Source organism: Semicossyphus pulcher, unplaced genomic scaffold (assembly GCF_022749685.1).
Source record: "Semicossyphus pulcher isolate SPU_LCO1_2020_fin unplaced genomic scaffold, fSemPul1.0.p SCAF_4, whole genome shotgun sequence".
NCBI classification, from domain to species: Eukaryota; Metazoa; Chordata; class Actinopteri; order Labriformes; family Labridae; genus Semicossyphus; species Semicossyphus pulcher.
The window spans coordinates 15,942,301-16,059,328 of record NW_027211715.1 but is presented as its reverse complement, the minus strand read 5'-3'; the positions used below and the strand labels follow the sequence as shown (position 1 = coordinate 16,059,328).

Here is a 117,028-nt window from a genome sequence, read left to right as displayed (position 1 = left end):
GAAAGTAAGTAGTGGGTTACAGAGATCTGATGAGCTCACTTCTTTCTAACTCAACACCCCCAGATTGTTTTCAATTTCAAACCTCTTCAACCCCAACCGACATTGCCTTAAGTGATGTCACTTGAGGTCAATTATTACAGTTCAAGCAGTTTGCTCTGAACAACAAAAGGCTTCAAGCGACGCTTTTCACATGCATTCAGTTAAAATACTATTGTTGGTTGTAATTCACTAAGTTCCCTTTTAAAATGCACTTAAAACTTTTCACATGATCACTTTGGTAGAGATTGGTGTTCAACTAATATAAGAATTGGTAAAGCGACACAGTAATTCTGACCACAAGTAGTTCACTTTCACTATTGTTGATCCTCGTATGATCCTGTAGACACAGCGCACCATGCTGCAGCCAGGGCCGCTCCTCTGAACGGTTTCTCTGGCAGACTTGACATATCGAGGTTGGCAGGTTTGTTTCCTCCCTCTTTCTCAGAGCCGCTCTTTGGTTGTGCCCCTCAGGCTGCGGCCCAGCACAAGGGTTCCTATTGTCAGGGCCTAATCCAGGGGCTACACAGCTTTAGCAACATGGTGGGATAAAAGCCCATCAAACCACTACTTTATGGGGGCAAATCTTTCCTAATCCCTCGCTTTATCTAAACAAAAGGAGAGAAACAAGAGGATAGAAAGAAATTGTGCAGACACAGGGCAAGACCGGGAGCTAAGATGCAAAGAAGTAGTTTCACTGGAGAAGCTAACCATTTTTGACAGGCTTTCACTAAAGGATTGACAAAAAACGGACACCAGGATTCCAAAAAGGGCTGTACAGGGTCTTTTTTCTTTTCTGAAGTTAAGCTTTAAGATCCTTAGAGGGATATGTCGAAATTAGTGAGATTAAATTCAAAAACCTGAACTATTAAGAGGACTTGGCAGGGGGCACCTGTCAGTTTTGGACGCTGTAAAAAATGTTCTGGGTTTATTCCGTAAACAAGCGACGCCTGTGTGATCTTGAATCTATTCTTCGCTCTTTTCTAAGACTGGGAGAAGCGAGTATGGGAATTGCTCTTTCTCGCCTCACACAACGCCACCTCGAGCATGTAACCAAACCACATTTACTTTCAAGAAGGCCCGAGTCAGCGGGGATCTGTTTAATTTCATGTGTGCGAATTCCTCAAAAGACACTGAATGACAGCTACAAATTAGCATCTTTATCCCAAGTCTGTTTCTGAGTCTCTGTAAGCTAAAGTTCATCTGTGACGCTATTGTTTGAACAGACCCCCCCTTGTAAATGAGAGGACCTTGTAACTCGCATGTTCTGAGTGCGTGTTTGTGTGTGTGTGTGTTTCAGCGACAGATCCCCTGACCCCATTTCATGTCTGCTGCCAATTCCAATTTCTATCTTTGCTCTGTGGCAACTCGCATCGAATCCCAAGTGTCACATCTGCAAATGACTCTGTGAGTTAGAGGCTCCATTTTCTGCCACAGACCAAATGCTCCACAAGAGGACCATTTGGAGCCGGGCGGTCAGAGATTGAGAACAAGCCAGTTCGCGCTGGCTCTATGTACATAAAGCAGCACAGCCGGGGGGCTTTCGGTGTCTTTCTCGCCCTCTCAGGTGTACGAACAGAAACACGGTGACATACATAATTCACCACCTGACAGTAAATACACTGTCCTCATGCACACACAACAACGTTTTATAACATTAGATCCTTATATAGTTCATTATCCACGCAGCCATCTTTATCATCAGACCGCCCCCTGCTGGCCTGTGCTGCTGCCTCCTGACTGGGGTAATTAAGAGATAATAGGCTGGGGATGCTCGTCAGGGCCGGAGTGATTAGTGATTCATTACATGAGCTTAGAACGAGGAAGAAGAGCGGAGGGAAGTGGTTGGGTTTCGGTGGGGGCATACTGGAACAGCCTGACAAATTGCCAATGGATTTATCCAACGTAATTAACTATCACCCAGGGAAAGGGCTGGGACCGCGCCTATCGGTAACCTACACAGTCATTACACAGCAGGTTTCTCTCCTGTCTATTGGTGTGAAATATAGATCTTTAAATGTTTTTAGTAGAAATCGGTGTTGCTATGTGCTAATTGGTGGTGCTTCGTGCTAACAATTATGGATTTCCTCACTCTGACTGTACCTTCTGTTTGTGGTGCTAAGCTAATCCTTTAACTTATTTTGACAGCAGCAGGGGAACTTAGCTAAGTAAAATCACTTGACATAGCTAGTCTGGCTCAGTCAAAAGGTAAACAAAATGTAAACCAGCTGCTCTAAAGCTTACTAATTAACATTTTAAATCTAAATTGAGCTATTTACTCCCTGTTCCCAGTCTTTGTGCTAAGCTACGCTAAGCTAGCTAGCTGGCAGCAGACATAAGAGTGGTACCAACCTTGTCCTCAATTTCAGCAATAATGAGAGGAAGCATTTGCCCCAGCTATAAGATAACAGTAAAGCATGATGAAAGTGCATTCTGGCCTCTGGAGTTTTCTATTAGTGGAGAATTAAAGTCATTAAAATAGATTTCTTTCTGTTTGACATCGATACAAAACAGCAACTCAACAAAAAAAATGCCCTGTTGGCGACCAACAACAGAGCCCCGTATTTACCGCTGATATTATCCATCTTATTTTCTATCAACAGAGAGTGGTGGGAATATGAATGTACTCATTTACAAAAGCAAATGTGTTTTGAGAGTAATGCGGACCAATTTATGTTTTTGCATATCTGCCAACTAAAATGTGCAAAGACGACAGCAGGGGCAGCTGTGGCTCAGTGGTAGAGTCGGTCGTGTCTCATTTGGAAAGTTGGGGGTTCGATCCTTGAAATGTCAAAGTGTCCTTGGGCAAGACACCGAACTGACTGGGCATAGATCCTGATTGGATAGTGGTACTTAGGCCTTTGCCATCAGTGTGTGTGTGTGTGTGTGTGAAAGGGTAAATGTGACATGCAGTGTAGATGCGCTTTGAGTGGTCGGAAGACTAGAAAAGTGCTACTCAGTACAATCTATTGACCATCTTCCATTTACTAGGAGTAATAAACACAAAGTTCACTGAGTTGTACAACTACAACAACAACCAAACAGCAGTAACAGGCCCACAAATGTAATGTACACTTGGACCTTTAAAGGTCAAATAGGCTTTATAGGCCATCCTGGCATGACCTTCAGGACTGATTTAAAAATGTACACTTTTGCCGCTTTTGGCTACATTTACAAAAACAGTTACTAGAAACCAGCGTGATGTATAAATTTACTAAAATGCAAAACAATGGAGAGTCTAAGAAATGTAGCATTAGAAAGTATTAAAAGTATTAAACTGAAAAATTCCGCGGTGTTCCCCTTTAATAATCTTTGCATGGCACACACGACTGACTTCCATCCACTATTTGATTGTCATGATCCTATAAAGTAGGAAAGTCTATATTTCCATCTTCATAGTCCCTCCAAAGCCGGCCTCCCATCCAGGAGTAATCCTCTCTGGTCCATATCAAGCTGAAAAAGCAGCGCACACTTACATGGAGAAGTTGATTTTCTCTGTCTGTTTTATCTGATTTGGAAGCACTTAGAAACAGCTCAAAGTCTTTTCTCGATTAAAAGGACTGGAAAAAAAAAACCTCAGCCGGTGTGATAACCGCTAGCTACCTCTCAACATCCAACATCTGGCTATTGTTGTTAAATCTGCTTTACAGCATCTGTGGGTCATTTGGATTTGAACATTTAGAGAATTGAGGCTCATCTATTCAGCTTAAGTCACTGTCCTCTTTAGACTCACCTCAAGAAGTGCTGCTTCTCTGCCTAACATCTCATAAATGAACAGACATAAAACAAAACTGTGTGTGCAAAACAACATGCACAGAAACATGACTGATTCTTGATTTAAATCCATTCATCCATTATGATCTTCACCCAGAAGTTGAGGGCCTGCATCTCCGTAAGGTCACCGCTCACAGTGCCTGCTAAGTCAAGCTCTTTCCCCATAAGCTCTATTATAAAGTGTTTTTGCACAAATGAGCATAAGGGTTTGATTTATTGTTGTTTCATAATCTGGGTTTATGCCTTGTTCTGCAGAAAGCCTTTCTAAGAAGGCTTTGGCTGGCTGTCGGGGCAGAGCTGCATCCAGCATTAACCCACTGACTGGCCGCTGCCTAAAGGCTCAAAGTTCAGTGACGTCTGGATGAGAAGTAATTCAGCTGATAATAGTTTAAAGTGATAAAACAACATAAAGCAGAGAGACAACTGTATGTTTGCATCTTAAATAGGAAATATACATTTTAGAAGTCACAGCAACTGACCCGATAGTACTGCACAAACCCCTGTAAAACTGCTTTATATATTACATTATATATTCTAAACCGTATACATTAGTCAGTCCCTCCAGGAAGTTGCGATTCATGCTAATTCATGCAAATCTAACCAATGGCTGCAACTTTTTCTAGACTTTGCAATTTTTGGCCAATTCAACTTCTAATCATCTCATTTCCCCACGCACGATCATTTTACAATGAACAAACAATAACAAATCCACCACTCTTAGTCTTCTTGTGATCATTTATCCATGTTTCTGTGCTGAAACATCCAGTCCACTTAGTCACTTCCTGATTCCTTGTGTTGAGTATTGACCAATCAAAGGCCTTACTTTCCACCAACCAGAGGCCCTGTTAAAGGTTCGAGTCAGTGCTGATTTCAAACAGTCATTATACAGTGAGATAGTATTCCCCATGTAATAAATAGTGTGTAGCTTCTTCTTTGTGCATATAGATAGCATTTCCATGAGCACTTCATGGCGAGTGACTTTGGTGTCATTCAGTTTTTACACACTTTATTTGTCGTCTTGGGAGCCTCAAAACATTGCAACTGAAATGAAAACAGAAAAAGCCAGCAAAATCCTGGAGGGACTAATTAGCAAACAAGACGTGTCTGTGAAGGTTCTCAGTCGTCCAGGTCATGCTGCTTCTAAGCTTATTCCAAAAGGCAACTGGACTTGGTTGAAGTTCTTGAAGATGTTTCACTTCTCATCCGAAAGGCTTCTTCAGTTCACCAGTCGGTTTAGTGACAAGGCGTCCACCAGTCAGGTCAGAACTGAAGAAGCCTTTCAGGAGAGGGGAAACGTCTTCAAGAGCTTCAACCAAGTCCAGTTGCCTTTTGGATTAAGCTTAGAATGAACAAGAGGTGCTTAAAGGGAAATGTTGTCAGTGCAGTTTTTCTCCCTGCTTTCAATCTTTATGCTAAGCTAAGCTAAAATAAGGTAACGGCTTATCTTAAATGAATCACGTCTCAACATTAACAACATAAGCCAATCTGATTTATCACGCTGAATATATAAAAGATAAACATTATGTGTGAAAAAACATTTTGTGTAAATCAAAAATCTTACCTAAAAAAAAACTGCACTTCCCTTAATGATTGTGCAATAATGGTAGCACAGTTGCTATCATTTTTATTGGGTTATATGCAGATCAGCAGGTCTGCTTTCAGCCGTTTGGCTCTAATTACAGTGTGCTGGAAGCCTCTGCAGAGAATGCGAGCCAGTGCTTAAGAAATGACTGTGTGAGATGGCCTGAAGGCATCAAGCTCTCTGCAGGGACGCTGCGGTTTGCCACTTAACCTGGATACCTGCTCGCACAGATCCCACCAATCAGGGATGAGCGAGGAACACTTATGTCAGTGTTGGGTAAGTAGTTCGGGTGAGCAGTTTGGCTGGCTGGGGTAACTGTCTTATCATTTGTAACCACACATATTAGAGACAGAGAAGGAGAAAGGGAGAGAGGCTGTGAAAAGAGCGAGGCCTTGAGAATAAAAAGGAGTCTTGCTGGGCCCAACTGGCCATGTAAAGAGTCAGGCTGTCCTGCCTGTCAGATGGCGGCTGGCTGGAGTGAGAGCTGCTGTCCTCTCGTTAGATAATCCCTCCAGCACACAGCAGCAGCAGGAGGGCCGGCCGGAGCCTGTTAAAGAGAGCCAGTGCAGTGCCGATGGATATCGGTGTGTATTTATCTGCTCCTAATGAGCGCTGATTAGCTGCCTGCCGAGCTGGAACGTGGGCATGAGAAAAGTAAACACTGGAGAAAAAGACTTTAATGTGAGCATGATCCTGCAGGATATGAAATGGTTCATTTATAATGTGTGTTTCTCTTTATTTAAATATGTTTGCATTCAAAAAAGGTCTTTTAATACGGCTCCTCAAGTCACGCACATTCGTCACAATTTCCCTGTAAGAAATGAACACAGAAAGCTTCCTGCTGAGACTGATGGTTTATGTGTGTGCGTGTATGTATGTTTTGAGTGTGTTTTCTTTGCCTCAGGGTCCTGACGCACACCCCCCACTCTGCAAAGGAGGCCTTTGGCGGGGGTCTGACTCCACATGAATATGGATGAGGAGGTAACACACTGGGGAGAGCCGGGGAATCTGATGACAGTGCAGGAACAGACCAGAGCATCTACGGGGATGTATGACTTCCCAGCCCTGCCACCGATATGATAAAGTAGCTCGATTTGAATGTGTGTGTGTGTGTCCCGTCAGATGGATATGAATAATGTATTGATAGGCAGCCCCCTGTGGTAGTCCATACAATCTCTCCTGTGTGTGTTGTGTTTAGCCTGCCCAGCTGGCAGGGTCACAGGGGATACACAACACATTATGTCACAGTCCCAGGAGAGGTGTGGGTGCATGTTCGCTTTTCATCATCAATCAGCAGAGTAAACTGTTTAACAACAACAACAATGAGGCCGCTAAGAGGCCCCTCAGCTCATGCCAGAAGTGGTGATAATTACCTAAACATGAAGTTGTCACTCCTCAGCCGCTCCACGCATCTGCCCCTTTTGATTGTGTGCTGAGTGGAGCGTGAGGCACTCACAAGTGAGACAGACAGTAATTGGCCAGATTGATTTTTAAAAGCTTATTCATTTGACCTGCACCTTGTCCGTATGGAGCCTTTTTATTAAGCTTGATAAATGCCTCAGTAAGTTTCCTGAAGCTCTCGTAGTTGTTTCATATATTTCCCCCTTTTTTCCTCTCTTAAACACACTCACTAAAGAGTCCACAAAAAATAGATGAGCATCCCTACCTTGACATATAAAAGTTTTCACTTATGTTAATTCTTAAATAGAATTTGCTCTCTATTATAACTTTAAACTGATGAAAACATCTATTAGGTAATATAGGAGTGAAAAATCGGATTGAGTAAAAAAAAAAATCCTGTGTGCTTACGTAGGCTAGCACCAAACAATTTCAACCAATCAATCTGCAACATTTAGCCGCAGAGCACCAAGAACGTTCAGTCAGTTAGCTAGCTACTGCGCTGTGGAGAACGTCTGTCTACGCCCACTTCTCAACGATCAAATCAAATCCCTCCAATGATATGTCCCGTGGGCACGTCCTGTTTCACTCGGAAATATGTCATGATACGGAAGCTAGATACTCTCAAAATGCCGTTTCAGTTCGACTTTAAAGTGATCATCTTGAAGATTTTCATTTAAATAAATGTCTGTTAAGTCTCTATCTATCACCGAATGAGGTAACACAATGGTGATTGAGTCTATGACCCACTGATGAAAGCCTTTGCATTTGCAGAATCACAGATTGGGTGTCTGTGGCGACTGTCGGGGAAAAGTCACAAGCGGCGCCCAGTTAGTGACGCGTTTTCCATCAGCCAGCAGTGGTTGGTCTGCCAGAGAGGGTAGGCGGAGCTAAGCAGCTGCTTTTCCGGTCTCTGCAAGTGTTGCGAGTAAACAGTAATCTACTATGGCTGAACAAACAAAGAAAGATCGATGACTACAGATACAACTTCAAAAAGAAGTGAAAATCCAAAGAAAAAGAAACAAATTGGACGCTCAGATGAAGGCAAACAGTCTGAAAAGGAAAGCGACCGTCAGCGAGGAAAATCAAGAGTTACAACCAGAGCCAACCGTGGACGTCACACATGCAACACTGTCTGGATATCTGGGAAGTGTGCTCCCACAATTACCGTTTATCGGCATAGATGCCGCCAAAGAGAACGAAACTGAGATCTTTGACATGACAACTGAGTGGAGAGAGTGGTGAGAGTAAACCAAAGCAAAAAAAAAGTCATGGGGCCTAAAGACAAAACATTGCACTTAAAGACGGTAAATTGCACACATGTGGTGGTTTAGCTCAGTTGGTAGAGCAGGCGCTCCATGTACAGAGGCAACAGTCCTCAATGTACTGATCGCAGGTTCCACTCCCAGTCAGCCAATCATTTGGTGCATGTCATCCCCCACACTGTGATTCCTGTCTCTCTTCAGCTATCCTATCCAACAGAAGCATGCACCATATGGTGACGGTGTCGGGAATTGCTGAGTCAAGTGATACATTTTTGTAGTTTTGTCACTATGTACAGAGGTGAGCCCTTTGACAGTGCCCGTACACTTTTATTTCTTGGTTAATATAAATAAAATCATCAGCACAGTTTTGCCTGATGGAACACACTGCATTTCTGATAAATGTTGTGTAGGATGTGAAGCAGAAATGTATGCATAGCAACACTGAAGTCATAGAGCAGTGTTGTGTATTTTATTCTGTCTTCAACTGTTCACCAAAACCCTCAGGCTTCAACACTGAGGTCACTGACGCAGTGTTCAGCCTCTGCAGGTGCTTCTGAGAGGTGAGGCCCGCTGGCACCTTGTTCCATGGACCTCCATGACCTCTGCCCTCTAGAACAGTTAGCCCTCGATTGATTTCTACTTTCTCCTTAGCTAATGTGCCAGTTACAATAAAAACAATTTCCCTGGTTTGATTGTGTAAGTGATCCACTGGGAAGGTTGCAGGATACCTAAAATGAAACTTGTATTTGCATTACTTAAATAGAATTTTGTGACATTACATCCGAGTATACATCTCAGTGTAAAAAACTGCAAAGTTAAAAAGCAGCAGAGTTTTTTATTAGCGCTGAACAGGCTTGCACAAACAGACTTTTTCTCGCAGAGTTGCATAGCCTTGAAACACAGAAACAAATCCATGATATTGATCAGTGTGTTTCATATTGGCCCCTGTAATCCATCAAGCTAACAGAGTGGGATAGGCCTAATTTATATCATCTGAAAGGTGTAATCAAAGATGAATGAACCCCAGCGTGATAGAAATGTGCACTGGGTCATAATTTCTAACACTGTGAGTAATGGTGGGAGCGGATAAACATATACAGCCGCTGCGGAAAATAGGTAGGACTAAACACAAGGCCCTGCAGAGCACGAGTGTGCGGCACCATCATGATTTAAATATGAACTTTTTTGCAATATGAGAATAAATAAATGCATTACAGGGGAACAATATTGTAAAATGTTCTTTCTTTCTTTACCAGGTTTTGGCAGCTTTCCACAAGCAGCACGTCCTCTTTGCTGATCCTGTCCGTCACATGAGTGTACAATGTTCTCTAAAGAAGTAGCTCCTACTGCTTCTGTCTAACTATGGTTTTAATCATTGTGAAACTTGTAAAAAAGTTCAGCACTTTTGCTCTGCTTTGCTTCATAGGAACCTGTCTGTGACAGACTTTAAAATAACTACTGTATGTAGATATAGTTGTAGTCTTCTAGATCATGAGCTGGTTCGCTGTTTTAGGTCATACAGAGGCTTCTGTATTAAACTGAGACTGTTTATAACAAGTTAAAAAACTCCTTTTAGATGGTTTAAAAGCATTAAATTTGATATGCAAATGTTAATGCAGAGTTTACACTTGGATTTGCGGTAGATTTATACAGTGCTAAAGCATTACATTTTAACTCAAGCTAAACTTGAACCATCAGAAAATAGCAGCCTAATTCACCTGAGCCATCCTAGGAAGAGCCAAGCATCACGAGAGACATGTAATGACTTTATATCTATTGTCCTCCTTATTTGAAGAATTATACAAACTGTTGTTATGAGGTGAAACTTTAACAACAGCTTTACGCGTTACACAATAGGTGAGCTGGTGTACATGTGACAACACAGGCTGACCCAGAGGGTGAAATGTGGTGCTGAGGAGCTTCAAGTGTAGCTGTGGAGAGGCAGAGAGAGGAGCAGTAAATATATGTGTAAATATATATAAATGTTTCCTTTTAAAAAGCCACTTAAGAACTCCAACCCTTTAAATAAGGCCAGGAATAATCTGTTTCCTCCGTCGCGGTAGATCCAGCAGGGATTTGCAGAAACATTCGGCAGTGACACAGATCTACATAATCATTTTAAGTTTCTACCCGCTCCTTCCAATGATTCTCCTGCTGTCACTTTAGATACCGCTAAAACTGATTTGGGCTCCCTAATCTCCCAGTATTTCTTAGACTTTAAAAATCTCTAATATTATAAGGAGATTATTTCATTTATAATTGATTGAGTGCATTTGCCGGAGTGCCACTTCAAAGTTGCTGAATTAAAGATGCATTTAAGACGCCTGGTGCCGGGCGCTGTGAGTCGCAGGGTGGGGTGGGAGGTTGCGCGTGGGGGAGAGGATGGCGGAGGGAGGGGGGCGGGGGGGGGGGGGGGGGGCTTGTGTCTTCTCGGTGGAACGAGTAGGGGCTGATCCATGGAGATTTCTTGAAATGGGCTCTTGGAAAGTGCCTCGCTTGGAGAAGGCATCGGAGGACACTAGCCAATGGCAGCAGAGCAGCGGTGGTGGGAATCTGTCTGTGTTGGTAAGAGCGGTCTCTCGTTACTTCCTCAGAGATACTGCGTCAAGTCCTGTCCATCCTCCAAGTTCCTCTAAGAACACATCAAGAGGATGAATCCCAGGTGAAGTCCGCTTTACCTGGAAGAGACTTTACCCAAATATCTTCCTTTCCCCTCAAGTGAAACCACTCTGACTGCCGAAGAGTGTAAGTTTTTCAAAGCCTTTTTTTTTTAAAGCTCTATCTTTGGATTCCAGGCGCACAGGACCCCAAAATCTTCTGACTCCCCATCTTTCCCTTTTTCCAAACTGAACCCCAACTCTCAGCTCCTTATTGGCTAACAAAAAACCTCCAACTCCTCCCATTGGATCACTTTAAGGGTCTTCATTAACAGAGAGAGAGAGATAGAGAGTCTTTAAAGAAAATCCCCCCCCTGCCCCAAAGAACAGGAAGAAGATATGGCCTATTGGAGAGCTCAGGCCTATTGGAGTGCTTAGTTCTGACTAAATGAATCTTGACAGTGAGGAGGATGCCCAGTATTGTACCAGCTGACTATGTGCTCCCCCATATCTCTCTGCCTCTGATGCTCTGACTCCCCCTCCCTCCCCAGACCACCACCATCACCACCACCACGGCCCAACCAGATCATAATCCTCTTAACGCTCTGCCTTATTAACCACTCATCTAAATGACATGAAAGCAAGCGGGCTGGAGAGAGAGAGGGGGGAAAAAGTAAATTATTTCCCCTGGAATAAAGTCCTGGCCCCTTTCACCGTACAGTACTTTGTATTTCACATTTGATTATGTGACAAGTGTATCTAAGTCTGCTCGGGGCTCAAGAGAAATGTATTTCTGAGCCCATCAGGCACAGCAAATTTAAAAGAGGGTCCAACGAGCCCTGTGATTGTACACACACACACCGTCACATCAGCACACACACACACACACACACACACTGCTAAATTGAATTCCAATTAAGACGACTCCACACACGATGAATAAATGGATGATCCATTTGGCTCATTTTTCAATAAAAGAGTGTGATCCCTCTTACCCCCAGAGGAATCCACTCATTAGGGTCCATTTCTGAATTAAGAACTCCATTTACCCACATTTGCCCTCACACCCTTCATCATCACCCCGCCTCAACTGTACAACCTGGTGAACCTCTGTAATTCTCAACACCACCACCTGTTAATTAATTCTGGGTTCAACCATTTGACCCAGTTTTTGCTCCAGAGGTAATAGAGTTTTGTCCCTGTGTGCATTCACATTCACTCACACAGGACTAACAGAGGGGGAATGACTTGCAGCCTGGGAGTTGGTTACACACACGCACACACACACAAACAGCATCCTTGTTAGGTCTCTGGCCAAGTGCGAGGGACTGACATGGCTTCAAGTGCCAAATCACAATCAGTCTAAGAATTGCCCCTCCATTAGCCAAGTGTCAAAACAGCTGTTTCTTGGACACATCATCGTTGCATTATTTCATTTTGCCGAACATCTTTTCAACCAGATTAAAAATAGCCCAGTTGCCCGTAGCTCTATTAGCGTTTTGGCCTCTTTTAGCCTACGGTTTTGGATTGCAGCCCATTTCTGATCACTCTCACAGGTCTCATGAAAATTGTTTCCATTCATAGCAGGCAGCAGTTTTCTGTGTACAAGTTAAAATAAACTTACTGTTTACAGCCTGCCCTGCTCCGAATGGCAGACAGATAATGTTAGTGACTAGTTACGTTACGTTTCTTTGGTATACCTGAATAAGAAAGTCTTGATATATTTATCATAATATACTATAGCACACAAAATAAAGGAACAGATATGTAAATGTTTTTCAATTAACATTTTACAGCCAAAATAACATGGTGCATGGCCACGTGTGACATTATAAAAATACATGACTGTTTTGCTTTAGTTTGTTCTGGACGTGGAGTGTGATCATAAGGCTATCACTGGTGAAGTGCAGACTCCGTACAAATCAAAACTGTACCAGTAAAAATGTCATTATACAAGTAAAATATGGAGGATTATAAATAAATATGAAGCAGTGCAAGAGTCAAATCACTGCCTCGGGAGTTGGTGGAGACCAAAACTGAGCTCAACAGAGAGTGAATATTATTATTTATATACAGCATATGTGGTTAAATTTAACAGACCCCTTTTTGAAATATGGACATATTAACCAGGTGATAATATGGTTATGTTGTTGTAACAGCTTGCTGCTGAACCCCAGAACGTTATTGCATGTTTAAAAAAGGACTTCATTTAACTCGTCGAGCCCTTTGAATATTGAAATATAGGAGTTGTTGCGGTTCAACAGCTGTCCATTTTTAAATTCCTCATATACTTCATGACTCTCTTAAGCCAGTGTGTTGACTGTATTATCACGGCTGTGACAGAATCTCACACCGCGACCATAAATGACTCTGCAGAGTCCAAGTCTGGATCGCTGTGCTGTGTTTAGCCAGGACAACATTCACATCATCACCTGATGAGTTAAAGGCCTAAACTCCCTGAAGGACCGACTTCATGTCTTTGTCCTTGTAGGTGTTTTAAATCATGGCTATATATGGAAACAGCAGACCACAAGTATTGCAGGGTATAGACTTTAGATTCAAAACCAAAGATCAGGCCAAAAACTGCTTAAACAGGCTGTCCTTGGACACTTTTCAGCATGAAATGCAGCTCTGGTCTATGTTTGGACCTGCTGAGATAAAATGGAGCTGAAATTTGCCTTTCCTTTCACTCTCCTAAGTGAACACCATACTCCGGTTAAGTTGACTAAAGACACCATGTCCAGGGCTTTGTGAGGTCTGTTTGGTTTCCCCACATCTTGTTTTCTTGTGGCTCCTCAGCACTCTAAGTCCTTTTCAGGGAGTTTATGAGGGCCCGCCTCACGGAGAGAAAGCTCGGGCTGTGTTTGCTTTGGGAATAGTCTCCTGACAGGGTGCTAAAGGAGCATGTCAGAGCACGGGTCCCAAAGTGTTTGGGCAAAGAGAGCCGCTACCTCTTGCCACTGAGGAATCCGCCCTTCTTCGGTAATCTGTCACACCTCCTTCCAAATAAAATGGCTCAGAGATTTTCACACAAGTCTGTCAGGGTTAATATTTACCCCTGCCCTTTGGTCAAGAGGGGGAGAGAGGCAGACGGGGGGGAGAGGGAAAGTGGGAGAGTTTGGTTTTTGAAGGAGGGAGTCATCTGGGTGTCTTTACAGCGAGGTGATCAAATACTGACGGACACATTTTATCAGCTATTTTGATGCTAATGAGCACTTTCAAAGCTCTGATATGTAGTTTATCAACATGTACAAGTTGTGTTAAAGTTTCAGGCAAATTCTAATATGCAAACATGTTTGTTAAGAAGATTAATAGGACTCTGAAATCAGCCTGAAGCCAACAAATTGTTTGCTTATCTACTGAACGTGAGGGCTAACAGCTAGCCTGGCTTTTATCAAATGCTAATGTAATTAACAAGTTGTATTTTGTTGCAGTCTTTTTTATAACTTGGACCTGGGACTTCATTGTCTCTGTAGGTCGCACTAATGGACTTTAAGAGGTGCAAGAAGGCAGACATATTTACCTTTGGACGGACCCAAGCCCTTGCTGCTTCCCTATGCTTCCAGGTCTTTATGCTAAGCTAAGCTAATTGTCACGTCTCTTGCTTAGTATTTCATTGAAAGATAAACAAGTGCTCTCTTCCCACCAAACTCTTTGCATGTCAGCAACTCGGGTCCACCTCCCAAAATGTTATTCAGTTTAAAGGCTCCAACATACACGTACACTGGCAGCCCATTATTCTTCTAAAGTGAGCAGAGGTATCTGTTTTATGAAGACGAGCATTTGATTCACTTCTATCATTTTCTGCTTCTCTGTGTCTGTCTGACGCAGCCCATTGAACCACTGTGGGTAAATCAGGGGAGTCACTGCAGGAGAGAAGAGGAGGTAGGAGCAAGTGGGGCGGAGGGGAGGAGGCAGGGGGATTTAGCATGGCCTGTCGGAGGGCTAATTCCTGTGCTGGCGTTGGAGCTCCTCAGCTCCGCCGTGGCTCAGATATTCAGATTTGGGCTGGGCTGCCATGTGGGCTCGGAGATACTCTGCAGCCGGCTCCTCCCCCCGCTCTATTCAGGGCCTGCGAGGAGCCTCGGGATGGCGTTAAAAAAGGAGATTAAGTTTCCTCCAGAGAGCAAAGCTCCTTAAGGGGGTATCTGTGTGCCTCTCAGCCGCCTGGTCAGTGAGGGATGCGTGAGGGGGGCCTCGCCATGAACTCAGCTGAGGCAGTGGGGGGTTGGGGACACATAAGAGGTAAGGGTGAAGATGGCAGGGAGGCTGACCTGACTCCCACCCCATGACTGGCACCACCCTGACCCTGGCTACCAGCTCAAACATCGATATAAAACAGATTCACAGCTTTGGCTGCTCGCAGAAAGAATCCCCCGATAAATGATTGAAGCGGATGGTATCACCTCAGAGGCTTTTGCTTTTGTTTGTCCGTGTTACACCATCGTATAATGTCATTATAGAGTATGTCCCCGGGGTTTAGCCAGCATGACCGTGCATATGTGCTTTGGAGTGTGTGGTGGAGATACAGTGTGCATGTATACAAGGCATGTCTCCTTCTCAGAGCTTAAAACTGGGCTCCAGATCTAATGGATGGCTGTTTGACACATGCAAGTGGAAAAAAGAGATGCTCAAACACACGTCTTTTTCTCTGTGATCTTCTGAGTAACCAATGGGGGTAAACACACATTTGGACAAAGGAAAATATACATAGACATACAGTCATAGTGACTGACTTCTGGGTTGGATCTGACTCCTGAAAAACAGCCTGAATGTGTCATTCATGGCTTTGATTAGATCAAAAGACACTTTTGATTTTAGATCTACGGCGTCCATTCAAAAAGGCAGACTTATAAGTATTGTCAATTCAGGCCTGTGAAGTGAATAGAGATGAAATCTACCCTTCAAAAGGCTATGATACGTTTCTTTGATTCAAAAAAGGCCTGGAGCGCTAAAAGCAGAGAGGAAAAAAAAAAACCTTACACGTTCTTTTATTTGATTAGCAATACTGATGACAGCGTTGAATGAGAGGCAGAAAAAATCTAATGACTCCTTCAGCTTTGTAGCGAAGCTGAAAAAGCCTTATCTGCTCTATTCAGCGGCAGTCTCTCCTGGGAAGCGAGGATCACTGCGCTGAGGGACTGTCAGGTCCTGCCAATAGCCGTAATGGGCCCTAATTCCACATTAATGCAGTCTAAATGAAGTGTCACGGGAAGATGGATCTGTTGAGGGCGTTGCCTTGATGGAGGTTGTTCTACTGAGTGGGCACCTCACTGGACACCTGGTTACCCTTTTGAACGCCTCCAGGGGCCTCATGCAGAGAGACCTGTCACACTCTGCATGCACACGTCTGAGTGCACATCCAAAAAGTCTTAAATACGCTTAAAAAAATGTGACTAAAGTGAGTCTAAAACGTGAGGCTAATTTTCTGTGATTTCTGTGAATAAATGCCAGCAGGTAGAGGGATGGAGCCGCTCTGTCTCTAATGTTTTGAAGATTGTCTAATATTTGCTCGGCTGCTTTTGATGAAGGTACATTCTCCGTCGTGTTCTGTTGTCTGACAGGTGCATAGGCCGGATAATGCTGCCAGCTGGAGACTTTGCAGGGGGCTTAAATACAACCAGTCCTCCTACTGTACATATCTAAAACCCCATTTTACTCCTTTCCATTAGTAATTCTTGTCCACAGAAATGGATTTTTACTCACTGTCACGTTTAAACTGCTACTTTTCCTGTATGTGGAGTATTAGGCTAATCATGCCGTAATTCTAGTTTCTCTATGCCTGTCAAATATACATATTGAGAGAGATGGGCAGCTTCTTCTGACATCTTTTTTTAACATCGGAGGATCAATTCAGGACAAATTATGGGGCATGTTTTATTTTAATCTTATTTGCAGATTTTGTCGTTTGGACAAGATGACAATTTAGAATATTAAAATATATTTAGTATTGAAAATGTTGTTTAGTTAGTTAAACAGCCTAACTGTAACTTTTCCCAAAAGGTGAAGTAAATATGATTTGCAGAATTACTTTATGTAACTTAAGTTTTAATAAGTTAAACTGTATAACAAAAGAACTATTGTATTACAAAGTCTCCACAATCACCTGACACTACTTGATGCTCTGTTTAAGCTGCAGCATTTCCAGTCTCTCCCTCTGCTCTGTCATTACCACCGCTGCCCTGCACCAGTACTGCGCTCACACTTTCGGCCCCACCACCCTAGCATCCACCTGCCGTTCCGGCGAGGGGGGTTTAAGATATCATCTAATCACTCAAATGTATGCATGTAAAATAAATCTGTGAGGCGTGATGAGGTCAGAGCCCAGATGCCAAACACAAGCTATGTTCTGCTGTTGCAATAAATATTTCAAACTATTACACATGACTGAACTGCGATTTTGTCAACTTAATTGTCAAACTAAATTTGAATTATTTCTTCAGACATGAACATAATTAGCCGTACGTTGCAGCTGTGCCAGAGCGCAAAATATATTTTATAGAATGTACTTTATTTTTTGTAATATGTTTGGAAGATTTAAACTTTTACTTGACTTAATGATTAAAATTGTGGCTCTAAGTACGGTCTATAAGGCCTTTCAAGGTTCCATTTGATGTTTAAATCACATTCATGCAATCGTGTAACTTAGCCACGAGGCTCACTCCGGACACACTTCATCACATCAAACGCTCTTCCACAGTTAATTGAAACTCCGTAAATGATATTTATGGCTGCAGAGGAGCGTTGCAGTAACTGAGTCGGCTGTTACATGAGTATGTGTGTGTATGTGTGTGAGCAAACATATGCATACTTTACGTGTGAACCTTCAACATGAGAAGCAGCAGGACTCTGGATGAGCTTCCCAGGTGACCCAGGAGACCGCAGCAAGTGTGTCGGTGTCAGTTTGATTAACTCTAATACCGGGGCTTTTGGCACATGTGGTCAGGTTAATGAAACTCAGTGAGAAGGCACTTTTTCCGGGTTCCCTCCCCGCCTGGAAGCTGCGGGTGATGGGATGAGGTTCAGCGAGTCGCTCCCTCTCTCCCTCATCGGCCCCCCTCTCCACCAACGGGACGGTCTGATACCTTCCTTATGCACAGAAGCTCTTGAGATGTATTACTCTTCAACCTCCACATCCCGTCTTTTTTACCACATCCTGCTGGTTTTCATCCAATCAGTTTATACTCTATGATGAGGTCATATTTTAACTTTTATTTACTAATGGGAAAGTACAACTGTAAAGCCTTGGAGGTGCTTGTTTCCTGGTGATGCGATCTTTTGATATTTAGTGACATCTCCAGAAGTGATGCATTAAACAGGGAGGACTTCTCTGACTGCCTAGAGCCTAGAAAGTTCCAGGAGTTAGTTCCAGCCAATAAAAAGCCGTCTTTGAACGCACAACTTTCAGTTTTGGTTTTTCCAAGCCTTGCCAAGGTTATCATGACACCAGCTCCTCAAACCCTCAAAGTCTTCCTCCGTGCTCTCTCTTTCTTCGCTGACACAGAAGTAGGCCACACCGGAGAATGAGCAACACAATTGGGAGGCGTCCTGTCGCTTTAAGAGGGGGACCCATCTAATCTCTCCCCATCCACTCAGGCCCTGGATTTATAAATTTCCCGCAATCTCGATTCTCAAAGCCGTCTTGATTTTGAGAGTGTGTGTGTCTGCTTGTGAGAGAGGAAGTGTAGGACTGGCAAGAGGTACTATTGGGGGGGTTGTGGTTTGTTTGTGCTGTCCTTTAGAAAAAGAGCTTACGGGTTCAGCAGAAGAAACGCGGGGAGCTAATGTGAAGATTTAGGACTTTCTCCGAGGCTTGGCCTCGTCTAAGCTCTGTTTGCTTGAGCCGTTTGTGGGGTCCTGCTCACACTAAACCCAGATTAATATTCCCCCCATATCCAAGCAGCCCAGACACCGTCTCCCGGCCTCGCTGTCCTCCACCCCCCCTCTCTTTTCCCTGCCTTTTCTGGCCGTGATCGTCTCCCTTCCCTAATCCAAGTCCGCTGCCTCTCATCTTGCTCTTTATCTCGTCTAAGTAAGCACCTTTCTCATGGCTTCTTTCCATGAGGGGGAAGCAGCAGGAGGAGCGTAAATATGTTTTCCCCGAGCCCTCCTCATTGCTCACTGACCTCTGTGAGGTGTTATTATCAGAGTGACTGCTAAGCCCTCAGATTGCTTTTAGCCAGGTTCACCAGGGGAGAGGAAGGCTGGCTTTAATGGCTCTGTATTGGTTTACATGCCACCCAATGAACACATAAAGGAGGGGTACTTATTGTATTAGGCAAATATTTCAACCATTACCTAAATAAAACACCCCAAAATAAAGATGAACTTTTTTTAATCTCCTGAACACACAGATTGACATCCTAAAGAAATCTGTGACTACTCACTCACTTGACTAGTGTTTAACTTGAATATTGTGTCAGTTATGACCAGGCAACTTTAACCAGATCTCTTCTGTCTTAATAAAAGCAAATGATAATTAAATAACAGTTTGTCTTCTGAAAATGCCACATTTTTTGTGCAATATAACAGGAATAATATGTGATCCATTAGAGCGACCCAACTTAAATCTGATTTTAGTTGTGAATTCAGCAGAATTAAATCTAATTAAATGTATTGAAGCAGCAGCAAAACGGCAGCAGTAGACTCAGCACTGCATTCCCCTACTGCTGGTTTCCCAGACTCTCTCACAAGACTGTCGCACAGAGCCTCTTCTTCTCCTTCTTCTCACTCTTTTTTGTTGTTTTTCCTCCCTTTCTTGTTCCTTTTCTCCCATCTGGATCAAGGCTGAGAGAAGAATAACAAATGCATTTTGAGCCGAGAGAAAAGGGGATGAATTTGGCGTGCTAAACAGGCAGGCTAAACCCATTACCTAAGTGTTCTTTATCTTCCCATATGCTTTTGTTGTTTAATCAGCTTTGTATCTCCCCAAATCCTGGATTGAGATAACAAACAAATGGATGAGCTCAACGTGCAGAGGAAGAAAGCCTTTCTGCTGGCACCTTAAATGCCAAAAGGACTATCCTGATGCTGCAAAGTGGTCAGAGCAGGAAACACAACTGGGTCAGATTGTTTGCGGAGTTTTGGACCAGGTCAACGTCCAGTTCTCCCTGAAATAACCTCCTACTCCTCCTCGCTGCTGTAAGGGAATGGACTGAGAGAGAGAGAGAGACAGAGAGAGAGAGAGGGGAGGGGAAGGGGGGTAAAGCTGGAGCTCACAGATTTGCAATCTCGAGCCACGATTTCTCTCCGCTTCTTCTACATAAGAAAAGAAGGATTCTAGATTATCTCTGGCACTCAAAGCCACGAAGAGTTGAAGTCTCACTGAATACAGAAAAGACTTTACAGCCAGTGCAGTTTTACAATAGTCACAGTCCTTATCAGATTTACTGTTTGGTGTTTAAAATATGGTTTGTTTCCCTCGCTGTATATACTGTGTGTTAGACCGAAGGGTGACAGTACACTTAGACAGTTAACATGGAGAGAAGAATAAAATATCAGGTTTTTAAATCTTCACATATCAGCCATATCTATCTAACGTGACTCTTTGTGGTGAATGTATCCAATTTCCTTCGTTAATGTCGTCTTTAAATTAACAGTAAATATGGTGGTAAACTACCACAAGTCATTTCTATCAGCTTCTATAATAATCACATTTCTATCTGTTGTTATTGTCACTCTTTCCTTCTTCATCTGAATACCGCATTCAAGAGTATGAAGCTGATACACGTCACTTCTGCAGAATTACACACTTTTGAACAACAAAAAAAAGAGACGTAAACGACACTGATGAACAGCATTATAATCATAAGGCAAACAGTTTAAGCAACATCAGCATCCATGGTGCGTGTTTCAGGCAACCTGGCAAATGTAACTCCATTATCTACTCTACTTTAAGATTTGTTTTGTTCTCCACCAACTCCTGACGTAAATCTCCGCCACTGCTAAATGTTCCCTCTGTTCTTGTCCTGCTGTTTCTTTCCCCAAAACTGCTGCTGCTGCCAGAAACAGCGGTGTGAACCAAAATAATGACGCTGAGTCCAGAAAACCACGACCATTATTTTTGCAATAATTCGGTCCAATAATCAAATCAAAGAAATGTGTACATAGTTTTTATTATTTTAAGTTATTTTTTGTAATGATCACTTGATTACCCTTTTCTTTTCTACAATCTCTTGAGCTACTGTAACAATAAAGCTCATTTTATTTTATCTTTAAAAAAAGAGCTCTGTTGAGTTGAGAGGTCCTGTCCCTGTGCTGACTCCTCTCACAATATATATGATTTTTCTTCCATTGTAAATATGGACATATTGATTATAGCTCGCTTGACATGCTCGACTGTGTGATCTATGATGCGCTATCATTTCAGATCCATCCACGCCCAATCTGTGGCTTTCTTCTGCTGGGATCATACTAGGGATGGGTCATGTTTTTCGAATACTCTAATAGTCATTAATTTATAAAAAAACCCCGAAAAGTTCAATCGACTATCATCTCAGCTTTAAAATATTTTTTTCCATGGTTTTAACCGGTGCTTGGTTATAATGCAGTACTACAGCCAGACGGTGGCTGTAGCGCATCTGAAAGCTGTTTGCTAACCGCCATTAAATAACAAAAGAAGAAGAAAGCATTCGTGCCAGGTGCTGGTAAAATGATTGTGAAATTCAGAACCAGAGAAAAATGCTGGCGTCCGCAGATGTGAAAGAGTTCTGTGTGGAACTCGTTGAAAAATAAACGACAATGAGGTTGAGTGCCAACTTTGAAAGGCAAAACTAGCATATCATCAGTGTACAACAACTATGCACAGCCATTTGAGAGCAAAATAAAACAGAGTTGTGAAAAAGGAAAGGGGTCTCTCTCCTTATGTCTGCATGTGTTTGCTTGCATGGGAGGGTCTTCAAATAATGGTCGAATAGTTCCGAGTGAATATCAAATAGCATTTTTGCTTGAAATGCCCATCCCTAGATCATACTTTATCTATTGGGCATTACATAAAAAAAATTAAAAAAAATTCACATGGTTACATTCTGAATTTTCCAGCAAGAACACACAAATTTGTCTGGGAGAAGCTCCTCCGTAAGTACACATTCATCTTCAGGATTCATGTCATGTTGGAATCAATCAAACAACAATCAAAACCAGCATGAAAAAATTTGCGCCACCTGTCAACATGCTGAGTGCTCAGAGGCTCCTTTGAGAGACACCTGAACTCATCTTTAACACAAAAAAAAAAAGCACAGAAACAATCGTGTTCAGACCAAAGAAAGTGATGATCAGAGTGGGTGCTGGCGACCTCAATGTGCATCTCACAGTTGAATTCCCTCAGGGTAGAGGGGCTCATCGCCCCTTCTTGTTCCCCCCCATCAGCTAAACACACACACACACACACACCCCTGTAATACATACCCTGACACACACATACACACAGTCTGGGAATGCTGGTGAAAATAGCCCTCATTTATTATTGCCACACTCCCTCGTCTCGTCCCTTCGGTTCAGCGGGTGCGCCGCCAAAGCACGTCTTCTCCCGCCAATGTCACACAATTACCTCTTAACTGCTCAAACAAATAGAGCGACCCAGAGAGTGACATCAAATCAAAACTGTCACAGGTGATTGAGTCTAGTCATCAAGGAGGCCCGCCCGCTACCTGTCAGGAGAGTGAGGGAATGAAGGGAAGAGGGAGAGAAGAGGGAGAATATGATAGCAGCTTTATAATAGACCCCTAATAATGTATAAACACCCCCGCTCTCTTTTTTTGCTCCTCTCATATTAAAGTTGGGCTCCGAGTGCACGATGCCCTCCTTTCGCAGCCGCTCCGCTCCCTCTCGGGACTCAGGAAGGAGAGAAATGGCTGTGAATGGAGTAATGATAGGGAAAATGATAGAGGGGAGATTGAAATTTCCATCCTCTCTGAACCATGCCAGCTCTGCTCCTGGAAAGACATTGGCTGCTAATGGGGTTAGATCACACGCATGAGAGTTTGAGGCCTGAGTGATGTTAGCTGTTGATACTCCAGATGCAGATTGAAAAACAAAAAAACAACTCTGTGAAACTCCCTTAAGGTTTGGGCATAGAGTAATAGTCCCCAGATGCCCGATCTCAGCAAACAGTTTGTGCTTCACCATGAACGGGAAGTCACAGATCCAACTGATGGCTCTTGTGAAGCTGTGATACAGAGGACAGAGATCGAAGAATGATGCATCAAATGGAGAAAAAACAGAGACATAAAGAGCGTGGGCAAAGGGTTGAGCAAGAGCAAGCCAAGGGGACATTAGGGACATGATGATGTTGTCAGTGTCTGATGTAAATTGGAGAATGACACAGTCAACAGACACGGCTGGCTGCTCGCCGCGGCAGCACGCCGGGGCCGTGACACTGACAAATGGAATATTTCAAAGGACTTAATCAGAGGAAATGGGGTTTGGTCTGCAGGTGACACGAGTCCCGCTCCAGCGCTCACAAAAAGAAAACTGATTGCCTGCCTTGAAACCCCCACCATCTCTCTATTTCTCTGTTGGTCTGTCTATCTCTCGGCCGCCTATCTGACTATCAGTGTTTCCCTGTCCTCACCTGCCTCTGTCACTCCGATACATGTGGGAGGTTTACCCTGAGCGTGTCGCACAATTAGATTCAATCAGAGATAACCTGTGATAGCTGTGCCAATAAGGTCGACACAGAACTACAAAATACAGCGGACTGTATAGTTCGGCTTGCTATTCTGCATGTTCAAAACTGTGCTCTGAGCTAAATGCAAATGTCAACATGCTAACAATGAGAATGCTAACAGTAAAGTTGACCATGCTTACTATCTTAGGTAAGAGTGTTACCATGCTGACATTTTCTAATTGTAATGAGCACTAAAGACAAAATATAGCTGAGGCTGATGGGAATGTCTTTGGTTTTGAATGTATTTGGTCATCAACAAAAATATTGGACGTACGAAAACTTTGACCTGATGATGGCCTGAAAGTTGAAGACAGGATACCACCAGTTATTAAAATTCATCCTGGTGGGGTACATCAATGGGTGGCTGTCCAACAGTTGTTAAGATGTTGTGTAACTGTTGAAACAAAGAATCATGGCGGTAATGCACTAATGCTGGATGCCAAACGCCGTAAAACAAGAAGAACAAAGAATCACCAAAGTCATAAGGATACATCATCTGGGGACAGTGAATTCCTGGGCCTCATTTTGTGCCAGGACCTTAAGACGATTGAATAATTTGGCAAGCAGGTGGCTAGATGTTCAATCAGGGGATTACCAAATTTTGGGGACCTCTGGGGACCATGAATATCTGCATTAATATCATGACAATCCTTCCAAAGGTTGGCAAAATGTCTCCCTAAAAGCAAAAATGTCAACTTTATTGTGCCACTTGAAGAAACATGGATGATCGAGAAAGTCATTAGGATTCCTCGTTTTAAAGGGCATGAATGTCTGGACCAAAGACATCCATTCCTACAGCCTTGCCAGCAGAGCTAAAAGCACAAAGCCACATATATTGTTGTATACTGACATGTGTATTGTGAGTACATTGCTTCCATACTCATAAAGCATTCACAATAACAGTGTGTCCCTACACACTGTGCTTTGCTCGTCTCACTGTGCCGCAGGTTTCCACAAACAGGTAGATCAACAGTGATAGATCTTCCTGCATATAACCCTGGGAGAGGTGGGGGCATCCTGGCCGACACAGGGGAAGGACATCAAGAGCAGAGGAAACAACTTTAGCAGCAATGTATAAGGAGATGGAAAGAACACCTCTAGGAAGAAAGTTTAACTTTCTGCAGGCTCCTTTGTTGTCCGGCTAAGAAAAGATCAGAGTTAGTCCTCAGGAATTTATCGTTCTGGGACAATATGCCAAGCAAGACTCTCCTGCTGGTAATTAGCTTTGTTCAAAACTGCCACCTTGAAAGTAGCAACAAAACCCCAAAATGCTGAAATCCATCTCTAGACTCCTTTGTTTCCGAGACCGGGCATGGCAGTGCCACCACAAGCTGCATGCGTGTATGAGATTGGTGGTTTGGTGCCTGAAGTCCAGTAGCCCCACATCGGGTATGAATCACGGCAAGGGGCCGCTGCCCTGTCACAGCGGCTACAGATCAATGATAATTACCACCTTGACATGAGTACGCTTATTACTGAACAGGATCAGGGACAGGGGCCCGAGCTGTGGTGGCCGTAGGGCCCGATCGATACTCCAGGAATAATGGCTCTCTGGGGCCCTAGATTGGACTTTGCCACTAAACAAGCCATTACAGCCGCACGCATGACAGCTTAGGTCTAGATATGCGTCCTAACTCTCCTTCTCCTGGAGGCTTCTCTCTCAGAGCCCGCCTCACTATGGCTCCCACAGGCCTCCGTACTCAATCTTGTCATGGACCGTTATGGGCAGGCGAGACACATGCCTCTGGCTTTGAGACGTGTTAACCAGAAGTGAGTGATTAGGGGAAGCATGCTGCTACAACACAATGTGCTCCTGTGCAACACGCCAGAGAAAGGGGCCTTGCAATGTGACCTGATGATTGCCACTGAGTATAGAGATCAAACACGGCTGCACCGGTGTGTGCACACAAACATACCAGTACACACACATACACAAACAAACCGCTCACAAAAGCGAGCACATCAACGCGTATAAGCGATGCTGATCCGTCTATGGCAGCCCTCATCTTCTTTTCTCTTTGATTTCTACCATTTCCCTCCTCCAGATCCCTTGTTTTTTTCCGTCTCCTTTTTTAATCCGGTCATACCTGTAATCGGGCTCTGCGACAGGAAACTTCAGAGAATCAATTAGTCCTCGCCTCATCCGGGAGCCAAGACGATTCCTCTCGACTTGAGCCGCAAACTCCTTCTATCAGGAGTCATTCTGCCTGCCTAACACCCAGACTCCTCTCTCCTGAGCCCGGATAGGTTTGACTCTAAGCCTCTAAAACGTTGACAACCCAAAGCGCCTTTCTCTCTGCAAGCCCTAACCGCCTGCCTCACCCCGGCCCCTTCTCCTCTTTCTAAACCGTCGTTGCTGCTAAATAAAGAATGATTTGTTTTTCTTCCAATGCAGAACTGTGATAATGATGCTCCGTTGTAGCGTTTCAGTCAACAAATTAAATAAACAGTCGCTTTTGAAAGAATATAAACTACTCTAAAGCTCGATAAAAGTGGATGTGATAAGGGAAGCTGGTGACTCCAGGCCTTCCTTTGTCCGGGGGAATTTAGCCACTGAAGAGGCAGCATTGTGGACGCTGTTGTTTTTAAATGCCGCCACATGGCACAAAAGGAAATGCAAACCTGGGACTCTTGTGCTGGCTGCAGCAGGCCCTCGAGTGGAGTCTGGAACAAACAGAACATTGAGGGGTCAGATTTAATCCCCCCGCCCCTGCCTTTTGTATTCAGATTAAAGACTAAGGAGGATTTGCAGGAGCCTGGAGTCTCTTGTTAAAAGACGGTGTTCTCCACTTAACCTGCAATTTACCTGTCACTTAAGCCCACTGCAGCGATCATCCACACCTCTGGTAGTGAAAGGGGCTGTTATTATTCTGGTTTTTTTTCACAACTCTGAAGAAAGGCTTTATGTTCACTTGAGCATAATGAATTCCCTGACAGATGCTGATTAAAGCAGCAGCGGATTGTGAAAGATACTTAACACTTTAGGAATAGGAGTAAGATCCGCGAGTCCACGAGTACACACACAAACACACACACGTCTGCTTCCATTAAACCAGAAATCACTTCCTGACCAGTCGGACTGCTGTGATGAGGTTGAGTTTGGTGTGTATTCTCTCGAGTGCCGTGAAAAAGATGCCTGCAGGACACGCAGGCGAAACACATTGTGAAGCTTCTTGACTTGATTTGTATTTGCCAACCCTCCTCATCTGCTCTACTGAAAAATCCCGCCACAGAAACCTGACCTTCTTTTTCCCTCTATCACCCTCTCACTCTCTCGCCGAGTGTGATTCATCTCCCACAAACTAAGTCCAGGAAATGAATGAAAGTGCCGCCATCATTCTACCCCACCTCATCCATTTCATCCTCTCCTGTGACTTGTCTCGCCCTCCTCTGGACGGCCATAACGCCGCCTCTAAATCTTCCTCCTGAACAGAACTCACCGGGTCCACGGCAGCAGTAAAGTGGACCATTCGTTTTCACAGCACAGCCAAGAGGAGTAATGGGAGTGATGTTGAGACATTATCAGTCACTCACTGGCTGCCAAAGCTCTTTTTTTTTTCTTTAAAGCATGTGCAGATGCCCACCAAACAACCGCACAGCTCTTGATGGAGCTTTACACAAGACTTTGATACGTCCCTTAATCTCCACTAAACTATCCCACTGGTTTTAACACCCTTACGCATTAGCCTATGTCTTATAACTTAAGAGTTTATCGTTAGCGCTAAATTTAGACGTCCTCTCTTAAGACTCAAGGCAGCTCAGGAGCTTGTGTGCATACAGCGTGAAAAATTATAAACCTTACGAAACATAACAAAGGGTGAGAAAATGTTCATTGTTTTAGGAATCTGCACCTTCTGCAATTGACAGATTAAAACTTCTTTTTGAGGGACAATCATCTGGATGGAGGAGATTTCTTGAAACTTGTGGTCACAAGTGTTTGGACATTTAAATCAGATGAGAGCAAAACTCTTTCAAAGTGAAGGCCAGGACCGAAAACAAAAGTCCTTCATCTTCTGAATCCCTCTTCTTTATTTCTTTGTGTTAAAGAGGATCACTGTCTGGTGTGCTTTATTTTTAGAAACATCTCCCATCCTCTCTCCCTCTACTGTTCCTCCATTTTCAACCAAGCTTTTTCTCTCTAGTGCCCGGGAGAGTTGCCGCTTTTATTCTGAAGGAGCCCACCTGTCCGTCTGCACATCAAACCCATCCCCAGTGGGCTTCTGTGTTAAATTCCAAACTTAAAACCCATTACTGAGCTATCAGCCCACTCATAATGCTGTCTAACGACCTCATTTCCCTAAGTGTCAGCCCTGTCAGTCACCAGAGGGCCCTGTCAGCTCGGCCGCCCGTGTCCGAGGGTCCCGGCTGCTCTGAGGCATCACCGCCACCGTCGCTGCCGCGTGCACCTCGTCCTCATCAGAAACAGGATAGAACGCTCAATCTCTGGAAATATGTCAAGGCAAAGTGAGTGGGGACACAGGGGGTAAGAGACTTTGGAATGAAAGTGCCGGGTATTTCATTTACCATATCCACTCTATTAGTCAGAGCGGCACAGTCAATCAGGGCTCCATTTTGATTCGAGGGGAGTCAGGGGAGAGAACTGGGACACGGCAAAATGGCTGACGGTCACGGCGTGGCTATTCCAGCTCAGGCGAAATCAGTTTGAGAAGTTGGTGTGTATAAAATGGATTAATATATACATACGGATTCAAAACGTCACCGCCTGTCCTTATTAACCCGAGGAGGACGCACCGAGCATGTGCGGGGAGGAAAGTGACGAGAGGTGGCAAGGTGAGCTGGAGAGGGTCAAATCTGATCGTGTGTGTGTGTGTGTGTGTTCATGCATGCCTGTGTGCTGTCTGATCACTGTCTCGTCCCCGGGTCTCCCGGCGTTCCTTTCTCTGAAATGATTTTGTAAATATGGAAAGGGGCCCCTAGGCCACACAGGCCCCGGCCCCTCTTTAGGAGTGGATAATTGACTCCTTTTTCCTCCTTGATAATTCATTGCTTGCATATGCCAGCTAATACATCAGCTGAAAACTGCCCTGGCCTTCATCTCCCTTGACACACACACACACATAACACACACACACACACAGGCACCCAGAGGAATGAGCGACTGTGGAGAGACTGAGCATAAAAAATGGGGATGACAAATGGGAGCACTTCTAGATCTATGAATGAATTATGTCTTCTAAATACCTTGAGCAGAGGCAACTGTCAGCCGGCGTCTATACTAATCTGGGACAAAATATGACCAGCTCGGCATTAAAAAGGAGGGAGCAGGGCTGCTAGAGAATGAGGCGAGAAATGAACCAGCAATCAGGCTATTAAAATGTGGTGTCTGATTCAGCTTTGGTGGACATTTGCACATTTATCATAAGATGGAAATATCCTCCCCCTTTTGTCACTTTAATGCGGCCCCATCCATTGAAATAGATTAGGATTATTCCAACAGGACAGAGATATCATTTGTTTTACAATAGCCGAGTCAGCACTCACAACAGTCATTAGGAATTAGATCAAGCCGGCTGCTGTTTAGAGGGACGCTTTGCAAACTGAGAAGGAGGATAAAATTAATGGCATTTCATTTCGAGAGGTGGGATTTTAACCGGCTGCTCTGCCCCACAACAGAGGTGGGACGGTAAGACAAATGGCTTACACAAGATGCAGCGACAAACATTATACGAGCCGGGCCTGCGTATAGGAAGTTCAGCGTGCATGCAACACATCGGGTCACTCACCTGCTGATGATTATGTTCACAGAGGAGGTCAAAGACACTGTAACCTTGCTATTGTTCTATCTCGTGGTTATCTGGGAACGTAGTGTATTACCTGTGGGAAATGTATTTTTCACGCGGCGGTTCAGAGACGTCCTGGCTGTGGTTCAGGGCCGCAGGAGGATCACCGCATTCCTCTGAAACACACAGAGCTGCAGGCGGGAGGAGGCACCAAGGACGGCGCAGAGCAGACGGGCACTTTGAACAAACACAGAGGCTGTGATGCATTCAAGGTCCAAACACTTTTCATGTGGAAATGTATAAAATTGAGACAAGCCATCCGAGCAAAATAATGAAATTAGCATCAGAGTTCATCATGTCACAAATGGAAAAATGAACTTGTGATTCAGCAGTTAACTTATTTATCATTGACAAAGATATATAATAGATTGTGTTACACTCAGTAGTGTTTATTATAGTATTTATTTCCAGACTGTATAATTTATCTATTGTTTTATATTTTTATATGTTTCATTTCAATATTCCCATTAATGCTGATATGTTGTAAGACAAATAGAAATACTGAACTTTAAAATTAATTTTTGTCCTACATGGTCCACTAAAAAAAGTGGATTCTGAAAATGCTTAAAATTACATCTCCTCCTCCCTCTGGAGCATGAATGCCTACTGTTTTTTTTTATCGAAAAAGTAGACCTACTGTCTTCAGAGGTGTTAAATCAAACTTTGTTAATGCTGTAGGATGTGCTTTTAGTAGTAGTTTAAGTGTTTAATTCTGCATACAAACACCATTCTGCACAGTCAAACAAACAAGTTACCAACCAAATACATGTTTTACTATATGGGTACTTTACATTTTCACTTAGTCTATGGGAATCTGCGCTTAGTTGCTGATTTATAAGTAGGCCTACACCTAACTGTTTGACACATCAGCTCTGCAAGCTGGAGGCCTACCGATTCTGATATATGGTCCAACTCAATTTTATATGAAGGTAAATAAATATAAACATATTTCAGTGTCTCTCAGCAGCAAAAACTACATCCTCCGAATTTTAGAGTTTCATTTAATTCCTTTCTAAAAAAGAACCGCTTAAAGTGATACTGAACAATATAACCTTCATGTATGTTAGCATTATCTTTTTAGCTAGGTGTACCACGACTGTTTTCTTGAGGGGCTGTTAAGTCCAAAAGATTAAACCCACAAAGGTTTCAACTCGAATTTCTACTTTTAACGTGGGTGATATCCAGTCAGAACATTTATGTCTTATTTTTAACACCTTTTAAACCAACTTAAATGCGGTTTACAACATCAACGTGTCACAAAACACAACCTAGTTAAACATTTCACATATTGTTAAGTTTAAGGTTAGAAAGAGACGGCGTCAATTAGTGTGACGGGAATTCAGCTGGGGGGAAATATGAGACTTTTGCAGAGTAATATAAGCATACTGGACTGAGTTCAAATTTGAATTAAAAACGATTCAGTACCCAAAGACTAACTCTAAATAAACCCAGTAAATTGTCTTACCTCGAAATGCATATGACCGTCTTCACCCGTCCTGGATACACAGTGCGAATGGCGATGCTGCCCCCTGGTGGCGGAACTCAGTAATGCAGACAGCGGGATACATAAGAATATTTTACTGTTGATTAAATTTCGAGGTAATCTGCTAAATTTGCGTTGTATTGTTGTGATTTATCCATAAGATATTTGGAGAATAAAATTAAATATAAAAAAAGAGCTGCAGCCTTAATAAAATAACCGCAGCTCATGACTGACATAAACTCATTATTTTACAATCTCCTTGTGACATGATTGGCCTACTCTGTGATTACTTTAAAGGTTTCTTCATTAGCACTAAAAGGGCCTACTATCTTCCCTCCACAACTTGGACTCATACGACCAGATGTAGCTTAATCTGTGTTAACATAGCAGATTTTTTGGGGGGGTAATTTTGTCTTTGAATCAAATGTTAAAGCTCTGCAAGTCATCCTTTATTGAACTGTTGCATTTGATTCAGATCATTGTGTGCTCACTGAACACGCTGCTCTTTACTAATGGGACCTATTTGCATAAAAAGTAATAGCCTCTGCTACAGCCTTTTGTGTGTCATTCAGCTCACACTGACACTTATGTCATTTTGAATCCTCAGGCTCCCTGTCATTATTAAAACCACATATTATTTCTTTAATAAGAGCCTCACAAATTACAGCTATTATATGTGTTTATGAATTATCAAAGGCAGTTTTTGCTGACTGAAATATTTGAAGAATTATATCACATTGTCAGTACAAAACCCTGAAACACACTGACAAAATCTGATTCAGTGAATAACTATTTTTTTTACATGGTGATGTAACCCACATTCATTTCAACAATGTCGTCTGTTTCATAATGGCAGTGTTGTGCTCGCCATCTGAGGAGAGCACAGAACAGAAACCATCAGTATTGTTTGTCACAGCTGTATGTTTGTTGGAGCACTAGTTGAGAAGGAGCCCCAAAACGTCCTGTGGACGGGCAGGGACAACGGTCAGGACTTCAGTTTGTTGGGCAATGACTTCTGGCTCTGCTTTCCAGTAAGTCAGTTTCACAACTTCCTTTTTATTCTTTCCTAAAAGAGTTCATTTTTTGTCTGGAAAACACTCAAATCAGATCTCAAGTTAAAGCTGGTTTCTGTTTATACAGTTGTGGAAGGATAGCATGTATTTTGTGTAAACCTTGCAGCACTCATTAGTGAAAACATTTTGTGCAATAATATTTTTGCATTTTGCATTAATACATTTTGTATATTCATATTTTTTCATCCTCATTTTGAACTTTTATTTGTCTTTCCAATTCTTTTATAAACTATCATTCTGATTGTAAATTGCACAGGAGTCTCTTAGTTCATGCCACAAGAGTGTGTCACACAATGTCAGATTGAGCAGAGCAGATTGAACTCTCCATTTAAGAGGTGGTGGCAAAAAGTTCTTTCTTCCTTCTTATTAATGTGAAAGTCAGTGGATAAAGTCTCTCTGAGAGGCCACCTGTTATTCTTCACCTGTGTGCCACACTAAGAGCCACTCGCCTTGATGAAGGTCTTGACCCGTGTGCCCCGTCGGCTGGAGACTTTCTGTGGGGATCCTCCCATCATGATGGTCCAGGTGACCCCTCTGGTCTGAGCTTGATCCTTTAGTAGGTTTCTGGTCCTGCTCAGCCCAGCAGTGTGCTTCATGTCCCAGTCCATATTTGCAGGCCACCTTCTGTGTACCATACTGTGCAGACAGAGGTTTTCATTAAGACAGAAAACAAGACCAGCACACTCACTGGAGCTGCACATGTGTGGAAGAGTGAACTTCTGAACTCATTTATGGATGTATTTAAGCTGGAAAAAATATCACAAATTATGGGTTAATTGTTAAATACAGCGTATAAATACTGTAACCTGCAATCATTTTAACTGTGCTGTCCTTCAGAGCAGCATGACCTCACTGCTAGTTTAGTTAAATGAGTGCTGGTTGCAGAGACATGCCATCCTGTTGATAGAAACACTATCAGTCTTATTCACCGGATCACTCGGACTACGGACGCTTGTCGTATAATAACAACGACAGGCAGAGGCTGTTATCTCTTTCTGACTTGTGTGCAGGGATCACACTGTGTGTCTTGCTGTGTTTGTGGACAGCAGATGTATAACGGTGAGTAAACAGGCGTGTGCCTCCGCCGGCAGCTGTTGGGTCAGATGCCAAGTGATGGGCAGCACACGTCAGGAAGGAGCTGTTTGCACTGCGGCCACTGGCTTTTCTCAGATAACGAGTCAATTCTCTTCCCAGCCTGTGTGCCTTTCTTATGACATGTTTTTTAGCTCCCCAGTAAGTCACATTTATTGATTTAGTGGGTTTTTAAACAGAAACACAAGCAAGCAAATATGATTCAAACTTTATGTGCCTCAAACATGCATTGACGTCTGCAGAAACATAATAAAACCGGCACTGTAATACATGCACATTCCCTAATTTGTTCCTGATTATGCATCTTGACACCGATCTTGACTCACTTTCAGCTGCAAGCGTTTAAAGTGTATGAAAAAAAAGTGTGAGTGAGATTTACCAGGCGTACACAGGAACAGTTTTCATGACTCAGAGAAGCTCAACTGGACACACTCATCTTCTGTCCCTGATGTATAAAGTGACAGGCATTAGCCACAGTGGATCCACAGAACATAAACGCAGGATAATCTGCCTAAACTGGTTTTATACAACAAGCAGTATACAAACAGGCACTTAGATTAAGGTATCATCTCCTGTTCCTGTTCCTGTTCTGGCAAAGTAACATACATCCTGCCAGGAGTGAGCAATAAAGATTGAACAAACAGCAAAAAAACTACAATCAGAGAGGTTTTGAACGACACATCCTGAAAACAGCAAAACAATGAAGAATGAAACGATCAGGATGAAGAGGAAAGTCCATGCTATGTGGAGGAAGTGCTCTGAGCTGGCAGCAATTGTGTGGACGTGAGGTTATCTCCAGTGACACCCATGACAGACAACTCTGATAGGTGCAGCTGCCCGGCTCCATCCTGACACCCAGGCGGAGCGGAGTCGCCCTCGTTGCTGGAGCAGGACTTGTGGGAGGAGGTCGGGGAGTTGGTGGGGCTGAGCTGAATGGCCGTAGTGTCCTGCAGCGTGTGCTCGCTCGTCTCCATCTCGAACGCCGCCGTCCCCATCTGCATCAGCCCCCACTTCTCGCCTCCTTTAGCCTTACGGGCCCCTGTGTGGGTGGGCGGCCTCCTGCTGGTCACGCAGCAGGCGGTGAAGAAGGCCAAGGCTATCAATAAGAGTAGAGGGCCGATGATGATGGGGGGGTTGCCAGTAGGGATGAAGGTGCCAAAGGCGAAAGCTCCCACCAGGGTGATGTTGATCCCGGCCAGCATGATGCAGAGGCCGCAGGCGCAGCAGAGGGCCGGGGAGGGGAGGCTCTTTTGCCGAGGCTTGGTGTGGTGCTTGGGGACCTTCTTTGGAGCAGGTGGTCTGGAGGTTTTTTCAGGTAGTACCATGACTCACAGAGGGGCTCTGTAACACCCAGAGAGGAGGAAGAGACCCAGAGAGATAGAGAGAGGTGATGGTGGGTGGTTAAAGACGAAGAGCAAAGATTGTTGTGGTTGTTTAGCTTTTGTAGACTATGAAATGTATTATCATATTTCATGCAAAATAATTTTAAAATGCTATAAATGTAAATAATTCCCTCCATTTTATTAAATTAGGCAGTTAAACTCACTGTTTTCAGAAGCAGTTAATAACGAAAAACCCTGAATGCATGTGGTAATAGCATTAAAAGTGCAGCTAGTAATAAAACACTCACAAAACTACATTATCCTGCTGCAAAAGAAAAAACCTGAAAACAATCATAAAACAACATTAATATGTCCTATTCTCAGCGTCACTTACCTTACATGACACCCATAATCCAGTTAACGTTTTCTTCCGTCCATCGTGAAGTGCAGGAGTGTCGGTGTTGGTCTCTCTCTCTGTGCAGCAGGTGACAGTGAACTGCCGCGCTGCTGCTCACACAAGTTTTAATGTAGCCCGACCACTAGGGGCGCTAAAGTGCTCTGAAACAGGCGGTCCAATTAAATCATGCTCAACAAAGTGATAAAGTTTGCATTTGTGCTGAACAAACATCTGAAACGATGAGGAATCCAGGTTTGCCGCTGTTTAAAATTACTACAACAGCCTCCTGTTTGTTTAAATCTACAATCAAAGTATGAAACATTTTTGGGCGGTAATTTTTGCCTTTTTAGGTTCTTAGAAAAGATTCAGGTCAGAAGCTGCTCCTCTGCTTTACAATAAATAAACATTGTCAGAGCCTCTGTCAGAGCGTTGCTACATCGTCAGTGTGTGTGCAGGTTAGTCACTACCTCTTCCCGTCCCCTCACCCAGTACAAAACAACCGTCACCGAGGGATTTTCAGAATAAAAGCACATTTACTCTAATGGAAAAGAAATATATTGGCTTTTAACTCCTGAATGAGATCTTAAATTAAAGACATAATGATCGCATCATTTCAATGACATAACACAAGAGAAGATGCTGAGGATGTTTTTATTGAGAACACAGCAGGACAGTGAAAATATCCTCCTCACTGAGAGCTTCGACTAATTTCAATGGGTCTCCGTAATTGCACACCAATCACTGAATCTCATCTGATGCCATTACAGGTTGATGGGTTTGGGGCAAACAAGTCCTTTGATGATTCATAATGGGAGCTACAGGGCTTTAACATAGCAAGTGGTTGTTTCCTAATGTGTTTATTCAGTCTAAGCAGATTTGTCAATCCCCCCCGCCAGCCGATGATGGCCCTTTAGTTGCTATAGGGATGGGGTGTCCATGGCAACAGTGTGAAATCAGGGGTGTGTAATTTAGCGGGCGACACAAAGTTAAAAGGGTCAGGGGAAATAAAAGTGATAGGCTGCCAGCGGTGACCCCATTCAAAGAAAGAGGGGGGTCGTGAATGAAAGCGACAGATAAAAAAGTCCAAATATTTCTGTTAAAAAAATAAGATCAAAACAAAATATCAGCAACTTGAAAGCAAGAAAATCCAAGAGAGAAAGAAGTCCATTACTTCTTCAGAACCAAAAATACAAAACTGAACAACATACAAATACTTGTATAAAAATAAATCCCTTCAACCTCAGTATGGATTCCTCCATCGTCTACAAAGTGTAACGGCAGCTTTTCACAAATCCTGTTTGAGTCTCTTTCGCTTCAAACCAAAACAACTCACATTTCATCTCACACACTACAAACACTCTGAGATATCAAATCAATAAGACTCAAAGAAGCTGAGAAAGTGTTTTTGGGATGGTGTTACACTTCACTGAAGTACAAAACGTGGTGCAAAGTAAGAGCCTGAGGTAATGTTGGACTCTGATGAGGATACAAAGTTGTTAAAATCCCTTAAAAGTTTAATGCAACTGTAGTTGTTGATTTCACATTGATGGACCAAAGTGATCATTAACAATACAATATTCTCCATTTCAGATAAACTAAGTAAGTTACTTATGTTAAAGTACATCAGTGCTACAGGTAGCTTGTGTTTAGGTGAAATTCAACAAAGATTTGATCAAAGGCTCCTCTCTAAATTCAACATCCATTCACACTTCTGCTCTCTCTGTAAGTTTACTCTATAAGAATGACTTCAAAAGGAAAAATGGAGAAAAGCTTGAGTCTCCTCTAAGTGTAGTAACATTTCTATCACTCAAACCACGTAAATCCATTCACATCATAACACAAACACTGACATGCTTAGAGAAAGCTAAAATTAGGGATGCACGATATTGGAATTTTTTGCCGATATCCGACATGGCGATATTTTCCAATCCTTTTTGCCGATTTGTTGTTATGTTTTTTTCCCTCCTAACTGCAGAGAACATCACGTCTCCCCTGTAGTGGAATTGATAACATGTCTACTCTTATTGTTGTGGCCAAAAACTCGTGCCGTGGACATCTTGCACCCTTCTACATGCTTGACAGAAGAGGAGTGTTGCAGGCAGTGCGCATGCACAATCGCGCCTAGTTAATGTTGTAGCATTACGTCAAGCTTATTTAGGGAATCATCGAGCATTTAGGCATAATTACACCGAGTATATCGCTTAAAAATGACATATCAGCCGAAGCCGATATGTCATTTTCAAGCTATAATCTGCAGATACCGATAACGTGCAGATAATATTGTGCATCCCTCGCGAAAATAAAAGACAGCTCATCCCTTTCCTCCAGTTCTGAGAGGCAATAAGAAGCATTTAAATAAAAGTTCACAGTTGGACAATGAGAAAAATAAAGTCTGTTAAAATTAGATAATATTGCATTAGGACAGCAACAGCTGCAAAACTGTGCAGGCCCTACAGTAATGCCGTGTTGATGATATGTACTGATAGATACTTGGCATTAAGAGTTGTTTCTGCTGGGTTGGGGTCATCGTAAAGTTTAGCATTGTTGAATTAAAAATAAATACATCTGTGACTGTAACAGTAAAAATAAACTCAACTCTTCTGAAATAAAACCGTTCTCTTTATAAACTCAGGCAGCTTCAACAATTCCGGGCATATCTGAGGAATTTCAACATGTTTAAGTAAAAAGTTGGAAGCCAAGAATTAACCGTCTCCTTGGTGCTCAAACTCCGTCTAGGTGATAAGATTACTGGCCATGAGAAAGAGCTTTAACACCAAGAACAGTTAGTCACTTGTGATACTGTGCGGCTCCTCCTGTGCAAATAAAAACACAAGGAGCAGCAGAGGCTAAAGAGACAAAAGAGACAACACATGATGAGGGGGCTCGAACTGGTTCTTCAGGCAGCGAGGTCGTCCGATGCCGGTGCGAAGTCCCCGGTTCGCAGGGCGTTGGACTGAGCTCGTCGGCGTGCCAGTCTGGAGTTGGAAGGAGGGGAAAGCCTCATGGAGCAGACGATGGCCCCTACGTCCTCCTGCTGCTCGTCGTGCTGGGAGAGCTGCCGGTTGAAGGCGATGGCTTCTGCTGCAAACTGAGTCAGGTCTTTGGTGCTGCTGTTCCTGGAAGAATAGAGAAGGCAGACAGTCAGTGCCATGTACGCATTCCCACGACTGATCAGTGCATCATGCCTCTTCTTAGCTGTATTAAATTGAACCTTATTACATTACACAGACTTGACTTTCTTATCTGTCATACCTCTGCAGAACATGAGGAGTAGGAAGCCCTCTCTCTGGAGCATTCTGTGAAATAATTGAATTAAAATTAGTTAAAAAACACTGGATGATAATGATATAGTGGTCTTTTCTCAGACAGTATTAGCAAACTGAAAAGCTATGCTAAAGCACACAAATGTAATGAGACCTACCCCCTGAACCCAAGGGTGCTTGAGGACCTGAGCAGCACTGAGGCGCAGGGTCGCGTCTCGAACCAGCAGCTTCGATATGAGGTCCTTGGCCCCCTCTGTGATGTGATCCCAGTCCTTGTCTGGAAACTCATACTTGCCCTGCTGGATGCTCTCAAACAGGTGACTCTGAGGAGAGAAATGTACAAAACATCCTGTTTAACTGTATTTATGCGTTTGTGGTGACAATCTGAATCAGCACTAGAGAGCCTGAATGTGATCTTTCAATCAATAATTACAGGAGAAACAAGCCTGTGACTACATGCTACTCCTCTCAGTGTCTCTTGAGCCAGGAGATTAAACATTAAAACCCAGCTCATGAGACCCCAAATCATGCTACACAATTTTGTCTCTGATGGCTTTAAGAATACACTTAGATTAGTTATGACCAAACTATGAGGCACGTGTACTTTATTTATAGCTGATGTATTATCTTGCTAATAACTGTACCATGTGCTTACTATGCAAGTGCAACATTTGTGGTTCATTTCTGCCAGGGGGCCTTGAATAACACCAGACCTTCCAATCAATATCACAGCAGCAGTGCTAGGTGAAGTTATTTATCAAACTATAAATTTAAAGGGGTAAATCGATTTAAATAGGTTGACCTGATTGAACACGGTGGAGCTTTAGGTGTTTAATGTTCTAAAGAGGATACTGTAGGTCCTATCTAGTAAAAGACCAGAGGTATAGGTGTGTGTTCGGAGGGACTGGAGCAAGGGGAGCAGATTAAAGTAGTTAGTAAACACTAAAATAACGTTGGAAACTAACTTTGAGGGAAAAGGGTGACACCTGCCAACTGTCTCCCTCTATCTGAATGCATTCATTTCATTTTACTGCATGTCACTAACATTAAATCTTCATGTACCATTAACGTTACTAACCATACATCTTCCTGGGAGTTTTTGAGCTCCCTTGTCTCGTAGGTTCCTGTGGATCCTGCTGCCGTGAACCTGCTTGATTCTGACTGCTACAACTATTAATATCAGTCGAACTTTTATTATCATCATATTATAATTGTTAATGTGAAACTTAAAGCTGCCCGACTCCAACTGCTATAATTAACATTATTAGTCCCCATATTATCGTCATTATAGTTGTTAATGTTAATTTCAGACCGATCAGTCCGTCATCATACTTTGCTGTTCCTTTAATATTACACATACTTTTAGCATCATTAGTGATATTGTAGCCAGACATCGGTTTTATTTGTTGTTGTTCTGTTTGTTTGTCTTTGTTCTCCCTCTATCCCACCTACTAAGCACAACACAGTCACAGCAGATTGCTGTTCAACATGAGCCTGGTTCTGCTCGAGGTTGTGCTGTTTTGTGGGGAAGGGAGCTGAGTCTGTTTATTTCAGTAACTCTCTGAAATAACATAGTATGACTGGTGCTGTTGTACAACACGAACATGCATGTCACAGCTTCCCAAGTAAAAGCAGTAATCTTATCACTGTGACCTGGTAGAATGTCACTGATTGAGCATGGTGCCAGGGGAAGTGAACACTTAACACTTAAAGTCAGAGGTGAGATGGACAGTCAGTGCAGCAACTAATTGGATAAGCATACCTGACAGGTTCTGCAGGTCTCTCCTCGATCCCAGCCGCAGTCTGTGCCACAGTGACCCGTGAAGGGGGGGCTGCCGCTCAGCAGGATGTAGAGGATGACCCCGAGACTCCAGAGGTCACAGCGCTTGTCGTAGAAGGAGGCCTCATCGGTGAACACCTCCACTACTTCTGGAGCCATGTACTCTGCCGAGCCACACTAAGCGGGGCAAAAACAGACAGTGTCAAGTTACGGTATGTATTACATTGATTTTGTTTGTGTCAGTGTTTATTATTCCTTAATCGGACTGTTACCGGTGTGGTGAGCTCTGGAGTTGTTATGGGTGTACAGGCGCTGCTGAGCTTCACTCCACTTCCCAAATCAAAATCACAGATCTTTACTGGGGACACCTGAGTAGAAAGATGAAGGAAAATATCAGCATACTGTTATGTTCTTTTTCCTTTAGAACGTAATGTTCTACTGAAAGATTTCTTACCCGATCAGTGTATTCACAAAGGATGTTCTCCAGCTTTAGGTCTCTGTGGGCGATGCCTGCAGAAAAACACATTGTCACCTTGACAGAATAAAAACAAATCCAGAGCCGTGTCTTTAACTGTGTGGATGTTGACCTACCTTTGGTGTGGAGGAAGTCAAGAGCTTTGGCAATGTCCCTGACAACCTTACTGGCCTCCAGCTCGTCAAAGTGCTTCCGGTTCTGGATGTGTGTAAGAATGGAGCCTGAAAGAGGAGAAGATAATCACTTGTAGTAATCAGTGTGTGTTTTAATGTCTTTTGAAAAAGTGTTAAGATGGTGCAACTGTTGAGTCACACATTCATACTCACCTCCTCGCAGTTTTTCAAACACCAAATAAAAGCAGGAGCTGTCTTCAAAGAACTGGATCAATTCCAAAATGTTCCTGTGGCAAGATATTTCTCAATTATTAAAAACGTGTTTCATTCTGTGTTTGTTTCAGTTTGATTAAAATGTGTTCAATATACATGGACTCACCTGTTTCCTTGACACTGGTAGAGAGTCTCCACTTCTCTGAACACTCTGCTGCGGCTGTGCCCTGCACTCTTTTCTATGATCTGTAAAAACAAAAACAGACAAAACATTACAATTAAAACATGATAATTATATATTAGGTTTATGAATATTTTAAGAACATTTGTGTTTGCCAATCATATAAAAACTGATATCACAACAAGGTGCATGTTTGTTTGTTTATTTGTTTTTAACAAACAAATGTTTCGGGGTTTTCCATCAGGTAAGAGACAAACTGACCTTAATATTCTGGACTTTATTTTGGTAAAGTAGTACACATTTAACATAAATATTAAAAGGTATAATAAGTAGGATTTTCCTAGAAAAATAAAATATAGACTTTTACAGACCCTTGTGAGACCCTTCCCTCTGCATCTATTCTGTTGTTTTGCTTTGCATGGGACATTTTCAGGAGGGGCGCTGTTGTGGTTTCCTGAGCCAAGCACAGCGTATAGGTGAGTGTGGGAGTGGTTCAAATGAGCAACTGGGCCCCATTCAGACCGGCGATGCAGAGTTGGCCTTCTTTCTGTTGGACAGGTAGGTGCCTCAAACTGGGTAGGATGAGCTAACCAGTGGTTAGCATGCTAGTGCTAAGGTAACCTGCAGTTAGCATGCTAGCACAAAGGTAACCAGCGGTTAGCATGCTAGCGCAAAGGTAACCGTGATACTGTCGGTGTTAGCTCGGCGGGGTGGGCGTGTTCTCGCACGAGAGAGTGAGAGTGAGAGTGATCTTCTGGTGGCGAAGAGCTTGGGAGGAGGGGCCCAGTTTGAATGTGTTGTTGACAAAATGCAAGTAAAAATCCTACTTATTATACCTTTAACAAAGTACAGAACAACCCTAATCAAAATGAAACAGATCTTTTTTCCTTACTCACCTTCACAGCAAACTCCTGTCCATTCTGGAGACTTGTGCATCCTTGAACTTTAGCATAAGCCCCCTGACCAAGCACCTCATCTGTCAGCTTGTAGAGATCTAAACAAATGTGATATATGAGACTGCAGCAGGTGTTTGAGGTATCTTTTTAATAGAGGATAAAACGTCAGAAAGTCTCACAATATTATTAGATTTATTACCATCAAAAGTGCCTGTGAAGCTGTCTGTTGCTCTGGTCCTTTTCTTCTTCTTTCTTTTAGCTGCATCTGGGATGTTCACTGGCTGGCTCTTCTCAGTTTCTGTAGAAACACAGACGAAACCATATGCAAGCAAATAAGTTAAAATAATACAGACTTTGCCAGTATGTTACTGTGTACACCGGCACCATTACAGGTGAGCTGTTGTACCTGCTGGGCCTTGGGAGAGGTGCTGTTGCCTCTGCTCTAGAGCGATCCCATTCTCTTGAATACCCCCACAGCTCTGCCCCACTTGGCCCAGAGCCAGGGAGTTATCCTGTAACAGAGGGTAGGCGACATGGGAGGGGGAGAGGTGGAGGGAAAGTGCGAGAGTAGCCAGAGGGATCAGGTGGTTTGAAAAAGCACAAGAAGGAATACATAATTATCATACTGTGTTCTCAGTGTCAGAAATGTGAACATTTATTTAACAACAGGCTAAGTTGGAAAAACTTTCTTTCACAAAAATGGTCCACTATTACTATACGGTCATATAACTACTACAACCTAGCTGTCTATCTTCCTCTGTGGCAACCTGCCAAAACAGTGGCCTGATAAGAATACGGGAAACGACACGACAGCCCTTATCTACCTGTGGATATTACCAGAAACACTTACACATCCAGTAAAAGTGCATGACTCATGGGAAGTGATGAAACTTCTGCATTTATGTGTACATAACCTTGGCAGTCTGTAAACTACTTTCTGGTCATATCTATCACAACATATTTCAGGAAGTTAGACATGTTGAAACAGTTCAGATCTTACCTTGAAAGGATGCTGGAGGGCTTGCAACTCAGTCATCATGCTGTGCCTCACCATACCTGCCAACTAAGATTACATCATACATATTGTGTTAGTCTGGAATAAACTGCATCAGCAGGGAAATAAATATATTACTCAATAATAAGTACATTCCCAGTGGTGGCAAGTCAAAGAATTAAAGCAATGAAAAAGAAAACAAAAACAGAAGTCATTTCTGAAAGTAATTTCCTCTTTTCACTCTGTGGTGTGAAACTCTCCGCTTGGCTTCAGATATTGAATTACAGAATAGCTTAGGGGCATTCAAGTCCAGTCGGTTTAGGTATCTGAGGTTTAGCTTAGCCCTCTGCCAAGTAAAAGGTATGCAAACGTTTGAATTTAGCTATCACCTAATATTCAGCGATATACCAACACACCGTTTATGTATGTTTATGCTTACCGTAGATGTCCTAATGGGACTTTGTAGTTATCTTAGCTAGTGTGTAGTAACCATAATAAAGCAAACGAAAGCCCCGTCGCTACATTTTCCCTGTAGAAATACAAATCTAAACCCCTTACGAAAAATAACGATGTATATAACATTTTACCAGACCCTTAGAAAATCTAGATTTAGCGTTAACTGCTGACTGTACAATTCAACGTTAGCCCCAGCTAGCTAGCAAGTGCACTTAGCTAACAACAGCTTGTCCTACTTACTAACGTCCAATAGCTCATTTATATCTAGAAACAGCTACGGTCCCGTTAAACAAAAGCATATATGCAAAATAATTAAACAAAAAAAATCCTCTTACCTGGACTATGTGTCCAAACAAGTCAAATTCCCTCTGCCAAAGCCTCTGACAGCTGGTGTAAGCATCCTTTGCTAGCTGAGATCCATCTTTCAGACAGCCGGTGACGCACAGGGCGGGAAAACACATAAACAGACGTTTGCTCCGCCCCTTTCTACATACCTTCTTCTCCCATTAGTCGGGAATACGGCAACCATTTTTACGTCACTTAGATTGACTCCATGCCACACCCCTCTCCACGTAGTGGGGAGTTTTTGTGCATGATGTGACCTTTATTTACACATGCTTATTAGAGGCTGGGCAGGTCAGTTGTGACAAGAGGAAGTGCGGCTCACGCCACATACCTTCAACATGTCATCACTACTATTTTGTTGCTTATGATTTATTCCTGTCAGCGTTCATCTCTTGAAATACATTCGTCTGTGTTTGTTTTGGCACTGAACTAATTAAGCATGTATAGCACGGCAAACAATTACCAGTAAATATTTGATAAATACACTTTTATACAAAGATTCATCTTAATATGTTTTTTTTAAAACTGTATGACACAGTGATGTTTTGATAATGAAAATAACATTATTTTATACATAAAAGAAAAGCAAACAGATTTGCATAAACGCTGATCATTTTTGGGCTGCATTTTTAATCTTTACACTATAAAACCACTGACATAAAATAAAAAACAAACTTTCTTTAAAAAAAATAAGACACAGCATTGTATATAAAAAGGTCATACATAAAAATACATGCACAGGAGGGAAGTATAAGTACAGAAGATGTAGTATTATAAACCAACACAAAGTCCTACAATGTTGGCATTACACGTCATAGCTGTGGGATGTAAAAACTTGGCACACTTCAGAAGAAGCGTGGTAGCTAGTGGACCTTTCAAGTTATGCATCAAAAACCACTCATAAAACTTTATTGAAAATGTTCTTTGTTTTGAGTGTTTTGAAGCCGATGATTTCTCGCGGGGCTCAGATTACGTCAACATGTAAACTTCTTTGTCCATTTGTCTTTGTTTAATTGCATATCTTCTCTGTCATCTCTTTCTGTAGGAAGAGAAAACAAAGGACATGTTAAACACAACAAATTCATATTGTATATGGACATGAATGGCTGCTGCGCAATCTACACTTTCAAAATAAGAGCATTGTTTTTATAATGTGAGAAAGAAAGATGTTGTTCATATGTGACCAACAACAAAAAGAATTGCCTCGTGCCTCAAACAAGGGTCTGTTGACATTTATCTTTCCTGTGGTGTGTCGACATAAATGCCCCATCCCTTTTTCACTGTGCGACCAAACTTTTTCTATTAAATAAAAAAAATGCTGATATATTCGTTGCCCTGCACAGAGCATGCTGCACAACCAGGTTATAGATGGCAGGACGGCTGCTATTTTCTGCTACAGTGACAGTTATAAGAGTGATACTGACAGCCCTCCTAATTCAAAACATCCATCTGACCCTCTTTCTTCCTCCCCCTCACATGTCTGAGGTCACACTACTGTCTCACCAGGGGCTCCAGTTCCGAGTGATCGATGAGGTTGAACTCTGTTATGAAGTAGTAGTAGTGTTTGTAGCAGGTATTGATGTGCGCTTCGGCCCCCATGCTGCAGATGCTGTCAAAGTGATGGATGTAAACATGCACAAACACCCTGAAGAGGCGGCTCAGGATCTTCTTGCACACCTGCTGGAAGTTCTTGGGGAAAGGTACGCCTAGTGTGAAGAAAGGGGGAGAGGGTTACTGACATTTACAGAAAGACTTCCACCTGAGAAACTGTTTTAATAAGATCTGAGAGAAACATTTATCATTCACTATAATTAAAGTCATCATTTAGCAGATGTCAAACTCAGAAAGTAATATGGTTTCACCTCAACAACATCCATCATTGAGATCTAGTCAGTGACTGAATTAAATCTGCTATGCATGAACAATATATTTCAGTGTTAAGAAGTAGTTTCGAATACTGTCTCTTTGAAGGTAGAGGGTTTATAATGGTGGATATAAAAGAGGGAGTTAGGAGCTTTAACATAATACAAACTGAAATATTGTCTTTTTTGAATTTCTAGGTACTCCGGCTTCCTCCCACAGTCCAAAGACATGCTCGTCAGGTTCATTGGTGACTCTAAAATTCCCCGTGAAAGGTTGTCTGTCTATATGAGTCAGCCCTGTGATTGACTAGCAGTCAGTCCAGGGCGTACCTTGTCTCTTGCCCAATAACAGCTGGGATACACTCCAGCTCCCCTGACCATGAACAGGATAAGTGGTATAGATAATGGATAGATGGATGTATGGATGTATTTCTGATTAAAGGATCAGTGGAGGTGTGGTTCTCAGACAGGGGTACATGTACACCTGGGAGTATTTCTGCAGTTACTATGGAGTCTTTAATCCTATTTGTCAAGTTAAATTGTGATTTGATAAAAAAAAAAGAAATAATAGAATATTCACTTTTTTCAGGAGAGAAATTGAGGCATAAAACAGGAATAAAAATGGGTTCGAGCATCTTTTGAATATTTTCTGCTTTCTATAACCTAAACATAGAAAGTTACTTAAAGGTGAGCAGAAAAGTCCAAACTGTAGCTACAAAAAGTGTAGAACTTTTTTGAACCAGTATACCTACATACGTGAAATTGAGAGAGACCGAAGGAAAATTGTGAAAAGAAACAGTCGCCAGTTGGAGGTAAATTATCTCTGGTCTGGGCGTTTATAGGTCAAGACAGCAAAGCCACTGTGTTTTCTTCGCAGTGAAAAACTATCAAACTCAATTCCTCCGAAGATATCTGGTGAAAGAGACTAATAAGGCCTTGTGAAAGGGCTGTCGAGGTTGGGAACTGCTGCACGAGTCAGCATTGGCGTCTTGTGATAAAACTATCAATATCAAAACATTTATTTTCTCTCCCTATCTGTTCCTGCTCAGGGCCATGGGAGATTGTGCACACACTGAGCGAAACACCCAAGACAAATTGCAGGCTTAGAAATGGATAAACTCACTCACACCTCTGGGAAATTTAAAATGTTAATTTAACCTGATCTATCTGTCTACAGGCTGTGGAAGGAAACCAGAGCTCATAAAGGAAGCTCTCTGCTGGAAATTCTTACTTCTAATGGATGTTGATCGTCAAATCTGGTGCTGAGATAAAATAACACCTCGGTCACCTGTTCAATCTCCGCTAAATGTCAACCTCGCTCTTTAATTAACCTCTGCTTGAACTTTATCATCCTCTTCAAGATGTTAATGAAGGGGAACAGCTCTGCTCTCCTGGCCGACACTTAACATCAGCGCAGTGGATGATCAATCACTGATGGGTTGCACACTCAATAATATACTGACGCCATCATTTGTGACTCCTCACACACCTACTCTGGTGGGGAAGATGTCCTCATCATTGATGAGCGACTCTATCCAGTCCATCAGCAGGTTCATGTACTTGAGCGCGGGCAGCTTGGTGGGCCTCTTGTAGTCGTCCCCATCCTGCCACCTGTACTCGTACCTCAGCCCCCCCGACATGATGGGACACGTGCGCTCGGTGCAGAACTCGCTCATCGTGCCGTAGATCAAATTGATCCTGTTAAAGAAATCCACCACATGAACAGCGATCCAGTCGCTCATGTTCTCTCCCTCCGGCAGCTGAACCACCTTCCTCAGGTCCAGGCCTGACTTGAGCGAGGCTTGGGCCTTCTTGTAGAGTTCAAAGCGCTGGGTGCCCGGTTCGAAGCGCTTCCTCGGCCTGAATGTTTTGTCTTTGCTGAACACTTGTCCGAGACACAACGCCATTGGCTCAGTCGCTTCCCCTCAGATAAGGGGAGGATAAGCTCTCCAGAATAATAGTTACTTTGAGTCTGATAAAGTGCGACCTTCCTGCGAGATGGTTTCAGCTGGGATATCAGGTCACAGGGGTCAGCGTCTGTCATGTAAAGATTGCAGGGCGCTCTTGTTTTCAGATGGCGGGACGTTTCTGTGAAACAGAACAAGAGAAGTCAGAGGCCTTTTCATTTCCTGTCAATCCACTTGGCCTTTTTCACAGCAGACATTTTTACATCCAACAGGAGGAAAAGCACAGGTGTTTATAGTAGCATTTATGATGGCAGTATTCCATTCAGCTGCTTCAACTTCATGGTCCTGCTTGTCTTTTTTGGTCATCGCTTTCTCAGACACCTGAATAGAACAGAGCCATTGTTATAGTCATTATTAACACCTTTGCTTTTCCTCCTGTTGGATGTAAAAATGTCCGCCAGAATACCTAAACATTGCATATGACCAAAACTTCAAAGGTAAAGTCAAACATATCACTGTCAGATTGTTTACAGAGGGCTTTACATAAAAAAGATATTGTTCTACTTGTTCTGCTACCGAAACTGTTTAATTGTTATAACGGCTTTTGCAGGTCAAAGCAAACACCACATAGAAAACTGTATCATCCCAAATGTGCCATCATTGCCCTCAGTGCTCTGTGCGACCAATAGCCACATTTGCAGTCAGCTGGTGCCCAAACCAGATCAATACAGTCCAATGTAATTAAGAAAATGAACGGCGTGCTTTGACTCACTAAAGATTAAAGAAAAACAGCACGTGCTTATGGAGATCCTTAGCAAGAAAGAAAGAAAGAAAGAAAGAAAGACATCAAATCTGTGTGCTCTGTGAGAGGCGGACTCCCTCCACTGTGTCTGGTGGTTCCCCACCAACTGGTACACACCGACTGTGTAAATGGATAAATTAATGCCAGAATAGTCCCCGTGATAGGCGCTGCCATCTTGTGATGGTGACATCATTTGGAGCCAGATTTGCGCAGTAGAAAGTGACGGGTGGAGCCGCCGTAGTCACTTCCGCCAACCAAATCGCACACTTAGCTTACCGAAAAAAAACACAGCAAAGATCCCGCACGGCGGCGTGTTTAACAGCAGAACAGCTTCTTGTGTTGGTCTGAAGCAGACATTCACAGATATGGAAACTTCAATGACTGTAGTGATTGTTTTAGTTACGTCTCCTCTCACTGTTCCTACTCTACTCTGCTAATCCTGAACAGATTGGCTGCAGGAGTCGTATTGGTCAACAGAGCTGTCAATCATCATTTTGACAGCATCAATTAACTAATTAAAAATAAACCTGTCAGAAAAATGAACACTTCCGCATAAGAACTAACTATAATGACAGAAACCCTTTTGAGAAAGTACTATGATGTTATAGTTTGACTCATGTCCCATCTGTTAACATGGAGGAGGCGGGCTTTATGACCTATACTGCAGCCAGTCAGCAGGGGGCAATAGAGAGGGTTTGGCTTCACTTTAAGGGAGCTATCATGTCGTCCATCTTTATATACAGGCTATGATACACACTCTACATTGGCTGGGTCCTGCATATGGCAGGCCCCCTTCTGACACACAGACACCCTCTCATTTCACGCTCTACTTACGACTTATCGAACAGAACTTTCATTTTCTTCTTTTTGGTTTCTTGCCTGTTTGATTTCTGCTTTGGTAACAACTGATCATTTTGTCCTAAAACACCATGTTTAGTATGTGTTCGACTGTGTTTCTCTTGTATTGTCTTCACATTTTGTCAAAATAAAAAGCACAAAAACTACCCTTAAGTTTGACGTAAAAAAAACATTGAACTTGTCATATGATGAAAGAAAAAAGCGTGTGAGAGCTTACAGAAGATGGTTTTCCTGCTAGCTATTTACCATCTGGCAGACAATACAAACATGGATCAGTAGTCTGACCTCATTGAATGATTATGTCATTTAATGGCGCCATTATTATGATAATAAAACACAAATGTTTGCGTTCAAATATTTACTAAGAGTGTTATTATAAGAAAATAAGGTGTACAGGTCATGAGAAACAGAGCTGCATTACATAAATGAAACAGTCACACACTAAAATGTGTTTCACTTCTGCACAGAGGACTGTATCTTGTGCTGCCTCCACAGATTTGACACTGCAGTCACATTCAAGTGACTGTGGTTGCAACATGATACTATATCCGCATTTGTGTCCCATTTTGTGCTGCCGGTCTCAGGGTTTCCTGTGGTTGTTTCCCTGCGACTCAAATTAGCAGAAGTTTCTGTCTCTGTGTTATACTCTGTTCTCACATTATAGACCAAACACTGAACTCTTGTTGACTGTGTAGCTCACCAGAAGCCACATCCACAGACGCTTAACAGAAAATATCTGTTGAGTTTGAAAACGTCTGGTTTCTGTTAACTTATGAGGAAACTGATGATGTGAAAGCATGTGACATGTGAGAAGGGTACTTTCTCTTTCCATGAGAGTTTCAAGTTTGCCAGATCTCAGTTAAAAACTCACCACTGGGGGACCTTGAATACGTGGTCATGAGATAGCTCTGAATGTGTCCATAACAAAAGGGCTTCTGAGGAAGGATTATAGTGACAGCGTCTCATTCAGTACTTGGTTCAGGGAGACACAGTTTCAGCCCAACACGTACAGTCTTACGTTACTCAACACAGTACTTGTTTGTGACAGCATGAGGGACAGAGTGACTTTAATTTGGATCACTTTACGCCTCCCTGCATGCCTCAACAACCTCAGACTGAAGCATGTCCGATCACGCACTGTTGGCATATTTTCTTGGTTGTTATGGAATTTGCCTCAACCACTGCAGGGCAAAAAAAAGTGCTCTTAAGAAGACCCGACCCAGAAATGAGAAAGAAGAAAGGAAGCAGTATCAAAAGAAAGAGTCTGAGTAGATTAAAAAAAAACAAGACATTACAGAGTGGAAAGAGCCGCAGCTGCAGACACTGTACCTGGCTGAGATCCGACAGCGCAGGGTCTGGAATGTGCTGGAAAGTCGGGAGAAGTTCAGGGAGGATTCAATCTCCCCGTGGAGGACAGCTCAAGCTGCTCAGCCCCCTTCAGCTCCTCTGGATTCTCCCCTTTTCCGCAGGCAAAACAAACAGCTCCACTCCTCAGCACAGACCCAGTGAAGAGAGAAGAAGTTGTTTGGCTTTTCTTCCTGTGGATGATGTCACATCCTGACTTTGTCTACTGCTGACTGTGTGTGTCTGTGCCCGAGTGTGGGTGTGTGTATAGAGGACCTATAAATTGGCAGGGCTGGAAAAGGCCTTCCCAAACCCCCACTCGGTCCTCCCTCTTATCATTATTTTCCCTTTTCCCTCACACAGCAGCCGGCCCTCTTGTCCCAGTGAAGCCCAGCCCTTTGGTAAAGGTCCTGAGAAAGCCACCCCTCTTCTTAAGCCACATATAGGACAGAGCGAGCACAGTGATACCACAAATATTTTTGTAAGTTTGGCAGCCAGTGCCCCTCTTTTTGTGTAGTCTCAATAACATGTCATTTAAATTCCTTCCCTTTTTCAGATAGTGTCACTGAACTCAGAGTTTACCCATAAAAAGAGAAAGTGCTGCTCTAAAAAAAGGCTCTTAAAGCAAAACAAAGCTATACCCAAATCATGAACAAACAAGGTATGTTTGACTGAAATGGTCTATTCCCTGCTGCCCTTGGGGGCTGAGTGTTTTATGATAGCTGGCCTGGCTGTTCCCTTTGTTTTCAAGGTGAATGGGTGCCACAAAAATGAAGAGGGTGTCTGTTTCTGCTGCGTAATATCACCCAACCTGCAAAAACAAGCTGGCTACACTCTTGTTATATCATCTCTTCAGTTTTGGAGTGATACAACTGTAGGACGTAGGATGAAATAAAGTTTAATGTTCAACGTTAATTTGTACTAAAATTGTTGCTTTCTGCAACAGGATCAAACAGGTTTATCCTCATGATTTCCATTTCAGAAACTTCAGATGTAGACAGTGTGATGTGTGGCAGCATCAAAAGTCAGCGGACTCCTTGAACTGCCAAAATCACGTCAGTAGCTAAATTGAGGTGGTAAGATTCCTAATTTTGAGGTCTTCCTTGAAGAAAAATGAGTACAGAGAAACATCATGATTTTTTTTGATTGTTCGATTTGATTGTTGTTTCCCCGACCTTTGTCACAACATGTTTTATGTCCACTGGATTCAAGATTAATTGTATTTCAGAGGTAAGAAAAGAGAAATAGTTTTTAAGTTTAATTGCATTTAGGTCCCAATTTTGGAACATGTGAAAATCAAAACATTTGCTAGGAAGACTTAATCTTATATCTAACTGCATAACGATTAAATGCTTTTATTTCTATTTTATCCATCCATCCATAATCTATACCACCTATCCTGTTCAGGGTCATGGGGGGGCTGGAGCCTATCCCAGCTGTCATTGGGGGAGAGGCGGGGTACACCCTGGACTGATCGCCAGTCAATCACAGGGCTGACACATAGAGACAGACAACCTTTTACGCTCACATTCACACCTATGGACACATTTAGAGTCACTAACCCTAACCCCAAGGAGGATATCCTTAGAATGTGGGAGGAAGCCGGAGTACCCGGAGGGAACCCACGCATGCACTGGGAGAACATGAAACTCCACACACAAAAAATCCCACTTCATCTGAACCAGTGTTCGAACCAGGAACCTTCTAGCTGTGAGGCGAGAGCACTAACCACTGCACCAGCCCTTTTGTTTAATTTTTCTTGTTATTATCTTTTTTTTTTTAATTTACTAATTTTTACTATATTTTTGGGGGTCGGGTATGGGTTTGTGCATATATGCATGTATACATTTTTATGATTAAGTTCATAATAATATATAAATGGCCTATACTTGTGTTTTTCTCTTCATATTAATTTAGCGCTGCAGTTCCATCTTTACTGGCAAGTTGTGTGAAAAGGGAAATGCACAAGAGAAAATAGTCCTGAGTTGCAGTGATCCTAAATATCCACTAGGTGTCACTATGACTGTTACAATAATGGCTTTTCGATGACAGTCTCTATATACAGGGGTATCAGTGAGTTATCAGAAAGGGAAGGGGCCTTTTTCAGACCACTGGGTGATTGATATAGAAAAACTGTTATATAACTCAAAATGTTTTACACGATGAGACTACAGAGACAACAATTCTAAGTGTCAACTGTTCAATGCTGATCAATTTGGTCTAAATGTTTGTATACTGTGTAGTAGATGATGAAAGTAGCCAAAGGAAATCGGAAAACTACTCTAATGAGTTTAGTAAAATCACATTGTTAGCAGGATTCTTTTTAAATTTAGCTTTTGAAAGCCACTCAGGTTTGTCGTAACACACAGGAAGCAACGGGTGAATCACTGTACGACAGTAGAAAGCTGCAGCTGCCCTATGCTCTAGTTTTGCTCTCAGTGTCAATTTCACCACCGGGAAATGTGGCAAAGGAGGAAGTGGAACAAGTCCTGCCTTTTGTCACATTAAATCGTTACCCTGCATAGTACTCTGTCATTACTCAACTAAACCACGCGGTCTGTTGCTTTGAGCTCTCAACCCGGCAGCGCGGATTCCTCACACACAGTCCATTTAAACTCTTGGACCTGTTGGTTTGGGAAAGTGGTCTGTTAGCCTTTATATTTTACAGTTAATAAGTTATACTACTACCTTAAAAGAACTAGAGTAATAGAGCATATAGCTTAAGAATTTTTGCTTTTTATTATAATATTAGCAAATACTTTTGCATGAAAGAAAATCAGACACTTACAAATGGTTATACGGTTAATTTGACCTTCATTTGTGAGACATTAAAGAACATTTTTTGAATACTTCAGTGTGGAAATCTGTGTCCTATATCTGTAGTGAAACTAGACACAGATTACTGATGGTATGGGAGGAGGAGTGTCCTCTGTGGTTCAAAAGTTCCCCTGGAGGCCTCAGGTGCAGGCTACTGAAAAAGAGAGTACTTAGAGTAGCAGGTGGACACTTGACTCCTTTACATGTACCTCAATACAGATCCTCCTTTCTCTCCATAGTCTCTCATTATGGATGAAGGTGACTATCAGCACCCACAACTAGAATACCAATTTATTTTACCTTACAAGCTGCGAGTGTTGGATTACTTTAGGCATTCCTCACAGACCTTGTCTGTTATGTTTAAAATGTGTTAAACACACTGACACATACCTAAGCAGATGTATGGTTTATGTAGTGTAGTTAAAACATCTTGTTTGACAGACAAGTACAAGCAGACCCTTATCTTAACCAGGGATCCAACTCTGTCATTTAATGATTTCAAGAATGAATGAACCAGAGTGATAACTGTGTTGAATTAGTGATGTCACTTTGTTCCTACAGTGTGCTTGGTGGAAGATAAGAGCTTTTAAAGACATAAAAGGTAGAAGCGTGTAGCTGTTAGTGGGTTGGGTAAATATAATGGTTTTTAGGTAATATTATGCCAGCTTTATACTGTCTACCTCTTCTTAAATGAAAGATGAAAACATGAATAATTCTTGGACTCTGACCTTGACTTAATTTACATTTGAATTTAAGCAAACAACTTGTGCCAATTAACAGCATAACGAATCTGCACTGTCGTTTTTTTTTTTAAATTATTATTATTTTTATGACATTTGATACAGAGAGCGTTATTATGCTTACGTCCATATTAGGCGACAACCTCGCATCACAGTGTACAGAGATGACTCCACCTTTTCCCAGTTGCAGCGAAGGGCTGGGTCGCAACAGAAGAAAGATTTAAGTGGAAAGGAAGAGGAAGCGGAGCGGACAACTTCAGACACGAGTTCAGCAACGTTATCATCCTGCTTTCTACAGTCTCTCTGCAGGTATGTTTCAGCTCTACAACGTGCATTTTGACGCCGATAATGTGTAATTCAACAGATATATAAATGTTGACTTAATAGGGCGTTAGCTGGTCACAGGTGGGGGGCTGTTGGGGGCGCGCGCGCTCTCTATTCCAGCAGCGTCATTTTTAAGTTCCGGTAGTATAAACTATTTTAGCAGTGCATTAATGTGTTTTCGTTTTGTTTTGTCGTCACTCAGTCGTGTGTCACCCTTGACCTCGTGTCCGGTATCATGCCCAAATATGTATCCCTTGAAAACGCGCAGTCGTAGTCTCAATTTGCATACCAATTAGCTTAGTTGTTTGGGGCTATTGATGCTATCTGACCGCTCCTCATAACTTGCACCTGTGCTGCGGACAAAGAGCTCTTTGACAGCTATTGTAACACTGCACGTTTGAAGGCCAATGGTAGTGTAAATGGTCTTCTTTTTGTTGTTCGTAACTGTCATACATCTCTTGGTCTACGGAAATGATAAGGAGGACACATTGATGCGTGTACATGTTTTAACAGGTGGGCTATAAATTGGGCTATAAATTACGGCCCAGCTATAAAACTAAACCTCTGTTTATCAGAAGTGAAACTAGGCTGCTGGCCAATAAGTTAGGCTATAGTCAGTCAAGTAAAAACTGTGAACAAAGTGAGGATTATTACTGAGACTTGATCTGACATCTCCTACAAGCATGCTTAGAACACATGTTGTTAGCATCCAGTGAGAAAGACAGAGAAGTTGCACTTCAAGATTGCCTTAACAATTGTTTGAGAAAAGTTCACATCCTTTTTTTTTTTTACATGCGAGTCTGAATATAACATACAAACATTGTGTTGGTTTGAGTTCTTGCTAATTACTGTGATAATTGTGTCACTTGCTTCCATTGTTGAATGTAACAGTATTACTCATATGAATGTCTTGTTTAATTTCATCACCGCGCTTGAAAGCAGAAGCACTACCAACCGCACTTGTATGCAATACACAATGGTGAAAGCATAGTGTGAGGCTAAAATTGTAGTTCTGTACGACATAAGAAAGCGTAACCACTTGTGCTCTAACTTCATATAACTGTTGTACATATTAAACAGGTATTTATGTTTTTACAAAAAAGTGCTGAATATGTTGCAGCACCTTCATACCAGCTTGCCCTTATTGATGCTCTGCCAGCAGATGATGGTCTTCTATGGTGCCTTATGGCGCATTTACTCTGTGTGGACATGTAAACATTAGCCGTCACTAACAACTGTGGGATTGAGAAAAAGGGCCTCCAGGTGGACTGCCCAGGTCTATCTCTGATAGTAATGCAAACACTACAGCAGCATCATGACTGGTAACGCTCCTCTGTTGTCAAAGTCACTTTGCATTTAAGGCAGGAGGCCAAGCTGATAATAAAGGCAGAAGCATGATCCAGTGGAAATAACATTGCCTCCTTTTAAACCACGCTCTTCTAAAGAACAGTGTTGCAGGCTTTGCTGAGGCTGTTTATGCAGCGGTTATACACACACTTTACCACAGTCCTCTCCTGTTAGTCACTGAGCAGTTGCAGTTATTTGCTAGGTTAAGGAAAATGTTAGTCACACTCTTTCCCCCATACCATATTTTCTCAACCAGTCTTGTGTTTACATGTCAGGGGTCCTTGTCAAAACACGGTGTTACGTCTCAGTGACTGGAGCACAAAGACAAATTGTATCAAAGATAACTTTTAACAGTTTTAGATCCTGACTTTCAACAAGCTTTGCGTCAGTTTTCCCTGAGGTGTTTGAATAGTCTTTCAAACACTTCAGCTTGCTGCCGCAGCCTATGGCAAACTGTAAAACTGTCGCTATTGACTTTGGATCCGCATGTTGTCAGTTGAGTTTTTGCCTATGTAAGCTTTGCATAGTAAATAAATGATTTTAATAATTAAAGTCGGTCTGTGCGACCAAATGATGTGTAGAAAATGTAACTTAGACCTTCTCTGATCTCATTTTGTTATATTTGTGGTTTAGTGCACGACTATTTCCCACAAGGATGGAAGCTGCTTTAAGGGACACCTACAATTAGCAGACTACACGCTCCAGATGTTGCGAGAGGTTCCTGTTTGAACAGCTTTCTACCTCTCTTTAAACAGATTAGTGGGTGCTGACCTTTTAGGAGGCAGTTTGTAATTCATGCCTTTAACTCTGATGTTTTTTTTATTCAGTGGGTGGAGAATCTACAATTCCTGACAGTGAACATTTCATTGGGGTAAATGTTATGAATGACATTTTGGGGGGTAAGTTAAGGATAACTGTTACAGCTACTCTTTGTGTTTATTAGTTTAAGTGTTAGTTTCATGCAGTATAAATCTTGCCTTGTGCAACTTTCAGATGTAACTAACCCCTGCTTATAGCCCTACAGGGCTGCATGAGAAAGAATTGGGAAATCGTCTGGTCAGCAGTTTCCCTTATTAAAAGCAGAAGTTGTTTGACATTGATCCGGGTGTGGCCAAAGTTTCAACATGTTTTGAACCCACGTGAACTAACGCAGCAGTAGACTTAATGCACTCCAGCATTGCCTAAGGGGATTTTAAGTTATAAGTTATGAGGGTATTAAGTTATAAACTGTTTACACTGGTTAAGTTCAGCGTTAGTAATAATAACTTTAACTTGCTCTCGTCTAACCAGTGCAAGAATAAAAGGTAACGTCGGTTTATGCAGAAAGTGAAAGCACTGGCCTTGTTCCCTATATATATGACACGATGGCCTCAGATGACTGGCTGTTTATTTTGACCTGCATGCTTGTAAAGGTGGCTACAATTTTAGGTGTGTCTTTTGAGTGACTGCTTTGTTTGTTTTGGGGAATTTCAGCCTGTCCGGTGATATTTTAATTTCTGCTTACTTGTCTGCTCAGCCATGAAAAGTTATCTTGGACGGTGAGGTCGATTTCCTGACTAGTTTTTCTTTTGAACAGCTGCTTCCACCGGTTTATGGAAAATTAGACCAAAGGTCAATTGAAAAAAAACCAAACAGTTATTACAAGTTTACCGAAAATGAATGCCTTGGTGACATTGGTGCATTTTACAACTGCATTTTAAAATTGCAGTTGTATATTTACTATAGTTCTGCACATAAAGAATTTGCATGCCTGAATATACCAAGTTCTTGTCATAGCTTGTAGCATCTTTGGTATTCTTGACGGACAAGGACAGTCATTCCAGTCATGTCTAAGTCTTACATAACACCAACCTGTCAGCCAGGCATGCTTCACTCTTGCCCCATTTATCAAGTCTGAAGTTGTAACCTCTTTGATGATGAGTTTTAGCATGCTCTCCTAATGAAACGCATGCAGGGGCACGTCCTGGAGTGTGCAGGAAAAAAACTTTTTGCAGAGATGATCTGTTTTACTTTACACGAATCTTTTCAATTCTAACAGTATGCAATAAGTAGGAAGCTACTTCCTGTGGGCCATCTCCAAACCTCAGCTGCTGAAAAGTTTAATGAGCGTTTACATTCAGTCTGACATATTTATATTCCATTGAGGTTTTTTCAGGACAGAAGTGGATTGTTAAGTGTTTCTAGTGGAGGTTTGTTATTGAAACATGATCCTCCGATATAAATCCCACCACATTTTTCCTCTGTATTTTATGAGTTTAGTTGGGAATCCCTCTAGGCTAGAATTTAGTACACGGCTCCAGTCAGAACTTGTTCTATTTTGTCAGGCATTGCCCCCCAATGATCCATTGATGCCTTAAACTTGATTTTTAAAGGTTGAAACTTGATACCATCCTGGTTTATTCCTGAGAACTCTGAATGCAGATATACATCTCTAAAAAGAAATCAGAAGGGGAAATCCAAATTTATGTGGAAGAGAAGGTGGACAGTGAGACCACTACCCAAAGTTTGTGTTGTAAATATCCATCACAGTTTACATAACAGCTGGCTGGTTCACCTTTGGCCTACATTGCTTTCCATAGCTGTGTGCAGTGCACTGCGCAATATTTCCTGTAAATTAAATAGATCCTCTGATAAAGTGACTTCTGGCTCATGATCAATCAAGTTCCCGGACCTGTTTGACTCAGTTGTAGCTTTCTTCGATCTCAGCCAGTGCTGTGACTACAATATGTCACTCAGGTGGGGTCCATAATATTGCAGGTGTAGACAAAGCCTTAAGGGTGCCAACATGCAAATTCACTTTCCCTTATGCTCCCTCCTCCCGCTGAGCTGCAGTTGTTTCCCGACTATCTGCACTAGCTTGAGCTCATTCACAAGGACGCCGACCTCTTTTGTTGTCTGTGGAAAGTTCCAGAAATCTGAGTCGTTGGTTGTGAGACCTGCAGGGAGGACAGAGGAGGAGGGAGGGAGGGACGTGAAGAGAATGAGACCAGTGTGAACGGTCGCCCTTGTCTAAACAGTTGCAGGTAGGGGTGATACTGCTCCCCCACCTTCATCTTCACACCCCCGTCTTCCAAAGACAATGGAAGGGAGATGGTGTAAACATGTCATGACATGCCCAAGGCTAGTTCGGCTACATTCCTGTGCTAAAGGGGGCTGTAACAGTTACTACCACTTAAGCATGTGGTTGTTGAAGTTTGTTTTCTTGAATGGGTTTTAAGATAGATGCATTGTGCTCAGTTTGTTTCTCATTCAGTCACCGCCATTCATTTTTATCATACCACAAATCCCTCGTGCATGCATTTGTCTTTTACAACTCAAAAACATTAACACACATTTATTATTGAAAGTCTCTAATTGACTACAACAAGGCTTCAGTTCAGTTTAGATATAATAACCTAATTTTGAGGCTGTTCTTGTTATTTTAGTAATAAATAATACGTTGGCTTGTTTTCTCCTTTTATATAAAGGCAGCAGATATTTTGCACAAAGTATCCCTACATTTAGATCACAGAAAAACAGTGATAGATCTGACACAGATGTAGTAATAATACGTATTTAGTCTGTACATTACATCGTCAAAGATTCCTGATATTTAGATTCCAGACTTCTGGCTGTAAATTTATTTTAATTTAAAACTAAAAAAGAAATAACTTAAGCAAAGTTTAAAGGGGACATATTATAGCTATGCAATCAATTTTCTATTATTCTAGCGTGTTTTTGATTCACAAGTTAGTTTCATTTTAAAAATTGTATACATATTTTAATGTTATTATTTTTCAGAGCCCCTCCTTCCTCCTGAAACGAACATGATGTTTTGTCATGCAAAGGTTAGACCTTAGCCAAGATAGGCTGACAGTATTTGGAGTGACCCTTCCCCCACGTGTTGGAGCGGTTGAACTGCACTGTCACGACAAAGTTGTAGAAAACATGGCTGATCTAGGATCGGGTCTTCGGGCTTATATGTACGAGCGAGAATCACCAGGAGGTATTGGAATGGTAAGCTGAAATCAAACGAAACGACTACAAGCCTGAGGTGAATGACGGTGAATTTCGGCGAAAGCAAAGTTCTACGTAGAAACCTGCTGCTGTTCTGAACGGACCATTTCAGAGGAGACCTCTTTAAAAATGTCATTCTGGAAAAACAAGGAATTATGCAGTTTTCACTGTGAACAATCCATTCAAAAGATATGTCCCCTTTAAGCTTAACTATATATACTGAAATATACTTAAAATGTGTTGCCTAAAATGATATTTACTATTCATCTGTCAACATACCAATTATGATGATCTAAAAGACACTATCTCCCATTGACATTAACTCATTGCATTGTAAATATTGCAATGCATTGTTGTGTTAATCTTCCCTCTGCCTGTGTGTGCAGCTCATCTAAACAACTATCCAGATGTTTTCAGGTTCACAGCCTCTCTCTGCCACGCCCTGTGGAGTTCAGTCCGGGTTGTATTTGAAGTCTCAGATTGGCACTCATTTGAAATCCGCACTATTTAACCGCTTCCTCCTCGATGCATAAAGTAGCGGATGTGATCCTTTTATTGTTCACAAGTCACAAGCTGCAGAACGGGTTTGGATGAGATGAAGTCCTCGTGTGGAATGAGAGCAGCTCATTTGATTGCAGCTCTGTTTTATCTCCTTTGTGATCACGAGACATGGTTATGTCAGCAGTATCTGGACTGAGGAGACCTGACGCCACAGGTGACGGCGATGTCCCCTGGGGCCAGGAAGAGCATGCTGACTAATATATTTGTTGTTGCTTTACTGAGTTTGTCATCCAGCTGGCTTGATTGGAATGTGCGTGTTTTTCTTGGACTTGAGACTACTATCCATTTAGCTGATGTTATCTGCTTCAGCCTGGCATCCCCTAGATTTTCAGATTGATGTCGCTGCCTGTCAGGACTGTCTGCTTACATGCCTTTGAAAGTTGAGAACACAGGAAGAGACAATAAAAACTATAATCTGTGCTCCGTAAACATGAACCGACCACAGATACGTCAAAGAATGCAACCAGTTTTAAGCGATACCACCACACGCCATCAGTCTTAACCTTTCACCTCGTTAGGCCATGTCTCAAATATTTAATCTATTATATAAAAGCAGAATGTTGTGCTCATCCTTGTACAAACAGTACAACATGTTGACATAAAACAGCCTGACCTGAGATTAGTACAGTGTCAAGGCCTTGACTCCTCACACTGCTGTGCGATATACCGCATGAAATACTGTGAGACTACTGTTCGGATTAACTGGGATCACACAGTTGTATATCAAGCACGCCTGACAGCCACATTCAGTACAGTTTAATTCATTAGATGTAGCTGTGCATTCAAAGGTGGAGTTGTGTAATAAATGGATTTACAGTCTACAATAGGCAGACTCTTTTAGTTTGGCACTGTGCCCCAGACACAGGTGTATCAACAATGTCTAGTCTCTGGAAAAGCTCATAAGCACTTTGTATGTTTTACTAAATGTTTCAAAAGTAAGTTCCTCACCTGCCAATCATCACTTGGTACGAGGAAGTCTGGTGAGCTGTTGTCGTTCATCCTCCACTTCCATGAATCACTTCTGTTTTCTGTCACTTATTATATTTACCTGTAAATATGTTGTGTTTGTTTTGAACACTTAAAAATTGTATCAAACTAATTTTTTGTGTATTCTGTTATTGATTTTGAATTAATTACTCGATTTTACATTGGTATTTACTTACAATACTTTTAACTTAAACAGGGTTACCATTAGTGCAATCCCTAATTGTGGTTTGCTGTCTCAATGATAATCGCATCCCAGAAGTCGACCGTATCAGCAGTCGTTTAGTAAACCACCATAGTCGGCATTTCCGATCCATCTTTGTCGGGTGGCTTAATTCACACGAAGAAAAGGGGTGTTGTCTTCAGAAGGACAAGATGACAATCATATTTGAAATGGCTCTGTCAGCAAACATAGTAGATTACGATGATGTATTTCGTTGTCAGGTGTGTTGTGGTATTTGGAGGAGGGGCTTACATGCACCTGAGCGCTGTCACCACCACCATCCCCAGCGACAGAGTAGCAGGTCAAACCAGCCCGCTCAATCAGATACAGTAAAACACTGAAGAGGGTTTTTGAAGGCACGAGATCACATGTGCAAGATGTCTGTGATTTGAACATTTCTCTTGAAAATGCTTTTACAGGCAGTCATAGCCGAGTACAGCATAGTTGCTTTTGAGCATGATCTGGCTTTGCACGTCTGTTTTCTGTCTGTATTAGTCAGGAGTGAATGCTGCCTTGCTGATTGATTTACAAACGTGTGCCTTTATATTGTCAATGAATAACTACTCCCATTCACTAATCTGAGGAAATCATTAATCATTTAAAATGATTACTACACTCCCCATGCATTCCTGTCCTAAGTGGCCATTTACCTGACTTAAATGATCCATACGCTATAAATGTAATGCCTACTCTTATTATTATTATTATTATAAGATTGTTTAGATACAGCGGCTACGTGTGTCAGTGACATCTGAGTAAGCCTCCTCGCAAAACACACTCAGAAGAATTTTAAGCGTTGTCGAATGAGTCATGTCGTCCCTTTGCACCGATCGTTTTCGTCTGCCGTTAGCTTTACTCTCCAACGCTGAGTAAACATGAAGGTTTATGACTGTTAATGGTCCTTCCCAGCTCGGGTAAATTAGGTTTTTCTCTGGTAGGCTATCAATGTTTGTGCTGCTCGCAGCTGCCAGTAATACGGACATGTATGCTTAGATTTGGGATTTTACATAAAGCAGAATTCAAACTAAAGTAGTTCACAACTTAAAAGAAACTATGTGTATGGTTTTGTGTATTGTCAGCAAACAGGGAGAAATGGAAGCTAGTTTTGCTCAATGGGTGTCGGCCGGGTAGAGAGCCAATAAATGTGCAACAATAGCCCCTTCATGACAACAGAGGGTCCACTGATTTCTCGCCCAATGCCTGTGAATAATATTATCAGCCCACACCCCGAGAGAAAACCTACAGGGCGACTCCAGAGTCATTTGTATGTATGTGTTTGTGTGTGTGTGTGTGTGTGTGTGTGTGTGTGTGTGTGTTTCAGTGGGTTGAGGGTGTGGCCAGGAGAGTAAAAGGGGGTAACTAACTATGGTTAGTTAGAGTCAGGGCGGCGGTCACAAAACAGCAAGTCGCATTTGAGTTGCTTGAAGTCTTAAAGTGTGGGTTTAAATAGGGGCCATCTCACTCTCACCCCAGTTGTACTCTTGCTTACACACAGTGCTCTCTCTCTCTCTCGCTCTCTCTCTCTCTCCCTGTGGCTCGGCCTCCTTCCCTCCCTCTCCTTCTGTGAGCTAGTTATTCATCCACTGTGTGAGTCAGGGAGGGTGGGGATTTGGAAGACTTCAGTACCAGTCACACTTTGTCAGTTTACTTTCTCATTCACTTGCCCCATCTCTCTCTCTCTCTCTCTCTCTCTCTCGCTCTCTCTCCCTGTTCTGCTGTTTTCTCTTCTTGCTGCTCGCCCCAGCCTGCCTGCCTGACTGCCTGCCTGCTCGCCCGCCTGCCCGCCCGCGCTTATATTACACGGAGAGGCTTTGCCAAGCTCCTGAAAGAGGAATCCACGCTGGCTTTTGATGATTTAACGGGGGAAAATTCTAGTCTGGACGAGGTAAGTTGTTCAATGTTACGTAGAAGGAGAACTAACTTGTGTGGAGTCTGCCCACATGTTGAGCAGCGCAGGGGTTTTTTTTTTTTTTTTCCTCAGGGAAGGTTTCTGTTCTTTTGGTGTTTGAGGATCTCATGCTGTTCTGTTTGTAAAGACCTTTTTATGAAGGATACTGTCCTGTTTGACTAACAGGTTACTGGCTCCTCTTGATTTTTTTTTTTATTAATCTCTGCTCCGGTTTGTTCATCATTAACTCCTACCTCGTGAGCGTGAGCTCCATTTTTCCATCCCTATGATTCATTGACTCGGCTCTCATAGGAAATGTCCCCCCTCCCTTTCCACTCTATCTCCTTGGTAGATGTAAAGCAGACATCTCCTTGTCATGGTTTCCTAATATTGGATGAGTGGCTGTGGTGGGGCAAACACAAGAGGTAACACTGTGTTCTTGGACGACTATTAAACAGCTTGATTTTACTGATAAGAATGGGCTGATGTAGATAAGGGCTGTGTGTCATTGGAGGGGGACAAATGTCATTGTCTATGGGTGGACTGGTTTTCTAAAGTGGTCATGTGTCTCCAGCTAAATTGCTTCACTTTGTCACATGAATAAAACTGCAGCACAGACATGTTTCGGACCCCTCACACAGTCATGAGGAAACTCCTGTCCTCTTGTGAAATTTCATTAAGCTATGGCTGAACTGCAACGACCATCGAACCATTGTGTTCAGCAGAGGTCAGTTTATTCCTCTGGTCCAAATTGTGTGGTAACATATAAGCCTTTAATTTGGTGGAGATTAGAAGCAGTGTTATGTTTGAGGTCTCTGATGAAGCAGCTAGATGCAACAAATGTTGGCTGTTCTTGTGAGATGGTTTCCTGCCAGTTGGTGTCGAGTTTTGTGGTTTCACTGAACTGGATTGGAAGGGGATTCATTTTCATTTTTCTGTGGACTTCTACCTTCATCTGGGACTGAGGATAAACAAATATGTTGTTTCTTTTTTTTCTTCTGAGAAATGTCATGGTCATAAGACTATCCCCCTGACTCGCACAAGTTTTATCATTGCTCAATATTCCCTAAAAATATCTCTCCCATGTGAGTCACATGTTGCATGTTCACACAGAAGTTTGCACATGAAAACTGGGAGATTTGTTCAAAATTACAGGATTTGTTAATAATCACCTTGTGCAATAGTGAATTCAACATATTATTTGTTGAACCCAGAGAAGTGGCTCTTGGTTCCAACAAACTAAATCCATTGTGTAACAAACACAAACCTACTGAACTATTAAATAGATTAACATGAGAATTTTGACTTTAAAAAATCTCTTAAATTTCTCCTGGAGACTAAATTCAGTCATGTGATGTGGTCAAACCGCCACAACACAATTAAAGGTCACTATGTTACAATAACCCAAACATGACCACTAACCCGATCAGATGATCATCTGATCCATTTAACTGTTCAGCATTTTTCCTCAGAACAAGACAGACCCTTCACCACAGACACGATGATACTCTTGTTGAAATGTGAGGCGCCTGTCCAAATGCCTCATCGGCGGTTCAAAAACAACCTCAGCTTTTTGCGTAAGAGTTTTATGAAATGTCTTTTATCTGATCTATTATACAACACCACCATGTGCACTTTGGGTGATAACACTGAGGCGTGCAAGAAGACAAAACTCCTGTTTAAAGTTTTTCTTTCACCTTGACGACGACAGGAAGTTAGCGAGTCACGTGCAGCGCTCACAAAAAAAACGCTGAACTCAATCACCTGGAAGTTTAACAAGGAGATCGAAGGGAAAAGACACTGTGGTGTTGACACAGCCTTGTGGGTTAACAATTGAAAAGCTGAGCACACTGTAGGGGGTCTGTCTACAGAGGGAAGAGGAATGTCCACTTTGTAAGATGTAATCGGCTCTTTTTGTAGCTCTGTGCTGTACAAAATGTGTTTGAACTTAGAGACAATGAATGCACAAAATATTAAGGACACTATTGCATGAAAGTCGAGGTGAGTAGAGGTCAAAAGAGGCCTTTTCTTCCTTGATGTAAAATCAAATTACAAAGGAGATAACACCAGACCAGATTAAGGATTCTTGTGTCATTAGATTTTTTGCATTCAATGTAAGACAAGCGTCCTATATCTTGTTTACTAAAGTGTATTTCCCGTGTGACATCCTGTGGTGAGAGACAGTGTTTTTGAAAACTGATAGTGAAAGAGAACATGCACTCTTGAACTCAAATGTATCGTTGCATGTCTGCAAAACGTCTTAACACTGTAATCCTTTCTTGCAGTTCTCCTGAGCAGCACCTGAGTTATCTCCACTCCCTAACCTTCATTCCACAGCGTGAAATTATTAGCTTTTAATTATATTGGCTCAAGGAGGGCTGTTCTTAAGTCCTCAGGCGGTGCAAACTCCAAGCATTGTAGATTATACAACAAACAATAGCTGCCTCTGGGTCCAGTGTTGTGTTAGCAGGCCGCACCCTGCATGTCCTCTACTTTGTCAATACACTTTACAGTTTACACTCGCTGTGATCCGCCTTTGTCAACAGAAAAATACGCAGGTCTGAAAACCATAGCAACATTTCTTTGTGGCTTTTTCCGCTGATTGAACACTTTGAACCTTTTTGTAGTAGAAGAAATAGATCTTTGTTTACGGTGGCAGATTTTCAACAAGAAGAATGAACAGCTTGTGAGCACGTTGAGGTTCTGCTTTTTTAGTTTCTAGTTTAAGCAGCAGGAACTTTCACAATTTTAACTTTTTTGGGGGGGAAGGGGGAGGTTCCTCTGGTTGTTGTGTCTCAGCTTCTGCCATGACTCCTGCACACACACAGCAGATAGATTTCTGTCTTATCGCGGGATGAGGGAAGCCCTCCCAGTTTCGCTGTAGCACCTCCTCTCTGATATCAGGCCATGTCTGATGAGTGGTTGCAGCTGAGGCAAAGCATCTTGGGATTTTTTGTTGGGAGTGTTTGTTTGGAAAGGGATGAGCTGCTCCCTCGCAGTAATTGCATTTCAGTCCTGCTGAATAAGGAAATGTCACAATCGCTCCGGCTTGTATCCCCAGAAGGGCTCCATGAATAAGATATGTTTCTGTGTTCTGTCGTGTTCATGAGATCCATTCTTGAAGAAAGAAACTGTTTGACTGCAAACTGATGTTTCTGAAAATGTTACTGTCTGGGAAATGTTATTTATTATAAGGTTCGATTAAGATTCAACTAAAACAGATGGGAAAGAAGAGCGGTACTTTTTACACAACCGAAAAGACTACATCAGGATTAAGAAGACGTATCACAATCTTTTTCTTTTTGTGACATATAAACAGGCCTGAGACTTGTTCTCTTGAAGTGAGTGATATTTAACTCTTTGAATTACTGTCATGGGTTTGGTGAAAGGTTTGCTGCTGTGTTTGGCTCTCATGATGTAGTATTAACTATGAGGGGTTTCTTGCAGATAATTGGTTAGCAACGAAACAAGATGGAAAACATGCTCCGGCAGATTCAGGAGGTTGGCTCACATGCCAAGGATATCTACGACTACCTCTTGGCAGGACTTGGTAGGTGATGTACCTGATTTAAAAGCAAAAAGTTACCTCTTTGTTTTGGTTCTTTGTTTCATAAAGTTTTTTTGGTTCTGTAGATCCACGGGCGAAGGCGTATCCACTGATGGATAATCCTATTCCCATGACTGCAACATTGCTGGGCTACCTTTTCTTTGTACTGTACCTTGGACCTTCCATAATGGCCAAACGCAAGCCCTTTCAGCTAAAGGAAGCCATGATTGTCTACAACTTCATGCTAGTGGCTCTGTCAATATTCATCGTATATGAAGTAAGACACTGTTGTGTAAAATCTCTGATATTTAAAGAACTTTTGAACGTTTCATGTTGTGTGAGTTTGTATTTGTAAGGATCACTTGTTCTGTTGTTAGATATGATGCAAAAGCAGGAATAATGTTGAGTCCTCAACTAAATAAAGTCTTGTTATTTAGTTTCTGATGTCTGGTTGGGCCACGACGTATACCTGGCGATGTGATCCAGTCGATACGTCTGACAGTCCTGAAGCACAACGAGTAAGTCCCCCATCACAAACACTTCCTGTTTTATATGAAGTGAAACAATGACCTGATTGCCAGGCTTTGTTGTTTCCTGTCAACTTAAGTCTTTTTTTCTCTTACCAGATGGTCCGGGTAGCTTGGCTGTTCTGGTTCTCCAAGATCATCGAGCTCATGGACACAGTAAGTTCAGTCCATTTCCCCCCCGTTTGTCCTTGGAGTTCACTTTTGGTCCGGCTTGGCTTGAAGTAATCGATATCCTCTCTCTGTCAGATCTTCTTTGTTTTGAGGAAAAAGCACGGCCAGATCACGTTCCTGCACATCTTCCACCACTCCTTCATGCCCTGGACCTGGTGGTGGGGAATCTGCTATGCTCCTGGTGAGTTCACATTACATAAGAAATGACTTCACAGAGAGATTGAAAATAATAAATATGAGAACAATAGCAGGTGGGGGGTTGAGTGTTGTTTTTTCAGGCTGCAAAATAACCTGGCACATGATGCCCTGAACACGTTCTTGCACGTTTTACGGCTGAGCTGTCGTGTAGAAACTGGGGACAAACTGTAGAGCGCTACAGTCTTAGCTTGATTTTACTCTGCACCGACATAGTTGCAGGAGTGGAGAGATCAATGAGGACATAGGGAAGCTAAATAAATGATTGAACCAATAAAAAAAGGCAGACAAGAGCAAATTTGAAGTTTTTGGCGAGAGTGATTTGCAATCAAAGTTCAGTGACACAAAGTTGCTAAAGAAAAAATCAATTCTTGCATAATGTTGCTTTAAACAGTCCAACAAGTAAGCATGTGCATGCCACCTGTAAAGCACTGAGTTCTGTTGAGTCATGAGAAAATCATTAACCTAGTTTCACTCTCGCATTGCCAGAGATTCTTTGCTTACACTGGTGTGACTAACGTTTGTGATTACTCCCTCAGGTGGAATGGGATCTTTCCATGCCATGGTGAACTCCACCGTCCACATCATCATGTATTTCTACTACGGCCTTGCTGCTGCTGGACCACGCTTCCAGAAGTATTTGTGGTGGAAGAAATACATGACAGCCATTCAGCTGGTACATGCAACTCCATACGCTGTTTTCTGTGAATGTTGCTACCGTTGTGCTTTAGAGATCAGGACATACAATGTAGCTTGATTGCAGTTGTTTAGAGCCTTGCTGTGTAAATGCCAATGTTAATGACTCTGCTTCAAAGGCAGCGAGACAAATTCCTCCACATATATTTATAGTACAAGCCTGACTCTTGATTTCTTCCCACCAGATCCAGTTTGTCCTGGTTTCCCTCCACGCTACCCAGTATTACTTCATGGACAGCTGCAACTACCAGTTCCCCATGATCCTCAACCTCATCTGGATTTACGGAACCTTCTTCTTCTTGCTCTTCTCCAACTTCTGGGTCCAGGCCTACGTGAAGGGTAAGCGGTTGCCGAAACAGGGCGTCACGCAAAGTCAGAACGGCACGGCTGTCTACACCAACGGCAAACACCACGACAACAGCAAAGACCACGGAGCCACAAACGGCACCACCAACAGCTCTGCTCGCCACGAGAACGGCAGCTCTCACACGGGGAAGATGAAGAAGGCCTAGGATACCTGGAAGGAAACACCCAAGAAGTACGACCCAGTGTACGCATTCCAAAGATTATTTTGGCTGTTTCTTTTCCTGTTTTTTAGTTTTATAAGCAAAACATGGGGAAATGACGTGGTCAATGATTTCCACAGTTGGGGGGGGTCCCACATTTGGTTGGCTAGTTTCTTTGTGTTGGAGATCCATCTACAGAACACAATGTATGAAGAGAAGATGTTTGCCCCTAATGTTATCTTCACTGATGTTGCACACAACCTCTTAGTTAAATATACATTATACAGATACACTTATTTGACCCCCGTCTCCCTCTGACCCCCCTGTGGACAGATGACTGTACAGTTTCTATCAGACTTGAAAATACTTTTTGTAAATAGTTTTACAGCAAAAAAAACTAATTGTATTGGTATGCTTTAGACTTTCTAAATTTTGTTCACTTGTATTTAAAAATTAAAATACCAATAAATTCAATTTTTAAATTACCTGGTACATTTTGTGTGTCCGTATTTCAGCTCAAGAGTAAGCGCTTACTGCGTGTGTAACAACCTGACAAAAGGTTGTCAGTTCTAGTTGTCAGGCCGTCGGGGGAAGACTGACATTGTGCTGCGTTGCCACAAAAGAGGGAAAGTATTTGCATTGCTTGCTTTTGCCTCATTTCTTTGTCATCCCAAGTATGCGGAGCAAGTAGGAGGTAAACAAGAGCCCCATTCTGCTTTGTTTAAAAAGATTCATAGTAAGAGGCAGAGAGAGCGCATCCTGCAGACCGGATCTACGCCCACACAAGACTCCACCATCGACTGGGGTTCATCAGGGTCAGAGATGAGGCGATGTATTGATTGGTACTCAGTTTAACGTGTTCTTTACATCCATTCAATATGTAAACGGTTAAAAGACAATAAACAACTGATGAGTATAATTATTGCCTAGGTCTACATGTTGAATGATCTTGAGGGCAGGAAATCATTGTGTTTGAAATACTACTGGCAGCAGTGATTACATCCATAAATGAGACTAGTTCTACAAAAGTGTAATCAAAAAACACTCGATTACAAGTAAACCTGCTGCATTCTCAATCGTTATAATCAGAAAATGTGCCTAAAGTATCAAAGGAAACATAATTAATTATGCAGCAGAATCCCTCCGGCAGTGTTAATTATTGCTAATGCAAAATAATTAATTAGGAAATTACAATTAGTGATGAAGGTTTGGCTAATTTAAACCACTTTATATTGTGTTTGGTAATTAAAGCTGTACCAGTGGGTCCTGACTAACTTGCTGTAAATACAGTACAGTGAATGCACTGAGTGTTGAGCAGAGGGTTCACGATGAACAGGCTGTAACCGACTCATTGTTGCAAGTTTAATTCCAGGCTGACATAACATTTCATGAGCAATCCATTAAAATAGATCCTGTATTAAAACATTCTTTAGGCATTCATTCGGTGTGCATCAAATTGCTACAGATCTACTACATACAGTTCTTCAAGTCATTCTCTGTTTCTCTTTGCTTCAGGCCTGCGGGGCTGAATCCAGCTCCCACATTAAAGGTTTTCTCCCTTTGGGGGGGGTTTGTATTGAACATTGCGACATGAAGGATAATAAGCTACGAAGTTGCTACTACTGTACAGTGCTGTACCCTGATCTGATGTTGTGTCCTAGGTGGCATGCGTACCCAGATTGTCTGCTGCAGGGCAGCGTGATCAGTAAACCACTAAGAGTCAGACCACTTCTCTCTATTTGTGAGTGGGTGAGATGGATGCAGACCGGGGATGTGGTCTGGTTCGCCCTTTGGATGCTTTTATTGCCCTGAAACTGATGGCAGCACTGATGAGCAGTGCCGGAGACAGAGTCGTGGTCAGGGTTAAAAAGATGAAATGGGGTTTTTGAGCTCTAAGTGATGTTTTCCAGGATGTAAAATATAAGCTCCATTACTATAGGCTCATCGCCTCTCTTGCGCCCCCTGCTGTGTATGACGGGGATAAGCACGCTGTCCAGGGCGTTGAGGTATTGAGCTGGGAGGGGCTGCCCGTTGCTGCCGGCCACAAATCCCACCTGGAATGACAAAACAAACCTCTAATTACTTTTTATGGAGTCTCACCCAGAAGCTTGTTTATACACTTTATGTGTAATGTGAGTCATATTTCATGTCCACTAACACACATATTGCATGGTAAAAATGCAGGATCAACAGAGTGAATTCTTTCCAGTATCTTGTTATAAATATAAAAATAAAGACTTTATAGCACAATGATCTTCAGGAAGGGGGGAAATAGATATCTGATGCTTGCAGGCCTTTTCCAACCTGATAAAATACTAACTATGTGGTGTTGTGACTCAGCTCAATAATACCAAATACCAAACCCCATTTCTGACCTCTTGAGATTCGAAAGCGACGCGCAGCCCCAGTTTGGCCATCCCATCTTCTTTCAACAGTTTGAGGTGTGGACACAGGGCCAAGCAAAACGCCCGGGCGATCCTCTCCGTTAGCCGGTTGTGTTCTGCAGAATCACTCGCTCCTCCTTTGAGATGATCCCCCTTCTGAAGGAAGAACACCTGCACAAAACATACACAGTAATATAAAAGGAAGGAGGTGGACTCAGATTGACCTACGCTGATATTCAAGCAGATCATTTTATGTACTTCTGTCCAGCGGATGATCTTCCCGTTTTCTTTGTATTCCGACTTCTGGAACATCTTTAAACTGCTGATGGACTCCATGGATTTCCCATCGATGGGGCTTATCACTCTGGGGGACACAACAACACACATAAAATGTACAATAAAGACCAGAAATTCGCTGTTTTGGAGGGATCACTGACTCTTCCTCTAATGATAGATTCATAAAAATGTTGAAAACATCTGTGACATTGTTCTCTTTGTGCACAAAAGCTTCTTTCTAAAGCTGCCACATTAACATCAAACAGGTGGACACACTAACCCCTTGTTCACAGTGCATTTCTCCTCCACCCACTGTACACACACAAGCTCCTGGCTGTCTGATTGGTCCAACCGCCCACAGGTGACCGTGTAGTCTTTCATCTCCCGTAGTGACCGGCGGAGCTCCGCCATAGTTTCCACTGTGATCTGCACCATTAGCCCATCTGGGTAGAGGGGGCAGCAATGCAGGAGAAACACACACACGCACACACACACACACCCACCCCAACACACACAGACACCAACAGAGAAACACACACATTCACTCACATGCATCAACATGTACACACGCCTAGACAAACAGTCTGTTAAAATGTACACAGACACACACATACAAAGATCAACACGTTCTGAATAAACCAGTTTGAAGCAGGGAGGTTAACATGCACTACTACAAGTGTAAACATTGAATTTCCTGAGAGTGAGCAGGAAACAGTGGAGGTGAACCTGCCTCCTCTCTGAGAGGACATCCTACCTTCGACAATACTGGACTTGGCAAGATATCCTGCAGACGCTTTTAGTGCACTACTGAATATGAAGAAGCATGATCCAGTCACTGCAATGAAAAAAATCAGAGAGAGACAGAACCATCTTTAGAGATAAAGTCTGTGGCTTCCAGAGAGCACAAGAAAAACAATCATACAATGCCACCTAGTGTTATATAAGGGAAAGTGAACATTTTTGGCCCAGCCATGTCAGCCCTTATTTGCCTTTTCGTCAGGGCAGTTTCAAAGTTAAATGTTGTTAAACAATGTTCCGTCTATATTCCATATCTGCTTCTTCCAACTGAATTAAAATCAATGGAAAATTTACTTTTAGCTCATGTTTTAAGCCAAGATTTAATTTTGTATGACGGCAAAATTATCCTCAAATTGCAACTTTGACATTTATATAAATATCCTTTTTAACCACAGAGCAAATTATATTAATAATAATGAAATTTCCAATACAATTGAATGGCTTGGCCCTATATTCAGTAGCAGGTTTAGTTGTGGCGAATTGGAGGAGAAAATGCCCAATCATATCAATGCAAAATAAAGTTGAATCTACCAATAAAACTGAGTTGGGGGAGTAGAGTTTAAGAGCTTTCTAAGGTTTCTAATAATAAATAGCACTGAATAAAGCTCTTTAGATGTAAGCATTTTGATCATTTTTTTCTTAGTAAAACAATTCAAATTTAATTGTTTAAAATTAAATGACCCTAAACAACACATAAATGTGCTTATTCAGGACCTCCCCTCCAAATAACTGATTGCAATTAATGTCGCTCACTACAACTTTGTTACATTAAGTCCAGATTCGGCTATCTTTCTTCCATCACAGGATCCATAAAGCCCACCTTTGCGTGGCTGATTGTGGATGCTGATGGCCTGGGTCTGATACTGGCCATCTTCTCCTTGCACACAGATGAGGTGGGAGTCTGCAGTCTCATTGAAGCACGCCCCGATGGCCAGCACATGCTCGTTGGACTTACTCAAAGCCTTCATTAGCTAAATGGAGACAAGTGGGCAGGATGGACAAGGGTTGATAACAAAATATGAACATCAGCATTAACTCTGCATTTTAAGGTGCTAATTTTAAGAAAACTGTTGGCCATTAATTGAAGTGCAGGTAGTGTCTTGTGGCTTGCCTTTGCACTCCATAGACAAGCGAGCATCCTGGGACAGAACAGTGACATGACATATAAGAGACTGAATGTTATTGAGGGGTATCATGTTTAGTTGCCTTTGATTTGAGCTGATAACTAAATCATTTATTATTGGCTAAAATAAATATTTATATCATGTTAGCTGGTAAAGTAATTTAGCAAGGTAGCCAACTAAGATTTTGCAAGAAAAAATTTTAGCAAGCCAAGTTTAGTCAGCTAGCTGTAACTTAATTAAACTGTATAGATCTGCCATTGCTTGTTTTGTTTTATTAAGTAATAAGTAATTTACAAATTACTCCCCACAGGAGTTTGCATTGATTCCAATTTGTTACATGAGCTAGTTAGAAACTTGTCAGTGTTAGTGAGCAAGCTAATGTTAGCAAACCAAACCAAATGACGGTCCCTAGTTTGATGCTAGTTTTACCAAAAGTCCATTACATTTCTGTTTGGCCTCATGGACTTTACTGGGTAAAACTTTTGGGGGCTTGTTGTTGTGGTGGGTGCCTTTTGTTTGATAAAATTACTGGACTCCATTTCTAAGCTAACGTTAGCTTATGTTGCTGCACACTGCTGGTAGCTGAATAGAGGCAATGTACTGAAGTCTGGCTTGCACAGACTTAACATCCATTGGTTAGGCAACAAAGAGAGAAGGGGAACGAAGTGATTGATGTTAATTGTTTAAATAGTATATTCAAGTATTTAAGGGCTAACCTCATTATACCCAGGGGTTGGTATCTTTATACAGGTCCTCTGAGCCTCTAGATCCACAGTGAGGCCCGGCACCATCGGTAGGCTGTAGCGGTAATTCCTAAAGTCCTGAAACAGGAAGTGAGGAACATCATTTCAACATATTGGGAAGTTTGATAAATGTTATGACACCACACTTCCTTTTAATGAGAGGAAATGTGATTTTGTAATGTTCACAAACAAAGGTTGCTACAAAATGTCAAACTCACCACAAGCAGTCTCATTATAGTGTGGCCTATTTCCCCAAACAACGGCTTCCTAAAGCGAACACTGTACAGGGGACAGGGGTAAACTGGAACAAAAAAAAAGTGTGGATAAGTGATGAGGACACCTGTAGTTTAATGCAGGTGCAGCATTTCATACTAGGGCCAGGCTTACATCTGTATTCAGCCCCCAGTCTCAGCATGAGACGCAAGGGAAAGGCTTTGGCCCAGGTCACCTCTGCCCTGTGGACCAGCAGGCCAAAGAGGTAGGGCTGGTTTGGCAGAGGTAGACCTTGAAGAGACTGCAGGGTGGAGCGAACATACAGGAAGCCTGCATGCTCCTGACTGCCCAGAAAACTACTGCCAAACAAGGACAGCGACAGGTGTTTCACAACCTTCCCTACAGAAATACAGCAGAAAAAAAAACACTTTGAAGGAGATGTCAGTCAGGGCACAGCGGGTAGTTTTCCCAAACGTGAACAAAATTCAATATAACACACCGTGAAATCTTTATATCTAGTAAAAATGACTTAAAGTAGGCATTATTGTGTGTGTGTGTGGCTCTGACCTGTCAGGGTGTCCCTGTACAGTTGGATGAAGTGGCTGAAAATGTCTTTGGGGAAGTTTTTCTCTTCAGGTAAGCACTGCAGGAGCACCACCACCTCCACCTGGCCCACAGCATGCATCCCCTTTGTCGTCACACACCAGCATTTCCTGTTAACATCTGTCACACAATCAAGATATTTAACCTCAGGGGTGCAAAAGGAAAGTTTTTTCAAAGTCCAACTAAAATCACATTAAGTTTTCTTTTGTGTAGTGTTACGGCTGTTTGTGTTCCCTGTGCAGTTTGTCCCTTTTCCTCTCCTGTACTCTCTGCCCAGTGTGTGCTCCTGGCCTGGGGATGAAGTGCTTTAAAACACCATTTTGCCATACAGGGTTAGTAGTTTATGAATATTGATGTTAAATAACAGCATGTATATTGTTCTTATTGTATTGGTAGTCAGTATTAGCAGATAAATAAGTTCAGATAGATGTTGGAACAGAAAGAATGGTAACAGTACCAGTAGACAAAGATATTTCAACAGTTTTTTTTATGCATTTAAAGTTAGTTGACAATCAAAAGGAAGTAAAGGGCCTTTGGGGAAATCATAAATTGTCTGTGTGCTTCCTTTTGTCTCAGCTGGCTGAAGAGATGTGTCTGTTTCTCGTTTGACAGACTCTGGCAGAGTGCCGGTGTAATACAGAAGGGAACAAGAGACATTGAAACGAACTTGAGCTATATTGGCAGACAACATGTTGTTAATGGTGCTGAAGAGTAACGACCGTACAAGCATCTAACAAAGACCTGCAAGCTGACATTAGAAGTGCACTGAATATTTGGTCATGCATCCAACAAGATGTTCATATTTGTGAGTTACATAAAAAGGAGAATTTAGCAAAAAAATGACAATTGTTTGTTTAAAGTTGTACTTGTGTTGTGTAGCAGGCTGCCAGCTAGCTGTTAGCCAGTGTGACGAATCTGCCTATGAAACAACACTAATGTCGCTGCAAGATTTGAGTGGCTGTATGAACACAAGGTCTTCATCTACCTAAACGAATACAAATGAATAAAAAACGACAAAGCTAAACGTGTCTCCCTTTTGATTACAGATTTTTTTTTTTTTTAATAGAACAAGAGACCATTGATTACAGATCATCTCTGTGTCCAAGGCAAGTGGATATATGAGCTATAAAGTATTTAAGCAGTAAATAAGCAGATTTTTAAACATTTTCTAGGCACATGTTTATTTGCAGAATCACAGAAGCTATACTTGACTGTAGCAACATGTTGCCAATGCGTCATTTTCTCTGTATTGTATCCTGCAAGATGAAAAAGAAACAACTTACAGTTGACCAGCTTGACCATAGCAAGTAGGTTGGCGTTGAGGACAAACACCAGGGGCTTGGGCCTTCCACTCTCCAGCTCCTGTATAAGCAACATCTCAGAGGGCTGCTCCTCCACAGTGTAATCTGAGGTAAAGACACAGGATTAATAACTACAGTCTAACTGTGGTCGTCAAAACACAGCAAAGACAGGCGGATTTTTGTAAAGGTATTATTTAAAATGTTCCTTTTTAACTCGGAAAAAAGGATGTAAATCTGTTACAGTTAGAGACCGCGGAATAAACATGACTTTTAAGTTAATCAAGACATAAATATGATACATGCACCCTTAGGAACTCGCTAATTAAACTCAAAGTGCACTCTTAGTGGATGATGTAAACAACTTTTATCCCACTAATGTGATGTGGGCAGAAGACACTACATTTGTTTTATTTTGCACCAGCCTGGTGTAAGCAGGGAATGATTTAATTAAGAATGAGCATGCTCTTTGAATAAGATTCTGCAAATGAAACAGGAGGAACCACTAATTAATTTATAATCAGAACAGTCAAGCCTAAAAATTGTTCATTTATGTAGTTCAGCATTTTTCTGTAATAGCTGCTGTCACATATTTTGAGACCTTGGTTCCTTCTTCCTTTTTGTCATCACTTAATACAAAACTGACCAAGCACATCACAAGGTCAGGAAAACACCAACGTCTGCACTAAGATGAACAAAGTATCAGGAAAGTCAAGTCTTTGAAGCCAACTCTCAAACAGCATGGAGCCTGTCTTACCTCCTTTGACTCCTGTGGAGGTGAGGATGGGCGGCAGGCCATTCAAAGGGATAAGGTTGACAGAGCTGCTCACTAAAGCTGTGGTGCCCCAGCCGTACGGACCACAGGCCTCCTAGAGGAAGAGGGAGACAGAGACAGAGGATAGAGCACAGAGTCTAACAACCTCAGATGATAACCATGAGATTTAAGATTGATATTTAATGTGTTATGTTGTAGCTGATACTACATTGATGTTTGTCCCACGTTGTCGTAAGGCTCTCCTGATCTGCGGTGACCCCACAGGACTTCTAACAGGCCCGCCCAGCGCTCGTCTCATCAGCGGGGAGAACGTAGGCCCTCTGGTCGGTGTGGTGGGAGCCGACTCTGACTGCTTAATGGGGAGGATTTCATCTGCAAACCACACCCTCCTTTTCCCCCGCGGAGGTGTACCTGAGAGGGAGAAGATGTTAGAATGACTCACTTAGTTTTTCATTTAAAAGGTTAACAAAAAATAATCTGTGCTTACTTTTGATGAGCGCTGAATGACAGGAAACACAAACTCGTCCCTCTTTGCCATCCAGATGAGAGAGTCTGAACTTCAGGTTGGAGCAAACTGCACAGAAAACCTGACGAAACACACGCACATTCCCCATGTCAACTACACTTAATCAATTTACTTAATCAACATTTAAACTTTGATAGTTTTCCCCTCTCACCTTTCCACATGCACGGCAGTGGTGTCTCCTCTTGGTGAACGTAAACTTGACCCCACACTTCATGCAGACCTGCGCCTGAGCATCAGGAACCCACACCGGGGCGACATCCCCGAGGATGCAGCCTCGGTCCTTGGACAGAATACCAACAGGGCTCAGCTGGGAGTCATTGTCAGGATCCACAGGGGAGGCTGCACAGTCCCCCATCGCTCCCTCATCACCAGCTACTTCGGCCTCACTGCTGTCCAACTCATCTCCTCCATCAGATTTAACCACCTTAAACTGGTCCTGGAGCTCCCTGCCATGTGTCTCCTTGTGAGTAGAGGCTGCTGCACTCGCCTCAGAGCTGCAGGACTGCTCTTGCTGCTCCTCCAGCTCCTTCTCCTCAATCACAGAGTCCTCCTTTGAAGGGAGAGCCTGCGGCTTTCTCTCCTCCTGCTCCTGCTCCTGCTCCTCTTCTGGCCACGCAGCCTCAGCCGGGCTCAGCACCAACGGACTGGAAGACTCCCCGAAACAACTTTCCCCCCATGTGGAGATGGAGGTCACAGTGCAGCTGCCTTCCTCCAGCTGGGAGGGCGAAGCAGTCTTGGCAGGATGATCACATGGTTTCTGCTCACATGGCCCAAAGCTGCTTCTGACTGACGCGTCCGATGGAGTCTTAGAAGGAGACTCCGGCCGTATTTGGCCGCATCCCAATCCCGGTTTGGACACGTCCCCATCTTTGAGCACCAGCAGGCAGGGTCGGCTCAGCCAGTGGTGCTTGGTGTCCTGAAGAGACGGATTGTCTCCTTCATCTGTTACACACACAGTGCATGCAGACTCATTAATAATGACTCATTAGGTGGGAAGGCTGTGTTCACATGTGCTAAGTGGCCATTTAGCCACATGTGATGATTGATTCCATCAGCCTGAACATATCTCATTGCTTTCCATCATCACTTAGGGCAGTGTTAGCTCTCAGGTGCCCTTGAGAGGATTGTCTGAGCTGGTCTGAGAGCAGTTTGGTTAAAGAAAGGAGGAGGGGGTTTGTGTGGACTTAATATTGATGTAAAACCAATAGCAGTTGTAAAAGCAATTGGTGGTAGCACACAGATCCCGGTTTGCTAGAGAGCGGTTCAATAGAGGTTCTGTGTTTAATTGCCTCTATATAGTTAGTTCCCACATACACCAGGAGGATTTACAGATTGATTGTTTTGTGCAGGTGTTCACACTAACAAACGTGTTGTGCCTTTGACCGTAGATACAAATCAACTTATACCAATGAGATATAATGTAGCTAAGTCTGCATCCAAGGTTTTCACTGATATTCTAAATACGCACATAATCAATTAAAAGGCATGTGTGTTTTAATTCAGATTTTCATTCATAATCTTAGCATGAGAATCTACATAAAGCAGCCAATCAGCTTCTCTGAGCAGCCAGTTGCTGTTTTAACACCCTACCCTCACAGGATGGTTACGTAATAGCCATTACTCAAAATTATTAGCGCGCAATGCAAAGCGCGTTAATGTGTCCATACAGCTGGTGTTTCGTTAGGCTTTGGCACCCAGTGATTCATGAATAGTTATGACTTAAACAAGCACTGGAAATCCCACAGTAGGAGCTGTACCCCCGGCTGTTCAGCTGATACTGTTTTGCTGCAATGAACATGTGGTTTGGCACAAACATGCAAAAGAATATTTGATGGAAAGGATCCAGTCCCGTTTGGAAGACTAAGGCTAATTCCCCAGCTAAAACTGCAATGCAGCTCCATCACAGAGACCATAAAAATGAAAGGCGGGCCGTGTGGTTTACAGAGTGAAGCTTCGCCGAAACGGCGGCGGGGGCTTCACGGATCAGGCTGACAGGAGCGATCGTTTCCCGGGACAGTGACGCATACAACACACGTGCAAATGTTTAATCCGCTCGAAGGCACCGAGGCCGGCAGCAATGCGACACTCTGCCCGCATCTCGTTACATCAGACCAAGCAGGACACTTCACTGATGTGATGTTTACTGTCCGCGGACAGCGCGCGAATGTACGCAGCTGTCTTCACATGTGAATGAGCGCACACACACGTTTCAGATGATACGGACTATGCGCGCGGCCAAATGCTGTATCAGCGGTTTTCAGTGACAAACACAGACGCGCAGTATCATCATCCTGTAACGGGAGAGTAAAGCATCCCCACCCCGCCGCAATCCTTACCCTCTGTAATTGCTCCCAGAAGGCTTTCATTCTCGTCATCCCGCGCGGAGAAGAACTTCAGCATTTTATCCGCTTACATCTGAGTGTGAGAAGAAGACGGAGTCGAGCAGCACTGCTTTGCTCACAGGCGGAGGATGGGATGATTTCGCCTCTCCAGCCCCTCTCTCCGTAATCTCCCCCTCCTCCTCCTCCTCCCCTGTGTCTCTCTGCAGCTCTTTGAAGAAACTCAAGAGGTGTGCAGAAATGTCCCTCCCAAGCTTGCTGTCTGCACAGACCGCAGGACAGCTGCACAGGCCAACACATCAGAGTTGTGATGCAAGATATGAAAAGGCTGCATGCATGCATGCACACCATGTCATATTGTAGCACATGTCTAAGGTTTCAGCAAGTCAGCAGCATTGATTAGTGGATTATCTTCATGCAGAGTTAAATCTTCAGTTTGGATAAGAAGTATCCACGTTTACAAAATCTCCTCAATGACCACAGCACCATCTACAAAATGTTAATCACCTTTATTTTGTTTCATAAACAAAAAAAAGTCTTAAGACTAGATTTAATGACCACAGTAATCCTGACCATGACTGACAATGTGGTGAAGGGATTTTACTGTTTAACAGAGGGGAGTATTTTCATTATTTTATAAGTGCACAAGTCAGTCTGACTCGGACATCTGCGGGCCATCATGGTAAAATAGAAAAGTCTCTGGTTTGAGTGGATAGTGTTTGATATGTCTGCATGACTAGACTTAAAAACACCGGAGAGGGTTTCTGTTTCATTGCAGTCCAGTCCGTGTGCACGAGAACTTCATGTGTGTCAGTTTGCCTCGTTCTTTGACGCTTCATCGAAGTTCTCCACCAGATCTGCAGAACAACAACAGCAGCATGGTCAATCATTACAGTGGAAGAAAAAACAAATCTTATGATTCTATATTCTTTGGACAGAAATTAACCATTTAAAAAAAAGTGATCAGATCCTTTGCTAGCATTACGCAAATTATTTGATGTTTCATACCTGGCACATCGTCATCCTCTTCCTCGATGTCCTCTGCCTTTGGAGCCTTGCTGTCGAGAGCTGAAAAGAAATGCACAAAAAATGATTGATCACAAGCGATTGTAGCCAAATATGTTAAATCATCTTAGAGGATAAGTCTGGTAAAATTCTTCATTATTGTCATGTTCAACACAACCCATTAAAAAAGCAAAAACAAATACTCTGTGTGACCAAAGCCTTGTGTATTCCTCTGTGCCTCAGTACTCAATCCTTCCCCAAAAACACATCAGCAAGCGACACGTTTTTTACTGGATGCCGTGTGTCATTATCATGAACATGTGCACGATTGTATATTTTGAGTCCATCCACACACACTGTCCTGCCGCTCTAAACACTCAACAGAACACTGAATGTACATCAAATCACCACTGAAAACACTCCTGTTTGAGTGAAGGTTGGTTAAAACTACAGTTCCCAGCTGTTCTTTTTGGCCCTTTGGAAATATAACTATATAATTGTGACCTTCTGACAAACATTAATTTCTTCAGGAAAATGAATGGGCTCAAGGCTGAGAGCCAGACAGAGGCCAGGAGTGACTGTTGGTTTTCATTGGATTGATTGGCGACAAGAAGACAAGAAAGTCCTCTCTTTTAATGACACGTACAAAAAGGAAGAACCATTATTATGTTTTTGTAACCCTGCTAATACTGTATAATATTACTTAAAGAAAAAAGGGTGTTAGACCAAATTCCACTACATGAGATACTTGACAGAGCACCTACTACAGGCCGATGTAAGACTTCTATTTATCGCTGAACACAGTTGTGCATAGACCAGGTTAATACATCCCTTTTTGTGATCCCACTGTATGTAATTCATCATCCCTTTGTCAAGTGAAGCCATGTATTATAACGCGTGAAATAACTAATAAATATTTCCCAGGGCTTTACAAACTGTAGTAACATCGTACATCCTCTTTCATTAGGAGCGACTCAATGTTATCTGAGGGCACCACAATAACCTACACCTGCTTCTGTCATTACCATCTACTCCTCCTACTTCTCCTTACAAACAACTGTCTTTTCTTACACTAGATGTTTGATTACATAAATAGTTCAGGACCAACCTACTTCATTACACTGTATCAAGCAGGTTTAACTTTTTATAGTCCAGCTGCACAAGGCGAGAGGCGTATGTAAATATACGGCACCCTAATCATGCTAAACCACAAAGGTGTTGTTGTAAGAACTGAACTTTACTATGCAATAAAGTATAATCAGACGAGCAGCAGGGGAAACTGGTCTTTCCAACATGCCTATGCCTTTTTTGTATAAAATATGCTGAGGTGCAACTTTAAATTAAGACCCATCTCACAACTGTAACCCAGCCAATGTTGGCAACACAGAACTTCTCACCCTCCTCTTCCACAGTGCCTGTGAAATGTCACATGCCTAAGAGGTTCGGGGGCACCCACCTTGCCGAGGGAACTGTTCTGCCAGTTTGCGCAGGCTGCTGAGGCTGTCCGCTCCCAGCTGACTGAGGATGCCGGGAAGCATCTCCGTCAGCTGCTTGGTCTCAGCGTGGCCCGTGATGGCGAAAGTGTTGGCGGACAGAGAGGCCTGAACTTTGGGGTTGTTGAAGTGGATCACAGTCCCGTCATCCTTGATCATGTTCACCTGAGGAGAGAAGCCAATCAGTTTTTACAGTTGTGGCTAAATGTGCCACAATGATCCGAGGTGTTTGCTAAAGACATATATCCATTACCTCCTCAATTCCAGCAATATTGTTGACAGCCAACTTCTTTAGTGAACTCTGCAGCTTTTTGTCATCCGCTGTGGCAGTTCTGTGTACCACCTTCTTCTTCCTGCGTGCAGATCCCTAAAAAAAACAGTTCACATAAGACTCCTGCTCAAAAGCGACTTGAAGTTGACATAAAAGAATGACAGGTATCAGGCAATATAGTCTTTCAAAAGAGTTGTTGTGACCAAAATATGTACTAAGTGTGCAATTTTGCAGTTGAAAAATAAACTTGTCTGTGTTCTCTGGTGAAAAAACTATGTCACTGTGTCAGTTTCTTAAAGCTATTAAACATTTCATTTGCATTTTAGCTTCATAATTCTTGCTATCATACAGCATGGCAATATATGAGCGACAAGCACAATTATCTGTTGATATATCGACCGTGAAGATCACAAGGTGAGTTGACATTAGGGCTGCATGATAAATCGTTTAACCATCGCAATTGCTATGTGCGCATGTGCAAAAGTCAATAGGTTGTGCTTGCCGAAAGGAAGTAGGAGACAGTGACCTTTCGTTTCCAAAAATTACCATCACCGAGCTGGTCACTCTGAATCAACATACATTTGAATATCTTTAGAAATGGTACATGACAAACCGTATAAATAACACACCTGCAGCGCACAAGTCTGTTTGTATTCAGTTTATAAAGAAACGTGGCACTCCACCTGAACTCTCTCAACTTTTTTATGCAGGTGTCACTGAACCATTGTGGTAAAAGTAGGGGGTAGGAGTTTTGTTAGAGGAAAATAGACTATAAAGTCCCAAATAATAACAATAATAATAATAAACAGTATGATTGTTAATTGTTTATATGTACATAAGAACACATGCATTTATCTGGTATAATTTCCTGTATTTTCTTAATATCGTAATCAATATAGCAAAACAAAAATTTATCGTCAAATGTATGTCATTTTTTTCCAATATCATGCAGCCCTAGCCAAGATGTTTTTAATTATTGTGTTTGCCTGAGTAATGACTATGTGGGTAAGGCTCTATCATTTCTTTACAAGTAAATGATAAATTATTGTCTTTGAATAGTTGTTTAGTGTAATTGCTTTTATGTGAATAATGACACCACCCTAAAACACCAAATCCAACACTGAACAGTTATAAATTCTATTAACTCACAGTAACATTTCAATTGTAAATAAAGCAAGTAACACATAAACACAGCAATGTTTATGGCAAGATGTATTCCAGGTTTTGGTTTGGCATAGTTTATTTGACAGTTAAAACACAGCATTAAATGCCATTTTATGTGTTTAGAGTCACAATCACCACTTCCTGTGTGCCAACTTACCTTTCCTCCTATCCGAACCTGGGCTTGAAGTTTTGCAAGTTTTTCTTGATTCATGTTGTCACCTACAATTTGAGAACATTTTTAAAAATGTTTAAAAAACAAAAATACTGTGTAACTAGCTAAACAGCTAGCATACTGCTGCTTCCCTTTTAACTGTGAGCTGCAACATTAGCTGGAACCACCATATGAGCTAACCAGGAGACAGCACAGACGTGGCTAAAGCTAATTTTATTATCAACATTGTAAACCAATAAAAAAGACGTGAACGCGAGAGGAGAATAATAACCCGCTGATGCAATAATAACCCAGACCAGCTCCAACTAGTCAGCAGACAGTCTGCTGTGTAAGAGGTTAGCAGCTGCAGAGATGAAAACACAACACAGGGCCTACAGACTGAGCACACAGCGTGACACTGCTCCGCTCAGTCCGACAGCTCTGCTCCCACAACACAACAACAACCAGACACAACACAAACACCGCACACTTCACACAAATCAACGTTTAGCATCCCAAACCTGCTCAAATATCCACAGAGGCATGCGGTGCTGAAAGATGGAGGTTATGAGGAAGGGATTACGTCACATGCCATACGGAATTCTTCTTCTTCGTTTTTGATAAACTAGATGGGTTTGGTTGTCGTGCTGCCACCTAGAGGAAGCTTTATACATTACACAAACAAGCTGTACTCTGCTTTTAAGTGGTAGCGAATTTGACCCTTGTAGGCTGGAAAGGTGTTTGCAAAACGTTAACGGTTTGTCTCCTTAGTAAAATGAAAAAATGTTTATTGGACATACATATTTTCAGTTACATACATATATTCAGTTTTTTAATTCTTTAGTAAATGGTAGATGAGATGCCAGACAAATGAATTTCCCTTTGGGGATCAATAAAGTTATTTTATTGTTATTGTTATATTTATTAATGGGGGGAAAGTATGAAATTAGAATTGGAATCAGCTTTATTGGCCAGGTATGTACACATATAAGGAATCTGACTCCGGTTTAACTTTTGCTCTCTTTGTACACTTAGACATGAAATATTAAAAATTAAACTAATATGTACATCAGAAGAAACTTCTGGAACCAGCATTTTATTCTCCTACCAACAAACATCAGTCTTATGGAGTCAGTAGTGTGCTTCTGAAATAATTAATGTTTTTCGGTATTGATAAATATAAACATATTCACATAATCAATTAACTAGTTCATTTTCTAAAAGCTATTGTAAACTGAATTAGCTTAATTATAATTTTGAAATATATTTTAAAAAAAGCATAATTAATTATTATAATTAAATTAAAAATAATAAATTATGTCTTTATATAATAGGTGGACTTTTAAGGTTGAAAACAAGCTATTTTTTAAAATTAATTTCTATTTTGCCTATTGTAATTCATCTCACATTTTGTAATCACTTACTGTAACTGAAGCACAGCTCTCACTGATGTGTGAGCAGCTTGCAGCCTACAAGTTAAATGAAATTAAAACCCCAGAGCAGCAGCAGGAGCTGTGATCAGCAAGGATGCTGTCAACACATAACAGCTGGACACCTTTTTTCCCCCGACCTTTTTCATGTTGCACAAATGCAAATGTCATTAATCAACTCAAATTACCCTCTGACAAGTTATGAATCATGCTTTGAATGATAATTATTATAACTGACTCAAATTGAATAATAATTATAATTAATAACAAATTACTTCTGTAAAGTCTGTAATTATCCTGATGCCAAGCGCTACACTCCTGAATACTTATTAGTAATCTATTTGCACTGTCATATTTTTCATTTGTTTTTTCCATTTAAACCTTTATTTCACAGTTCAGCCCAGATAAACTGAAGGCAGTATTACGTACTTACATCTAAAAACAAATGCACAGCTCCGGAAAAAATGAAGAGACCACTTCAAATTGTCCTTAAGTCAGCGTCTCTCTCTCTCTCTTCATGTCATGGCCAGCCCAATCTTTAAACCTGAACCTCATTAGAAGCCTCCTGAATATGATCAAGAATAACGTCACCCGGCAGCAATGTGAAAGACTGGTGTAGAGCTTGCCAATAAGTCGTATGAAAACTGGAATTAAAAACTAGATTGTTCCACCAAGTATTGATTTCTGAACTCTTCCTGATGTACAACTTGAGTATCCTGTTGTTGAAACATGAACATGAACTTGTTTTCATTATTTGAGCTCTGAACTACATCTCTTTTGAATCTTTTGATCTTAACCAGTTTTCATTTCCTGCATAAAAAAAAGACTAAATAAGAATACTTTATTTGGGAGTAGGGATAAATGTTGCACACAAACACAAACCTATAAATAGTTGAACCAGAAAAAAAATATTTTGCAGTGGTGTCTTATTTTTTTCTGGAGCTGTAGATATACTCCTAAGGTCACTGCACTACAAAGATTATTTATTATCTGTATGCTGAAATTATACTAACAGTGTGTGTCATTTAGACTTAATTATTTCCTTATACTATCACACAGGGATGTGGAGATGAGACTTGGTGACTTGGACTCGAGTCGACTCGAGTCACTTTTTTGATGACTTGCGACTTGACAAAAAATAAATGACTTGAGACTTGACTTGACTTGAGGCACGATGACTCGGATGACTTGAGTGTGTTCATAAGTTTAAATGTTACCTGTTAAATATTAAATGTTGTAATTCAAAGTTTCTGTCTAACTATCAAGTATGTATGCAGCGCTAACTGGGAATCATGATTGGATGACACAAAAAGCTCCTCGGTATGTGATTGTCATGATTGGATGACTGGCTGTCAAACTCCTCGCTATGGAGTTGCAACACGCAACATCAAAGCCCCCCGCTACCTGATGTTTTCCCCCAAAGAGAAGCCTCATCAGTCATACTCTTTACTACTCAATATGGTCTCAGGCCAGACCATCATCATGGCTGCGTCTGTGCCAAGATAATACAGATATAATTCAGTGTCATACTTTTTGAACAGGTTATATAAATTGGCCAATAATATCATTATTAGACCGGCTACTAATACCTTGACTTTTCTATTTATAAATACCGGCTACAACAGGTAAGAGTGCTGTATCTTGGATGGAAAAAAAGTGACATGACTTGGGACTTGACTTGCCTTAACTAAGGACTCGACTTGACTTGCCCAAGAAAAAATGACTTGAGACTTGCTTGGAATTTAAGCAAAGATGACTTGGTCACAACACTGCTATCACAGCTAAGTTATCCTATAATGATATCGATAGTGAAGTCATCTTCTGCTGAACCTATATATACTCCATCCATTCACATTATAATCCAGAGAAATGTTGAGATTGTGTATGTACTAGCTTATCTGTTAGATTATAATCATGAATATATATCAGCTTACCTTTCATATGTTCAACAAATGGTCAAAACATTTTGATTGTGATGCCCAGGGCTACAGCCAGAAACAGAAATAATAACAACACAAAGAGAATCAAACAAATTTAGTACAAAATAGTACAGTGACATCGAGGGCACAGACTGGAGCTGCCATATGGACATTTCAGCAGCATCCGGGGCGAAGACGGTAACGTTTCCAAAGAAAAAGCATGATTTATGTCCTTACCAACTGTGGCTGTAACATTTTCATTCAAGAACGATTTAACACAGATTCGCTGATAAATTTAACAATCAAAAAACACAAGAACAACTCCGGGGCACTCTCTTTTAAACAAGTGAAATGCTTCTTTTCATGGTCATGAGACCTCAAAACAAACTCCTACGCATTTCACCATCAAGCCATCATCAGGCACTCCCACCATTTTTTTTGTGTGTTTTATGACTGCGTGTATCCTAATCCAAAGAGCCAGGGGAAGCACTCCTTTCTGTGTACTTTTGGAATACATTCAACAGATCTTAGTTAAGTTAATCCCACATTAAACAGACAACAACACTGCCAGTTCATGCTGATCATTTCACAAGTCCAAAGACGGCATATAAAGAGAGTCAATAACTTTGATTGTCCATATTCCAACAAAGTTCCTTCACAGCTTCTTCCTGCTTCTCAGATCAGAGTACTGTGTCAGGGCTTCAGGCGATGGATTTGATCGCAGTGTCCGGCAGAGGTAATTTACTGAGGCCGTAAGACGATCCAGCAGCCAAGTTGCTGGTCTCCATTGAGCTGCGGAGCACGCTGCGCTGCCAGCTGTGAAGGCTGTTAAACCTTGGGCCCCAGCAGCCGTGAAACAACATGAAGAGTTTCCTCAGGACGGCCTTCCTCAGGAGGATGTAGACCCACGGGTCCAGGATCTGGTTCCATGTGGCCATGCGTACCACCATGAGGAGGCTGAAAGACGCGGGCTCATCTGTCGCTCGGGTGCTCAGGATGATGACACGGATCTGCACAGTGGTCAAAAATAAAGGAATGTTTTATGCACTGTATTATTTAACATACATGAAAGTGTAGTATTGGAGAGGCAATTTTTGAGGCAATGTGAGCGGACGTTATAATGAGCCGGAGAGGGAGAGATGTCGGCCTTGCCAGGAGCATGTGGATCTTTTGAAGGACAGAGGTGTGTGTGTGGAGGAGAGCTCAGGTCAGAGACTGATACTGCACTTTTCAAGGAAATTAGAGGAAAGGTCAGAAAGTTTACTCCTACTCCTATTCCAGTGTTGATGTCATGAATGAACGGTGAAAGGGTCAAGCGATTGAAAATGAAAAACAACGCTACAAAAAAACAATCTTTTCTTCACACATCACAGAGAATAAAACCTGCCAGGCTTCTGTCTCATTTCAAAACCAATTTCACTGTCTCTCACCGCTGTCACTTTGTACTTACCTACGTCCAAAATCCATGACGGACACATCAGAAAATAGGAGACATGGTTGGTTTGAAGATCAGAGACATGATGGTATAGAGGAATGTAAATGAGTCCTCACAGTTCCATTACTAGTGTAGGAAACGCTTCAGTGAATACGCACCTCTATGCATCGATATCAAAAGCATAATTTATCAGCTCCCAAGTCTTCTTTGCTGCAGACTACACAGAAAGTTGCACTGTACCATCACCAAGGCAATATTGTTTTAGATCGACAATAAGAAACTCATTTCAGGTTTATTTATCACATGCTCATCAAGATAGCAAACAGCAACAGTGTGGTGCTAGCAGAGAGTTTAATGTTAGTTAGAACTGGAAAAATGTAAGCATCTTTAACAGGTTAAAATATTTTTATGGCATTGGACTTTGGGGCTCGGAATCGGCTGCAAAATCGAATATCGGAATGGGATTTGAATGCTAAATGGAAAATTTGAAACTAACTAAACCTTTGAAGGGGGGTTATTATGCTACTGTCAAGCTTCATATTTCACTCTGTGATACCTGTGGAGTAGCTTAGCATAATTTACGGTTCTCTCACACTGATGCTCTGTGCAGGCCCCTTATACAGCCTCTGCCTGAAACGACTCAGTCAGTCCCTTTAAGAAACTCCGCCCCCACAGGCCTGCTTTCTTCTTGGTTGGCCAGCTCCCTGAAGTCTGCTGAGGCTGCACTTTGTGATGTCACAAAGTGCAGCGTGTAGAAAAAAGACCTGATGTTTACAGCAGCCTGTAGACTGAGCTGAGAAGCCTGGGGATTACTCCAACATACTTTTACCTACAGGTTTGAAACTTCACCCACGTTTAGTTTGGACATCCAACATTGTGACATTATACAACCTGATGTCGGTACTCTTTTAAAGTCATACAGCAGAGTTTAGTGGTACTGAGGGGCAGACTTACCAGTAAGGGACCCCAGCACACACAGGACACTAGCATGATAGCCAGCAGCTGGCAGATCATCTCTATGTGGTAGGATGGGCCTCTGCAGTGATGCTTGCGCCGCAGTCTGGCCTGCAGCAGAGTGCAGCTGGTCAGAGTGTTGCACACGATGGAGAGCAGCAGGGCCAGCAGCCCCAGCATGGAGAACAACAGAGGCAGGAGCACATCCAGCCAGTCTTTGGGCTCCTCCATGTGGAAGAAGCACCAGCTCCTAGAGCTCTGAACCTTATAGGGCCTCCACAGCAGCACAGGCAGCACCGCCACCAGGGCAGCCAGCAGCCAGGTGACTCCCAGCAGTCTTTTCATGTGGTGTGAAGCTAAAGCTGTGGAGTGGAAGATGGGCCTGGTGACTCCGATGCAGCGCTCCACCGCCATGGCGCTCCCCAGGAACAAGGGGCTCAGGCCAAAGAACACCATGCACGCCCCGAAGACGCTGCACACGATGCGGTGAGGGTCGAACATCTCCCATTTCTTGTGGGAGCCGTAGACGAACAGCACCAGGGAGCCGTTGATGAGGTGACCCAGCAGGTCTGTGACCACCAGGCTGCTGGCAAACAGCACGAAGGACGCTTTGGACTTGAGCCGGATGCGTTTGTAGGATTTGACGAGGATGAAGAGGGCGAGGCTGTTGGACAAAATGCCCACGGTCATGGAGATGGCGGAGGTGGTGACAGACGGCTCCTTCGGGCTGCAGGTGGTGTTGCTGGGTCTGACCTCTGACCTGCAGCCTGTCTCTGAGCTCCCATTGGCTGACATGGTGGGGATGAACTCTGGAGGAAAGGATGGAAGATGGTACGATTCATTTGTAATTAAACCTTTGAAATAAAACTTCAGAGGCAAAACATGCCTTTTTTTTTTCACTAATTTAGTCTGGTAAAAAAGAACCTGTATTTTAGTATAGTACTGTACTTTCTCGTTTAACTCATGTGAAACTGATGTTCCATAATAAAGTGTAGATAAAACAGCTTGCAACAGATGCAGTTTTGGGTGTGACAACTAAATTGCAGAGACAACGTGATAAATAAAATGATAAGAAGTTCCAATAAACTCTCTTTAAATGAAAAATGTCCCACATTCTAACGAGCCAATAAGTTCGCGACTTTTTAAAACGTGGTCGACTTCCTTACCTCAGGTCTGGTCCTCTTTCACACAGCGCGCCATAAGTTACCAGCCTCTCAACTCTCCGTCTTTATGCATAATCAATAAAACAAATCAACGTCCTGTCAGTCCGGCAGTAAATGCCACGGAAAGTCCCGAAAGTGATCTCCTCAATATTCCTCTCGAGACGATGCGAGCAACTGGTTCCGTCTGTGCTCCGCTGGTGCAGAGTCCGTGAAGGCAGCAGAGCTTCAGTGCGCGAGGGTTCACTTGAAACTCAAACACACCTCACGGGCTGCACATGATTGAATCTGCGTAAGTCTGCTCTTTGTTATGATTTAAAGCTCACTGATAAACTGACGGTAAAATACGCGTGCCAACTACTCGCGTAATTACGCATGGCTGCCCTGACTTAGTATTCATGGATTGTGTGAAATTTCACCCCTAATACCTAAGAGCATTGCATCTCATACAATTTTCTGTTAAAGGACTTTTATTTTGAAGGGTCTATAAACGCAGATATGCCAAATAAAAATTCCTATCTCTGTTCTCTTTCACTCTATCGTTGCATTTTGCTGGATTATTCTTCTGCTTGTGTCTACATTGCAGAAAGAGATTGTCTACTTCCCAGAATGTGCTGAGAGTCCAGGTTCCGTCTCTGTCTATGGTAAAATGTTAAAGCCTTTAAACTAAATTTATAAAACCAAAATAAAGTTTCAAACCAAAGCCTTTGAAATAACAAGATTTACCAAGTGCTGACTCTTTGCTGAGGTGAATTTTGTTTACATTTGTTGTCAGTTTCCTGTCATTCATGTCTTTGTTCCATCCCCTACTGGATAAGTCACTTTGCAGCAATCCATCTGAATAGAAAAACAGTCAGATTGAATATGATCCGCTGCAGCTTCAACATAAAGTATCCAATTTTAAAACAACATGCTGTCAAAATATGAGCAGACCAAATGCTTCTCCAGTTCTGTGGCTCGACAATGCACATCTAGGTAATATCACGAAAACATCTCAGTCAGACATTACAAGAGTGAGAACAAAATGCAAAATATTTCATTGCAACAGAGTCTTGGCTTGAACGGCACCGAGTGCTGGGCTGCGGTTCAAAACGATACTCTCACAGCTCTGGCTGGATTTCCTGGCCGGCTGTGTGGTATGCCGTCAGAAAACACAGTGGTGCTCATTTAAAAGGACGGAGACAAGATGATTTACATTGATTTGAAAAGCTATTTTTTTCCAGACCATATGTTCTTGATTGATTGTTTTCCCAGCATCAGAAGGCCTGTGTCATCCAATTTGCCTGTTTTTCTTTCCCTGATTTATGAATGATGGAGAAAGAGCTCTTAAAGTGAACTCTGACGTGGAAGTTGCCCTTAGGAAATCAGTAGGTACGACTTGTTACAGTGAGTGTCAGGAAAAACAGCCATGTCTGTCTTCGGCTGGAAATTGCCTGCAAATATAGGTCTAGTATTTCTTCTAATGTTCTAGGTTTGTTTATTCAGAGTTTGACAGACTAGAGAGGACAAAATGTAAATCCGAAGCAGATACCGAATGCACTCCTCTGGAAGGTGCATCCTAATTTGGAGGCTGTGATCCATCCCAGCATGCACATGTCGCTGCTGTCAAAATAAACCTATCCATCTCCTCATTTCTCATTTTATGTTTTTTTCCTTCCCTGCCAAAACCTGTCCTCTACACTACCCACAATGCACCCTGACCACTGACAGTTTGGTTGGAGATTCTCTTATTCATATTCACATGTGTATCTTCAACCTGAGTGACATCACTTTGTCAGTTTGTCAGACTTTCAAGCAGATCCCTCTGAAACATATTTGGCTTATTACAACTATTTCCACTTTAACAGTTAATGAAGGAGAGACTTCATTGAAATAAGGCTTAAATTGACTTATTTGTCATAGTGCACAACGGGAACCTTGAAGAACATCCATCCATTATCTATACTGCTTATCCTGTTCAGGGTGGCAGGAGGGCTGGAGCCTGTCCCAGCTGTCATTGGGTGAGAGGTGGGGTTCACCCTGAACTAATCTCCAGTCAATCACAGGGCTGACACATATATAGATACAGACAACCTTTCACAACCTTTCAGTTTCTGGGTGGAGTTTGCATGTTCTACGCGTGCATGCGTGGGTTCCCTCCGGGCACTCCGGCTTCCTCGCAAAGTCAGTGACTCTAAATTGCCCGTAGGTGTGAGTGTGAGCGTGAAAGGTTGTCTGTGGCTGTGTTTAAAATGGCACACTATAGCTGCGTCCCAATTCAGGGGCTGCAGCCTTTGAAGGCTGTATTTGAAGGCCGATTGCGTCACAGCGGCATGTCAAAGGTTGTCCCAATTCGAAGGCTCCTTCAGATGCAGCCGACAAATGCGTCCTCCGTTTCCCAGGCCGCGAAGGATCCATCGGGTGCATCCTTCACGGTCCAACGTATCACGAGATGCATTGCGTGCCAATTCAAACGAAATGGCGGACTCTTACGTGGCCGAGGAATACACTTTAAAATGTAAAAGTTTTTGGTTTCAACTCAGTCAAATAGCTAGTGTTACACATGTTTAAGAAAACGAAAGGGGCCTTGAAACAAATTATCTTTAAAATAATAGGTAACTTACTTAACGTTAGTTATGCTAGCTAGTTAGCTCACTAGCTACCTGTTGCTAGGCGCCAGGAGCGGCGTTTGGTGACACAAGGGTAGACCAGACCGTCTCATTTCAGTTCAGCTTTAATGGTCTACGCAGGCTATGAATGGAGCATCCTCCGTGGACCGCCTCCTTCAAAGGCTGCAGCCCCTGGATTGGGACACAGCTTATATACTGTATTCTGTACACTACATACAGCATACTGCGTTCCGGTGTAGTATGTAGTATGCAGCTGTTTTGCAGTGTGCTACGCCAGGTGCCGGCTTCTTTAGCTATAGCGCCCCCTTCCGCTCTTCTGCTGCTGTCCACCATTTCAACTGCCGCTGTGACGTTTCAGCGCTTTGCATTCTGGGATACAATAGGCGAGGCAGACTGGTCCGATGCATACTGGAGATTTTTTCCGAATCAGTATGACATCTCGGTATTTTTGGCATACTGCACATTTTGTTTTTGTTTGCATACTGTATACAACGTTTTGGCCAAATCAGTACGTACTGCTGGTATAGTACGACATTTCAAACAGAGCCTGTCTCTATGTGTCTGCCCTGTGACTGACTGGCGCTCAGTCCAGGGTGTGTCCCGCCACCTTCCTTTAAGAGGACTTGTTCTGTATTAAGCTGTGCAAAGTTTCTTTTTGTTTTGCAATTCATTTTAGAGCTGAAGTTTAAGCCGCTTTGTAATCAGTTCAATTCCTTCTGACAAATGGATGTAAACCAGCAAATAAATGAGAAGATTGAAATACTTTCAATCCAAGACCCAAGACAGTACATGCACACTTACTCCAAAGAGAAGAAGATAACACAGGCAGAGAATCAGAATCAGAATCAGCTTTATTGGCCGAGTATGTGGACACATACAAGGAATGTGACTCTGGGTTTTCTTAGCTCTCAATGTACAGACACACATACTAAACAGGGACAGGTTAGACAAAGGTACCACAAACACTTAGACACTAATAAACTAAATATAACACTACTATATACAGACCTATGTGTACAAATATATTTTACAAATTATTTAGATAAGTATATATAAAAAAATATATATATATATATATATACATATATATACATAAAAAGAAGAAAAAAACACAACACTTATAGACAGGAGACAATAGACAATAGTGCAATGGTGCAATAGAGAGTGCAAAGGTGCAGAGGTAAATATGGTTGTGAATCAGAAACAGTCATATGTATTTCTGCACCTCACAGTTACATTCACACAGTTTCTTAATCAAACACAAGTATCTGTAGGTCTCAGTCATCCCGACACGTATGCCATGAAAAGTTGTGTTTCAGTGGAATTATTTATTCATTTTAATTATCTTTTATATATAATTTTTTTATTATTGTATTTAAATGTTCTTTTAATGTTAATTTTTCATTATAATTTTAATTCTCTTTTTTTTTAAATTCTTGTTACATATTTTCTATTTTAATTTCTAATTGCTTTTATTTCTTTTATTTTAATTACTTATTTATTGCTTTTATTTATTTTTCATTTCTTTCCTTTTATTGCTCTTTAATAATTCGACCCTTTTATACCCTGTTTCCTCCCCGCTGCGTTTTTACATCTTCTGTCCTGCTGGTTTAGCTTCATACTGACTGCTCCTCCTTATTGTCTTGCTGCATCTGTCTGCTTCCGCGGTCTGCTCTGCGCCTCCTGAGAGTTTTTGCTTTGTTTGTCGAAGCACTCTTGTTTTTAAAGGTGCCATATAATAAAGTTATTAAAATTAAAGTAAAATACCTCTCCTTGCAGGAGATGATCCTGCAGCTTTAATAGTTGCATGTTAAACTGCATCTTTTCTTAACTTCTACTCAGCCACTAAAAGAGTCAAGGCAGCATCAAAAGAAAATATAAGATATAAAACTATAATAGAGTTCCAGATGTGTCTGTTCTTATAGTACAAAACAGAATATCTTGTCCTCTCACTATGGTAATGAAACCTTCTTCTAAGCTTCCCTCACTGTGTTTTTCTCTAATGATCCGACAAGGTGAGTGAGGATAAAATCTCCTCGCGGGCGACATTACACCTTCAGTGTGGTGTCACACAGTGTCTGCTGTACGCCGTAATGACCGGCAGCCGAGCAGTTGTGACAATGCAAGGCAAGCATCGGCATGGGAGTGCAATCACATTCTTTTGTTGGCTGCATCAAATGGGGCGGCTGTAATAGACTGACTGCCTCAGTGGGGTTCAGATGGAGCCAGGAGTAGTTTGAGCGAGATGGGAAAATAACCCGTAATGCAGGCTTTTTGCCAGCAGCGCTGTCACTTCCTCCTGTAAATCACAAAAACACTCTCTGTGCCAAGATTCACAGATAACAAAAGTGCTCTTCTTCTGCTCGCGTTCATCCTGTCCCTCCCAACATGTCTGTCACCCTGACCCAGAGATTTGCCTCATTTATTCATGGGGAATTTGTTAATGTAGCAGAGCTGGTGCCTGAAGAGCTGCAAAATGTATCAAAGATGTTTCACAAACCACAAAAAGGACAATTGAAAGAGAACATCTTCAGCCAGGTGAGGTTATTTATACCTTTGCTAATATGTCACATTTCCATTGTGTTAAGACGTGACCCTAAAAGGTCACAGCACCTGGTACCAACTGAATTATCTGACAGTAACACCAAACGCCAGAGAGAAAAGGGAAACAGCTGTCAGTTTCTTTCCTCCCAGGTCTCTAATATCATCAAAATAGACACGAGGAAACTAGAGAGAGCAGAGCAGGCTTCTGTAACTGTGTGATTAATTCATGAACCAACAGAGATTGAACCTCAGATCTGACCTTAATGAAGGCCTGAAGCTGGGATAAAGACTGCAGCCGTGGAGCGAAGCAGAGATTACTGCTGACATCAATTATATTGTGAATGAGGCAGGTAGGGATTTATGGTACAACAGTCTACAGGAGGTTTAATGAAGGGATAAGTGCACATCTCATAACTGCTGTTTCTATCCTCAAGGTAACTAACTAATTATGTCTTGTTGATTCGGGTCTGAAAACTAAAAGCCACATACTGCTGGTACTGCTGCTAATGTTATTATGCTAATGTCAAGCTTCGTATACCTGTGGAGTAGCTTAGCATAATTTACAGTTAAAAAACTAATTTTTCTCACACTGGTGCTCTGTGCAGGCCCTCATACAGCCTCTGCCTGAAACGCTGCACTTTGTGATGTCACAAAGTGCAGCGTGTAGAAAAAACAGTGTAAAACCTGTCGTTCACGGCAGCCTGCACACTGAGCTGAGAAGCCTGGGGATTACTCCAACATGCTTTTATCTTCAGATTTGAACTTCACCCACATTTAGTATGAACATCCAACACTGTAACATTATATATATATATGTCTTAAAATGTGAAACAGCATAATACCCCCTCTTTAACTTTGGTTACATCAATTATCATTGTGTTTGTTGTCCTTTTGTTTATACATGTCATATTTCAGAAGGACCAGACATCTGTGTCAACAAAGCCAAGAGTCTACAGCCATCTTTGCAGCTCTGTGAGGCTAGTACCTTGAGCTAAATGCTAACATCAGCATGTTAACATGTTCACTATGGTTCAAAATGTCCATGCCAACAATCTGATGTGCGGACGGTGTTATCTTTACTATGGTTACCGTCTTAGTTTAGCATGTTAGCATTATTATCCATCCATCCATTATCTATACTGTGTATCCTTTTCAGGGTCATGGGGTAACTGGGGCCTATCCTAGCTGTCATCGGGTGAGAGTGAGAGTGGGTGAGGTACACCCTGGACTGATCGGCAGCCAATCGGCTGACACATTGAAACAGACACGCCTTTCACACTCACATTCACAGCTACTGGGAATTTACACATGCACAAACATGCACACATAACAGCCCACTATGTCTTACCAGGAACCTCTGCTGTGAGGCAACAGTGCTAACCACTGCACCACCATGCAGCCATGTTGGCATTATTAGCACTGTTATTATTTGCACTATTATCATAATCACACTGACAGGAATGTTTTTTGATTTGCAGATGTTTGATAAGATTTTGATTTCCTTTAACTTTGTGGTGAGATTTCCTCGTCTTGCATCATTAAGATTTATTGTAATCAAATCCAAAAATGAGTGTGTTAGCCAGGTATAAGTTATTGTCAGGTTAACCAGCACAGAGCAGTGTGCAGGATGACTCCGTATCCCCGCCAGCAGGACGGTGAGGTTCAGTAATCACAGAGAACATCATGACCCTCAGAGAAAAACAAACATGGTGATCCATCATGAGACTTACAGCTGTACTAAATGAGGAGCTCCATGGAAACGCCTTACAATACATTGTTGCCATGGAGGGGAGGCACACTGGATCTCTTATCTGAACTTATTGATGAACAGTCAAAACATGTCTGACAGTTCTGCTGACGGTGTACATCTGAGCAACATGTTGCAAACACAGCAGCTCTTTGCCAGAGAAGACAATCGTTGTTATTGTTTCAACAGCTATAAAGGTAAGAAGACTATTTACAGATTATTTAATAAATGCATATCACCAAGTCCCCAGTTTTACTCCTTCCTGCAAGGCATTTAAGAAAAAGCTATTTTAAGTGTCAAATGATGTATCAATTCTGTTATGAGCAATGCCAGTGAGGTGCAGTTATGTAGATATTGAAAATGACCTCATCAATGCAGGAGCCAAAATTGACCTGAAGACTTACAGAACATTTTTGTAATTGAAAAATAGTTCATAAGTATCTTAAATGAACTCCCACTGAAAACAAAACAGTTTGCTGCTTGTTAAATCTACATTTTATTTTACTTTTTGGTGTGATATTATACAGTAGAGTGGCTGTTAGCGTATGTTTCTTTTTTGTACGACAATAATAGTCGTTAACATATCAAAACAGGTCATTTGAACACAAATGTTTGCTTGATGTGATTAACATATAAATGTGCACTTTGTACACAAACCTTATCCTGTGAGCTTTTGGTTCTGGTCTCATCTGTTTGTGTCGTTTTGCTTCAGTACAGAGTTTAAGTGTACAAAACTTAACATCTGCCTGATGTCTTTTCATAAACACCACTAGGGGGTGCTAAAGTCCGGAATTTTCTGATTCTACTCACAGGGGCGTAAAATAAAGCTCCACCACCTCTTTATACATTATCTGTTGAAGTATTGGCCTTGGGAAGCACTACTTAATAAGTGTGGAAGTTATTAAACTTCATGTGGCTCCAGAAGGGGCTGCATCAAGGTTGTTAAAAAGAATGATGTGAATGCAGTTAAACACGTGCGTTTTACGGACCTCTGAAGCCCCAAATCTTCATCTGTGTAAGAAGCTTGAAGCTTGAGGACACATCGGCCGCCGCTAGGATAACAATCTTGGATCTCTGACAGTCAGCAACTGAGTTGCATTGTGTACGGTAGAAACATGGCTGTGCAATATGGCGGACTGTGTGGACGAGACCCCCTCCCTAAAAAAGAGGATGAAATCACTTCATCTTGGCATTTATATGTTTTATTAAATGTAATCACATGAGTGACATACATGACAACATTTTGCTGTGTGTTTTTTATTAACCTTTTAAATTACAAAAAGAAAGCAATGATCACTCCAATCTGTTTCTTAACCATCAGCAGTGTTTAAAGTGATCTTCTGTCGAACGTTCAAAGACAGACTCATCTGGACACCTGTGTCGCACTCTCAGGAGAGACCTGCTGTTACACATGTCTGCAAACTACACTTCTACCATACACCTTAAATATCTATGAAGAAGTTTTTTGTGATCAGTGATTTCATGTTGTGGCGCCTCAATAGAAAATGCAGAGACACATGGGGCCACCAGGTGGCAGTGCAGACTCATGACACCTCGTCTTGTATTCCTTTAAACTACTTGATTTAATGGATCCTGGCAATTGTAAAAGACCGGACTGATGAATTGTTGATGTCTTGTGATTCAGAGACAGCTGATTCATACATTCTTTATCTAAAACGTGTTTTGCTCAGTAGGATGTTAGTATTTTTAACATTTCTTGACAGCTTGCTGATGATGGATCTGTAACTAAGGCAGGTTCAGACACTGTGCTTTTCAACATACTGTTACATGGTTACAGTATGAAGGCTGGATGAAGGCATGAGTTTCTCCTGCTGCTCTATTTACAGAGGTGTCACACATCTAGAAATGTCTCCAATATGAAACTGGAAGTTGGTAATGAAAATTGAGAACATGGGAAATAAGCCAAGACTCATTGAGGATATGAAAACGCTTTATGTGTCACAATGTTTTTGATGATGTTTGAGAACAATAAGTGTCTAAGAGTTACATTAATACTGCAACAAAAGATCTTATCTTGTAACACCTCATTGTGCTGTTTGGTATAAGGCATATTCAGGGCAATAAGATGCTAAAGAACGCAGTGCTGTGGAAGGGAACAAAAGATGTTTTGTTCTGTTTTTGTCATGTCTTATTGTGCTGAAAAAAGTGATGAATTAATTTTGTCTGATGTAAAATCACAAAATAAGTATCAGGGGATTTTAAAGTTCAAGTTTATGAATAAATATATAAGTCATTGAAGGTTTTAATTATGAAAAAATGCAGCGCATACAATGCTTGTATGCTGTACATGTTCCCAGTCTTTGCGCTAAGCTAAGCTAGGCTAACCAGCTGCTAGTGCTAGCTTGATGTTGCTATAGAGATTTGAGGGTGGTATTTATCTTATCTCTCAGTGCTTTTCAAAATATCGAACCTTTTTTCAATCTAATTTAAAGTCCCACAAACTCTGAAAATAACAGTAACACTCAAATATAGAAATTCTTATCACACGTCAGCAGCCTCTGGAGCTCAATCTTACCCATAATGCATGTAACTCTGGCTCCAAGCAGCTCAGTATCATTGTTTCCAAGGTCAATGAAAGCATGATGTCTCCTCGGGCTTGTTTTTAACAGCCACGGCAGCCTCATTTGCAGCCAGCTTGTCCTTTGAAGCCTTTAAAATCCCACCTTTCTACCTGAAGCACCAGTAATTGGTTTGCAGAGCACACAGCGCAGATCTCAGGAGCAGCCAGTGCACTTAGCATGACACCCAAGCACCGCGCGGCCTTTTCTCAGAGCACCTGAGAGCAGTCCAACATTAACATTCAACCTGAGTGCGGGCGCTCGCGGGAAAATCAGAATGAACACAGGAACAGGCAGCAGTCAGTTTCTTTTTTTTTCGCAGGACATCTTTTATTCTGCAGAAGTCTCGCCGCTCCCATCACCCTGGAGATACGGCCGGATAGCACGGTCTAATCCCTCGCTAACAACCGGCTCCCCTCTGTATGCTGAAGAGGCTGAGACAGAAGCCTGTGGGTCACGATTGAAGAGGCCGTTTGGGACACTTTGATGTAATCATTTGTACCAGTATTACAGTGGCTGGGAACGCCTTTGAGGGCTGGTTCTGGCTTTAATTGCATTTGGCTTCAGTAAGAGGACGAATCGTGGCCTAGAGTGTCGGACACATGGGCTTTTCTGAGGGGCCATCTGTTAGAGAGCCAGAGAGAAATCATGTCTTATTAACGTGGCCCTTTAATCTGGATATTACTTCATTCATGTCAAGTATGCACAATGAAATCAGTTCAGATTACTACACCTTTTAAACACATTTTTACATTTCTTTATTTGTTTTTTTACCATATGCACTTTACCCCAGGTTACGGCTGTCAGCAGGATTTAAGGAGTGCTGATCTGAAGAGATCACAACCAGTTTTTGTTCATTTAATTTCCCCAGGCGATGGTCTTGCTGCTGTTCAAAGCCTTCCTCAGGAATAAAAACAGGTCGCAGATATGCTACACTGCTTTATTCTGATTTTGTCTCTAATTAAATATTTTATTTTGCCCAAAAATATTTCACAGGACAAAAAGAAATAACAATTCTGATGCCATCTGTCCTACATAAGCTATCACTACTCATCGGCAACAATGCACCATATGTTGCTGCACTTTTAATAATTGCTGCACATTAATGGTAAATAGACTGCGCTCATATAGCGCTTTTATAGTCTTCCAACCACTCTACGTGCTTTTACACTACATGTCACATTCACCTACATGTCAAATCAGGATCCATGCACAATCATACACCGGATATGCCTTCAGGAGCAATTTGGGGTTCGGTGTCTTGCCCAAGGGTTAGAGTTAGGGTTTCGATATGTGGACTGTAGCAGTCAAGGATCTAACCCCTAACGTACAGATTGAGAGACGACTGACTCTACCACTGAGCCAAAGCCGTCATATAGTCGCAATCAAACCAGTGCTGATATGATACCAGGATTAATTTACTCACCAGTAGACAGAACATTATTTTTGTTGCTTTTCTCTGTTTTACATCATTTTAAAGTGAATCTCTTTTTGTTTAGGAATGTTTATTAGAGTTAACATTTCGTAGACAAAATGATTTGCATCAAAGTCATCAGATCAATATGTTGACTGTTAATAAAAATAACATTGTTGCAGTTGCCTAATAGACCCGGAATCCATTTATTGCAGTAGCTGATGTACCTTGGCTGTTAAGTCACTATCTATCACCGAATGAGGTAACACAATGGTGATTGAGCCTATGGCCCACTGATGAAAGCCTTTGCATTTGCAGTATAAAGTATTTCTATGGAGTGGGTGTCTGTGGCGCGCTTGCGGAAAAAAATCACAAGCAGCGCCCAGTTAGTGATGTGTTTTCCATCACCCAGCAGTGGTTGGTCTGCCAGAGAGGCTGCTTTTCCGGTCTCTGCAAGTGTTGTGAGGAAACAGTAACCTACTCTGACTGAACAAACAAAGAAAAGATCGATGACTACAGATACAACTTCAAAAATAAGTGAAAATCCAAAGAAAAAGAAACAAATTCGACGCTCAGATGAAGGCAAACAGTCTGAAAATGAAAGTGAGGAGAATCAAGAGCTACAACCAGAGCCAACCGTGTGCTCCCGCAATTACCGTTTGTTGCCAGAGGTGCCGCCAAAGAGAATGAAACTGAGATCTTCGAGATCACCACTTTAATTAAACAAACACGGCAACAACATATATACACAAACCAGTAAGCAAAAACTTTTACTTTGTCTCATTTTCTGCTTGTTTGAATTGTTTAAATGAATGCTACCTAAGTCCTTGAATGAATAGCTGTAAACTCCTGTATTTTTGCCGTACTGCTGTGTGATGAATTTAATATATTACCTATAAACAGTATGAATAAGCTGTATGATACAACTCTAGGTTTCTTTCTATGTGTTGTCAATGTCTGTATTGTAAATATTGTCTTGTTGAAAGGGGACAAATGTATAAATAAACTGATAAAAAGTAAAGACCCTAAAAATATCACAATCAGCCTTAAAAACACTTGTGTGTAACTGTATAATATAAACACGTTTCAGGTTATTAAAATGGCATCAGAGACACTGAACACATGACCTCTGTGACCTCCTCGTCCGTGTTTCAACTGTTAAAAATGAATCCGTCTGCAGACGTGTCTCATTGTCTGTCTCCTCTCTCAAAGCTCAAGTGTTTTTAAAGCAGCTCTGCACAGAGGTAAAAAAAACACACTCGAGCCAGCCTCTGTGGCTTTGATTCCAGTATAAAATTCATCCTGTTACAGTTACACTTCCAAAACACTGCTGAGGCTTTGTGCCGCTTTTATGCAGTGATCCCATTCTGCCAAGCTGCTTAGACGGCCGGCTAAGAGCCACAACAGCGGCTTGTTCTGTCTTACTGCTGTCTCATGCGTTCATGTCAGCCAGAGCGAGAATCTGCACGCTGGAAACCGTCCACACACACATATCCTGCACTTCTGGGGATCGTCTCTGGAGTGAATCTCAGGATCCAGCTGGAACAGGAGCGTACGAGCTGTTCGTGCCGGCGATGGCAGCAGCGGGCTTCCAGTCGGGCTGGTAAAAGTGGATGTTGAGGGTTCGAGCCCAGTTTGCGAACACCGTCTTCTCGGTGATGAAGCGGTGGTGGCTTCCTCGTCGGCTCCTCTCGTGGGAGAGGTACATGGAGCACTCGTCGGGCCCCGAAGGCTCGTAGTAATGATACGGCACGGAGGGATGAGAGGGGGATCTACAAGGGAGACGAGGAGAGAGAGAGAGAGAGAGAGGAGTAAAAAGGCATGAAAGTCGAAGTGAGAGGGAGGGATGTGGAAATAGAGAGGGGTAATTATGACAAGAGGGTGGCGGAGAAGAAGTGAGGCACAGTGGGGGAGAAAACTGAGACGGGAACAAAGAAAAAGAGAATGATGAGAAGAATGTGGGCTCACAGATGCGTTCATTATAAACCATCGTATTCCTCTGATGCTCACGGTCACACTGAGCTGAAGATTCATGAGAGCCACTTCAATCTGCACTGCTTCACTTTATGAATATACAAACGTGTCAAACCGTCCTTTGTGTCCTTGCAGATTCATGGATTAGCCAAATTATTCTTTTGACATTACATTGTTTATATTTGATCATTTTTTCAGTAAAAAATGTTATTTTTCCACGTTAACTAGTCAGGATGAACCTTTCCAATGGTGCTGAAATCATCATTCAGCAGCCTGCCTGCAGGAAATAAAAGGCTCTCAAAGTTGTCACTGCAGGGAGTAAATGTTATATTGACATTACAAATGGAACATCGTTAAAGATGCACCAGATTGAATTCTTATGTTGAGACGCACCCATGTCAGCACAGAGGAAATCACAGAGTGGAGCTACAGCCGAATAGATCATCAGCTACTTGCTCAAACAGGAAGTGGAAACCTGAAAGTCCCAAGGAAAAGGAATTTCAATGGCGTCTTGTATGCATGGTGAGATCTTAACTTTCATGGCATTAAAACTTGTGGTATCGTTGAATGAAGCAGTTTTTATGACCAGAAAAGTCAAGGACATGATATTCTTGAGGCTGAGGTGGTTTAAGTTATCTGAACGCTGTCGCTAGGAAACTAAAAAATATAAACGGACACTGCCTTATTTCTTTTGCAAAGACGTTAAATGTTTGTGCATTTCAATGTCAACAATAATTGGTAAGAAAATAAAAGGTTCATAATTAGTCAATACAATTGGATTTTAATAATGTTCCTTTAAGTTATAGCATATGTTCTTTATATACATGTATTTATGCGGGGCGGCATGGTGGTGCAGTGGTTAGTACTGCCGCCTCACTGCAACAAGGTTTCCAAACCCGCTGGCCAGGGGCTACCTTTGTGGAGTTTGCATGTTCGTCCCCTGCCTGTGAGGGATTTCTTCAGGCACTCCGGCTTCCTCCCACAGTTCCAAGACATGCAGGTTAGGTTAAGTAGTGACACTACAGTGCCTGTAGGTGTGAATGTGAGCATGAATCGTTCTCTCTATGTGTCTTACAGAGCATTATAGTGTCTTTCAGCTCAATATTTAGGTTGCACTGCCACAATGTTCCTGTTTTGGTTCAGTCTAACTATCAAGATTGGGTTCTTAAAGACCCAATAGTAGACTTTAGAGGGATTTACTGTAACACAAAACGGAAAAACAAAAGGCTTATGGTTGGAGTCAGTATGAAATAAACGTGAAATAAAAGACCTCAAGTGCCAGAAAACATAGTGAAAAAAGGGGGAAACATTAGTAGAGCCACGAGGAACACATCCACAAAAAGGAGCAAGTGTTGAAGTTTGACCAAAACCAACTGGCCCAGAAACAGGGGAAGGCAAAGACTAAACACACTGGGGAGGTGAGTGTAATCAGGCACAGGTGACGCTAATTAAGGAACAGGTGAAAAAAATTAGGGCAGGGCACACAATCACACAGGCGGGAAAACACTCAGAGGCAGGAAGTAAAACTAGATACACAAGAAGACAGGACAAGATAAACCGCAATAAAATTAATTAAATACTGCAGGGATGAAACATGACACTAATGCCACAGCAGATCTATTGTTGAGGACAAAAGATAAAATAAATCTCACGAACACAACCTATGCAGTAACAAAACAGAAAGAGTTAGCAACAAGCTTGTGAACGCAGGTTTGCTTACAGCTTTGCTGAATATTTAGATACGCTTTGAAGCTAAGAAGTGAACACAAGAAGTGATAATACATTAATGTTGTAACTAATTGACACGGCCCCCCAGTGGCCACATTATGTAATGCAGTTTAAAGTAATCAAAGGTAAAGTAGAAAGTTTATGAACCTAAATAAATGAACAAAAATATCATATTCATTTAGACAGTCTGAGCTGAAATAGAAAACTGCGTTTTTGGTATTTAAAGCTTCCACCTGGTGTGTAAAATAAAAAATGTAGTGATCCCACCTGCAGAAATCAGGGGGCACCATGCCGTACACGTTGACCCTGTCACACAGCTCCAGGGCGATGGCCATGGTGAACCAGCCGGTACTCAGCCAGGAGTTTGAACTCTTCCTGGAAAACATGCAACCACCACTTTAATTAAATCAATATTCATGTAGTGTAAATATATTAGATTCTTCTGTGACTCACTTATCAAATAAGAAACTGTGAAAACATAATTATAGATTTTCCTTGATCATCATCTCTGAGATAAAAACAGACGATGGTGAAAAGACAGACTGAAGTCTCTCTTTGTTTCTCTGCTTTGTACTCAACAAAAAGGAAATATAAAGGAGTGAGACATTATTCTGCTTACATGAAGGCTGAAGTGATTGGATTTTCTATTCAAATGCAATGTCCTCTTATCTTCCTGTGGGCTAACTGTTCACATGCAAATGAGTTTGTGAAAGGCTGGATTGACTTAGACAGAATGTCTTATTATCTATCTCATTTTGTAAGGTCATATTTTACAGCACAGGTACCTATACCACACATGAAGAGACATGAAGCTATGATGTGTTTGTTTTCAGATTCAGTGTGAAAAGAGAGACATTTGAATGAATTTTTTTACGCATTATTTTTTTCTTGTTTGCCTCAGTGAGTCTCTCCAAAACAGCCTCCACAACAACAGGACTGATTCTGTGAACACTCACCGATCAATCCCTGTTTCCTTTTTAAAAAGTTCATCGAACTTCAGCATTTTGATCCGGGAAATGATGAAGATCTTAAGTTTGGGCAGCAGCTGGTTCAACAGTCTGAGGTTGTTGTAAACGTGCCCTTTTCCGTCCCGTCTCATGCAGCTGCTGGGTCCCCAGAAGATGAACACAGTGTCTTCGCTCACGTTGAGCAGCTGCTGTCGGCTCCGCAGCACCCTCTGCAGGCTGGAGTGAGCTATGACGCGCAGGCTCGTGCGTCGGCCAACATCCCGCTGATAGCCTACGTTTGGTGCGTCATTCATTCGGATCACACACTCAGAGCGGTCAATTTCTTCTCCTCCCTTGCTCCCTGTCAGCTGGCCGGAGCTGGTCACCAGGGCGCACGTCTTGCAGTGCATCTTCAGATGCTGAGGACATGAAAGGTTAAAGGTCAGATATAATTGTAGTTCTATTCAAAAGGCCGTGAAACAGACGTTTAAATCCAGTGTACAGTGTTATCAAACCACAACATTTTCTCTACAAAATAGGTTTAGTTTATGGGCGCTGGTTTAGCTAGGTGGTTAAATTGCACATCCAATATAAAGAGACTATAGTCCTTGACACAGCAGGTTTGACTCCCACCCCTGGCCCCTTACCATCCCCACTCTCTTATCCCCTGTTTGAGACATGATCCACTGTCCTGTCCCTCTCAATAAGGGCATTAAAAAAGGCCAAAAAATTTAAATAGGTTTAGTTTTTCTGCCACTAAAAACATTTATAAAATTGGGCAAAGTTAACTGTGTCTGGATGCTACATGCTAACAAAAACAAAGCTAACGGACTGATTAGCAGGTATAAATTATATGCTATTCACCGTGCTAGTGAAGTATGTTAGCATGCTTGTCAGCTTGTCAAATGTTAGCATAACATTTGTCAATAATGCCAAACTCAAAGCGAAGCCAAGCAACCGGAAATATCAGTTTTGCAGATATTCAGTCATAAAGCGATGTACTCAAGGAGTTCAAATTTTTATTAGCTAATTGCATTACTAAAAAAATAAATAAAAGGATCACCAAAGTTATAACTCATCCTGAGGGGGACAAGAACAAGACTGTCTGTACAAGACTTTGTGGAAATACATTTGAACCTCATGTTGCGATAGAGGAAAAGGCAGAAAATCACAGAAAGTCTAAAAAGAGCTACTATGCTAGGGTGGCAAAATAGCTACTTAAAGGATAAAGTAGCAAAAGAAAAAATGAAGGAAACTGTAACAGAAGGCAATCAAGGTCAAGTATTCTTGCAGGCATCCTGGGTTTACCTTAAAGATTATTTAAATAAAACGTCTGTTAAGTCACTATCTATCACCAAATGCTGATTGAGCCCATGGCCCCACTGATGAAAGCCTTTGCATTTGCAGTATATAGTATAATTATGGACTGGGTGTCTGTGGCGACATTCATGAAAAAAATCACAAGCTGCGCCCAGTTAGTGACGTGTTTTCCATCACCCAGCAGTGGTTGGTCTGCCAGAGAGGGTAGGCGGAGCTAATTGGCTGCTCTTTCGGTCTCTGCAAGTGTTGCGAGTAAACAGTAATCTACTATGGCTGAACAAACAAAGAAAAGATCGATGACTACAGATACAACTTCAAAAATAAGTGAAAATCCAAAGAAAAAGAAACAAATTTGACACTCAGATGAAGGCAAACAGTCTAAAAAGGAAAGCGACCATCAGCGAGGAAAATCAAGAGTGACAACTGTAGCAAAGGGAGCCAACCGTAGATGCCATTGCCTTTTATTGCCATTAGGTGCCGCCAAATAGAACGGAACTGAGAACTTTGAGATTATATCTTTAAAATATGGCTGTCAGGAGGGGAAAAAAAGTGTCCCTGAAAGAGTTAATCTCAGTATGTTTAAAGAAACATGTAGACACAACAGTCAAGACAAGGGCAGTTTCCTCAAGCTTCTTAAATCACCTTTTAAAAATGTAGCCTAAACTTTGGATTTCAATTCTAAGTTTTGAAGGTATATATACTTGTAGGTTTTGTAGTTTTTCACACACATACAGAGCCTGAGCAATGTGTAACGGGAACATTATCAAGCATCTAGACTGGTAACGGTTTGTTTTCTCAGTTATTCAAATGCACTGCAGATTATCACGGTTGACAGTAGCGCAGAGGCTATTCTGTGCTGTGATTTTGTAGGAACATTATGTAGGAATACACAAAAGCCTGTAGATTAATTCAGTCACACACAGCCTTTAGGTAATGTTCTATTCCATACATTAAGGAATACATGTACTATAGCGGTCACAACATGCTCCCTATGAAATCCAGTTCATGTATCATTCATGTACATGTACAGGCTTTCATAAGAGAGAGTGTATTGCAGGGCTGTTGCACTGGATTGCACTTTTTTTGACCATGTATTCATGTTCTCGTGCACAACCAGGATTTCAAAGCAGAAAAAGGTGAGCTGGGATTGAACGATTCGACAGCCAAAACCCAGAGACTCCTCACATGAATTATTCCCGACCTTAATAGAGAGCTGCATCGGCATTCTGAACTGTGCTCCGAGCTTCACACTCCATCAGGTTCTGAGGTGGGGATGTGTGTGTTTGTCTGCGCGTACAGGCAGGTGATATTACCAGCGCTAGAGGCTGTGCTGCTCCCACTGCTATATTTTTATAACACTCTTTCACTATCTGTGTGACCCCTCGCTGAATGATTGCCTCGTGTGTGTGTGGTACTGCACCTGTATGTGTGTGTAAAGGTGGTGTCCTTAAATCCATGTGTAGAGTTTGATGCTCTCCCAGACATGTAATACAATCACATTTGTATGGTAAGAGTCTGCAACTGTCTGAAAAGATTTAAAACCAGTTGTAATCCCCTCCACACACACACACAAAGGCACACACACACACAATCGAAGTCTTCCCAAAACAAACCATTTCCTGTTGGAGTGTGTTTGCCCTCTCTGTCCTCAGACCCCCTCCCTCAATAAGAAGTAGGCTCGAGCAAATTACACCCTTCGCTGCACAAACACACCTTCTGTGCCTTAGCTGGGAAGAAAAACACAGTCCTTCACGCTGTTTCTTCTTCTTCTACAAACAACAGATAAAGTGCATCCCCCCCCTCAGCTCTGTCCTCGCAGTCACCCCCCAAGCAACTTTTAATCCCTTCAAAACTCTGAGAATGTGTTAACCCAGTAAAAGGCGACTGAAGGTTGCGCTCGCTGCATCGTACTTTGAAGTGTCTATGAAATAATAGTGTCCTTGACAGCGAAGCTCCGGCTCCCCTGAGCTTCTGACAGCTTGATGATGTTGGGAAATAGCCACTTGTAGACCATGCATCACATTTAGAGCGGCCTTCGGATACAGTCAGACAATATTTCAGACGGCAAGATGCACCCAAAAGACTACTTTATGTATGAGTAAATGAATGAGTGTGACATTCTGCATATTAATGGCAGATTTTTACGCATAATCAGCTTTATATTAACACAGAGGTCCTTTTATTTGTGAGCAAACTAGCACTTGAACACTTGCAGACGCCCACACACTCGGCCTGCACTTCATCCCGAGGTTATTCTACCTTGATCAATAATGCATAACGTCGAAAGCAATACACTTTACCTGGATAAACACGATCTAAAGGCATTAGGTTCAACCTTACAGAATTATTCAGTGAACCCTGATGTGATGGTGACGGGTTTAAAGAGAGCCATGGCACTACTTCCTGCTCCATGGCAGAGGTAAGATGTCTGCACATGTGCTGCTTATGCACCCAACAGCTGGATGATGCACTGGTGAATATTGTTTCCTTTTCTCTACTTGTTCCCAAGCTTTTCATGTGTTAAGCTATCATGTAAATATTTCTGTACTTACAAAGAGTGCCAAGCCATAACAGGTCGTTTGAGATCTAATAGATTGTTACATTTTGCTGCTCCTAGTTTGGGTTAGAGAGGGCTATGAAATCTTGATGGTGCAATCGTTTTTGTTATCAATGAATGCATGTAGCTATGAGTACGAATTTTATATTTGCTTTGTACTGTAAGCACCCATTATTTTAGCTTCCCAGGGAGCACCAACCAGGATTGCAATGCTGAAATTTGGTTGAAATTTGGTTGAAACCGTCTAAAATACGGTTATAACATCAACGTGTCAGAAAACACAATTTTGAGAATTTGTTCATTTTAGCAATGAAAGGGCGACGAAAGTGATGATTGTAGAGGCATTTCACCAAAGTAATTTTCCAGTGGTGGGTGAAATCCCGTCTACACAAAGACATCATTTCAACACATTTTATTTCTCATACAAAAATCAAAAACACGGCGCTTTATGGGCTGTGTGATGTTAACAAGAGATTCAGAAACATAGTAAAGGGAGCAGTTTTAAAGGGAACATATTGTAGCTATGTAATCAGTTTTCTATTATTCTAATGTGTTTTTGAATCACGTAAAAATTGTATACACATTTTAATTTAATTATTTTTCGGAGCCTCTCCTTCCTCCTGAAACCAACAGGCCGTTTTACCATTCACAGGTCAGTCACGACTGGCTGACAGTATTTGGAGTGACCACGTAGCTCCTCCCCCAGCGGCCACACTGCACTGTCACTCCAAAGTTGTAGAAAACATGGCTGCTCTGGGATTGGTTATTCGGCCTTATATGTACGAGCCAGAATCACCAGGAGGTATCAGAATGGTAAGTTGAAATCTTGACAACAACTTGACAACAAGCTAGTGCAAGAAGGCAGCCTGAGGTGAATGACGGTGAGTGACGATTGGTCGATTTCAGCCAAAGCAAGGTTCTACGTAGAAACCTGCAGCTGTTCTGAACGGCACGTTTCAGAGGCTAAATGTCATTCTGGAAAAACACGGAATTATTATGCAGTTTTCACTTTTTCACTGTGAACAATAAACACCCAAAAATGTGGTACCCATGAGATTATCCATTTAAAAGATATGGCCCCTTTAACCGTTCCCCACAGAACAAGAAAAGAAACTGGCAATGCCCAGGTACTTTGGCTGAGCAGCTCTGACTACGAAGGCAGAACGACCCCTGGATGCTGACGTAGATGATAAATACCTTAATAATACCGCAGTGATCGTGAGATTGAATCCCATGTGTGCAAAAAAAAATGTCACTGTTGACTGTGATGCACTGCTCACTTATACAATCATTTTAGCTGCTATGCGACTCGGACATTGCCACTAATGTGTGTGTGAATGGGGGATGAATCTTGTGACGGAAGCATGTTTAATCAACGTCTTCAAATAGCGGGTGAAAAAACTTTTGAACCAGCTTTGTGGAAAAATGCTTGCTGTGTCATATAGCATCTCAACCTTTTCAATTGTGTGTAATAGGAAAGGCAATTCTTTTGACCGTTGATCACAGCGGCAAATGATATTTGTAAAAGGAACCACATTTCAACCCACCCTCGAACAGGATAAATATAAAGCGGGTCTGGAAAGTTTATCATTCTCGAGTTGAGTCTGACGCCACAGGCACGGCCATTATTCAAAACAGACATCCTCTTTGAAGCAGTCAAATACATTTGGATTTGAGTGGCAGATATATTGATGCCTTTGGAAAGCTCTTCAACAAACGGCGACATGGGTAAATATTCATGCTCCGAACTTGGATGGAGAAGATTTATCTTTATATTTGAACTTTTATAAAGACTTCCAAAGCCATTTAGGGACTTACAACCCCTCAGGCCTGCTTTAGAGTGTGTGAATATGGTGTGTTTGTGTATGCTGGGATGCTTTGTCACTACATATCTGCAGGTTTCAGCAGAAGAAGAATGGGTCAGGAGTGTGGCTCTGGTTCCAGTCAATTACAGCCCACGCACTGACTCCAGACTCATCAGTATGATCCTGTTTATACCACCCAGGGGGATCCGGGATCATAATTGCTTTCAGGGCAAACCCCATCAGTCAGCCTTTAATATCGCACCAGAGACTTCACTGTGCCTCCATTCACCAGCCTCTGCTGCCATTCAGTTAAGACGAGTGGAGAGCACAGACCTACGGGGGAAAAGGCCTTTTTGATAGGATGAATTTATTGCCGGCTTTTTATGGCATTTGTTGATATATTTAATAGAATTTCTCCAACACAATCCTTCAATGTCAAACATCCTCTAGTATAACCCGCTAATGGTTTAACTGAGAGCATGGTGGGTTGAGCGTCACCTGTTGTGTGCCGCGAGCGTTCAGTGATTTGTGCTGCTTTCTATTCCTCAGACAAAAAATTAATTATGCAGACATCCTCCTGACAGCTGACACCTCATTAAGCCCTCTGGGTGACACACATTCAACTCGCGATCCCAAACTTGCTCTGCTCTCAATTTTTTCAGGGAATAAAAGGCGAGCTAATCAGAGCGCCTGTCTTTCCTCTTCTAGTCAACCTCGGATAGAAAGAAGGGGAAGAAGGCTGCATCTCAGAAGACTTAGCCTCGTTTGCAGCACGAGGTAATTCAATCCCAATGTCGGCAGAGATAGCACATTCGAATACCTGGTGGCTTGGGTTTCATTATCCAGATACAGATCACACTTTAGTATCAGGTGTTATGAGCATGCCTGCAAATGAGGCTACTTTGATGATGTAATGTAACCTGTTGTTGTTACTTTCAGTAGAATTTAAATGAGCATATCCTGAGAATTCATTCATTATACACGCTGAACATGAGCATACCTCCTGTACATGAGATTTTTTTGCATAACTGACGCTTTTTATGACACCTATTTCTCTGAGGCTGACTGCATTCAAGTCTGTCGGCGCACAAAAACCTACCGTACATAATAAGTAGGTACATCATAAACTTGCACAGGCACACGCAGGCTCTCACTCATGCTTTCACATACAAAGGCCGATGTAGATTGATTCTGCTGACAGTTCTTCAGAGGTCAACACCTCTTCGACTGGGATTGACAATAACATCAGAGCGGGAGAGGAGATGAGGAGCGAGGCAGGAGAATGGAGGACTTGAAAGAGTGTATTCAACTCTGCCGCTCTAATTACTGAAGCTTGTCAGAGGAAAAAGAAATATATTCAAGGGGAGAACATCTCGTGAAAACCTGCAGACGGCACGCAGAGCGAACATAATGAACGGCAGTGCCGTAAAATATGCAACATACTGTGTTTCGTCTTATACCACCATTAACGGCTGAAAACACTAAAGGGAAGCCAAATGTCTAGCCTTGAAATAAAGCAGCAAAGTCTTAGGATTAATGCATGCTGACGACCTCGTGAGGGAGACGTAAATGAGCTACAAACCACCACCCACCTCAGCGAGATCGCAACCCATGCAAACAAGATATGCACATAAGCTAATACGGGCAGTAAACGGGGTCTAGCAGGCACATTAAACAGCCTCCCCTCACATTTCAGACGAGGGCATTAAACTTTAACATCCTGTCTGGGCACTTGCGTGGGGTTTCCTGCATGTGTGTGTGTGTCAAGCCAAGATTCCCTCCAGCAGCAGCAGCAGCAGCGGTAGACCTGAGATGACCCTGAAGGGAACAGTACAGACACATCCACCCACTCCGCACATCCCACAGCAGGTCTGCTCTGGTTAGTCATTCCCCCAGCTCTGTGTGAGGGTGCAGAAGTAGCAGCCGCAGCAAAGCTTGATGCCTCCATGGAAGAAGAGAGGAAGAGTGACAGTAAGCAGTGTGAAGATTTTCACGGTGTGGATACATCGTGAATCAGCCAGGAGGAGGAGGAGGAGAAGGTGGTCGGCCAAGAAGGAGTGTGAATATTTAAGCGGCTATGCATTTCTCTGTAGATGCATGTTTCCTTTTCATGCACTTAAAAGGGATCTGATGCTGCTACAACATCTCAGAGGAGGCCTGAACTTAAAAGTCTGGCACGCTTAGAAACAAAAGCAAATGCAGGAAGCCTCAGCACGATCAAACCTCTCACCAAACTCACACTCTCATTAATCACCGACAAATTTAACCAACTATTTCCCTCCTCCCAATCCTCTCCACAACGTCCTCTCCGCTCCGTTGTGCCTCGCTGCATATCTCCTCACTGAGGGGAGACATTACACTGTCTGGATGATCTATCAATCTGAATGAGCAGTCTGTAACGCTCTGTTGGGTCTGAATAAAAGGCCTCTACAATGACTGTGGAGCTTATCAGACCAAAAGATTACAGCAGAGATGTCTAAAGTAGCCGTTTCTAGTAGGAACAAAACCCGCTTTAAGTGCTTTTGTCGCTAAATATTTCATGGTATTCGCATTCATTATGAATCGAGAAAGGGAGTAAACAGAGTAGTTAAAGAGGCAGCTTTCACAGCAATTTCTGAGTTCAATGTTGAAGACGTAAATTATTATATTACAGCCCTACGGAGGGGCAATGAAGCTGTAATAGACCCGGCATTTCCTCATTAAGAGAAATTGCTTCACATTAGAGAACTTGCTGTTATCACTAGAGACAGTGGAACATCTTTAAACCAAAGAAAAATTGTAAATAGTATGACAAAAACTAATTTCATTTCAATTACAAAACTCATATTCAGCTGTGAGGTTGGCTAAGGACACGGATCACACATGCAGAGGAGGATTTCTCAGCTCTCGGTGAAGCCAGGGCAGCACCTGAAGCTCCAAAAATCCATTTTCCGTGCTTACCTGACCTCGACATTTACATGCAAGTTCCTCTGCTTTGCCCGCATGGTAGCAGAATACTGATTAGGTGCAGTTCCATATGCACAAAATGCAACCTTTTACCTTCAAGGTGCTTTGTCACAAATTTATCTCACATACAAATATGTACAAATGCAATGAGTAGCAGGAGAGGAAGGGCACTCATGTTTAAGGACATACACCGTGTTTAATGCAAGTGTATAGAGCCAGATTTGTCCAACACACAGCTCACACTACATAGAGGTATTTAAGAAGATTTTACTTCTGATTTTTCTGGTGTTTTATGTCCCACTTTCCTCTCCAAAAGAAGCTGATAGCCTCCAGAGATTGTGGTTCTTACTATGCAAAGAAGACAGACTAACATCCATTCTTCTCACCTCCATAATAGTTAATTGGATCCAATTGAATGGTATGTATGTATGCTTTGAAATAACACATTTTCTAAATGAGGAACCACTTGCAACTCGACTGTCAGAGTGAGACAGATCGTCTCTGGGAGCACAGATGGTGCATATTTACCTTTCGATCCACGACGCCTGTGTAGCCCTCCAGTGTTGATGCTGGGACTCTCTGTGGTATCTGTGGCTTTGTGGATGGAGCGGGTCCATCTGATTGGTGGGATGATAAAGATGACGCCGACGAGGAAGGTGATCTGTCCCCAGAGCTGCTGTTGTACACCAACATAAAACTGGTAACCATGGTGATGATGATGATGCCACTGACGCCTTGGCACTGGAGAGACATGTACAAAAACACAAGTTCAGAAGAGTATTAGAAAAACATGGAGCCGGGGGTGTCGATTGAGAAAATAAGCCAAGGTTTCTGTTAAGAATTCACTGCTGATTAAATGTCAGCATTTATAGCAGCTTGTTGCAGTAACACCAGCTGCTCTTTTCTAATGCAAGGCTGAGAATTAAATGTCAGCTGTGCCACTAAGATGTGCTCAACATTAACAAGGCAACATGTGGGAGAGAGCTGTGCAAAAATAGCATGAGGGGGCTGAACTGAAACATGTTTCATAATTATTTCCCCCCTCTGCAGAAAAAAATCCTTTGAATCTCCTATAGCATCCTCTTATAGGCATAAGATGAATAGCTACTGTAAAAGATGATAATAAAACACAACAATTAGGTCACTGCAGACTATGTGACACAGCCAAGCCTGTTACTCACTTCTGAGCTGCACAAACACTAAAAGCTCCCCACAGAGGATCACTACAGTCATGTTTCCAGCAGGTCTCAATCATACTTACCACTCTGATCTTCATCTTCATTTCCCCTCGTTTCCCACCGCAGATCGAGCCTTCATCGTACCGGGAGCAGAGCTCTCTCACGGAGCGTCCGGACACTTCAGCATGCAACACTTGAGCGGCAGCATCACCGGGATGAGCGCGAGGAGACGACGCTCCAACACTTCACTCTTCTCCCATCCATGCTCCCCTCTACAGGGACTCACCACCGCGCGCCTCATGGTCCTAAACAACTCCATTTCCCAGCCTCCTGGGTTTCAGGGTTCACTGGCGGTTCGTGGAATGCTAATTTCATAGCACTATGATACTGTACAACATGCATTAATCCTAGGCTACTACTCAGGGGAGCACGTGGTTCTCAGATGTGTTTTCATTGTAAAATTATTACACATGAAGGATGAATCTTTATTCACGTTTGCTCGTACTCTGGTTAAAGCATTTTTGTTAATGACATTCTAGTTTCTGTTCGTAATTCTATCCAGGAACGCCATCCTGGATCACATGATAAGCAGTTCCTGTGGACTATTAACTTTTTATTTATTTCTATAAACTAACATTTGCATGGAAGTGCAGCTAACGATCTGCATAGCCTCTGTCCCTCCACTTCCACTCCATACTCAACTCATTGGACTGTAAACAATGCAACGAACAGCAAGGAAGTCTTAGCCGGAAGTCCATTATCGCTAACCGCAGCTGCACTGAAAGCCCCGAAAAGTTAGCCGTCGCTCCGAGAGGCCGTGTTGTCGTCAGACTATAGCCTAACTGATGGGTATGTGGTATATGGGCCCGACTGTATCTAAGATGGACGATGCATCTTCACCTCTTCTCATTGTACAAAAGTGAAGCTAAAATATCCCAGCAGCGGGCGCTGCCATCTTGGGCATTTGGAGCCAGAGTCTGCGCAGTAGAGATACTGTACAACATGCAGTATCTCTACAGCTATAATCAGTCTGGAATGTAAATCCGCATGATAAAGACAATAGCTATAATGACAGAAACCAAAAATGTATTTGGCGTGTATTTTGATTTTATAGTTTGACT

The 117,028-nt window shown here is 42.2% G+C and overlaps 8 protein-coding genes across 12 annotated transcripts; 1 reads left to right on the top strand and 7 right to left on the bottom strand.

The window, feature by feature from the left end:
• Nucleotides 1–33,508: 33,508 nt before the first annotated feature.
• Nucleotides 33,509–34,555, bottom strand: LOC138607971 (transmembrane protein 275-like). Its single transcript, XM_069680635.1, has 2 exons — nucleotides 34,485–34,555; nucleotides 33,509–34,109 (listed from the first exon to the last, which is right to left on the bottom strand). The coding sequence occupies exon 2, from the start codon at nucleotides 34,091–34,093 to the stop codon at nucleotides 33,509–33,511; it is 585 nt and encodes a 194-aa protein (XP_069536736.1). The 5' UTR covers nucleotides 34,094–34,109; nucleotides 34,485–34,555.
• A 577-nt stretch (nucleotides 34,556–35,132) lies between these two features.
• Nucleotides 35,133–43,274, bottom strand: mknk1 (MAPK interacting serine/threonine kinase 1). 2 transcript variants are annotated; one of them, XM_069679702.1, is made up of 14 exons: nucleotides 43,194–43,274; nucleotides 42,409–42,471; nucleotides 41,815–41,920; nucleotides 41,608–41,706; nucleotides 41,409–41,506; nucleotides 40,498–40,577; nucleotides 40,332–40,405; nucleotides 40,122–40,226; nucleotides 39,985–40,040; nucleotides 39,803–39,898; nucleotides 39,513–39,707; nucleotides 37,909–38,073; nucleotides 37,740–37,783; nucleotides 35,133–37,603 (listed from the first exon to the last, which is right to left on the bottom strand). In XM_069679702.1, the coding sequence occupies exons 2-14, from the start codon at nucleotides 42,460–42,462 to the stop codon at nucleotides 37,384–37,386; spliced, it is 1,392 nt and encodes a 463-aa protein (XP_069535803.1). In that variant the 5' UTR covers nucleotides 42,463–42,471; nucleotides 43,194–43,274; the 3' UTR covers nucleotides 35,133–37,383. The 2 variants fall into 2 exon arrangements, with proteins under 2 accessions (XP_069535803.1, XP_069535802.1); XM_069679701.1 differs by having other exon boundaries at nucleotides 39,985–40,226.
• A 548-nt stretch (nucleotides 43,275–43,822) lies between these two features.
• On the bottom strand, nucleotides 43,823–50,207 carry mob3c (MOB kinase activator 3C). Its single transcript, XM_069679703.1, has 4 exons — nucleotides 49,962–50,207; nucleotides 46,555–47,153; nucleotides 44,707–44,909; nucleotides 43,823–44,242 (listed from the first exon to the last, which is right to left on the bottom strand). Exons 2-4 carry the CDS (start codon nucleotides 46,970–46,972, stop codon nucleotides 44,213–44,215), a joined length of 651 nt encoding a protein of 216 aa, XP_069535804.1. The 5' UTR covers nucleotides 46,973–47,153; nucleotides 49,962–50,207; the 3' UTR covers nucleotides 43,823–44,212.
• Nucleotides 50,208–53,735: 3,528 nt separating this feature from the next.
• Nucleotides 53,736–68,988, top strand: elovl1b (ELOVL fatty acid elongase 1b). 3 transcript variants are annotated; one of them, XM_069679632.1, is made up of 10 exons: nucleotides 53,750–53,842; nucleotides 62,713–62,853; nucleotides 64,329–64,433; nucleotides 66,304–66,406; nucleotides 66,490–66,680; nucleotides 66,841–66,921; nucleotides 67,030–67,086; nucleotides 67,177–67,282; nucleotides 67,836–67,972; nucleotides 68,178–68,988. In XM_069679632.1, exons 4-10 carry the CDS (start codon nucleotides 66,328–66,330, stop codon nucleotides 68,502–68,504), a joined length of 978 nt encoding a protein of 325 aa, XP_069535733.1. In that variant the 5' UTR covers nucleotides 53,750–53,842; nucleotides 62,713–62,853; nucleotides 64,329–64,433; nucleotides 66,304–66,327; the 3' UTR covers nucleotides 68,505–68,988. The 3 variants fall into 3 exon arrangements, with proteins under 3 accessions (XP_069535732.1, XP_069535733.1, XP_069535731.1); XM_069679630.1 differs by lacking the exon at nucleotides 64,329–64,433; XM_069679631.1 differs by lacking the exons at nucleotides 62,713–62,853; nucleotides 64,329–64,433 and having other exon boundaries at nucleotides 53,736–53,842.
• An 858-nt stretch (nucleotides 68,989–69,846) lies between these two features.
• zfyve9b (zinc finger, FYVE domain containing 9b) lies at nucleotides 69,847–79,698 on the bottom strand. 2 transcript variants are annotated; one of them, XM_069679864.1, is made up of 16 exons: nucleotides 79,575–79,698; nucleotides 77,390–78,180; nucleotides 77,200–77,299; nucleotides 76,921–77,123; nucleotides 76,695–76,806; nucleotides 75,923–76,045; nucleotides 74,604–74,759; nucleotides 74,211–74,435; nucleotides 74,042–74,124; nucleotides 73,797–73,901; nucleotides 72,777–72,927; nucleotides 71,913–71,993; nucleotides 71,439–71,742; nucleotides 71,141–71,246; nucleotides 70,874–71,053; nucleotides 69,847–70,552 (listed from the first exon to the last, which is right to left on the bottom strand). In XM_069679864.1, exons 1-16 carry the CDS (start codon nucleotides 79,636–79,638, stop codon nucleotides 70,391–70,393), a joined length of 2,946 nt encoding a protein of 981 aa, XP_069535965.1. In that variant the 5' UTR covers nucleotides 79,639–79,698; the 3' UTR covers nucleotides 69,847–70,390. The 2 variants fall into 2 exon arrangements, with proteins under 2 accessions (XP_069535965.1, XP_069535966.1); XM_069679865.1 differs by having other exon boundaries at nucleotides 71,439–71,601.
• Nucleotides 79,699–80,071: 373 nt separating this feature from the next.
• btf3l4 (basic transcription factor 3-like 4) lies at nucleotides 80,072–84,268 on the bottom strand. Its single transcript, XM_069679749.1, has 6 exons — nucleotides 84,183–84,268; nucleotides 83,668–83,729; nucleotides 82,329–82,442; nucleotides 82,039–82,240; nucleotides 80,586–80,645; nucleotides 80,072–80,434 (listed from the first exon to the last, which is right to left on the bottom strand). Exons 2-6 carry the CDS (start codon nucleotides 83,719–83,721, stop codon nucleotides 80,388–80,390), a joined length of 477 nt encoding a protein of 158 aa, XP_069535850.1. The 5' UTR covers nucleotides 83,722–83,729; nucleotides 84,183–84,268; the 3' UTR covers nucleotides 80,072–80,387.
• Nucleotides 84,269–87,711: 3,443 nt separating this feature from the next.
• Nucleotides 87,712–90,194, bottom strand: ptgfr (prostaglandin F receptor (FP)). The gene is made up of 2 exons (XM_069680634.1): nucleotides 89,400–90,194; nucleotides 87,712–88,020 (listed from the first exon to the last, which is right to left on the bottom strand). The coding sequence occupies exons 1-2, from the start codon at nucleotides 90,192–90,194 to the stop codon at nucleotides 87,712–87,714; spliced, it is 1,104 nt and encodes a 367-aa protein (XP_069536735.1).
• An 11,958-nt stretch (nucleotides 90,195–102,152) lies between these two features.
• Nucleotides 102,153–116,549, bottom strand: st6galnac5b (ST6 (alpha-N-acetyl-neuraminyl-2,3-beta-galactosyl-1,3)-N-acetylgalactosaminide alpha-2,6-sialyltransferase 5b). The gene is made up of 5 exons (XM_069679727.1): nucleotides 115,991–116,549; nucleotides 115,258–115,470; nucleotides 106,111–106,520; nucleotides 105,422–105,529; nucleotides 102,153–103,224 (listed from the first exon to the last, which is right to left on the bottom strand). The coding sequence occupies exons 1-5, from the start codon at nucleotides 116,009–116,011 to the stop codon at nucleotides 102,981–102,983; spliced, it is 996 nt and encodes a 331-aa protein (XP_069535828.1). The 5' UTR covers nucleotides 116,012–116,549; the 3' UTR covers nucleotides 102,153–102,980.
• Nucleotides 116,550–117,028: the final 479 nt, after the last annotated feature.

Excerpts from the sequence above, each read along its gene's own strand:
- LOC138607971 (XM_069680635.1), bottom strand. The coding sequence starts at position 34,093 with ATGGTACTACCTGAAAAAACCTCCAGACCACCTGCTCCAAAGAAGGTC.
- mknk1 (XM_069679701.1), bottom strand. The coding sequence starts at position 42,462 with ATGGTGAGGCACAGCATGATGACTGAGTTGCAAGCCCTCCAGCATCCT. Across the intron at positions 41,707-41,814 it reads CCTCTCCCAAGGCCCAGCAG|AAACTGAGAAGAGCCAGCCA; the intron begins GTACAACAGCTC and ends GTGTTTCTACAG. Across the intron at positions 41,507-41,607 it reads CTTCACAGGCACTTTTGATG|ATCTCTACAAGCTGACAGAT; the intron begins GTAATAAATCTA and ends ACATTTGTTTAG.
- mob3c (XM_069679703.1), bottom strand. The coding sequence starts at position 46,972 with ATGGCGTTGTGTCTCGGACAAGTGTTCAGCAAAGACAAAACATTCAGG. Across the intron at positions 44,910-46,554 it reads CATCTTCCCCACCAGAGTAG|GCGTACCTTTCCCCAAGAAC; the intron begins GTGTGTGAGGAG and ends TCTTCACACTAG. Across the intron at positions 44,243-44,706 it reads ACTCGGAACTGGAGCCCCTG|AAAGAGATGACAGAGAAGAT; the intron begins GTGAGACAGTAG and ends CTCTTCCTACAG.
- elovl1b (XM_069679631.1), top strand. The coding sequence starts at position 66,328 with ATGGAAAACATGCTCCGGCAGATTCAGGAGGTTGGCTCACATGCCAAG. Across the intron at positions 66,922-67,029 it reads ACAGTCCTGAAGCACAACGA|ATGGTCCGGGTAGCTTGGCT; the intron begins GTAAGTCCCCCA and ends TTCTCTTACCAG. Across the intron at positions 67,973-68,177 it reads ACATGACAGCCATTCAGCTG|ATCCAGTTTGTCCTGGTTTC; the intron begins GTACATGCAACT and ends TCTTCCCACCAG.
- zfyve9b (XM_069679864.1), bottom strand. The coding sequence starts at position 79,638 with ATGCTGAAGTTCTTCTCCGCGCGGGATGACGAGAATGAAAGCCTTCTG. Across the intron at positions 76,046-76,694 it reads CTCCACAGGAGTCAAAGGAG|ATTACACTGTGGAGGAGCAG; the intron begins GTAAGACAGGCT and ends TCTTTACCTCAG. Across the intron at positions 71,743-71,912 it reads CAAGTCCAGTATTGTCGAAG|ACTGTTTGTCTAGGCGTGTG; the intron begins GTAGGATGTCCT and ends ACATTTTAACAG.
- btf3l4 (XM_069679749.1), bottom strand. The coding sequence starts at position 83,721 with ATGAATCAAGAAAAACTTGCAAAACTTCAAGCCCAGGTTCGGATAGGA. Across the intron at positions 80,646-82,038 it reads AGAACAGTTCCCTCGGCAAG|CTCTCGACAGCAAGGCTCCA; the intron begins GTGGGTGCCCCC and ends ATTTCTTTTCAG. Across the intron at positions 80,435-80,585 it reads AGAGGATGACGATGTGCCAG|ATCTGGTGGAGAACTTCGAT; the intron begins GTATGAAACATC and ends GTTGTTCTGCAG.
- ptgfr (XM_069680634.1), bottom strand. The coding sequence starts at position 90,194 with ATGTCAGCCAATGGGAGCTCAGAGACAGGCTGCAGGTCAGAGGTCAGA. Across the intron at positions 88,021-89,399 it reads TGTGCTGGGGTCCCTTACTG|ATCCGTGTCATCATCCTGAG; the intron begins GTAAGTCTGCCC and ends ACCACTGTGCAG.
- st6galnac5b (XM_069679727.1), bottom strand. The coding sequence starts at position 116,011 with ATGAAGATGAAGATCAGAGTG. Across the intron at positions 115,471-115,990 it reads TGAAGATGAAGATCAGAGTG|TGCCAAGGCGTCAGTGGCAT; the intron begins GTAAGTATGATT and ends ATGTCTCTCCAG. Across the intron at positions 105,530-106,110 it reads AAGGAAACAGGGATTGATCG|GAAGAGTTCAAACTCCTGGC; the intron begins GTGAGTGTTCAC and ends CATGTTTTCCAG.